Genomic DNA, 142041 nt, shown 5'->3' on the forward strand with positions numbered 1-142041 from the left:
GCTTAGTATTTAATAGCAGTGCGTACTGGGTGGTTAGTGTCAGTGATTACTGGGTGTGTAGTACTTAGCAGCGGCTCAGCAATGCGGGGGTAGTGTGGGTACTGTGATGTAGTGCAGGGTAGTGCAGAGTAATGCAGGGTCTTCTGGGGTAGTGCAGGATGAAGCAGAGTAGTGTGGGCTCCTGTGGGATAGTGCAGGGTACTTCAGGGACACTTTTTTGTGTGTTTCCAGCACTGGCGAATTGCCGGATCTGAGCGAGTGTGTGTGGCCTGCCCCACTGGGACGCGTGGTGATGCATGTCTTTAATAACAGTCTGCTAGTGTGCCGCTCCAGCAGAGCAGCCGGCCCCTTCTTATCCGGCGGTCGAGTGGAAACCCGCTCACAGCTCACATCCCAGGGGCAGGGCCTTCCATCGGGTCTCCCTGGAATGCAGCTGGCATATGGGATCCCTGGTTGCTCCATGCCAGGGTCAATTTCATTTTCAACCATTTGTTTTTTTAGTTCCCTCTTTGTTGATATGCCTTTCTTTCACCCCATCACCATATTTGTGTAGTTATGCTTTTTTTTGCTCTTGGCATCTCTGATTGCTTTCTCTCTCTCTGTCTCGCTCATTCCTTCTCACTAACTTCTCTCACTATTTTTTTGCTCACTGCATCCCTCTCACCCCTCCTCTGTCTTTTTCATTTGCTGCTCAATCTCTTCTTCTTTTCTTTTCTCACTCACTCTCTACGTTTCTGTCTCTCCCTCTTATACTTTGTGGGCCCATCGTGCCTGAGAAGCAAAGAGAAACAAATTGCCACCAGGTAGTCCCAAATGACTTCACTCTGTTTTTTTTTTGTTTTTTTTAAAGACTCAGCCACTGAGCTTCGCGAAAAATCACGTGACCAAGCCTGTGCCAGGATCCTAAGAGGTTAAGTAAGGGCTCACGCTACCGCACGGAGAGAGCAGCGGCCCCCAGATCAGGCAGCGGGCTCGTAAAAATTGGGCGGTTTCACCTCTCGCGACGGGCACGCTTGTCAAGAGGCCCGGGCTCTTTTCCCAATCTTTGCTGGGCCCTCAGCAGGTACTGAAGAAACATTCCCAGGTGCACGGGTCACCCGCAAAGGCATCACACGGCAGGGTAAATCAAGTTAACGGCATGCGATGGTGCAGCTGTAGGGACAGGATGGGAAGTAACTCAAAGGCTCAGGAGAGCTCACCCATGCGTGGTTGGATTCCGGAGCCGTCAAGCGTATACACAGCTCTGCAGAGGATTGCAGCGGGTGATAATGAGTGCTGGCGTGAGTTCTGCGAGGAAGCACTGACTGACTCCATACCCCCCTCTCCTCTCACAGTCATAGCATTGCCCAAGCTTTGACACATGGCCTGAATTTTAGCATTTTGGCCCCAGTTTTATAATGGTGTACACGAGCATTCTGTTTTTGATATCCAGTATCTGTCCAAGGTCTGTTTGGTTTAGTGGTGCTGATGGGAACCCATTACCAGTACCCTTAGTACCCTGGCTCATGGCAACTGTTGTAGCACAAGCTGCAGTCAAAAACACATACTACAAGCTACATGTTACAAAAGTAGAATCCTGATTATGGACACACAGTTAGTGCATATGCAAATGCAATTTTGTACATTCTACATTTTGGATGCACATTTAACCTTTGTGGGCTAGAAGAAGATCTGAATAGCATAGAAAATCCCTATATGCAGTAGAATGCGGTTTTGGATCCTGCTTTTAAAAAATTCCGAGAAGATCTCACTGCAGCCCCTAGTGGCGGCAGAGGGCACAGCGGTGGTGACGCTCGGTTAGCGTGCCATGCAACGAGCAGCTGGCGTTTGTCGGCAGGGAGGAGACGGAGGGTCATGCGTACCTGCTTCCTGCAGTCCAGCAGATGTCCTCTGCTTTCTGGCACTGCCTAAGTCCACCTCCCCCCTCCAGGACCATATCAGCTCTCCCCTTGGGCCAAATTAGAGCCCATTACCTCAGCTACCCGCAGAAATGCGGAACCAGCTGATCTGAGATCTGCCTTGTTTGCAGGCTCCTCCATTGTCTCCTCGCAGCATGGCACGGATCCCAGTCAAATACAATACACCGCCTGACTAGCGTTGATTATAATGCCCCCCTGCATTTTTCTCTGGTGACTCCCTGAGCCATATATGTGCTGCAGGTTGAATGAGCTGGAAGTTGAAAACACGCATCTGTACACCCTGTAGATGCAACTCAACAATCATCTCAATAATCATTGCTGTCACAAATGTGAAAATGACATTTAGGATTTATTGCATGTTGTTATTTAGTGTTATCGTTTACAGCACACTGGTCCAGAGGAGGGTTACTGCTTTATATCCCTGTGCTCTTCAGCACTGTTGACAAGCACCTAGAGTGATGAGCGATCACTTATTGCAATCCCATCTGTGACCCTTTACCAGATACAGGGAATGTTTCTTCTGTCATCAAAGCATGATGGAAAGGGTGGAGTATTGAAGAAAGGGATTCCAGGACCAGGGGACGTGAAAGCTTCTGGAACCAGCTACTCGTGTTGCTCAGAAAAAAATATGTTCTTTGTCAACTGTAAGCCAAAAAAATGAATACAGAAATAATAAATAAATAAATAAATAAATAAATAAATAAATAAATAGGCATATTTGGGCTACCTCTACAGTGTAGTAAGTACATTCTCTGCACATGCATTCTGCCTCTGCTTCCTTACAGATGGTTAGTATTCAGTGCATCTATCCCAGGTGCGCATTTTCTGACTATTCAAGGACACTTTGAATCAAAGTTTGGCCGTGATTACATTACATTACAAATCCTGCTGACCTCAGCCCGTTCAGAGATTGTTCCTAAATGCTGGCTATAGCAGCAGCTATAGCCCCACTCGTTTTGTTTTTTTTTTGCTCTCAGCAGAGTTGGAGAGCACTGGCTCTCTTTTTCATACCTTTGCTGAAATTCGAAGGGTTTCATCTTTCTGAAACAGATTTGGTGAAGAAGGGCAGTTTCCAGTTTGAACGCCCTTCCTATGCTGAGCAGTATGTATATAATTGGACAGTGATCGTGACTAGTATTAACTTTTCACCTTTCATTTGTGCTCATGTGCATGTGTCGGTGCTTACTTGACTCTCCAGTGACCAGTAACCAACAACCAGCTTCCAGCTACCTGAAATGGGGATTAAGCATGAATTGCTGTGATTCCTGGTTTAACCAACATAAATGCAAATACCCCAAAATAAAAGGTAGGATTCTGAATTTAACTTGTTTCATTTCATATCTAATCTGGAATACAAAGACAAAACAACCAGAATTGTATCACTGTCTAAATACTAATGAACTACACTCTGTTCCTTAATTGAAGACAGTGAGTAGCTACATAGGTTTCCATCTAAAAGTCCAGCGCAATCCTTTACAACCACTATCAACCTGTCTACCACCTTAAATTCAGGGTTGTAACAGGGTTGGATTAAAACTGCACTGATGGCCAAAAAGGGTTCCACATAAAGCAGTAAACCACACTGCCAAATATGTGGTTGCCTAGTACACCACTTTATAATCACCTTTTTCTCACTTTTCACTTTCTTATTCTTCCTTTGTTCTTATCATAACATCCATAATATCGATTCAGTTCTTTTGGCTACTTTTTCCTCTTCAACTTTTGAGCATGGCGCACAAAATTATTTTGATGGGGCTTTTTATATTTGGCGTTCGAGCCCCAATGGTTTGAGCACAGCTACAAAATGTTTTGTGCGTAACATTAATTAAAGGTTACAGTTTTACTGGTGGTAGTTAAGTGCAACACCGGCAAAAGAAAAAATATAATACTACCAACTCACATATATATTCAGAGGTTTTTAATGACAACAGACCTAGAGTTAATGCTAAGTAGCTATCAGCTGCTCTGAGGTGCTCAGTTGAGAACCGATCCTGACGCTAACTATAATGCAAGCTTTTACACAGTGTAAGCTACACTCCGCCATAACATCAAAATGTCACTATTTCTGCATTCATTTTTACAGCTGGAGATATGGAGGAGTGGGGGGATGAAAAATACAGATGTCCCAACCTACTTGTCGTCATAATTAGATACAGCCCTGCCTAACGTAACTTTGCATCCCTAGTATTCTCAAAAGGTCCGGGCAGGCTTCCAATTCCAATCGGGAATGTCTGACAGGTGGATGCTAAGCTTATTTTAACTTAAAGGTCATGGCCCCGGGACAGTGAGCTTCAGTTTCAGTAGATGCCTTCAGACGTCAGTAAGATAGTAGTGGACAAGTAACTCACAACCTATACATGTCTGGGTTTGACATATCATGAAGTGATTATTAAGCTTCAAGGTACATTTGCCATCTTTAAGTAGTAAAGATTCATATACTTTCCTCTTCAGATCTGTGCCGCACTAATGTGATGTTTATCTTTGTCTTGTATTGCACACACAGGGTTTGTTTAGGTGGCTGTTTTTTTTCCCCTTGTGGATGTCAGTTTTGAAATTGGTTGCCTTGTTACCACATGTTGGGCTGAGGTAAGTAGAAATGACCAGTCCTTTGGCTGTTTCAGTGCTAGCTGTACAAGGAGAAGAGCAGAAGGTTTTTGTGCATGTTCACGCCTGTGCCTGGACCGTCTGTGGGAATCTAATGAGTTATTGTGGCCTGAAACAAATTTTCAACCTCAAAATTTAAGGCCAGCAGATGAAGACTTTCAGCTGCTTGCAGTCTGGGTTCAGAAATTGCCACTAGCCTGTGTTTATGCTAACTGCCATAAATGCAAGAATCTAACAAATCACACAGTCAACAAATCACACAGTTCATCCTTGTAATTAATTTTTCACTTTTCAAAAACTACACCTACATTTATTCTTGATTCTGGCTGGAATAGTGTCGAATGAGATTTACCTGCATTATCAGAACCCAAGATAACATCTAACTGGCTTATTTAATTTGGTTTTATCTCAGTTTTCTGCCCTTAACGCATTAATAAAGTGTCAAAAAGCTTTGGTTATGCTACAAATGGCTTATTTTTTCCCTCTCTTTCATGAATACCAATTTTGAAGGTCTATGCCTGCCATGTTCTCACCTTCTTTGGCTGAGGCCAAGCAAAAAGGAGCAGGCCCAGACCACTGGGACACCAGCCATGGCATAAGAGAAGAGATGCCTGGCTGGTTTTAGTGACTGCTTGGTCTGTGACTACGATGCATTAAACTGGTCTGAGATGAGGACTTAAGATGGGAGATTGGGCAACTTTAATATAGTAGCACTAGCCAAGGGAGAGCCCTGGCCACAAATCCAAAGAAACAGAGTTTCCAGTTCCAGTCTGGCAGACTACTAGTGTCTAAATCTTAGATATTCTAATGTTACTTTATTGTCAATTTTATTTTAGAGTTTTATACTTTTTGAGAAGCAGTTTTTGTGTGCCATGGTCTATTGTTGTTGTAATTTTTTATGACTATGCGAGATAATGAAATGCACATCCTTTCACAGCACTGTCGAGCTCAGCTTTTCCATTTTCAAACTAGCCTAATTTGGTGGAAAAACCATGAGCCTGACAACTCTGCAAGAAACTAACCAAACATCTTCAGTCATTGTTCAACCAACCATGAAGAGCATAGCAAAGAGATGGTTATTTTCAAACAGTTCAGCAGCTGTAGTGTAAGAGCCTGAGGAAAGCATGTAGTTTACCTTTGATTAATTAAGCTACAATTATTTTAGCTCTCAATATTGCAGTATTGCACTGCCACTTTGTCTTTTACCAGCCAGCAGCCATTGATTTTATGCAGTTGATACCTTTTATTCAATGTATTTTTATTTATTTTTATTTCAACAATCACAGCAGTCATCCATCTTCTGCGGTATTAAACAAAACCCAAACGATTAGTACTAAAGTAACTTTCCAGTTAGCACTAACTGTACGAAACATGCAGCTTCACAGCATCAGGTATCAAAGGCTGTCACACCTTTTCAATCTTTGGTAGGAAAAATTAAGTTAATGCTTTACTACCTGAAACTACCTGACATTTTTGTATGATGGAGGCTGGCGATTTGCATACATCTTATTATGCACCATCAAGTACTACTCTCATATCAGCTTTGTAGCTCTGGTGAGGCTACAAAGCACAGAACATACACTGTAAATGTGTAGATTCAGTTTCAGGCACACTGTTGGATGAGCCTGGAGTGGCAACTGTCTATCTGACATTTTACCTTTTGTCCTGTCTGTTGACAAAACCAAGTTCAAGTTCAGGTTTGGTTTATTTGTCACATACATAGTCATACACAGTATAACTCGCAGTGAAATGGTTTGAGAGTGCTCTGTCCAAACTGAGGTGAAAAAAACAGAGGTGTATAGGGAAATATATATGTGTATATATATATATATATATATACACAAAATATATTAACAATGTATGTACAATATATGTATAATGTGTTTATATACACAATGTACAATGTATATATGGATATGTATAAATGTATGTACACAATGTACAGTTCCAGCTGTAAACCAGGAGGAATACTGTCATCCTACCATGCAATAAATACAGTTGCAGGAAGACAATGTTCAGAAACTGCTTCGACGGATAACTTTGGTCCACAATTATCCACAGTTGTAGCATAGGTGACTGAATTACCCGCAGGTGTAGCGTCAGTGACTGAATTCGATCTAAGAATTTAGGCTGTACCTGTTGCTTTACCAAATGCTTTACATTTAACTTTGTATTCTCCATTTATGCAGCTGGGTTTTATTTATTCAGTATGTATTTTCATTTATGCAGATAAGGGTAACTACTTTTTGACTAACGACTCAGTAACTCAGTGTGCAGCTGTTTAACTCGTTAGTATTTCCCACGGCTTTATCTTCAGGACCGATTAACCTCCAGGAAAGCCTTGTCATTCACAGTTCATTATACGAGCACATGGGTTCATTGTGTACTTTAAAATGTTATTCTTGTACTGTATTTCAGAGGATGGTCTCAGTCCAGCGATAAAAGCAATGAAAGCCCTGAACTGTAACGAAGCTAACATGGGAGATGTCAATCATATCTCTTGCAGTGATGAAGAAAGACCTGTTGTAACCTTGTAACTTTCAAAATAATAATGCCCCTTGAGTTTGATTCAATGCTATTTTTTCAAGACACTAAAATTCCTTTTAAGGAAGTTTTACCATACCAAATCTATCAAGACACATGTGGGGTTTTAGCATTAACATGAATTTATTTGAAAATATAATGCCTTGTAGATTAATCTCTGGCCTGTATAACTGTCATAACGAATTACAGAAGGCTCTGTTCCAGTTTCTGATGGTGCAGGGATGACCTTTGTCAGTAAGCACTTTTGGCTAAGCCGCTCCTGCCTCTGCCATAGTGTTGCCTCCAGGCTAACATTTCTGAGAGACGCTGCGCACAAACCTGCTGACATTCATCCTAAATGGCACGGAGTTCATCCCTCTCTGAAGGCCCATTACCTCACCTCATTTTCCACAACTGCAACGAAGAACACCCCTCCCAATTAACCTACCAAGCATTTTTACAGCATATCCAGTTTTGCATATTATTTTTTCCAGAAATACCATTTCGTCTCCAATTAGAACAGGAGACCTGTCACTTCCATTGGGGTATATTTCTGGTATTTATGTTTAACTTTTGGTCATTGACAGTCCCAACTAATGCTTGGCGCAAATTAGCGAAGGCTTCAAGAATATCACATGACTGCAGATGACTAGCGATGGGCTGCATTCGCCCAGCCTCAGAACATGACCCCTGTGGTCCTCACCGGGGAAGGCAGGCCGGCAGAGAAGAAGACAAAAGGCCCTCTGTCGTGGATGGAGACAAGCTGCCTGTCCCAGGCCATGATTAGCTCCCTTAATTAAGATCCGATTCAACAAAAAGAAGGTTGATAATGGAGGAAGCAATTTAATTATCATCCTTTTTCTGTCCTTACTTCCAGTCACTCAGGAAACAATTAAGTTCCTCTTAGTGTGCCTAATGGTCTTGAGTCCTGGTGACTCTGCCTTATTCTATTAATAACCTAAAAACCATGAGGGAGTTTCGAGCGCAGAGGACCTGACATCAAGAACCATGTAGTGGAGAGGGTGGAGATATGCTCTTTGTTTGTGTGATGATATGATTGAGGTTGTGTCCAAGCACATTGTCATTCTGGTTGAACCATTGTAGGATCAAAAACACTTATATTCATTAAAATTTTTAAAATACATTTATTTAATTTTATTTAGAGGAAAGGTCAACACTTTTGCATAAGTATAACACATAAAATATAATGTTTAGATGGATGGAGAGACGGACCTAGGAACAGATTGACGGAGAGATCTATCAACTTCACTGATCCCAGAGGGGATCGGTTTGGGTTTCTGAAAGTGCCAGCAGACAGAAAATATTGTGCTTGACTAGCTAAATGAATGACATGCCGGCGATCCACTGTTGTGAATGCTATTCTTCCTTACCTGAAGTTCATAGTATGCTTGTTTATTGAAACTTATGCTGGTGTGCTGGTGATGCCGTAAAAATGAGTTGAGAGTGGCAGTGGGATCCTGTCAGTCTGACTGGCCCGCTTTCTTCCTCTGAGAGCCCCATCCTTCCTCTGCGGGACAGGAAATCACTGGGACTGCAGACTGACCTATAAACCTCTTACTCGAAAAAAAAGAAAATAGGAAATAAAGAAAAAAGGCCAAATGTCCCAGGAGCCAATTGCCTGTTGTAAAATTTGTATGATTTAGATGACCAGTTTTTTGATTGTACAATAAAAATCCCTGCTATAACCAGTGTGAAAGTGGGATTTCAGGATTTAATGGAAAAAAATTAAGTTATTTTTCACTGCTTGACACCACATCTAGGCCACCCTATGATGGCCGATCGGAAAAGTATCCCAACTTGACTATTAAACATGTTTCTAATTCTTGGGTTTTCATCGCTTTTGGCCTAACCATTTGTCATCATTTTATTTTCATGAGAAAAACACCACTGCTCATGCAGAGTCTACCCATCTGTTGTAAATGTTAACAGATTCTAAATGTGTGGACAAAGCATAATAACAAAAACCCACATTGAAGACGCAACAAAATGTTTTCCAAGAGTGAGCATCGAGTGGTACGGCACGTACACGCTGCGGCTGCTACGTGCCGTACCGCCATCGCGCTGAGCCGAGCCGCGGCTTATAACCAAGACTAAGTGAAGGCACACAGGTAAGCTACTTACCGGATTAGCAAAATTGCTTTATCTCCAGATGAAGGCTCAGCATGCTTTCATCCCATTCATCATCCCATGTGATGTGGAACAAAGCAAGTGATGCTAAGACTCATGACACGCTGATATTGATATAAAACATATCGAAGGTTTTTTTTTTTTTTTCAGGAACAAAACTCACGGCTTTGCCCTTGGGATAAAATGATCTCTGTGCCCCCACAGTAGGGTGGCGTGGGCGGGGTTGGTGGAGATGGGAGGGGTTTCCACTCATATGGTTTATTTGGACATGTCACAGACCGTGACCTCGGAACCTGACAGGCATGCAGCCGTTTCACCTGCAGGGTGTTCAGACGCATTGAGCTGTCCTGATGAGGCCCAACCAGCAACCTGAAAAAATAACGACAAATCCTAGCGCGAAACTGCTGTGATGCGAGATTAGAAACAATCGCTGTCAGCACTTCCACGTGGAAGGTGTGCTCACACTGTGATTCCAAAGCGGACTCTCCAATATCCTGTTTTTCAGTGTGAGGGCTAGCGTTCCGGGGTCTTGCTGTGGAGTTTTCTTAACAGCACAAATATTTCGAGGGTTCTCCCGCTTTGGGGGGTGGAGTGGTTTTCCTGTTTACATTAAACTGCCAATATGTGCCGTTCCTGATCATGTCTGACATGAAAACAGGATCTTCTGTAGGAGCACCTATTTAACCTCTGTATTTATCTGTCTCACCCATAACTCCCTATATCTTTATCTCCTCCCCCCCACGTCCAATGACTTCCTGCCTCATTAAACAGACCAGTTGTCACGATCAGTCCCTTCCATCTTCCGTGTTCGGTGTGTTCCCTGTCTTATGTTAGTTCCATTCCATAGTTTCGTTTTGTCCTCACCATGTTTGATTGCGTACACCTGTCCCTCATTTCTAGTTTTGTGAAGTTCATGCATTTAAACCCTGTTGTGTGCCTTGGTCAGCACTGTTCATTGTTTGAATCATTGAATTTGTGAATGTGTTATGATTGTTTCTTCGTACTCTGTGCCTTTGTGTTTATCTCAGCCTTCGTGTTTCCTAGCCTTAGTTATAGCCTGCTTCCCCGTTTGCCTTCATGTGTGTGTTTGTTTTAAGTCATGTATCCTTGTACTCTCCGTGTTAGCTCTATGACCCTGGACTGCCTAAACGACTCTGATTTTGGATTTGCCCATAATAAATCTCGCTCCTCTCCGCACATGCATCCGCCTCGTTACCGCTCAACATCACACCAGTGTTACAAAAGTGAATTTATATACACCAGCTACCTTGTCAGATACATCTATCATATAGGGGTACAGTTAGAGTGTACAGCTCATCTGCTGCGAGGCACAGTTTGTGTCAGTCATCCTCTGGGGAAATGGAAAATTCTCAAACCAGCAGTGACACATGGAGAAGTCCCAGCAACACCACTGTGCCTAATACACTCAACTACCTCAGACCGAAGGCCGCCACATCATTGCTAATTCTGGGGGTCACGGCCAAAATAATAAGTGGCCCTGCGGTGGTCCTGCTTTCTGACTGGTGATGAACCAGGTGGAGGATGGCTGCCAATAAAGGCATGCCAGTACATATAACTGTACACTTACAAAATGCACCTATAAACTACAATTTCACCATTTGCCAGTTTACCATTTTAAGTGGTCTAATGACCCTGGGTGGGTTTTTGGGTTGTTGGTTTTTTTTTACATATGTGAACATATCAAAGAAATATAGGATCTCTTTAAAATGATGTATGAACGAACATCTTTTTGTGGTTGGTATTGTGGGTGAAAATTAAATGAGCCCAGTTCGACTTGCTATTTTGCTTTGTAAATAAAGATCCCTGAGGTTTGCTATATATATATATATATATATATATATATATATATATATATATATATATATATATATATATACCATGAGCTGTTAAGAGCAGCTTCACTGCACTTTGGTGTTGATTGTACCAGTCTCTGGAGTTGTACTAGATGGGTGGATCATCGTTTTTCCAGAAGATTCTTTCCTCAGCTGGTGCTTTGATAATGCTGTCTGGCATGTCTGTCCAAAATCTGATAGAGATGTTCAACTGGGATGAGAACTGTTGTCTGCGATGACCTGTGATGTAAGATTACAAAATTTTACATAATTACATAATGATACCATATAGCTATTTTACACATCTCTTTAGACTAGATCCTAAGGTTGTAGCACCATGGGACTCTTTAATATGGATTCATCTTTGTAATGAGAGGTTTATGCACTGCAACCTACTCTTCTAATCTGATCACGTCCCATATTCAAATTTACAGTCACCTAACGGATGATTTCTCATTTGTTTTTTTTTTTCCAAATGCACTAATGGACATGCATCATGATCACCCAGCATGTGCTTTCGACCTCAATTATCAGCCCTGTCTACAGTTGTCTTTCCAATAGATCTAAATGCAGATGTCACTTTAGTGCCTGTCTCTGATGAAACACTGGGAAGTTGTGAAGGCTTTATGGCTGAAGCTCCCATCATCGGAGCCCGGATAATAAACCCCTTTTCGAAGTCACTTTGATCTTTTCCTCTTGCCATGCTGATCCCAGATCAAGTTCACTTGGGACTAGCTAACATTTCTTTATACATGCCACTATATTAATTCAGTTCCATTCTATTGAATTGAATGTCTAATACCTATTGTAATACCTGTCCTTATTGTTAAATGCTATATAATTAAAATTGAATTGATTATTAATTTGATCAAGTACACCTGTCTGGAAGCATCTGAACTCACTATATTTCTCCATTCATTCAGATTCTTCCTTTTTTGACCCAAGTTTTCTCCTAGTGTTAGTAGTTACCACTTCTAGCCACTAGCCAACTAAGTCACTCCCATCACGTGACAACACCAAGCCTCCACCAAGGGAGGGTGGAGGCTAGCACGCTTCCTCCAATACATGTGTAGCCAGCCCATGCATCTTTTTGAGCGGCTGCCAGCATATCACTAGACAGTTTAACACACTTGGAAGAGAGCTCCAACCACCAGCTGCACCCATACGAGCAAACAGACACCCAGATTAGTTACTGTCTTATTGGGAGATTGGGGGAGGGGTATGTTAGCCATCCAACCCACCCAGAGAGTGAGGCCACCCATGTTCTCATGTTATCCCAGCCAGGGATGGGTTTGACGTCACCAGTATCAAGCCATGATAGGGCTAGCACTTAACTGTAAGCCAAACAGGAGGCCATGATTTTCCTTTAATTTGCCACCTGCCCACCAATCAGATGAGAGCTGAGAAATGACTAGTATGCCTATAGCAAGAAGTATTTGTTAGAACATCAAAAGCATGTGTGAGTGTTAGAACATTAGTTTTAGAACAATAGAAGCATGTGTTAATGTTAGAACATTCCAAATATATATATATATATATATATATATATATATATATATATATATATATATATATATATATACATGTTAAATTTTGGTATGAAGTGTACAGTCTAGTTCTATGCTACATATTTATTTTGTAAGTGTTATACACAGACCTTTTACACATGGCAGTCCTTACCATTTTAAACAACATTTCCCACAATTCAGTGTTACACGCCTCAGAGAGTTCCTGAATACTAATGAGACCTCAAAAACAGTTACAGCTCATCTACAGTCCCCTTAAATGGTGTAGACAAGAGACCCATGCAGCTTACTTAAACAGAACTGAGTTCATTTACATTTTACATTTACGGCATTTGTCATTTACGACATTAACTTAAAAATAATTATATTTGGAAAAAAACTGTAGACAACAGTGAGCATAAAATAACGTAAAGATGTCCGACAAACGACGTGCTGTTGTGAAAACTATTACAATAACCTCTTCTCTTCCCTATATTTTTCATTTACATCACATCTCAGGCCCACATTAAGTTATAATTGTAAAACGTTAACCCTACAAATTTATATCATTCATAAAAATAATTAAACTTCAATGTGAAGGAGTCTGTTAGGTTTTACTATTTATTATTTTACAAAAGTTAAACCCCACTACCGAATGTTTAGCCACAGGCGGAGTAACACTGCCCTCTGCTGGATCTGTAGATTAGTTCTCTAGAGCGAAGCTGATTTTATAAATAAAAATCGGCTGAAAACATGGATCTGCTGAGCGTCATATTGTATACCGTTTTAAAAAGTGGAGGACATCTGGTAGATCTATAACTTAAATCTATAACTAGCACATGACGTTATACATCAATGCACCTCAACAAGGTTAAAATATGCTACTATCAAAATGTGTCGGGAACTGCGCATCTGTGGAGACTCAGAATGTGCAGGTATGGCTGCACTTAGGTGTGGGCTGTCCTAAATGACAAGCACTGAATGCCATTTGATTTATAAGTACAATTATATTTACTGTTTAGTACAAACAGGTCTAGCATGGGTTTCGACTGACAAACTGGGAAAAAACATAAGTCTTCTCCGCAGACTGTTGAGGCTGACAATAGATTATAAAAATCGATATATCATAACAATAAAAATCTTAATATACAGTGAAAAAGACTACCAAACGAGCTGTTCAATTTGACACAAAGAAACCACACAAACTAGTAGAATCCTATGGTAAAAAATAAGAAAAAACAGCGTATTGACTTTTGTTTGTTTGTTTAGTACTGTGACAGTATACTATATTTTTAATATAGCACATCTTTATGCACTTTCAAACATTGGTAACGGGAAAGGGGATTGTGTGTTATTGTGTGTTTGCTGTTGTATCTCACAGCAGGTTATCAGAGGAGGCGTGATAGCGCATGAGATGATACATAATCCTAGCGCTCCCTCTATTGGTGACGGAGGAATATTTTTAATGTATATAATAAAATAACGTGGGTCACAATGTTGGTGCTTGAAAAGCCAAACAGAGGTGGTACGCGTTGTAAAAAAACAAAAAACAAACAAAAAAAACCCTTTCTACCCATCGAATGATATGAAACGCTGCAGCTCCCAACATGGCATATAGGAATACACACGGCGACTGTTGTTTGTGTTTTGATTCTGTTCTGGAGTCGTCTGTTGAATCTGACAAAGCATTTGACAGAAAATAGTTTACCCTGGCGTATTCTCATAATTTGCCGTAAAGTTGTCCATTTGACTGCAGTTTCAGTGGTATCATTAAAAGGTGGACGTGGAATAAAAAAAAGATTATAAAAAGTTCTCTTCAGCCTTGAGCGCTCAGGGTGGCGCTAAGACCCAAGCGGCTGGTTCTCGCTGGCTAAATAACGCTAGGGAGGTCTGGAAGCGTCGCACCGTTGCAGTGCGCAAGGTCAGAGAACGAGCTTAGTAGAAATGTTTGGCTGTAGTGTCCGTCTTTCTTGTAGCTATAATTGTAAGTAACTTTTTTTTTTAGCGTTACGGAACATTTAGCATCGAGTCGTCGAAGTCTTCAGTTTTAAAAAGGTGAGTATGATAGCTGACTTATTTGCTAGCTAATGCGAGTTTGTGAAGTAAAAGCCAGGTGATGTTATGAGACGACAGTGCGCCGATATGAAGTCTGACTAACTAGCTGCGTCTCCAGCATTATAAATATCCATTGTTTATACTTTAGTGCACAAGTCCAATTATTGTTGAATTTCTATTCCATGTTATTTATGTTGATGCCTGTCTTAGCTAAGTGGCTGTAGCGGGGTTGTTTGGTTCAATTTTCTTAGCTAGCCTAGCTGATATTGAGTTAGCCGGGCTCATTAGCGAGCTAGCAATAGTCGCGGTGATAACTTGTGTAATAGCTTTTACCTATAATAGATAGCTGACGCGTCTTTCTCTACTTACTACCAAATGTTCTAGTTAGTTAATTAATTAATTAAAAGTCTATTTCAAAGAAGTAACTTAGCTAAATAGGTGCATGAATAAAGAAACAGAAGGGAATACGGTGACGTAGCGAGTTCAAACATCTGAGTAGACTGTTAAAGACTGACTTTCTGCCCGCAGTCGATATCTTTGATTCATTATGGTGTTAAAATTGAGATCCGTGTAAATCTTTGATGGTGTAGAATATGAATAGTAAGTTGTATCAGGTGGTCGGCTGCTCTGTCGTAGCAAAAACCTGTAGTCCCTTTTGAATCACATTAACGCCCGTCTCTTTCCCTCAGGCTCCTGAAGTGCCTGCCACCTGGCCGTCATGGTGGGGCTGGTGAAGAGCTACTGCGAAGAAGGCATATCCATGCAGCAGGTGTGGGTAGAGGGCGGTGTGACACCGTGCTTCTTCTTCACCCTGGCACCATCCGTCCTGCTGAGCCTGGCCTGCTTGCTGGGTGCCATGCACTGTGTGCGCTATGTCCGCCTCGGCACCGACATGGAGCCCAAGTTTGTGCCACGCTCCTGCCTCTATGCCCTGCAGCTGGTCCTGACGGCGCTGCTCGCCCTGCAGGGCCCAGCATGGGCTGGGTGGCGAGCGGCGCAGGCCAGCCCCATGGCACCCGCTGGATACGTGGTGCTCTACGGCTGCCTGACAACACTGGGCTGGGCCTGGGCGGGCGCCTTGCTGCGACTGGAACGGTGCAGGGTGCCGACGGGCAACCGCACCAGGGGCCACAGCGCCGCCCTGCTGCTCTACTGGGCTGTGGCGTTTGCCGCCGAGAACCTGGCCTTCGTTTCCTGGTCGAGCCCTCAGTGGTGGTGGCGGCTGGAGAGCAGCCAGCAGCAGGTGGGTGATTGGGGGGGGCGTTCGCAAGCCTCTCTGTAGGCTTATGATGGGGTGCTGAGTTGGACCTAAATTACCGACTGTTGTTTTAGCAATCAGAGTAGAAGTGTTGAGAGCCGTTTGTAGATTGTCCTACCTTAGAGCCTTTTAATTTCAATTCCTAGTGATCTAAGTGTGGCTTCTAGTTTTTCCAAGTATACTCGCAAATATTTGTAACCATGTGCAGACATTTAGAAATGCTACTTAAGGCCCTTTTTGGTAGTGTTTGGTGCATCACATCCAGCTATGGCAGCATTTGATGGATGCTGCACTGTTACTGTTGTCTGAGACAAATTTTCCTCATAAGCTCATGTTCTAGCCCTGGCACGCTGCACTTTTAGGGCCAGATTCCCAGACACAGATAGACAGCCTAAGATTAAAAGCAGTTTTTTAGTGATTCACCACTGGCAGTGCAGTTTAATCCAAGGCTAGGAATGTGTACTCATTAAGATGGAGTCTAGGGATACCATCATGCTAAAGCCCCCTTAGCTGTGGGGGTTTGTTTGTTTGTCTCTAAACTCGCACCTCTTTTTTTCATGAGCAATTATTAAGCACTTGATTCTGAGTCTGTGTCAGAGCTATTTCTGCCGTTAACTAGCAGTAGTAAAATGCCCTGTATGCAGAAACAGAATTCTGAATTTGTCCTTTAAAAAGTGCAACCCAGACTCTTGAGTCAGTTAATGTATTAGCAAGTATAACTAAACTTTGGCAGCAGTGCTGTGATTCAGAGCTGCTTGGTAAAAAAAAGTATTTTCATGTGACCTTCAAAACTGATCCAGGGACAGTGGCTATAACATTGAAGAGTAAAAATACATGCAACTCATATGATAGATGACTAATCTTTGCGATTAGAGAGTGCTATATGATCAGCTGTGCCTAGATGAGTCAGCACATATTGGTCTATGTATTAATTGTGTAGTGAAAAGAATCAGAATAACTATATTGCCACGTTTGTTAGACATAAAAGGAATGTATGTGCACACATGCATGATGTACTACAGACAGCAAGCAAGGGTACAGACAAGAGACAAGACGTAAAACTAAGGGAGCAATAAAAATAAGTATACAGTAACTAGATTAGAGTCTGAGGAAGCTTAATTATTACTTACAGTTATGTCAATATTATGCAGTTATTTACAGTATGTTACAGGGTTAATGGGGACAGCTGCAGAGTCATGCAGGGCAATGGCATTTTTGTGTAATAATATGTAAACAGTATGTTGCGACACGTGTCTTCATACTGCTGATTCATGGTCGCCTTTGCGGCATTCCTTCCCCACTCCCTTTGGGCACTCCCCATGGGTTGAGCTCTGACCAGTTAGATGGCACCGCCTTTCAGGAAGCCCCACCCAATGACACAGCAATTTACAGCAGATTTTGGGGACATGGCCAGTGAGCAATGTTGAACTTGGTTACTCTTATAAGTACATCCTGGCAATCTAAATTTCATTTGTTTGTAATTCACTATGGTTAATTGTAGTACTGAAAATCCTGTTATTTTGCAGCATTGTTAAAAAAAAATGAAATGCTGAAGCAAAGTCGCTGGAATTACAAGCCATTTTAAACCATTATAAGCCTTTAATCACCAGGTTCCTGTTATATAGCTGTAAATATGTGGCTGTAAATATCATGTACTTGACAACTCAAAAAAAAAAAAAAAAAAGTGAATGCGCAATATATTCTACACTCATTATTATGGCATACAATGTAAATCTAATGTGATTTACAGAAATGCATGGCTTTCCCCTTGGAAAACATTCTTATGCCGCTACAATTAAGATGGATTCTAGGGGTAACTTCAAGATAAAGCCCTTTTAGGTAGGGCTTTTATTTTTGATATAATGTGCAGTACTGTGTTTAAGTCTTTGGGCCCCACAAAGATGACATTTAAAGCTCTTTCTCAGGGAATAGCATCATGGTATGTTGATATTTCAGGCTGCTTCTTTTCAGTACGACTTCTCTGCTCTTTTCTCTGTCCAAGTGATTCAATTTTTAGTCTGTATAGCAGATTTACAGAGTGTTTTATAGAAAGCGGCAGTAGAAGTAGAAGAAGGAATAAAATGCAGGAGTAAGAATAAATAGTAATGTAAATCATTAATCACTGGCCAATTTAAAAGCTAATCAGAGCAGACAGGTCTTCACCCTTCTTTTAAATTTCTCTTGATTGTCAAGAGCCCTCAAATCTTTAAGAAGGGAATTCCCAAGTTTAGAGCCAGAGAAAGAAAAGTCTGCTTTGCCAATCTTTAATGAAGTTGTGGCAACATCCAGCATGTTTTGGTTGATGAATCTGAGAGCTCTTGCATCAGCATGCCTAAGAGTTCACAGAGGAGCAATGGGGCAGGCCCATTGAAACATTAAAAGTCAGGCCAACAGTTGAAGGTCGTTTAAAGTATCTTAAAGTCAGTTCTGAAAGACAATGCAGCCTAATACCTTTGCGCAGTATTATATCTCGGGCATGTGAAAGTGCAAGCTGATCACACCACAAAGCCAGAGTGCACTTAATCTGCTGCATTCTGTAACGCTAAATAATTCATGCTTCTCTTTGAATTAGTTGCTGAGTTATTCCACCCTTTTAAACAATAGTTGGTAAAAGCAGTTTAGAGAGTTGCATGCTAACAGCTCTATTCTCTATGGCTTGGTATTCAGTGTTAACAGCATTTTGCTCTATCAGTACTCCCTAAGAAACCCATTCAAATTTCTAAACTAAGTTTGAAATCCTGGGAACTGAAAGTCCACCCTCATTTACTGTAGGTTTCGAACGTGCACAACCAAAATGTATTTTATCATTTATTAAAAAGAAATGCTGTGTGTGTGTGTGTCTGTCTGTCTTTAGGTGGAGTTTATGTTCTGGCTCTTCCGTTACCTCAGCTCAGGGACACTGTTCTTCCTAGGCCTCAAGGCCCCAGGGTTGCCACGACGACCCTACATGCTCCTCATCAACGAGGATGAGCGCGACATGGAACATGGTGGACAGGTGGGTGTATACAGGTGTATGTGTGTGGAGAGGTGTCTGTAATAGCTGTGCTGACATTTTGGACAGTAATGAACTGTATGCGCTGTGTGACCAATAGCTTTACCAATGCCAACGATCAGTTAGCTGGCAGGCTGGTGTTATAGCTAGGGGTGCCGCAGTGCCAGAGGAAGACAGCACACACAGATGCTAAAAATTACAGCTCTCACGTGTTAAAATATTCAATGCATGCAGAAAAACATTAAGCACTTTTACACACGGCACACGGCACTGCTTGCAAAGACATAAAATAAATGGTTGGAATAATAGAAAATGCTAGAAATGTAACCAGTTACAGCAACAGGCCACCAACAGAGTTTTCATTCTTGAAGCACAGTAGACAGTTGCAAAAGGCTATAAGAAGTCTGTTACACTGTCTCTCTCACAGCCCCTGCTGGGTGCGGAGGCGAGCCCCCCCTCGGCCTGGCGGGACTTTGGGCGGAAAGTGCGGCTGCTGGCGCCGTACATGTGGCCCACTGGCAACATGCTCCTGCAGCTGCTCGTCCTGCTCTGCCTTGGTCTGCTGGGGGCTGAGCGCGCCGTCAATGTCTTCGTGCCCATCTACTATAAAAACATAGGTGAGCGCTTCTGCAGACACACCACCCGCCCTGGGCGAAAAGTGATGTGGTCTATTCACATTTTGTATATGTGTCCAAGCTGAATCTGATGATAAGTGCAGTGTGTTCGGAGTGCTGTTCCGTCTTGTACATGCTTTACAAGCTTGATTTTGGGAGTGAAAATCCCATTTTAGCAAAATTCAGCATATCATCCAAATGTCTTGTCTAGTAGGTATGTCATAGCTGTTCAGAATCACAGACCTCGAAGTCCAGGTAGATTTCTCAGGTGGCTTCACCGTTGTAGTAACTGTTAAGTTAAAGGCACTATACCTAAAAAAAAAAAAAAGAACCAGCATTCAGAGTAGTTTAAACATTATTTTAGGGGATGTTTTGAGAGACTCTGAATAGTGTATGCCTTTTAAAGTTTATCACTGGAAGATTATTATAACTAACAGCAATTTAGAAAAATGAAACAAACTGGAGATTAGATGAATTCATTTCCAGACCAGACCTCTGACTCAAAGAACAGGTGGACTGGCAGGTTGTAGACAATAGCAGGTCCTCTGTGTGTGTGTGTGTGTGTGTGAGTTATTAAAAGTGTTGATGCAAGGGCCACCATCATGCTCCTGTTCTTATGTCACGCAGTGAACGATCTCACAGGCAGGAGTCCTTGGAAGACTGTGGCCACTACGGTGTGCATCTATGTTCTGCTCAAGTTCCTGCAGGGTGGTGGTGCAGGTGAGGGCGTGTGTGTATTTGGGGAATTTAACAGTAATTGGATCAATTAATTAAGTAATTAAATACTTGAAGGGGAGAAAAAACATAAACTTTTGATTTTGAACCATGGACCTCAATAATCAGATAAACTTCAAAGCAAATCCATATCCTGGGAGCTTCCTTTTCTCTTCTACTGTAGATTGACTACTTTCTATCTCTGTTGTTTTGCATTTAGCTGACGCTCTTTTCCAAAGTGACTTACAATTATGACTGAGTACAACTTGACCAATTGAGGGTTAAGGGTCTTTCTCAGGGCAACTTGGTAGTGGTGGGGCTTGAACGAGCAACCTTCCGATTACAAGTCGAGTACTTTAACCACTGAGCTACCACTGCTTTCTCTATTTCTATACAGAAAAGCACTTTAGACAAGAATGCCCTCAAAGTGCTGAAAATCTGAACGTTCCTCTCCCCCTTGTCCCTGGCCTCCAGGTTCTTCTGGCTTTATCAGTAACGCGCGCTCCTTCCTGTGGATCCGCGTGCAGCAGTACACCAGCCGCGTGGTGCAGGTGCGCCTGTTCGCCCACCTGCACTGGCTCTCTCTGCGCTGGCACCTGAGCCGCCGCACCGGAGAGGTGCTCCGCAGCATTGACCGTGGCACCTCCTCCATCGACAGCCTGCTCAGGTCTGACCCTCAACTGGCCAAACAGAAAATGGGACAAAACAAACGCTCTACAAATGTTGATTTGCATAGTATTTATTTGTGTTGTGTTTTTCTTTGTGATATCAAATTTTGCTCCACAGTTACATTGTCTTCAGCATTTTTCCCACCATTGCTGACATCATCATCGCCATCATCTATTTCATCTCCTACTTCAATGCCTGGTTCGGCCTCATAGTCTTCATCTGCATGGCCCTTTATCTTAGTGAGTACCTGCCTCCAGTTCCCCAGCTGCCTCCTCTTCCTCCTCTTTCCTGCCCAAATGGGGAAAAAACAATAGTACATTATTATTGTTGTTGCTGCTGTTGTTAGTGGTAGAATTATATTATTATATTGTTATTACTGGAAATAAATAATAGTAATAATTATAATTATTATTATTGTTTTTGTTTGTTTGTTTTTCCCAATTATTACTCTGATCTATTATTTTGCTATTGCCTCCCTGTATTTTCCTCAGAGATTTTGAAAGGACACATATAAAGCCCTTCAACATGCTTGACCTGCGCTGATCACTTTTGTCTTTTTTATTTCTGCACGTTTGACCCGGAAGCTCTCACAGTCATCATCACAGAGTGGAGGACGAAGTACAGACGTGACATGAACACGCACGACAACAACGCCAAGGCCAAAGCAGTGGACTCCCTGCTCAACTTTGAGACGGTACTGCATGAAGGTGCTCTCAGTCAGACTGGTCCACTGCTGTCCACTCATGTCTCCCAGTCCACCCCTGATCAGACATGTCACACTAAGGCCAGCCAAGGCAAGAAACCGATTTGGCAAACTGAAACCCTGGCACTGTTTAAGGCCTTGCTGATGGCACCGTTTTAAAATTTCAGTAGGGCTGTAAATCCCAGTGACAAACACCCAGTTGTCTCGCATAGTCCTGAAGTCCTGTGGAATGTGCTGTATATTTTGTAGCGTGCCTGTTCACCGGTCTGATCTGAGTAAATGAAGGTTGTGGCACACTACACCCAAGTGCAGCCTGGGCAGAAGTTGGGGACCAAAGCTAAGGTGTAGCGAAGGCGCTAAGTTTTGTAGGTCATGGCATGCTCATTTTTGCTCATGATCGTCTGCAGGTGAAATACTACAACGCGGAGAGCTACGAAGTAGGCCGCTTCGAAGAAGCAATCCTCAAATATCAGGTATCACTACTCCATTTAGCTTTATTAGTTTACATTCATCTCTACTGACTCGTTCGTAGGCCAGCATAAACACTAATATGATGTCTTTTTTTTGTTGTCATTATACCAGCATGCAGTGAACTTTGGTATGATTATCTTGGAAATAAAAAGTATTTAAAAAATATTTTGTATAAAATAAGCACAGCTGAGAGCAGTTTATTCTGATTGCATTTGATATTTTTATAAGATGAATATCAAATACTGGACAATAAGATTTTTTTTGTTTTTCTTCAGCTGAATTTGCTCACCATCATATTTGATCCATGTGTCTGTGTCTGTCTAATTAAATAACCTGTGTTTTGTTGTGCTCAGTTATTGGAGTGGAAGACAAACGCTTCCCTGGCGCTGCTGAACCAGACGCAGAATGCCATCATCGGCTCGGGTCTGCTGGCCGGCTCACTGCTCTGTGCCTACTTCGTCACAGAGGGCAAGTTCGAGGTACTCCTCCCTGCAAGCCCTCCAACCGCTGACAGCATAGTCACAGAGGGTAACAGGACCTCAGCCTCGTTTTGTGGATTTTGGTTTGCCCCAGTTGCTTTTCCAAGAATTGGCTCCACCCACTAGGACGTAAGGATCATTGATAAATACAAGATTAATTGTGTGTGCTCACCGGATTTGCATGGTGCCCACAGGTGGGAGACTACGTTCTGTTTGGAACGTACATCATCCAGCTTTACACACCTCTCAACTGGTTTGGAACGTACTATAGGTAGGAATTTCAGTCGGCTGCTTCAACAGCTGTTGGCCATCTTGTGTGTGTCCTATCAGTCAGGAAAAGTGTTCCTCCTTTATTCCTCAGAGTTATCCAGAGGTCCTTTATCGACATGGAGAACATGTTCAAGCTCTTTGACGAAGAGGAGGAGGTAAGGAAGATATCTTTATGGCCCACAAAATCAACTATAGTAGTTTAGGTTTTTGGGGGCTCATTTTCTTCCCCCATTCCTGATCCGGGCCTAGGTGAAGGATGACGTGAACGCAGGAAGCCTTCTCTACAAGCTGGGGAGGATTGAGTTCGACAACGTCTCCTTCAGCTACACGGAAGGGTAGATGCTCGCAACCTTGCCTATTCTTCTTCTTTCTGTAGTCGCACACATCAGGACTAACCCATCCTTTCTATAGTCGCACTGACTCCTCCTCTTCACCCCCACAGGAAGGAGATCCTCAGGGGCGTCTCTTTCACGGTCTTACCTGGCCAGACCGTCGCACTTGTGAGTAAAAGAGACGCGCAGTCAAAGAAAATAGTCAATCTAGATACTGACTGTAGTGTCAGTAGCCACTTGATGATGTACATGTTTGTTTGTTTGTTTGTTTGCTTGTTATTTCTTGTTGGTTTGCTTGTTTGTTTTTATTGTGCACGTGCATGTCTACTTCAGGAACAGCTTCATATAATCATTTTCCTTTAAGGTAGAAGGTGTGCACTGATCCCAGATCAGGTGATTAAGTATTCACCATCCATTTTTTGTGTGGGACTGTACAGGTCGGCCAGTCGGGCTCCGGAAAGAGCACCATCATCCGCCTGCTCTTCCGCTTCTACGATGTCCAAGGCGGTTGCATCCGCATCGATGGCCAGGACATCACCAAGGTGAGCAAGCTTGTCCCTGCCGAAACATGCTGTCATCACTGTGAAATTGAAAAGTTGCAGCGACTTGGACAGTGCTTTCAGCAAGGCAAGGGATGTGTGACAACCTTTATTCCTTTCTAATCACCACTCATGAAGATGGTTTGCATGTTTTTCATACATTATGCACCATACCACAAGTAATAAAATGAGGTGCGTTTCTGATCTGTGCTTGGTGTAAGGACACTTCCTGATATGCTGTAATCTCATTGGAAGTTCAGTTTTAGGCTCCAATTCTGTGCATGCATGACATTTCATATTGCTCCAGAAAGCTGGTGAACTGTTGATATAGCGTATGCCTATGTGCGCTCTGTTGGCCCCAGGTAAAGCAGGCCTCCCTGCGAGCTCACATCGGTGTGGTTCCGCAGGACACTGTCCTGTTCAACGACAACATCCGCGAGAACATCCGCTATGGCCGCATTTCAGCCACTGACCAGGAAGTGGAGGAGGCAGCCATCGCCGCTGACATCCATGACCGCATCCTGTCCTTTCCCGAGGGTAAGCGTCTCAGATGGGCTTTTTGCTAGAGCTTATTCGCATGGAAAACATAACATTTTGGCTTTACTGTTTCAGTTCTCCCATTTACCATGGGTAGCCCTCAAAAGTTAATGTCCCAGCCTTGCAGCGAGTTGAATGCACAATAGGTGGCAATCTTGGCAGTGTTAGCTCAATGGTTAAGGTACTCAGCTTGTAATTGTTAGATTGCCAGTTCAAGGCTCAACACTGCCAAGTTGCCACTTTTGGGCCCTTGAGCAAGAGCCTTAATCATCAGTTGCTCAAATTGCGTTCAATCATTGTTATAAGTTGCTTTGGATCAAAAGCATCAGTTAAATTCCGTAAATGTAAATCCAGTTTTGGCCTGGTGCACAGGTTCCAAGCACTGTATGAATCTCCAGTCTCATGTCAGTTTTGATCATAGTACGAGAGTGCCTAACTATTCTGTTGGGGTTCCCACTTCAAAGGCTACGACACCCAAGTGGGTGAGCGAGGACTGAAGTTGAGCGGCGGAGAGAAGCAGAGAGTCGCCATCGCTCGCACCATTCTCAAGGCACCCGAGATCATCCTCCTGGACGAGGTAAGCAGCAGTATGGCTTCGTCCGTGTCTCTTTTTACGAAACCGTGATGCCCCAAACATTCCCACTCCCTCAGGAGCGCAGCGAAAAGGTTCCTTCGCCCACCACTTTGTCCTACTTTCTCAATAGGCCACTTCTGCGCTCGACACACAGACGGAGCGCAACATTCAGGCCTCGCTGGCCAAAGTGTGTGTCAACCGCACCACCATCGTAGTGGCCCACAGGTAAATAAAATGCGGGAAGCCAGCACAGTAACTTAGATAGATGGCTTGCGTGATGCCATTAATGGCGTTTCTGCTATAGATTGTCCACCATCATTGGAGCTGATCAGATCCTAGTTGTACGTGATGGCCAGATCGCAGAGAGAGGAAGGTAAGATGAAAAAGATCCGCCAAAGATCCGCCAAAGTCACTATCAAATTTCATGCTCTGGTAAGAAATATACATGATATACCCAAGGAGATTTTATTGTATATTCCTGTTCTTTGTTATATGGTGTAAGTAAAGTGACATTTTTGACATTCTGTACTTTATTTGGGGGGGGGGGATTAGATATCATTCTGATCTGTGCTAAAAATATTTTACATGTGCTGAGATTGAGATATAATGGTGCATTGAACCGATCTCCCACGTCCTGCTTTGTGTGACTCAACCTCTTTCTGTGGCTTGTCATGCTGTACAGACACGAGCAGCTGCTGGCCAAGGGTGGCCTCTACTCTGACATGTGGCTGAAGCAGCAACAGGCCCAGGATTCGGACTCTGCCTCGGACACGGAGGCTAAAGACACACGGCCAGAGAAACTCCAACCCCCAGCACCATCTGTGGGCCACAGGAGTCACTGAGGGCTTTGATGCACACTACAGAGGTTTCTTGATGATGTACACCTCAGAGGGTTTAATAGGGATTGGATTTTTTTTTCTTTTTCTTTTAACCCTATTTATATCTTAATCATTGTATACACATTTGTCCACAAACTGTTGATGAGTTTCATTATTTCTCTTGCATGTTGCATATACTTGTTTTTTATGAACAAGTTTTTATTGCCTTTCACAACAGGGATGATGGGGGAAGGCAGAGCCGTGACATACAATGTTCGGTATACACACAGATCGAACAAAGACAGCCAGACCAATTACATAATACACTTGAACACTACGATTCTTGAATAGACAATACAAATTCTCCCAGTTACTATGTGTTGATGGTATTGCTTTGTTAAGCTTAGCTGTAAGATATTCTGTCCAAGCAATATTTTGGAGACAACATTTTCAGAATCTTATGCATGGTCAATCCAAAGTCGTAAGACTTTTGGTAGCAGTAAAACCTGCTCTTGCGTCTGAGAACTTATTTAAATCTATACGGGTGTAGACGACTGCCTCTTCATCAGATTTCGAATGGACTGAACGAGAAATTCGGAATTCCATCAATGTTCATTGTGTGTGGAAATATGTAAGGCAAGTTTAAAACTTTAAATATGGAGGAAGCCAACACATCATTATTGATATTAGGAGAGAAAGGCGATGAGTAATGCTAAACACACATCTCCTTCTTGTGACTTTAGATTATTTCTTCATCAGAGAAATAATGTGCTTGAATATAATGCACATCAGTGCAATTACATCTACTGTGATTTCTAAACTGACAGTGCAGCTAGCTGTCTTTAAAAGTTAACAAACCTTGCAGTTAGCAGCAGTTACTGTTTTTAAACAAAATGTAGTGACTGCTCACAGCTGCATGCAAGGAGGCCGTACGGACTTACTGACAGTGTGAAATCTTATAAATGACATATCTGCTTTAGATTTGTATAATATGAAGTCAAAGAAATACTAAAAGCTTAAATGTATGGGTTCTCATCACATGTGTATTGCATGAGGGTAAAAAGATCCACAGATAATTTAATTTTATCTTTTGCTGTTATTTAGGAAATTACATTCTGCTCTCTGACAGAACAGTTTGAGGAGCAGGGTTTTTTGTGTGTAAAATGTTCTTTTTTGCGAGTGGACTGTATCTATTACTGCCTGGTTTTGTACGTAATTGTTAAGATGGGTGATTTTATATTAAAATTAATGAAAACGTGACTTTCTTTTATTGACTTGTAGGGCTTCGCATTCTAACAGTTCCCTCAACTAGGGCACAACGAGTTGTAACGCACGCCTGTCAAATAGCGACTGGCGCGGTGCAGGCAGCTTGGTTAGGAAGTGCTGTGGACTGGAGGAGGCGCGCGGCGACGCCTTTAATGCATGTTTAACAGGGTCCTTAATCTTTAACACGGGTTTATTTTAGATTGAAAATGGATTTCGGCGACTTGTTTGATGAAAGGACGTTTCCTTTCTCTGACTTTCAGGAGTTTACGGTATGTATGTTTTTTGTTTTCGAAAGCAAATTATTCTTGGCAACCCCAGCTATGGCTACATTATTAGCTGACTAGCTAACTTCCGAATATTGATTATTGTTTATAGTTGTAAGTTATTTTTTTAGCTTAGATTTGTTTGTCTTAAAAATGCCATCAACAACTTTTCAGTATCCACTAAATTGAGCTATCTCAATTGTGATATTAAAAATGACCTAGCTAGGAGCATATATCAAGTTACTAAGTCAGTAGAGGCGGGCAACAGGCTAATTTAGACCGCTGCTTATCTGAAGGCCTTGTTGACGAGGGGTGACCAGCAGCACTCGGAGCTAGTTGGCAATACTACATGTCGAATTGTGTAAATACAAATAGTTTCTCTCAGACATGTTCATTTTCAGGAATCTTTTGATCAAGTTAACAGTATTCTGTCAGATAACGCTAGGTAGCCAGCCAGCTAGATTAGCTACTTAGCGCTGGCTATCTTACTGAATATTTTCTTTTCTGATTGACAATATTCCGATGGTCTTTGATCAATTTGTAGTTTCTCCCGAGGCATCAGCAACTTTCAGACCGAGTTAAGAAACGTTTATATTATGGTCTTGATCCAGACAGTTCGCTGGATGCACTGTCGTGTCCCGTGACAGGTGAGTGCATCGTTGCTATAAACAGACGTATACGTTAGTTCGAATATGAACCCAACTAACAAATATTAATATTTTCATCTCGCATATCGCTACTGTAAATACGTTTTTAGTAAACGTCTTTAGTAAAGAGTACTGTCAGTTGGTGACATTACTGACCATATACTGTAAATCTCTAGTTTGGCTACTGCTAGAATACTTTTATACAGTACACACTTTTATAGTTATTACAGTAGTGATCCAGTGGACCATGTCGGTTTTGTATACGATGCCAATTTACTTATTGACATCTTTACACTAGACATTGCTGTAGAACTCCTCCAGAAATCAGCCCCAAGTCCAATACGAAAGCTCCACAAGAAATACGCTGCACATGTTGCTAGGTGAGTGCCCTCGCCTCCCCCCATACGCACACGTGAAGTGTCATTTGCACTGTCAATTCTTACTTTATTGGTATTGTAATGTGCATCTATCCTCACGTCCTCACCTCTTTCCTTTGCAGAGAAGCATGCATTTCACCATGTGCTATGATGTTGGCCCTTGTTTACATTGAAAGACTTCGACACAGAAACCCAGAATATCTTCAACAAATCTCTTCCTCTGATCTTTTCTTGATATCTATGGTAAGCTTTTGGGTCAGAAAAAGGTCCAGTAGGATGGTGGTGTGGGGATGTTTTGTGGGTGGGTGGCTGCAATAGTATCGTCATGGACGGACCTTGGCAATCCTGAAAGAAAGATATAGTTTTTAATATTCTCACTTCCTTTTGCATTAAAGGAATACAAGCTAAAATATATATATTTGGGATTTGCCATGTTTAGGCAGCAGAGGGGAGTAATTTTTAACCTTACTTGGCCTTGTAAGTGCTCCTTTGTGCTGCCCCTGCAGATGGTGGCCAGTAAATATTTGTACGATGAAGGTGAGGAGGAGGAGGTTTTCAACGACGAATGGGGTACGGCCGGCAAGCTGGATGTCCACACTGTCAACACCCTGGAGTTGAACTTTCTCAGTGCAATTGTAAGCCATATTGATTTGACTCGGCCCATGTTCGCCATAAGATTACAAGAACAGCCTTCTCTAAAGCTACTTACTTATTGTATGGCAGGAGTGGAGCCTGTTCACTGAACCCAGTGAATTCTTCAGTGTGCTCAATCAACTTGAGAGCAGGTCAGTGATACAAATAAAACGCATCATACATTTGAAAAAAAACATACTGCATCTTTGATATTATTCCTATTATTATCTTATGTGCTATTGTTAACAAAACTATTATTGAGGTCCTTCTGTTAATGAAATAAACCCAGTAAGGGCTGGCTATCACCATGGTGTTTGTGAGTAAAGAGTGAAGAGATAAGCGGCATACCTTAGCTCCACTGACTGGTAACCCACCTGCATATGCGGTAATGCATGGGCTTAGGTTAAAATGCTCTAAGGGGCAATTTCATGCATATGCAGTGCAGTGATGAAATGGCACTGGAAATTCTTTGTAGTCTCATTTTAGCATTAATCTGGAAATCTGGACTTGTGCGTTTGGCTTCAACCTGCTGTGCTCCGTCTTTTTGCTACAGCATTGCAGAGCGGGAGGGTGTGAGACGCGGATGGTTGACCTACACCGATCTGTGTGTGCTGCTGGAGCAGGCCAACTGGAGGCTGGCACTCACCAACATCTACCAGCACTTTACCAAGGCAGGGCTTTAACTGTACACTGATGCATCCCACATGGAGAATGTTGTAATAGCGATTTAACCAGGACTGCATCTTCAAATATCTCATGTTTGTTCTGTATAATATTTAATTGCAAATTGGTAATTTTTTTTCCCCTTTGGAAGCTGATTTTAATTGTTCAGTAATAGGTAAAATAATTAAAACTGATTTTATAAAATTAAAATGGCTTCATCAAACAATGGTCAAGCAAAACCTGACCTCTGATGTGATCACACAGTTGTGTGTGTTTCTGTAAGCATTGTGATGACTTCAGTCTCGTCTCTACAGGTCACTTGCATGCTGGGCCTCCTCTACCTAACCAGTGTGGCGGGACTCATTGCCGCCTCAGCAGTGCTCCAGCAGCTCTGCCTGCCCCACTACAGCCAATCAGGCCTCAGCCCCATAGAGCCCGCCCTCCTTATGCGTCCTACCCCTGCCCACCCCCGCTGCTGCGTCCTGGTCAATGGCAGCCAGAAGCCCCGCCTCCCTATGGAACCAGACTTTCACAGTCCCTCCTCCTTTCCCCGGTCCCTCAGTCAGAGCCTCGCACCCTCCCTTTGGGCCTCTCTTCTCTTGGTTCTAGCCCCTCCGGATGCTTCGCGGGACGAAAGAGCCAACCCCCCATTCTCTTGCCGCCCGGACTACTTCCCCCTGTGTGGGGCTGGTAACGTCTCCAATGGCCGCCACCCACCTTGGTATGCCTGGCTCGTGCCCACATTACTCAGCGACAGCCCTTCGCTTCCTCATGCTCCCTTGATCCCTGTGGCTGCCCTTCAGAGACACACCTGCTGCCCGGAAGCCACGCTGCCGTTTAGCAAGGATCCCAGTCTGCTCATACCCAGCTAGGAACCTGGCTGCCGAATCCCAGTCACGGACACCTCCCTTAATGAAAAAGAAAACCAGCTTTTCTTTTAGACTCGCTCAGTAATGTTTCCTTCAGATTTCTCTGGGGTTTTGTATACTTAAAACCTTGTAATGGCTCTAACTGCACTTATGCCGCCCACTAGTGGCAATATGTTAAGGATACTGATAGTAAGGTACATATGTAAATAAGATGTAAATGAAGATTGATTTTGAGCATGTAATCGAGTGCAGACAAGCTACAAGGTGTCTTCATTTATGAAGCTTATGGCCATTGTGTTGTGTTCATAAATTGTTTTAAACTTTAAATTAGTTATGAATCAATCCATGACTACAAGTTAGCTTACCAGAAGTCCCAAAAGATACCATAGTTAATAAATGAGGTAAATCACATGCAATGAATGCCCTCACAATAAGTTCAGCTTGTATTGACAGTGATGGATGAATTTGGGGGATAAACCCTTTTTATATTATTTTGCATGTAGCACCTTCGGTTTGAGCCGAGATTTAGTTTTTCCTTCTTCAGTTTACCACATTTCAACATTTTTTGGTATTTTGCCTTTTGATACAAAAGATTTAGAATTTTATAGAATATTTTGCATCCTAAAGATTTTTTGCATCCTAAAGACATTAATTTGACTCACAGAAGCTCACACAAGCACAATAAAGAGTGGATGAGATTGCTTTAACTGAATTGGTAGCCATGGTTTGGAAGTGGTTGGCCAGTGTAGATCTGTTCCCCTGCTTGTTCTTCAGGAGAGGACAGTAGTGTTTGCTTCCAGAATTGTTCAGATGGAGAAAGTTTCCTATTGAGACTTTTTTGTGTGCGTTTGTTTTTTTTTTTAAGGGGGGTGGGGGAGGAAAAAAAACCTAGGATTGTGAAGAATTACTTAAATTGTTCCATTTTACTTTAAAAAATACTTTTTTGCCATCTATTACTATCTTATCTCCTGCTACTATAATAAAACCTGTGAGCCTGTAAACTAAGCGAACAATCAGTCTATTGGAAGAAAGGTTGGTGAGATTTGGGTGTCCTGTAAAGGGAAGTGAGGGAGTGCTGTGGATGTGATGCTGGCCTAAGGAACGCTGTATGTTAGTTTCACCTGCATGAGGTCCGCTGAATGTTTGGGAAATCGGGTCGTTATTGAGCCAATGTTTTGTTTGCTTTTTTAAAAATGGGATTTGTTTACAACCCTATCACATGGACCTCATTGTTTTGGTGGCATACACAATAAATAATTTGTTTGGGAATAAATTGGTCTAGGCCTATTTTTTTCATAGTACTTGTCAAAAGTGTTAGCTATCCATTTCGTCTATTTTTTAAAACATTGTATAAGGCAGTGGTTCTCAACCAAGTCCTTGGGCCCACTAGATGGGGCACAGTTTTATCTTAGCTGTACCAAACATTCAGGGTTTTTAATGGCTTGGGCCAGGTCATCTGATCTAGGATCAGTTACGCTAGCTGGTGAAAGTAAGAAAAACCAGATCCCAACATTGGAAGTTTTTTTGACAAGGTTGCAGGAAAAAAAAAAAATTGCAAGAAGAGAGTTGCACCTTGGTACAGCAAACATACACGTTCAAAACAATCTTAGAGCATAAATTGCAAAATACTAAATCAGAAGTATGTAAAACTTCATAGAAAAATAGCCTAATTGAATTAAGCATGCCTTGACTATGGCAAAATCATACTTACAATCCCTAATCTAATATCTGAAAAACAAGATCCCTATTTAAAAGACTGTCAAAGCTAACTGGAATCAAATCAATGGCATTCAGTCGCGTATCCCTCTGAAATGTTGCAGTGACACTGATTTTTTTTAATGACAAGATAGAAAATATTGGGGGGGGTGCTTCTTCAGACTCTGTTAATCTGCAAATACTTAACTGGCAGCTGCCTAGCTAGCTCAGATAAAGGACTAGGTTCCCTTTCCACAAGTTGTCTTGGGTAACTAATTTCTCGGATAAATTTCTGATTTGATTACTGTAACTGTCTCCTAATTGGACGCATTAAAGTTATTAAATAAACTCCAACTTGTACAGGATGCAGCATCCAGACTGTTTACAAGGGCAAGAAAGTTTGACCACATTAGTCCTGTTGTAACGATGGGAGGCAAGGCATGGTGCAGAGACGAGCCGTGGTCACACTATTAACAAAATATTGAACGAAACAGAACGAAGAACACTACACAGGGCAAACTCAACAAGCAGTTAAACAAGGTAGCCAGTATCTGCAACACGGATCAAAGACTGACAACCAACAACACTAAAACAAGGGTTTAACTATGCGTGCTAACAATGAACATATATATAGACAGGTGTGACAGGACCAATGAACACGGTAGGGGCGCAGCGCTAGACAGACACACAGGGAGGAACCAAGGAGGGGGCCGTGTCCTGACACCTGTTTTTCAGTTCTGCAAAGGTTCCCAGTTAAATTTGGAATTGACTTTAAAATACTTCAATCTTATTTATTTACTAGTTTTTTGCCGCCTGCACGTGCTTGTATTTGGCAACAAAAGTATGCATTTCTTACTCCTCTTTAATTTTTTTTCTAATATAGGCTATATTCCAAGGTCTGTGGTATACTAACCAGACTACTTTTTAATAAATAGTAATAATGCATGACGCTACAATACACTCAAGAAACCATTTATAGATGGTAAAACTAAGTCATCTGCAATCACGAATGGAGACATTCTGACCTATCTTTAGCCTCATATCCCAGAGGGCGCGAGCTGAGTTTAGATTAACCTGTGAGCGCTCCGGCATTCCACCAGTTAGCGGCTCGCGCGGGGTGTCAAACCAGCCTTTTTTAGACCACTTTTAACGGCTTGTGTGCACCAAACCGAAAATAGCTGACCTAACTGTGCGACACCGGCTTCCCAAACCCCCCCCCGTCAAACTCGCCCCTGACCAAAACGCCAGTCCTCTTTCCGCACGGCCATCTCTTCCTCGCTCCTAATATAGACCCTGCAGCTTTACGCGCAAGTGCGCTCGACGAGCGTGCTCAAATCAGACGGACGTGGTGGCGTAAACTGCTCGAGCACAACGCTATCGCGACATACGTGCACCCACCATGGAGTTTGTAAAGCAGGTAAGATAACGCTACAGCAGTCTAAAACATATCTGAGTGCGCGGAATTTCGATAATAACACAAGCTGCTCTAGAAATGACAAAAACACTACCAACACTACTAAAAACACCCGCTAACATCTCCTCACGTGAAGTAAGCTGTATTCGGCGCACGTGAACTTGATGAGTTGTGATGATTTAGGACAACTGTCCTTCAACTCAGCTTTGTTTCTTGGACAGGCGGTGCTTCCTGTGGACAGTGAGTTGAATAGTTCAGGTAGGTAAACCACAGCTCTGGAAGTATATCACAGTGTAGTCCAGAATTACGTAACTATCTGTTTACACATGCACTAGTGTTGTCATCTTCTCTGGTACTTTACATGTTTTGACCCACAGCCTTTCCCTCTGATTAGCCTATTGATATTTGTCGTCTTTAAATGGCTGAAATTACCCCCAAACAGTGCAAATATAAGGTGAGATGTAACCCTCTGTTCCGTCAGCTCCAGACTCAGCCGACGAAAACTACCTGAACTTTATGAAGAATCACTGTTGCTATGACGCTACTCCAACCAGCTGCAAACTGGTTATTTTTGACACCACTCTGCAGGTTAGTGTCTGCTGGACTTTGGCAATTTTGTGTTGTCGTCTTTTTTTGCAAATTTTGTGTTGTCGTCAGTATTGTACTTCCGTCTATTACAGTACTACTGACGAAGTTTCACCATGATACCTTTATGGCTTGTGGCATACTTAATATAATACTTCTTTTATATTTATATATATATATATATATATATATATATATATATATATATATATATATATATATATATATATATAAGAATGCTAAGCTAAGCATACTTAGCATGTTTTCCACATCCTCTCTCAGGTGAAGAAGGCCTTCTTTGCACTGGTAGCGAACGGTTTACGCGCAGCGCCACTCTGGGACAGCACTCTGCAACGTTTTGTGGGTGAGGAGGCGAGCAGGCCATTGTTTTATGTTTCCAAAAGAGCCACCAACCATTCCCCTAACACACTCTTTCCCATTGTACTGGCCACTTAGGTATGCTGACTATCACCGATTTTATCCACATCCTTCACCGTTATTACACGTCCCCAATGGTCAGTAGATAATAGCAGTTATGTTAACGTTCCTGATAGGACTTTTATGTTATCATGTTCCTCGGTTCCACAATAACGTTGGATTCTCTTTTTTCCACTTACAGGTTCAGATCTACGAGCTTGAGGACCATAAGATTGAGACATGGAGAGGTGATTCATTTCAAAGTAAATGAGCTGAACAATGTAGATGTTCTGGGGGTGACATGATGTATATGATCACTGCAAGAATGCTCTCTGGTCCCATGTAACGAGGATTGATGGGATCCCTGGCATTTTGGGAAGCCAGTGGGCCAGCAGTAGCTCTGTGCTCAGAATCTCTGCATGCGTTTCTCATGTTTCCTCCACATGCAGGTATGTGCTTATGCGTGTGCGGATTTGATACACTCGTGCCTCGGACGTGAGAGGACGTGCCTTACGATTTTTATTTGCTTCCTCTGCTAACTTTTGTCTGTCTGTGTCGGGGTCTAGATGTTTACCTCCAGTACCATGACCGAAGTCTTATCAGCATCAGCCCAGATGCGAGGTAACGATGTCTCACACCCCCTCAATGTCTCGTTCATAAAAAGAGAGCAAACTGTACTGTAACACTGCAGAAATTAATCTGTTTTATGTAACACTATATACTGAGAACTATATATCTGTATAGGAAATAACTATGGCCACCAGGCATTTTATGCACCAGGCATTTTATTCCCCTCCTGTCTGTTGGCAGCCTTTTTGACGCTATCTACTCCTTACTGAAACACAAGATCCACCGGCTGCCGGTTATTGACCCTGAGTCTGGAAGTGTCCTTCATATTCTGACACACAAGAGAATCCTCAAGTTCCTCTATATATTTGTTAGTAAGACAATCCCTGTTTCATTACTATTCTTATTTCAGCCTACCTTCCACATATGCAAAAATTATGTTGTAACAAAGTAATTGATATTATATACTTATCACATTAAAATTCAATGAAGAACTAGCATTTACGTTTTACACTAAGTTAATCATAGGTCCCTAACATGCTTTAAAATGTTTGTGTCAAATACAAAGATGTGTGTTAAATGTGGCATATATTAAAAAAAATAACCAACATATAAAGTCATGATCACATATTCTTTCACAGACATTTTTACATTTGTCTTTATATTTGATCCCTGTCTTTCTCTCCGTGATGCTGGATCTGTGCACGGCTACAGGGAGCTGTGGTTCCGAAGCCAAGATTTCTGCGGAGGAAGATATTGGAGGCTGGCGTGGGAACGTTCAAAGACATTGCCACGGTGCATCAAGACGCCACTGTCTACGACTCGCTCGCCACATTCGTGGAGAGGCGTGTATCTGCTCTGCCGGTGGTTGACGATGAAGGTAAGACTCGGGACTCAGAATCAAGAACCAAAGTCAGTGCGTGGCATTTCATAAAAGGGCATCTCTTCAGAAGAAGAGAAACAAACTCTGTTTTCTAGCTATTATCAAAATTTGACTATTAGGATCTTAGGTTTTAGCTCTCACAGGTAGAAAAACATTAAAGGGATCAAATAAAGACAAATATACTACTCTCATATTACTCTCCAGCAGTATAGTTTAGTTTTGCTGGTGGAAACCAAGGGACACAATGATGGGAGTAAACATGGTTATTTACTATTTTTTAAATAGCAAATCACACATTTTGGTGATATTCAGTAGGCTTTGCGATCCAGATTCTCACTCAGATCTAGTCACTAAGAGGCTCCCTAACCATTCCTGTTTCACAGGGAAAGTGGTCGCTCTGTACTCCAGATTTGACGTGATTGTAAGTAAACAACAGTGCCCATGGGCAGAACACTCACCCAGAAATGTCACAGTGCTATGTTCACAGTGCTATGGTGATAAATAAACTGTTAGTCTTTTGTATACTGAAAAGACCATTACTGCAATCATGATTTTGTGTATTACTGCCTATTTTTGCCTGTTTTTGTTCATGTTCACCATTGGCCAAAAATAGTGAGTTTAGGACTAAATTGCTCAATGTCACAACAAAGGTGGTGTTGAAGTGCCCTTTGACCTTTTCTCAACTGTCACACTTAGAATTTGGCAGCACAGAAAACCTACAACAATCTGAGCATGACCATGCGAGAGGCAGTGCAGCGGCGGCAGTGTTTTAATGAGGGTGTTATCAAGTGCTACCCAGATGAGATGCTGGAGACTGCCGTGGACCGGATTGTCGAGGCAGAGGTGAGCACGTGTTAGGCAGCCACTGATTTATACAGCCTGTTGAGGGGTAAAATCAAAATTACCAAATACTTTATCCAAGCTATGTAAGCTTGAAATATATCCTAGCTATGTAAGCTTCACAAATGTCATACTACATAGCTCTGTGCACTACGGTAGGACATTTTGACAAGGTAGGATAAATCATCAGAATACCCCACCACAGACCAGGAGTTGGGTGGATATGAGGGTGAAGCCCTTGGCATTTTGGCTCCTCTTTGTTTTATTGGTGCTTTGGTGAAAGTGGCAAAAACCGAGGCCAAACACAACAGGCTTCGTTCTCATATCAAACCGAAAAATCTAGCAAACAGCACCAGATACTACAGTTGTGTTTTGTTTCTATTTGTTTAACTGGTCTAAAATAACTAGTTAGAGGCCATTTGTATAAAATGCAATATTTAGCAATTTACAAACAGTGTGCTATTTTAGTACATTAACCCTAATCTACATAGTAATGTCTTCATTGCAGATGAGATGCAAATAAACATTAAATATCCACCTCTGCTTGAAATTATATTATAAAATGCTTACTATTCTGCAAAATAAAACTCAGGACCTCTTATGGTCCTGTTATGCAGCAAAACCATCTTTTGATTAAACTCTTAAAGTGCTCAATTGTTTCTAGGCAGACTCAGACTAGCACTGTTGGGGTTCATTCAGCGCAGAGTATTAATTCTCCAAGGATTGGGCTGTGTGGATATTTTGAGCTGATGTTCCTTTGTCCTACTCAGGTCCACCGGCTGGTCCTGGTGGACCGGGGCAATGTGGTGCAGGGAATCATCTCCCTGTCAGATCTCCTGCAGGCTCTGGTTCTCTCTCCGGCAGGCATAGACGCTCTACATTCCTAGCCAGGCATCTGGACAGCCCCCACCCCTTGGGCTCTGCCCCTTGCCCTCACATTCAGCGGCCCCTCCCCTCGAACACCGCAGGTAGGCCGCCACCTGCCTGTGCTTTTTTTTTTTTTTTTTTCACCTCTAGGGCCACCTGTAATCCCAGACCTCAAAAACGACACTTTCTTTGGACAATGTAATGTTTGGGACCCCTGAACATTGTCCTGTTCAGCAAGAGTGGTTGTCACCAGCATGAACCAGCAGGCTTCTACAACTTTTTTGTCTTCTAATTCTTTCATTACAGTATCATATGAGGCGAGTGAACTTTTCCCTAAGATTGCTACACTGAGAACTGGATTACTTTTCTTAAAACTGTCTGCACCAACAGATAATGAGTACAGTTACGGAACTTGCTGCCCTGCACAGTGCTAGGCAACACAAGCCTCTATGTAACCCCTGCACACACAACTGGCACTGGATGTGCAAGTGCCAGTGATCCTCGGGGGTGGGCGTCTGGGATGTGACCACGAGTTCCTTTTGTCATGGCAGGAATTGAATGCCGAACGGCAGTCATTGCGTGGTGAGTGAAGCCACGCAGCATGTGCTGAGACGAGAGACAATTGCTTAACCCTCCCCATGACTGCTGTTATCGTATCAGGTTAGAGACAGGCCGTGAGGTACAAAACTTAGTTTTCTTTTCTTCAAACATTCTTTGTCTGAGGTTTTGCAGAGAAATGGTATTTTCTAATTAAGTGCTGGCTGGTGTTTTGATATGACATGCCATGATGATTACACTGAAGAATGAAGAGGAACTTACGGGTATACAACTGTTTTTCACTGCAAATACTTTGTTTACATAGCTTTAGTGAAATATTGGCTTGCTAAGTATGTTATGACCTGAAATGTGAATGAATTAAAAAAAAGTTACTAAGTACTATTTATAAGTATTGCATAAGTAGTCTTTGTATATGTCTGGTATGGGCGATGAGTATTGCACAATAACAGTCTCAGTTACACTTAGTGAAACCAACCTCGTCACCATTCGTTATTCTAATGTGTTTTAAAATGCCAACTTTTATGTATGCTTAGTATGCTTTATGTGCTGTGCTTATTTCACGTTAAATCTAGTTTGCCCAACAGAAATAAATGTGCTGCTGATGTATTTTTTTCGGTGGTCCAGCAGATGTCAGTAAATCGACAGCATCCCATTCCCGTAGCGCAGTAAACAAGAGACACGTGACACAGAGAGCCTGTAATATCCGTTCCTGAAACGGTTGCGTGTGGGGGTTTTTTTTCCTCTCTAATCCATGACGGGAGTGACGACTCTACCTTAACCGCACACACCCCGTGATCTCCCAGCTTGCAAGGCATAACAAAGTGGAGAAAAATGGCGAGCGGGGAGGAGGCTAGGTGCCCCTCCGTTTCCCCCTCTCCGGTCGGCCTCGAGGCCTTGTTCCCGGCCGGCAGGGCGGACCGAGCCGGGGCGGACGCGAACCCGGAGCTCGCGCGCGTCCGCCAGCGGCTGCAGGGCTGGCTGTCGCAACACGAGCCCGCGGCGCTGTGGGTGCAGGGGCTGCTGGTTTGGGAGAGGCCTCTGCACAGCGTCGTCGGCGCGGTCGTGCTCAACACGGCGTTCTGGTAAGAGGCCCGGCGCAGCGGTTCACTGCAAAACGGACGACGTCGTAGCTTGGTGTTGCGTTAAACGACAGCGGTCGTTAATTCTCGGCGATGACGGCCGGTTGACCTGCGGACGATCGCGCTTGCGTCTCAGTTAGTGTCTTTCTCGCTTTTGCTAGATGCTGGAGTTCTTAGGTAACGCAAGTTCCTAACGTTGAGAACTGCAGCACTAGTGCGCTTTTCTTAGTGGTCCAACGTGACCTTTCCATCTGTAATGGATTTAGTTTTGCAGCATATTTGGTAATGAAGTCTGCTGTTCTTATGTTAGCTAGCGAAATGTCACCGGAGTACCGTTAACGCAGACGGTTAGCTAGCAAATGCTAAGCTATCCAAGCTAGCTAGATGTTTCCCCAAGCACATTTTATATGGAATTTACGTAAAAGTCGATTTCTGTCAGCGCTGTTGGTGTATTTTAATGCCTAAAAGCGGACTGCGTGTGTCTCAGGCTGCTGTCATCCACGTCCCTGCGCCCGTTGTTCGTCCTGAGCGCGTCCCTCCTCGGGTTCACTCTGATGGAGAGATGGAAAGACAAGCTGCCTAAGATCAGTGGTAAATCCACGACGTCGTTTCTTTTTTAAAGCTCTTATCGTTTTCAGCAACATCTACAGTTGCTTTGTAATAATCTGTCAGCCTGTTGCAATGTATGGCATCAGTTATGCTTTATATAACAATTAATATACCGATATAACTTTACTCTGGCCTGCTTTGCCGGTGTGAGTTTGCTTCTTTATTCTTTTCCTTGTTCACAGTGCGGCATCCTGAGGCATCTGAGATAGAAGGGTATGGCTCTTGTAGATAATGCGTGTCATGACTGCATGGCTTCACTGGTTATACATTTTAATAAACATCTAATATGTTTGAGTTTTGTATTTTTAGGGATCACAAACAGCAACCCAAACAAGGCTAAATCTGTGTACATCATTAAATTTGCCCACTTCCGTAAGAGAAATGTATCCACTGCTCATTGATGTTGCTTTAGTGGGAAAAAAGTTTTTATATTTTATAACATCAAAATATATCCTGTAATATAAGATGTTAAGTGACATAATATAAAATTTATATTATACACACACACTAAAACACATAGTAATAGATAACGACATTGGAAAGATACAGCATACATCCTTCATTTATATGTTTACGATGCCGCTGTAACATGGTTAGGATGGGACACGTTCGGTTGTATAAGTAATGGTGGCGGACGCTGACTGGTTGCTCTGTGCTGTGTTCGTGGCCACAGAGACAGCATGGGTGTGGAGCCCAGGCTCCTGAGCGTGGCTGAGCTCAGCCATCACCTGGCAGAGAGCTATCTGACCTGCAGCCTCTACATCCAGGAGGTGCTTCAGTACAAGCGCCAGAACCATGGCAAGGTGGGGACAGTGAACCCAAGACCACCCCATCTGCAACCAACAAACTGTGCCTTTAGCTTAAAGGAATAGTATGTGGGGGTGCATTTTGAACAAATCTTTCGCATACCTTGAATGTAGAGGTTCAGCTGTGACATTTTTGGTTTATGTAAAAGTGTGTCTGGTTTTCGCTAGTTTTTTGTGATTTGACATTTCGTGCCTCTGTTATGTGCTCAGTTTTGTGCGATGACGTGCTCCGGATGCCTCCTGCTAGCCGTGGCTGGTCACTATATCCCTGGAATCATGATCTCTTACATTATATGTGAGTGCCTGTAATGACTTGCTATACCTTCTGTACCGCCATGCTTATATAGGATGTATAGTCCTGGAGTTCTTGAATGCTTTAAAAAAAATGCAAATAATGTTAATAGTAATTATAACCAGTTAATAGATGGAACAGCATCCTTAGTCATAACACTGATAGTGTATATCTTTTAATACAAAATAGCTTTGATGGTGGCCATTGGATGAACTATGTAGAATGTGTGTAGTGAAAATATTTATGATTTCTAATTGATTAAAGGCTAATGAATCAATTGGCAATCATCAAACACTTTAAAAATGTTCACTATGCTAATGACTCATTATGCAGATTAGCATGGTTTATCCAAGGGATAGACAGCAGGCGGGGTGTTGGCCTGTGACTTCATCTAATATTAATCTTGAAATAATGATTGAGTAGTGAACTAGCTGCTCTGTTTTTTTTGCCACCCAGGTAAGACAAAACTCACACATAATAAATAAATAAAATTGGGGCCACAGTACCACAGTTGTTTGACACACCACTTCATCCATCGTGCTCTGAACATAGCAGTGCATAGCAGGGAGGTGGGTGAGCTGATGCTGTGTGTGTGTGTGTGTGTGTGTGTGTGGTGCATGCAGTGCTCAGTGTCCTGCTGTGGCCTCTGGTCGTGTACCACGAGCTGATCCAAAAGATGTACACAGGACTAGAGCCCATCTTGATGAAATTGGACTACAGCATGAAGGGAGACACCCAGCGCCGCAAACACGACAAGAGAAGTGAGATGCTTACACACACACACACACACACCCCACCACCCCCTCTTCCAGTGTTGACACCCCTCTATAGGTCTAGCCTGTAAGGCCACAGTTGCCAGCCTACACACCCAATACAATACCGTAGAATTCTGTCCACCCTTGAGCAGCGTTTTGTGTGTGTGTAATTACTGTAATGTTCATTGTGACATTTTTGCACTGTAGCAAAAGCTAAAGTGTCTGAGCCTTGTACAGTGTTGCACCCAGAAACAAGGGGAAAAAAAAGTAAAAATGATCAAGGTTAGGGTTAGGGTTAGGGTTTGGGTTATGTTTCTGTAACGGTTTATGGGCTTTACTTGCTCATAGGTAATCATGTTGTATTTGCTTATTGAGTGCCTTGGGAATATGATCTAAATTCCTTAGTTTGGAAGTACTTTAGTAAATTGGTAAATTATTGGATGTGTGGTATGTCTCTGTAATGTCCATAAGATGCCATTGTTGCAGTGTATATAGATCTGTATTACCTTGTAGACCTTCATCATGTAATATGTTTACATGCACTTTAAAAAAGTGGCACATAATCAGATTACGGCAAGATTCCCATTACAGCTGTCATGTAATCACCTTAATTGAGTTATTTTGATTGAGTTAAGGTTGAAGTCAGCATAAGCGTAACCCAGTTAACAGACCTGGGTCTCGATCTTCTGATTTGTGGTGACATGCATATGTATTAAGCAGATTCTCTGTTTTTATGCAGCATACACACAGAAAGGTCACAGGTTCTTGGTATGCATGTGTCTGAGTTTGAGTTGTCTCACCATATAAGCCCTGAGACATTCAGGGCCTCTGGAGTAGTGATACTTACGGTGACTCGCACAGGACGCGAGTAATGTATCTTCCACTGTCAGCATTCACCTCGCTGGCTTCCACCGTAGCTGCAACAGTGTGCAAAGAACAAAATCCCTAGAGTGACTGATTCCTTGCTTTGGGTGTGACTCATTCTTGGGGCACCCACTTTGCCTACATGTCGATTTGACGTTCAAGTGGAGCGTTACACTTTAATCTGTTTATTTACAGAAGTCAGAAGTAATGTAGTGATTAGACCGTTTAACGATAGTTGTCTGTCGCGCAGAGGTGAAAAAGGAGCAGGACGAGGGAGACGAGCCAAGAGCCGAAACGGAGAGCGAGAGCGAGGAAGAACTCTCGTGTTTTGCTCCCACTGTGAGTGACTCCCCCTGGCCTGAGTGCTAGGCTCCGTCCTGAAGTGGTGCAGTGATCATGGGTCAATATGACTCCACTCTCACCGCCCACTTCTTTACAAAAACACCTTGTATGAGATTACAGTCCATCTGTTGTCATGCATAAGAGGTATTAGTCATCCTCCAGCTCTTCATCACTGGTCAGTCTCCTCACTGCTGCGCCGGAAGAATGACCCAGCATGTAAATGAGATCCTGACAGCAGTGGTGTGATGAAACTGACCAGGGATGGATGGTGTAGAGAATGGCTGACAGATGGTGAATGGCCTCAGCTGGTCTACAGTCTGGAGCTGTACACTTGACACATAAGTGTACATAATGAAGGTGCCAGCGAGTGAGCAAGACAAGTTTATTTGTATAGTACATTTCACACTCAAGTGAAGTCATTTACAAGTAAACTCAAGATATGGGGGAAAAAGTGTAAACAATAAAAAGTAGAAAAGTTATATGAAATATATATGGAAGCTCCAAGCTATAAGTGTGATGTAAAAGCACCGTTCATTCACCCTGGCTTAATGCGGTCATGGATGGCCTGAAGCCTTACCATAACGCCACATGCTGACGGCTCGCTCTGGCGCCTGCTCAGGTGGACGTGAAGACCACAGTGCTGGCGATGGCCATCACAGATTCTGAGCTGTCTGACGAGGAGGCTTCCATACTGGAGAGCGGTGGCTTCTCCGTGTCCAGAGCCACCACCCCGCAGCTCACGGATGTTTCCGAAGGTGATTTTTGTTTTACGTAGGCCTAGAGTCCGGTTCACTTCCAGTGGACCTTCAAATTTAGTTGGCTGGAATATTTTTGGTTTAATAATGCAATTTTAAGCTGCAAAGTTATGTAGATGTGATGCGATTTAAACTACCAATGGAAGAAAAACATTGCTTTTTTCCCCCCATGTTAAAACTCTATCATTGGACACTTAAACAGTAGTCATTTCCTACTTAGTTTCATATTTGATCATCATTGGATCTTTTTATTAGAAGTAATAGGAATGCTGTCTCACTTTAAATTACAGCTGAAGTAACTTGGAAAAGAACTTGGTTGAAAGTTCTTATCCATTTGAGTTACCTAGTTACATGTTTGCCTTTGGTGAAGTTTTATAGCTGTTTGTTTTTTATGGTGAAGAGCATTCAGTGCCCTGCTACATTGTCAGCTTCCATTAATCTGTAGCGGGAATTTGTGCTTAAGGAAGTTTTGAAGTATTCCAACTGAATCTGTTTTACTGCTCTTACAGACCTCGACCAGCAGAGCATGCACAGTGAACCCGAGGAGAGCTTCTCCAGGGACCTGCCAGAGTTCCCCTCTGTGGATGAGTTCCCATCTATGGAGCCTGGACTGTTTCGCTTCCCACTGGGCGTATTGGGGGCGGCTCGAGCCGAGGGCACCGGTGCCGAGCCCACCGAGGACTCTCAGAGCCCTGCCAGCCTCCTCATCCAGCATCTGGCCTCGCCACTTCACTTTGTCAACACGCACTTCAATGGGCATGGGCGCCCACCTGGTGGGGCGGGGCCGGCTCCGGGGCCAGAGCCAGGGGAGGGGCGTTGCCCCGCCCGCTCACTGGAGGCCCTCAGTGAGGAGATTGTGAGCACAGCCATCTCCACCGTAGTGCAGAACACTCTCTCAGCCCTGTTACGCTCCTCGGAAGCTGGCGAGGGGCCTGCCATGGCTGAGTTCCTGCCTGCCGAGACGCCACCCTGCCCCATGGAGTCTCCTCTCAGGTCACCTGTCACGCCAGAGGCGAGTGACGAGGACGTGTCAGCCGAAGCAAGTGGTGAGGAGCAGCCGGACACCACGCTTGTTCCTGTGGAAGAAGAGGATTTTGAGCTTCTGGACCAAAGTGAACTGGAGCAGATGGATGAGGGGCTGGGCCTAGATTTTGACGGACAGAGAGTGGGGGATGTCCCAGCAGCAGCAGACACGCTCCCCAGTGGCCAGCGAGAACTGGCTGACCAGCAGGAGTCCTAGCTTGCCTGTTGTTCACACTAAACTGTCCCTTTTATTTATAGTCCATGTAGATATATACCATACACTGACATGAATGTTTTATGGATGTGTGTGAAGGTCATTTCCTGTCAGTTAGGCTATTTGTGTTTTATGGGGGATGAGATCACTGTGATTGGTTTTGGGCTTTTGTTTTGAGAACAGGTAAAGGTTGTTCTCAGGTGAACCTAAACAAACCGCAAGTAATGAAGTTTTAATTTTAATGCCATGTGCTTCTTATATAGTGCTGAGTGAAAGTCAGGATTTTGTCCTTCATATCCAGTTCTTACAGTTAAGTGGGCCAGTTTATTCAGACTTGGCACAAATCCTGAGTCAAGTTTTTCTTGGTAACAAACATTGCAAAAAATAAATGGATAAACAAATGAACAACAATAATAATTAACAGATATCACATAATCAGTGAGATCCTAAGATTAAATACCACAACTGTATTGTCTTTCCCACATCTTGGTTAATAACATTTTCTGATGATAATTGTTTCTTTCCAAACTTCTTGTACTTTACATAGGCATACTGGCCAGTGTGGTTGTGTGGGGTTTTGTTTGGGGGAGGAGGGTGTAGCGGTGGGGTCCTTGCCTAATCTGCTTCCGCCCCATCAAACAAGGCCACCTATGTTTCCTGCTCCCAAGAAATGGTCAGTTATTTCACGAAGCAGGATTTGTCTGACAGCTTGAGTCACAAGTTAATATTGCACAAATGGTAATGTTTTCTCTCCTATTGTGAACATGCTAGGCTTTTGATCTAGGTTGATCTAGCTTGTTGAGAGAACCTGCTTCTTGGAGTAACCATTTTTTCCAGGTCCCTTTTAGTCCCCATTCGAATACTGACTCAGCCTAATCTAAGAAGACTAAAAAGAAATTTAGGTGCATGCAAGCAAGCTAACCAGCCAACCGAGCTGAGATTATATTCTTGTAACGACTGTTCAATGATTGGGGAAGGACTGCTTAGATATGCAGATCCTTAACTGTCCTGGTCCTAAAAAAAATGCCACACTAGCAGTACAGAGATGTTTTACATAGCCATGTTAATATATACTGTTGCGTATATGTTAAGTGTTGGGAACTTTTTATTTATCAATATTGGTCAGTTATGAAGTAATAATCTACAGATTATTGTATGCCTTGCACAGTTGAAACTGAATTACTAGTAGCGTTTTATGTTTATATTAGGACATGTTCTATTTCAATCAATTTGGCATTGATGTTATTTCAGATGTTGCACAGTTCAAAGTTTAGCTATGAAGAATGTTGCTCAGGATGTTTTGTAGTTCTTCGTACTGTGTCTTGAGAAGAAATCCTGCACAAAATTATATCAAATTAAGTTCACTTGCTCAAATGAAGTCCATAGTTTTGTGTTGTTAAGCACCCACGGGCAGCTTGTTTATAATTATTTTTATAGTTGTAAGACTATTGACTGATGTAGGTGAAGACTTTGATGCACTATGAGCATAGTTTTGGAGCATAATAGATTTTGTGTTCATTACTCTGGATCTTGAAAGGCATGTTAATAACTAGTCATTACCTACACAGAGCACCCCTTTACTGCAACAGGCAGCACAACATGTAGGCTCTGTGCAAAGTCCAGTTGGGCATTGTCATGAAGTTGTGTTGTAACATAATGTATTTTAGTTTGTGGGTTTAACTCATGTTCATCTGCTCTGCACCTGCCATGCAGAACATGTCTAAGACTAAAATGAAAAATTTGCTTCCTAGTCTAATTTGTACAACGTTAATGTTACGGATGTTTCCAGCATGGCAGTTTCTAGTTGTTTTACCCTTTTTGAAGTGCCGACTATGAGTATAGGGACTGGATTAAAAAGACAGGAATCCCAGAAAAGGAGAATCTAAATGCTGCTTGAAGGTTGTATGCATCTTTGTAAGATGTGCTTGACAGTTGTTTTCTAGAAGCTGCCACAAAAGCGGCATTAAGCTTTATGCAGATGTATTTCAGTTGCACCTTCCCTATATAGTTCACTCATTGCTGCTGGGATACTAATAAAGATGGACTTAACACTTTAGTTTTTGGTAAACTTGTAACCATTAATGGAAAATTCCCACTATAAATATGACGGGTTCTAGCATTAGAAACACCTTGTCTTACTCGCCTGTGCTATGGTGCAAATGTAACTGAAATAACGGAGGCCATTATGATTCAGATTACCATTGATCATGTAAAAGCAACAGAAACAGCTAAAGCTTCTTTTTGAAACAATATTTTCTGAGAATGTTTGTGTATTAGTAGTTGTTTCACTCTTGCTTTCACTGCTTCTTGATCGATAAAAGGCACATCATTTAACAAAGGACTGTTGAACTGTTCTTTTCCTTTTAGACTCATGGACTGATGGCTGCCTTTGTCGTAACATGCTGCCCAAAAACAAGCATATTTATTAGGTATTAAGCCAAATGGAAGGAATGGTAACTTTTGTTTTTTTTTGTCTTATCAAAATTATTTAAAAGGGCACAGCTGACAGTTGTTGAGCTTTGATGCATTTTAAGTCAAAATCATATTTATTTATATAGCACTTTTTACAGCAGCCGTCGTCACAAAGCAGCTTTGCGCATGTCCGAGTCCAAGCCTGCATTAAGCAAGCCGAAGGTGACAGTGGCATGAAAAAACTCCGTAGAGCATGAGGAAGAAACCTTGAGAGGAACCAAGACTCAAACGGGCGGCCCGTCCTCCTCTGGCCGACGATGGTCACCACAATAGTAACATGCTAGACGAGCAGAATAAGTAGTGGAAGAGGAAAAAAATTAATAAATAAAAATAAAATGAAAAAATAAGCTATTGAAAAGACATTGAGCTGACGCTTTTATTGAAAGCAACTTGAGCAACTGAGAGTTAAGGGCCTTGCCCAGGAGCCCAACACTGCCAATGTGTCAGTGGTGGGGCTTGAAGTGCTAACCTTCTGCTTACAAGTTGAGTACCTTAACCACTGAGCTACCACTTAATGTCTAGCCTGGTTTTCTAGAAGTCCTATTCTCTTAGATGGTGTGGTGGGCTACAGCATGGGACATCAGGGGGTGGTGAGAGTAGCCATCACAGCTGAGATGGTTTGATGCTCAGTAACACCATGACATCAGAGGTAGGTGTACCTTCGCTGAAAGAGAGATTATTAGGGATGTCCAGGTATGAGGGTGTATAAATTAGGGAACTATAATGTGCAAAGCTGGACTCCAGCAGATATAGCTATGGCAGCATAGCTAAAAGGAAAGAGCCTGAACGAGCCATAGCTATGAGGGTACCCTGGAACATCAGCACTCTCCCACTCTCAGTCAAGAACTTGAGTGACAAAAGAGGAATTGACAGCATCATAACATCCCAGTTTACTATAACTCTCAATGCCCATGGTCCCCAAGATCTACACATTTCCTAAGATGGGAAGTAGTTAATAAAATGACTACAGATGAGATCTAGTAGTTCACTAGGTGTTCTCTAAGGTATCGTGGGGCAAGATAATTCAGTGCTTTGTTTGTCATTAGAAGTATTTTTATAATCAATACTAAATTTTACTGGGAGCCAAAGTAGCTAAGATAGCAGTGATGTGATCAAATTTTCTAGTTCTAGTAAGAACGCTGGCTGCTGCATTTTGAGCTAGATGGAGCTTGTTTATGCAATACAGCCAGATGCTAAGGCATTACAGTAGTCCTGTCTTGAAGTGATAAATGCATGGACTAGCTTTTCTGCATCATGTGAGGATAGCATGTTCCTAATCTTTGCAATGTTCCTGAGGTGGAGAAATGTGGTCCTAGAAATATTTACATGAGCACTGAATGAGACACTGGGATCCATAATTACTCCAAGATCTTTAACTGTTAGAGAAGATGTGATTAGAGAAGGAGACGATTGAGGTTCGTTGAGTAATTAGAGATAGACAATTCAGGTAGACAATTACACGATTCATCTAATTATCTAAACAGATCATAATATTTATAATGATTTTTTGGAATATTCAGTTGTCTTCTTGTAAACATTTCAAAACAGAAGCAATTCTTTGATGGATGCTGCTCGAGAGATTATTATGATCATAGAGGTTTTGGGGCCTAATGCCAATGCAGAGAAATCAGTTCACTGAGTCTAGAAGAGTATTAGAGTATGGCATTTCAAAGGTAAGCACCTGATTTCCAGCAAGGAACATGTTAATACGCTACAGTTTCTCCAAGCCATCATTGATAGTTTGTTCTCACAAGATTTTGGTTTAGAGCTGACAAATTGTCTGGCACATCTGGATCCCTTCATGTGGCCAAAATCAAGGGAGTCTCTTGTTCCAGCTAGAGAGAAGGATATCCATATTGAAAGCCAAGTAGAGAATTCAATGACAAGTAGGGAAGAAGTTCAGAAGAAGTAGAATTCAGAAGTTGGAAACTCTACAGTGAACAAATTGGGAAGATCCTCAAGGTGTTATTAACTGGCAAACTCTGCTGAGTGTAAAATAAGTTTCTCAGCTCTTAGTGACACTTCCATAAATACAAGGAATCACACAAGCAATCAACTCTGGAGTTTTCTTAAATGACATACATGTGCATGGCCTACACATTAAGATGTTTAACCCACACCCTTATATTCAGTCTTGGCTCAGGAAAACAGGAAAGGAGGCGCATACTAGAACAACTAGGCTACTGTCGGCTATTTCTTGAAAACAATTCATTCAAATTTGGTTGTTTTTGCAGTTTAATGTCTATACATAGACTAGAGAATGAAAGAATGTTGTGAAACTTTCATAGTGTTTACATACAACAAATGTATTCAGAAAATAAAAATGCAGTTTTTCCTGTTCCATATTAAGGATAAGACAATAAAAATTCTGATCAGTAAAAAGGCTGTACTAATTATATTCTTACAGATAAGCATATGAAGTTAAATGACTCCTGCCTATGATTCAGGGTTAGCCAGACATAAATATTTGCAATCCAATGAATATTGTGGATTTTTTTTAATGTGGCTAAAATTATAGAAATATGTTTATTGTATGTTTATTGTGTTTACAATTAATAAGTATTTTTCAGTAATAAAAACAGTGATGTGTTGTTTGGAAATATTTCAAAATATCTTGAAAGTAAAACAAACAAAACCTCACATGCATTTGTTCATGTTTGTGTATTAGTCTGCGATCCACAAGGGAGCGCTATTACCTATTACCACATTGGTTGCTTTTGTGCGCCTCCTGTAGTGTCATCCCTCACCAACCAGAGCTCACAGCCTGAACTGACAGCTTGAAAAGTCCACTCTCTTCTCAATCTTACAAACTGCAGCTTTAATTAGTGACTTCATCTAGCTGACCCTGTTTGTCTGAAAATAAAATGTTCTGCTCATTACTAGGCATAGGCATCATGCAGGGGCTTCTGGGGATGTATTACTTTTATTTTAATAAGGCTGGTTATTTTTAAAAATGTTTTAAAGACATTTTGTCTGGTTAATTCAGAGAGGCCGGTTTTATGACATCACTTTCAGGTAGTTGGATCCTTCTTCCTAACTCCATCTGCAATGTCTTTCTCCTACCAGACAAAAAGAAAGTAAGAAAATTTGTGAATACTCATTATCTGTGGTAATGTAAGGTGAAGCAAACATATTTATCCTTGATTTAGGATTCTTGTTAGACGCTTTTATATGCTTAGAAGATATTCAGATCTATTCTTAATCAGTAAACAATTTGTTGTATGTTTCCATGCACTCACCACCATGAGCTCATTAATAGCAATGTCCAGTTTACACTTCAGTTCATCGTCGATGGTGATATCAGAGTGCACAGACCAGGAGCCATGGCAGAAGCTGACAGGCACAGAGAAGACCAGGCCCACAGGAATCCCGAAGTGACCTGGAGAATCAGACATGGTAGTACTGGGGGTGAAACACTGGGATGAAATACTAAGGGGCAGGTCAGACTAGCTCTGGCAGACCTAGGGAAGAGGGTAGGGACTGCTTTAGGTTGCTTTGTTATGGTGGCAATGGTGGAAGCAAACTTTAGGGTAAGTTATTCGTCCAGACTATGAAGATCACCCAGACAGGTATTCATGGGTTTTTGTCTGTTTGTCTTACTGCTAGAAAACAAGCAAACCAGGGTGGCCGAGTGGTTAAGGCGTTGGACTTAAGATCCAATGGATGTATGTCCTCGTGGGTTCGATCCCCACTCCTGGTAGGTGTTACCTTTAATGGTAATGTTCAACACCAATCTTCTAACTAGTATTAAAAACAAACTTTAAGGTAAATTATTCCTCCAGACTGTGTACCTCTTCATATTAGAAACTAGGTGCTGCCATTATAACACATGGGTTTTTGTTTATTTTCTTGAGTGTCTCCAAATGCCAGAAAGAAAAGAAGCACACCAGGATGGCCGAGTGGTTAAGGCGTTGGACTTAAGATCCAATGGATGCATGTCCCCGTGGGTTCGAACCCCACTCCTGGTAGGTGTTGCATTTAATTATGATAGTCAACACCAAAAATGCTGTTTCATAACACTGAGAATATTTATAAGCTGGAAGCTGTCTTATTGTTCACAATCTTGAAGGACAACTGTTACAATGTATTACTCTTTCAGCCAAAACATATACAGAAAAGACACCTACTTATCAACATATACAAATCTGACACTGGGAAACAGGCTTTAATAAAACTAGTGTATAAATTACACCATAGATTTATTGACCAATTGACTTTTTTATGTTCAGATAGGATATCACTGTTTATCAATGATAATAGTTATTTTGGTTTGAAATGCCAATGCCACAGCTCATAGCTTGTTTCTTGTTTCTAGTACTACCGATTATAGCAACTCTCTTGAAGGTGCAACTGTTGAAACACTTGATCTTGTTGAATATGTTTGCATCTGTAAGCAGGTTTGCAGGTCTTACCTGTACTTGGTACACCTAGTGAGAAGATCTCATGATGTAAAGAACCATCATACCATGCACACACTACTGAGATGATTCCATTGCTCGCTGATATGGCTGCCGGCCTGTTAGTTCTGAGGGATATGGCACTGTGACGTGAAGAGACCAAAGTGGGGAAGTCGTCCTTCAACCACTTTCTTCAAATAGAAAATGTAGATGAAGATTATTTGGATGATCATTAAGAGATGAGCTTGGAAAGTATTTAAATTGGTGAGGTGGTTGGTTTACAAAATGTGTAAATTTATGAATCAAGGCATCTAACCAGATGGGCAGAGTCTGGCTGCTCGGGTGTACCCAGCTGGTTAACCAAGGAAATCATTTTCATTCATATGACATTTCCAACTCTGCTGGTATTACTGCAGTGCAGTACAGTTTTCCTTTTTTTCTGTCTAGTTGCACACAGAGCTAATCTACCTAAAATAGATCACCTCAGTTCACTTCAAAATTTATTTGCATAGTGCTTTTTACAAAAGTATCACAAAGTAGCTTTACAGAAATCAGCTGTGCTGGGAATTCAGGTCTGGGCCCCTAGTAAGCAAGTCCAATGTAATTGTTTGTAAATTGGGCCAGCCAAGGGTCCCCTCTTGAGTCTTGGTCTTCCCTTGGTTCAAGGTTTCTTTCTGAATCCATCCAGTGAGTTTTTCCTTGATACTTTTGCCACTGGCTTGCTCATTAGGGATCTGGACCCATACATGTGTAAAGCTGCTTTGTGACAACACCTGTTAGAAAAAGCGCTATATAAATAAACTTGACTTTGGCAAGGAAAAAGTCCCTAAGCACATGAGGAAGAAACCAAGAGAAACTGAGAGAAACCAAGGCTCAGAAGAGTAACCCATTCTCCGCTGCTTGACACCAGATGGCAAAGTAACAACATATTACCTCACACACTGTGAGGTAATCATCATTAATGATGTGCAGACCTCACTGACTTCAGACTTAAATGGCAAGCACTAGGTAAGGCCTCCACAAGGTACTATTAGCACATAACTAAGTCCCAATTTAATTCAAAGCCAGTTATTCCTATGCTTTCTTTTTTCAAGACAAAGTAAAAACAAATTGGTATGCAATCTAAATACATAGTTAATACAGGTACAAAACCTGACTTTCACATAGTGAACATGAGCTCCACCTACCTCATGTGAATTGAACTACCTTTAATAATACATGCTGAATGTAATCTTTTAAGGCATTTACAAAAATTAATTTCCCCATATTAACATCATATATGCAGTGACAAAGCCAGTCATTATAAGTGGAGCGAAAGCAGATGTAAGCATATTTATCTCATTTACACTGACATACAGCATTGCTCACATTTTTTTTTACAGTATTTAAATGTTGAAGATCCCCCTAAATGCATCACAGCACTGGGAACAAAATATTAATCAAAATTATTAAAACAAACAAAAAATGTTAAAACACATAAATAAATGTAAGTAAACAATCTTAATATAATATTGGTCTTCTTATTGATATAATAAGATTTAATCCCAACTAAAATTGGTACATGTTTAATTTTAAAGAACTTTAAAGAAATTTTAATTTAATTTTAAAGAATTTTAAAGAAAGATGATTTTTAACATGGCTTGGTAAACTATAAGACAGTAATGATGACTTGATGACTGTGCAAGATTTTTTGAGTTGTATAACTTACTGATCATAAACCATCTCCAGGACTGGGTGAGAGAAGCCTGCAGGTCCACAGATTGCCCCCTTATATCTGAAAACCTTAGCTCTCTGGAGGTCGATGTGGAAAGTGCCACTGATGTTGCCCCAAACAATGACATCAGAAATATCTGGCAATTTTACGAGAATTAAAAAAAAATATTTTAACTGAGACCAATTGCCTTGCACAAAGCAGTAAAATTAGAGGGTACATTTATTTTTTTACTTAACATTTATTTACATGCCCCGTGATTTAATAATAATTATAATTATTCAATAACATAATTGAATGTTATCTGTCCTGTGTCTCAGGCTCTTAATGTAACTGAAGTATGCTAGGTCAAGATGCAGCCCTCAAAGCCTAGTGATAATATTCAATCATTAAAAATCCTTCCTTTAAGTTGACTTCTTACCAGGGCTCTTCACTGCCAGCTTCTCTGCGAGCTGAGCCCTCGCCTGGCCCTCCAGTTGTGTTGCTATGGCAACAAAGCGTTTGGGACAGATGGAAGTCACGCTCTCGATCAGCAGTGAGCACTTTAGATTGACATATACAGTCCCTGCCACCAGCACTCGGACGTCAGGGTGCGCGTTGCCTTCCATGAGCTGCCCGTACAGGCGGTAGCGCTCCGCCACCTTGGTCAGCACAATAGCCTCACTGCTCCGTCCTTCCCTCCCATTGTACATGGGCGGCCCATCGTCCAGGAAGATGATGAGGCCGGCGGAGAGGAACGCCTGGCTCATGTCACAGTGGATGGTGATCTCATGCAGCTGGGCCAGGGCCAGATCCTCAACTTCCATTTTGAGGGCCAGCAGAGACTCTTCGGTGGCGTCCATGTCTAACAGGTGCAGGCTAATGGTGGGAACGGCCCTGAACGGCCCAGCGGTGAACAACAGGGGAATCAGGGTGAAGCAAGTGGGATTCAGAGCACTGCAAAGGTACATAAGACACACAAACATACTAATACAAATGTGAACAGCTTCACCATATTAAAGAAAACACACAAAGTAATAACTATCCCCCAGAATCCCTCTGCATCTCCAGAAACAAACATTTTAAATCTTTCTGCGATTAATTTACTGTGATCTCAATTTACTGATTTAATGGCCACTACCACTAATGTCATTCAGTGATACTATACTGACAGTATTTGTTTCATGTGAAGTAGTGGTTAAAAGAACAGTGACAATCATTTGTAAGTAATGATTTATTGGTTCACTGATCTGGTCACATGTCTAACCACATGACTTATTTTTATGATATATCATGTTGTTAGTCCTAACCTATGAGAAGCAAGACTGAAAGACTGTGAGCACTCCATATTGGCTACTTCATCTTCAGCCTTTAGTTTTGGTCTCACACCTTGCACACCTTCAAAGCAGTCTGCATCTCAATCTCACCTGCTGACCCAAATGTGAAAGGGTTTGAGGAGGTCACGCCTGTGCTCTTCCTCCTGTGCACACAGCTCGGTTGTCCGCAGGTTCTCTGATGCAATTTTCACCATCAGGTCCGTTCCCATATCAGAAGTGACACCATAATATCCCTGAGACAGGGGTGGGAAACAATTCTGAAATGCCAAGAACTGAACCCAGAAGCCTTAGAAAATCTGGTTAGTCAGAATGGGTGCAATTAATGATTTTAGATTAAGTCAGTGAGCTTTACTTTCTAAAGCCTGTTGTTATTGATAATACATGCTATGCTTTTTTTGCAAGAAAATATGTGAGTCCCTTTGGTCTGTGGAACAAAGACATCACATTTGTCTCTTTTTAACTAATTTGCCAGTAAAAGCTGGAACTTTTAAAAACACTGACATTAGCTACTCTCATAATTATTAACACAATAATTTCTTGGAGTCATTAATAACTATACAAGGCTTAATAACTATAATTAGGGTAATTATTTTTTTTACCCTCCAATGTGCTTACCTGGACATACTCGAGAAAATCACTGAATCCCCCGAGAAGCATGCCCTTGCCCCCACGATTGATCAGTTCCCTCCATATTATAGGACAGGTCTCATGTTTCCAGCCATTTGATGAACATGTGTCTTCAAGCCATTTCTGAGATATAAATAATATATAAAGGACAGCCTTAATGACACCATGCAGTACAAAAGTACAATACAATAGAGTCACGAGAGACTGTTACACTGAAGTCCAACTGAGCACCATCAGCCTTTGGCATGGTTGTACCTTCCAGTCACTGGGGTGCATACAAATTTTGTATATGCGGAAATCTGGCAGGACTCTTTGCAGTAAGTCAGCAAGTAGCTCGGCCTTAGCATAGTATGGACAATCTGCCTTTCCTATACAGAAAAAAAAAAAAAAACAGAAAAAACAAGAACTTTTATTCAGACCGTATTAATTACATATAACGCATAAATAGCTCATTCAAACGTGAAGAAACTACCGTTCCTTTCGGACCTGCTAGAACAAACTTGGCCATTTTTTTTGTTTAACTCAGTTGCTAGGTAACTGCTGGTGTTGCACAAAAGGTGACCGATTAGAAGCAAATTTCCGATTTGTCTTGTACCATGAAGCACTAGTTATATTTTTAAAATACCAGTTTCCTAATATCACTACAATACATTTCTAATATGAAAGTACACTTAGAGTTATATGGAAATATTTCAAACAATATGAAATATCGACTAGCTTTAAGACAGAACACTAAAATCTCTCAAAAGGAACTGTTTTTGATATTCAGACAAAGTCGGAAGTTACCGTAGGAGCTACAGATCATGGCTGCAGTCTGAAAATGTGAATGAAATGGGCTGAATAACTGAATGGTAAGCTTATTCCTAAAATATGGAATTATAGCTAATAAAGTTCAGCTTTTCATTAAAATGATGTGAGTTTTAAACTTCAGAAAATGCTACAACAAAGCTAAATATTAGCTATTATATTTGCTATTTAGCTAGCTATCTAGTTAGTTAACTATCTTAGGTTAGATAGCTTACGCTAACTAGATGTATAGTTAGTACGACTGTCAACAAATATTGAAAATTCGATTATACAACCAGACTGATAGACATAGTGAAATACGGGGCAAGCTGAAACGAGAGAATAATTCAGCATCAAACGTGGTAACATTGGCAGAGAGTGATTTGTGGCCACTAGACGACAAAACTGCGGAACTTTGACATACAGTTGTATGCAAACTGTGTTAGCCTACCAGTCCAGCACTAGCAACCTGACGGTTTTCACAGCTTGAAATAAGTATGTCCTGATGTCCGTTAACATTTTTTTTTAATGCGAGCTAGCGTTTTGTGTGTTCCAGCGCCAATAATTTAAGTAGCCAGCTTTCCCCTTTTTAATAGCACTGTAAATTTTCCCTCTGAATTGTGCCTTATATTTATTTAAACTACTGTACGGACTAAATAGATATTGAAGGCTAGAGACAGAGGCTTCATGCATTGAAATGGTTTGATTATTATTTTCCGTTTCAGGTTGAGGAAAAGTCAAAAGGCATGTTTATGTTGGAATAAATATATCTATACAAGTAGTTATGTCTCTAGCTGTATTAATTTGGCCTCCTATGGACATCATGAGCAAAAACAGATGTGACAGCATCTCCCGCTACATTATACTACAATACTACAAATACATTTTAATTTGAAGTGAAATGTGGATGAAATGAAAAGCTTTTTTGCTCTTTATTTCTAGGTCCCACTGCTTGGTTAAACCATCTTTCTTTTCTACATTGTCAACATGTATGTATTGAAGACAGGTGAAGAGATGGTAAGAGGGGTCATCATCTTTAGCAGGGTTATATCTCCATGGAAACAGCACAATCTACATTCACAGATTAAGCCTGTCATTCACAGCTGTAGAGATGATTGTGCGGTGCATCATTTACAGTCCCTGTTACAAGGACATGCTTTTAACAATGTGAGATATTTCTGTGAAGGAGTAACGCAGGCACCAAGTTTTGAAGGACATGTTAGTAATCAGTCTCGGTTTCAAGCTCATACTGGAAGAAACAAAGACGCCCCTGGAAAAGCAGAAGCGAATGTACCTTTCCACACTAAGCTCCAGGAATGTCTCTCCCCTTCCGATGTCTTGGACCTAATGGAGAAATGCACGCCAACTCATGGGCAAGTCAGCAAGAGCTTGACAAGGATGTGGAATACAACCAAAAAGATGTCAAGTGAGCAGAGGCGATTTGAGCTCAAGCTGATGTCCGAGCACCCGGTCTTCCAGTGTCTGTTCCAAAGGGCCAGGGTGCACGCCCCCCACATGTCCGCCATTGACCTGGCCTACACCCTGCTGGCTGCTATCAAGCTAGGTGTTTCTCAGCGCAGCCTTGTTGTGCAGACGTTGCTGCGTGTCCTACAGGTGGCGTATTGTGATCCTTTTTCCAGAAAAGCGACTCATATTTCAGTACTGCCTTTCTAGCTTGGCTTAAATGCGATTGCATAATTGGTTGTGTGCGCTCTGTTTTCTCTTCACAGGAAAGGCTGAATCAGTTTGATGAGAAGTCTCTGTGCATCCTTGCCACCTGCCTGGAAAAGATGGAAACTGACAAAAACACAGATGCGCTTAAGCAGGGTTTGAAGTATGACAGCCTCCAACAGCCGAAGTGGTCTAACTACCAAACGGCTGAAATTGCTGTGAGTGCTGTGACTATGTTCTTCAAAATACTCTCTGTGTTCTAAGGTTGCTGTTGGAAGACCAACTTCCGACGATCCAGAATGTGATGCTTCTACAGACCCTGATGCAATTGTTTGGGAACAATGCTCCGCCAGCCATGAGGCGGAAGCTGGAGGTTGGATAACCGTCTTGTGGGTCTTTATAGTAGACAAACAATTTGTGCACAAAGTCCTTTACATAAATATTGGGAAAATAAGCTGCAGGGCTATTAATATGTCATAGATATCTGTTTTTTTAATCATCAGCCCTTCATGTTTCCTCCAGGCAAAGGCCCTATCTATGGCAGACGAGTTCACTCTTCCCAATGCCCTGCACATGCTGACCACCTTGGCCACCATGCACTTGAATTCCAAGCCGCTTCTAGACATCTGCAGTAGGAAGATAGCTGGTAAATGGAGCATTTACCCTTTACCCTAAATACCTTGTGCTCATGCCAGCTTGAATCTAGTCCAACAAGCTTATAAGCTTAAAACTTGTCCAGAAAAGTGGTCTTCATACTACTTTTTATGTATGTATAGTACAATTGTTTTTAATTCACCATTTTTAATTTTGTCATTTTTAATGATAATTTTAAAGTGTTTTAAAAGGAACAGGAGAAAAAAAAATTTGTAAAAAGAAAAAATGTGTGTGAGCTCCTGTTTCTCTCGAAACGTGAACTATACTGCAGTCATTAGTATGATTTATATATAGATAGATAGATAGATAGATATAAAATCATGCTAATGATTAGCATGTAAATAATCACTGCAAATTTTTTTATTTTTTTTGCTCATTTGACACAACTTTTTTTTTGTTAACATACCTTCTATGATGGCCTTTTTAAATGAAACCCTAGAAGAAGAATATCGAGCCAATTTATTTATTTTATTTTTTTTGCAAGATCTATTATTGTTCCTTGAAAGATGCTGAAGTTACTGCTTATGCTTTCCCCACCAGACAACGTGCACAGTGTACCCTTTACCAGACTTCTGGCGTGTCTGAAGTCCTGCCGTGAGCTGAACTACAGGAACTTTTTTCTCTTCTCCTCCATCTCAGACTACTTGGCCAACACACTTAGCATGTGGAGCAACAAACAGGTCAGATGTTCCCATCCCTCTAGTTGGTGATAGGGCAGGGAAGAGGTACTACTGGATGATTTTACAAAGCTAGGTTACTTGAATTTTAAAAAATGAGCTAGATTCAAGTGGAGTGTTTTGAGTTTTTTGTTTTTAACCATAAAGGCCATACTGAATATTTCTAATTAAGTTCTGTGTAAAATCACCTATCGTAGGGATACTTATCCTTATACTTAAACCTATTTTCTTATTTGGTAACTTTTGAAACCTCCACTAGTTTCAACACCATTGGTCTGAGCTTTTTGTTTCTATACCAGTACAGAGAAAGTTCCTATTTCCGGATACCTGCTGCTATCATTTTCAGCTATGCAGCATATCTTGTCTCGTTGAGTTGACAGTATGTCATAACATGTCTGTGCCAGGACGAGCCCCCCTCTGGCCACCAGGGAGAGGCCTCGAGTCAGGCACACTACCAATCAGGCTTGATGCCCAACAGTTGTGCTAGGTCTATATAAGCCCAGTGACCCAGTCACTCCATGCTGTGTCTTTGCTAAAGTGTTGAGCCAAGCTCCTAGCTGGTAACTCTGGGTATTGAGCTCTGTGAGCCCTTGTGTTACACCTCTCTTCTGCTTTTCGAGGGTGTCTGTGTTTTTACACATCCCCTCCCTTCTCCAGTTTTCCCTCTCAAGTCTATCTCTCTCTCTCTCTCTCTCTCTCTCTCTCAAGGCTTCCCTTAGTCACTAAAGCACCTCCCTGTTTTCTGGTTTTGTTTGGTAAGTTTTAGAGTTTGTTTTTCCCCACTGCGTTGGGGCTGCTATTCTTCCCATGGCATCCTTTGTTTTCCCTTTTTTCCACACTTGGTGTGGTGTTTTTTTCCACCCCTTTTTCGTCCTCCATTCCTTTTAAGCGTGATGTATGTGCAGGTTGTTTAATGGCCGCCACAGTTTCGCGGGTGCTCATTTGCCTCGCAACGAAACAGCCGGGGTTTGACTCCCCACCTTTGTTTTTTTTTCCTTCTCTTGTTTTACCGATTCTAAGATCTAACTGTTTTGCACACCGGCTCACCATCATTAATGTGTGGTAGCTCACCCAGTAGAGTGTTGGTGTTATTAACTATCTGACGTGGGTTCGAGCCCTGTTACAGAGTCATAAATCACATAGGCAAGTCTATTATGAACTTTGCTTCCTTCTTTACTAATTTAGCCTCATAGTTCCAGTAAAAAACTATAAAAGCAAAGCTTGCACATACAGTTCAGTCAGATCTTGGCTGATTATGTACATTTAGTGTAAGGGGAAAATTATGACTACTTTAAAGACACAGTTGTTCACAACACCCCATGATAATGGTTTGCAGGTGATCTTCTTCCTGTTGGAGTTTGAGGGACTTGGGTTCTACCCCGTCGCCCTGTTAGACGCATTTGCTGGGAAAGTAATCCTGAATCCAGATAGCCTTTCATTCAGAGACCTTCTCAGCATCCTGAAGGCCTACTCATCTCTCAACCACGATCTGAAAGGCAATCAGCAAGAGTAGGCTAGACCTATCGATGCAGACCTTTTACACAACTTTGTACTAGATAGTAATGCAGTGCCTTTGACACTCTATGCAACTCTGTCTTATTATTATTTTAAACTTGCCAAATGCACCAGTAAAATGTGTAGCTATATATGTGACCACTGACTGTAGGTGCAAGTGTCTAATAAACCGGTGATTTGTTCATATTGTGCAGCTCTGCTTCTAGATCAGTTAAGGCATCCACAGCACTAATTCTGCCTTTGAGTTCCTGCTCTCTCTCTCTCTCTCTACATTCAGGTTCTTGGCTAACATGACCCGTGTGCTCGAGTCCTACCTCCCCAAAATGAGCAGCTTGGACTTGCTGAAAGCTGTCAGCTGCCTCAGCGTGCTCGGCCACTTCCCTCAGGCTCCACTGCAAGAGTTGCTTCAGGAGCAGCATCTGGGGGAGCTGCTTCAGAGAGGTCAGCATGCTGGCTCACTGTGCCTGGACTTTTCTTTTTTTTTTTCTCTCGTCTGCCTCATCTGTTCTCCTGTCTTCTCCTGGTTAATTATACCCTTATATATTTGTAGACATTTATTTAATGTTTATTGGTTTATCTCCTGTCAGTTTGTTCAGATGCTTTTTTGTAATTTAGAAAGATATTGCGGGTTCTGATTGGTCGTGAGACCCATCATTCAGTCTCAAAGCAAGGCAGCATATGTTAGCCCTGGCCATAAATCCACCTCTACCAAAATGAGACAATTCCTTGCTGTAAGTCAAGTACTACCAGTCACACATGGCATGTTGGAGCAATGTTAGCTGCTGTTCTGTGTAACAATACCATCTTGCTCCCTTAGCCTTGTAATTTAAAGTGGATCCCCCATCCTGGATCTCACAAATGCAACATTTACTTTTTGTAGGTCCATTAATCTTGAACCATGCTGCTAATGGCCTCAACCCATAGGTTGAGGGTTATAACGACCTCTGTTATAACCCGTAGGTAGGAAGGTTATAAGGGGTTATAACGATCCTCTGTTATAACCCGTAGGTAGGAAGGTTATAAGGGGTTATAACGACCTCTGTTATAACCCGTAGGTAGGAAGGTTATAAGGGGTTATAATGGTCTATGTTATAATCTGTAGGTAGGCCATATACTGCACAAGCAGAAAGGAAGCTGTACATGCTCGGTCTGTGCTTGCGGCTGGACAGGCCTGCTCTCCTTCCTATGCTTGCTCCTCTGCCAGACCTCCACAGCGTCCTGTTCCCACACCAGCGCCCTGTCAACCCAGGCTTGGTCAGTGCTCTGAAGAGCCTGGTAGGGGAGACTGCTGTGAAGGACTCGGTTGTCGTGGAGGGAGTGTATTTCATTGGTAAGGTTCTCTGATCTTCATGCTAGCACAGACTTACTGTGCAACCAATGTTTCCAACATTTTTATTTAAACTAGCAACATTGTTTTGACAATTACCTTAAAATAAAAATATAAAAAGTTTTATTCATTCTGTGAGTTAAGGTCTATTTTTTCATGATCACTTGCAAATGACCTGATTTAGTCAGGAGTTTATAGATTCTAGATAGCCCCAAAATTATGTCGTGATTCAGTATTGACAGGTGGAATTTTGGGCTTGGTTCTGTTCCAGACTGTGTGATCACTTTGTCTCCAGAAGCAAAGGATGTCTGTAGCCCTTCTAAACACCCCAGAACCTCTGAAAAACCCCAGAGGTAGCTTCACCAGTGGCCATAAAGTACATAATGTTAATTATGACTGTAAATGAATTAACACATAAATGGAATGCAATATATAATGAGTATTATTATTATAAATATTACTACTACTATTACTAATTATTGTAATAATAATTTATTATGCAATGTGGCAATTTCATTTGTGTAGAATAGATATGCTTACCGTGACTTATCCTAACTAAAGTAGAATGTGCTATAGTCAGTTTTTATCATTCCAGGATTGCAGTGCTCTCTGCTACCCCATCATCTTTTTGCTTTGGTACGACCCATCCTCGCAGTAGCCTGGCCATAAAAATACGTCACCTCCAGATACTGGGTTATGAACCTGTTCTGGTGAGCCTTTCCCACAGTACAATGCATGTCCTTGGTTGCATCACCTTACTCTAAAAGGCCTATTGGTTATAAACACTAAGGACAGGCTACACTAAAGTAGAAACAAGCAGCTCAGGAAAAACACAAAGGACTGAGTTTCTGAAGCGGTGGGATTTTTATTTTTTGGTGGGTGTATGTACAGTTGTGGCTGTATACATATAAAGTTTTGAGACTAGCACAAATTTTGGTTTTCACAAAGTTTACTGGCTCAGTTTTTTTTTGTCAGATGTTTATATGGTATAGTGAAGTACAATGATAAGCATTTCATAGGTTTTTATAACTTTTTGCTTAAACTGGATGTAATGAAGACTGATATTTACAGTGTTGACCCTTCTTTTAAGACTTCTGCCAGTTTCTGGGCAAAAACCTTACTGTTAATTATGAGAAGTCAATGTAGCCTAGACAAATGTCATCATAGGTATAATTTAACTTGATTATAAGAGATATTCATGGTAGTGCTTATTAGGGTTTGTGAATCTGAAAATCTGTCAGAAACCCTGATAGGTTGTACATGTGTCATGACACAGTTCTTTTTAAAAACAGTTCCTCTGCCTCTTCCCACTAGGTGCCAATCCATGAACTGGAAACCTGCACCAACCAGGATAGGATTAAGGTGCTGAAGAACTTAATCTTCCTGCACCAAGAAAGTTCAAGAACAGAAGATTAGATGAAAGTGGACTGAAGTGGATTAGATATCTTTGCCAAGCACATATGCAAATCATGTATCAGCTTTTGAACTTGTATCAATAAAACTTTGATTCTTAACATTTCATCATTGTGTATTAAGCTGTTCACCATGACTGAACAGACAAGACTTACCAATCATGTCATCTTTTTTTTTGAAAATGTTTGAGAGACATTCCTAAAGGGTTCCAACTGAACTTTAATCCTAACAGAAATTACAGCCACTACTTAAGGTCAGTGCAATCTACTCTCTTTAAATGCAACAGGAGAATTATGAGACAAACCGTTAGCAGCTACGTTCAAAGAATCCATACATTTAATGAAGAAATAGATCATATTAAAAGCAAGATTAAATACACAGAATTCTGACCCCAGTCTGCTTTTTAAATGCCTGTATTTAATCCACCAACTAAATTCTGCTCCACAAATGCATGGGTGCACTCCTGTGCCTTGGAGCAATTACAAGGCAGACACATGCTTAGAGGAGTGAGATTTATTACAGACTGTAACAAAGGCAGCCACCCTACACAGGGCTCAAACCCAGGGCTGACAGGAAGCAGACATGAGCTCTGACCACCAAACCAAATAGCAGCCAGAGCACCTGTTTAACCTTCCTAAGTGACAGTCCCAGTCACAGGGGCAATTCCAAAATTATAGTTAGGATCACAGCCAACACAAACAGTTCTGGGAAACATTGTAAACAAGAAACAAAAATACATGGAAACAGAAAAGGGAAGCAGACTACAATGAAAAACAAGACTTACACGATCAGAGGTTTGCACCAGCAACAATGTAATGTGAACACAACAGAGGCTAGGATAACAATCTACAGCAAACTTAGACAGTAAATACAGGGTATAGATTCATAGACTAATGAGGGCTTACAAGGAACAGGTGGTACAAATTAAAGGGAAACAAACGAGGGGCAAAACAAGGAAGCCAAGCAGAACAAAGTTAATGTAAATAAGTAAACATAACTTTGCATTGCTTAACTGTTGCTTCCTTATGGATAAAGCTTCCATATGCCACGATCTCATTATTCAAAACAAATTTGATTTATTTTTTCTCATTGAGACTGGGCAGCAATCTGGGGACCACCTACATCTTAATTTCATTTAATTATCTGGCTAAGCCAAGAACCCAGAAAATAGGTGGTGGTCTGGCTGCTGGCCACTCTTAATGTGTCTGTCTGTACTTTTCATGAGGTATCCTCATTTGAATATTTGGTGTTGAAACTAACTGGCTCTTCACCCTTGTTTTTGTTGATCTAACAACCATCCAAAAAAATCATCAGACTTTTTGTCAGAAATCATTGAACTTCTTACTCCAGTTCTATGTGTTCTATGTGGTTTTAATGTCCATTTGGACACTGTTAATTTTCAGCTGAGTTACTATCTGTGCTTGACTATTTTTCTCTGACACAGCAAGTCGATTTTCCTACCCACTCCCATGGTCACACACTAGATCTAATCTGCTACTCTGGTCTAGATATTACTTCTGTTACTGGATCACTAGTTGGTATCTCTGATCACAAACTTATTGAAGCCACTGCTAGCATCCCAGTGACTCAGTCATGCACCAAATCTATCATTTCTTTCTGTAATATTAAAGATGTTGACCCTCTCTCTTTTCATCTCCGGTCCTCTCCTCTAATGTCAGTTTCAAAACTATCCTCTCCTGATCATATTCTCTCACATCATATATAATGAGTCAAGCTCTGGTCTACTTGAACAGGAAGCACATCTCAAGTTTAGGCAGGATTCCTCTGGACGTTCGTCTCCATAATTTACCCGAGCTGCACGCCTTGAAAACCACAGGTCGGCACCTTGAGCGCTTCTATAAGAAAACTGGCCTTAATGTTCTTTAAAGTAATCTATTCTGACCACATGCTCAATTATAGGTCTGCTCTGAATACTGCCCGTTCACACTTTTCTGTTCTGTTATTAATGGTCCTGGACATAAGCCCAAAACAACGTCTTCATCATTTGCTCCTTCTGGTACTCTGTGGTTTTCTTCATTTCTTTACAGAAAAAATAAGGAAATTAACCAGTATTTTTCCTCTGCTGTCCATACATCAAATTACTGGGACCCCCTTCTCACTCCTGCTACTGAACAATTTTCTGCCTCCTCTCTCACCCAACCTTCCATAACTTCTGAGCATATAACAAAAATAGCTCTAGCAGGTAGCAGGTAGACAGCTGCCAACTTGATCCTGGCCCCACTCATTTTCTTAACAAGTGTTGTTCTGCTATTTCTGCTCTCATCTGTCATCTCTTTAATGCATCGCTTACTTCAGGTTATGTTCCTTCAGTTCTCAAAACCTTAGCTATCACTCCCATTCTTAAAAAAAACTTGGACTAGATGCTGCACTTCTTGATAATTACCAGCACATTTCCCATCTCCCCTTTTGAGCCAAGGTATTAGAAAATGTTGTAGCCTCTCAACTGCAGTCTTTCAGATACTCTGGCTCTATTCAAACCTATGCAGACTGGCTTCCACCCTATTCACAGCACTGGGACAGCTCACATACGTGTTCTCAATGATCTTCTTCTCTCTACTGATTCTGGTGACCTGAGTATTCATCTCCTTCTAGACTTAAGTGCCACTTTGGACACAATTACCCTAGCATACTCATCACCCACTTGTCAAACATTGATATTATTAATATGGTTCTTGAATTGCTCACCTCCTATATTTCTTATAGATCATATTTTGTCATCTTTGGTAGACACACTGATACCATCACTTAAGGTGTTCCCCAGGGATCAGTCCTTGGCCTTCTCCTATTCATTATCTATATGCTACCCCTTGGTCAGATTATCTACAGACATGGTCCCCATTTCCCCAAATGGTCCCCAGTTCCACTGTTATGCTGATGACATGCCAAGGCTTAACACTATCTTAACACTTCCTGCTTGTATCCAAGATCTCAAACAGTGGATGAACATAAACCTCTTAAAACTAAAGCCTGACAAAACAGAAGTTCTACTTATTGGTTCTAAATCCATTATTTTCTGATTTTAAATTAAATCTGGACAGCATCTTGGTCAAATCCTAATCTGCAGTTAGGAACCTTGATGTACTTTTTGACTCCTCACTCTCTTTTGAACCCCACATCAAGTAACTGGTTAAAAATACCTTTTTTTTTTTTTTTTTCCATCTCCGCAATATCACTTAGGCCCGTGCTCTCCAAAAAAGACACTGCAACTCTGGTTAACGTTTTCATCACTTCCTATCTTGATTATTGCAACTCTCTTCATTGGCATCCAAAAGTTCAAGTTCAAAATTCAGCCACAAGAATTCTCCTAGATGTTTGAAAATCAGCCCTCATCACCCCTATTCTATATCAGTTACACAGGCTCCCCATCGCTATGCACATTCAGTGTAAACTCATATAAACTGACTGCACCTATGTCGAGTAACTGAAACTCTAGTACTTATTGTAGAGTATTGTTTGTTATTGCACTTATCGAGCTTATATGTGTTTTGCACTTCTAGCCATCAGCACTGATCCCTGTATTTCAACAGTATTCTAGTTCTGGATAACAGCATCTGCCAAATGCCATAAATGCAAATGTTATAAATACATATTTATCATAATAATAAATGGGAGCTCTATGACTGTAATGTTTATAAATACAAGAACAACAAAAGATCCCTAAAATTTATTCTGTTACTGTCACGGAATGCTGAACACCCAGTGCTGGGCTCATTTGTTTTTTGTTATGAAAAATAGTCACCTCACTTACACTCATGTCTTGCTCCCTCCCTGCTGCCTAAACAACTACTTAGTGACTAATATGTATTAAAGAAAATACTGGCTGAAATGACTGATATCTGGCCTTGACATCAGTGAGGAATTTTATGGTGGTGTAACATTGTCTCTAGTACTAACAGGAGAAGGCAATGAATATACAAAAAAAAAAAAAAAAAAATTTCGTTTACATTTCCGTCGCAGCCTGCTTGAGGTTTTGGGAGGATGGAGTATATATGTGAGGTAGCAGGAAGGTTGACAGTAAAGGATAAAACTCACACTTAGTGTTCACAAAACATGCTGTATATGAATGTTGCTAAATCAGAATTGTGCATATTTTTAATTCTAGACATTTACCTACATTTATGACAAAGATAATACCACAGAAGTCAAAGAAGCATTACAGTGAAGGTCGTATTAATCTGTAATTTATATCAAATCAGAAGCCTGTAGAGTTTTATTAACATTTGATATCAGTTCTGCCTCAAAGTCCCACACCCTTGTATCAACAAACAGTTGCTCTTTGGTAAGATGTCCCTGTAGTGGTGTTCTCACATGAACAATTCGACACACATCAAAAGGTACATAATACACATCTCCATATTGTGCCAGGGTTGAGTGTACTGATGTTTGTACTACACTCCTTGGGTTGATGATCATTTTTCTGGGGTTAAAGACATCTTTTCTATCTGGTTCTCTATAAATGTGTTCCATAATATTGATGCCAGAAATATTTCTCCATTCTGGTCGACTGAATCGACGAGTCTCTTCACACTGTGTCTTGGGGAAAATGTGATTCTCAATAAGAAATACACCCACAGTTATGTGCTCTTGTTGAAGATCCTCCATCAGTAATGGAAGGTTAGCATGCTTATAAGGCATGATGATCTCATCAATGTCATTCAGAAGAACATATTTGGACTGATACATGTTTCTATAGATACACTCATTAAGAGTTACCAACTGGCCATAATAGTGGAGGTCTCCACCATGTTCCACAAAGTTCCATCCTTTAGATGGGTTAAGGAATTTATCAATAGGCCATGAAACAATCTCTACTATTCCTTCCCTCTTATAATGCTGTAAGAGTTTCTCCAGGTCAGGACCACAGCTCGTGTTGTAGATCACTATATGTTGCACACCTAGAAGTTTGTACATTTCCACTGTTTGTACAAATTGCAGAACATTATTGTAGCCTTCAAAAAGGTTGGAGATACAGACAGTGAAATTGAACTTAAATGATTTATGGGTCACTTTATTCTTTATGGGCAAGAGATCTTCAGTGTGAATATTTGAGATGTTTGCACTGGTTGAAATGGCCACTTGTGTTGAAATTTGAGTGTGCACGCCATGACACAGCATATCTGAAGCTGCAAATGGAAAGCCAAAATGGTCACTGTGTATCTGGACTTCGGCCTCAGCAGTCTGGCAGTCATGGTCATCATTACAGAAGATGCAGTAAAGAGGCTGCAGATTGTCCCTTTTGATTATGCTGATAACTCGAATGGCCTCATTGATTCTGTGATCAGTGAATGCAGACACCATAAAATGTTCTGAATGTTTAATGGATGTTATGGAATTTTTTGTGAAAAAAACTTTCTTTGATTGAGAACTACTCAACATAGGATATCTGTAAATAAGTGCACCTGTACATATATATCCACCAAAGTTTTGAACCAGGATAAAGCTTACAATCACAAAAAGAAAAAGGAAAACAAACAGCTTGACATTTGTCTTTTCCATTTTAATCCACTGCACAGTGTGACACCTGTAGAATAAAAAAACAACAAAATATTATGTATTTGCATTAGCACAAGCAGTTTTGTTTTTTTCCAAATATACACATCACTGGGATCTCCTTTCACACAAGTTATTTTTAAGATATTTAGATATTTAAAGCTTTTCATATTGGGTTTAATAGGAAAGTTCAAACAGAGATCACATTATACCCATTTTGTAATGTTTACAACTAACACCTGACTGGAGAGGGTAAAGCTTTACACAACACTAGAACTACCGATTTAACAGCATAACAGGAGAACTTATCACAAGGTAATTTGTTCATTTACAGGACTTTGGACACACTTTATATATGTATGCTACGTTTCCTAGGAGCTCTCAGTTTCCTACACACCTATTCAGGTTTTTCTTGAATAATCTGCATTTAGCCCCTATGTCTGTAGGAGATTCAGACAAAGAAAGTAGCAGGTAGCAAAGAAATTCCTCTCTAATGCAGTACTGGAAGACTAGTGACAAATTTTACTTCTAACATTCTAGCTTGATATTTAGTAAAAAAATAAAATGCGAGCACATTAGGTAAACCAAAATTGGTTTGATTTACTCCACAATACAGTGTAATTGTACTTCTGGATACAGAATGTAAGTGCTCTAAGTGGTATATAATATATAAGTGGTACTGTAATATAATAAATCTTAAAAAATAACACTTAATATTACTGTATAAACAAGTAGTGCATAAATTGTTTCTAAATAATAAGTTATATATTGTCTTGAATTGCCCTGACTATCCTGCAGGTGCTTATCTGTCTGTTTCAGTCTTCTCTTACTTGTAAACACCTTTTCATCCTCGTGTCTCATATAGAAAGAAACTAAAGAATTCTCTTTTTATTGTACCACTTGCCAATCCCACGATTAATCCTGTTAGTGTATAAATATGACTTCACATAAAGTAATAAATCACACTGCCATAAACATAGTCCTACTACACCTTTATATTTTTCATTATGCATACCTTTATTTTTACCATAATCTCCATAATGTCTAATTCTTTAAACTCCCTACTTCACTTGCAACCTTTTAAAATGAAACTTAAAACTGTGCACCTATTTTTTTTGTTTGCTTTGTTTGTTTTTTTGTTATGACATGCTTCTATAAACTGCTTTGGCTTAATTTAGACTGCTTGATTATTATTTATTAATTTCATTGTAATTAATTATACGATTACGTATACGAATTGTTAAATTATTATAATTCTTTTAATAAATGATCTGTTTATTTCCCTATTTATGTTTTGCTCATCATACACACTGAAATCATTCAAACTGAAATCTACATGTTAAATTAGTTTATAGTTTACACAGGTTTTGATCAGGGTCATCATGCATCCATCTGTTTTTGAGGAGGCACAGTGACGCCGTATGGGTGAAGGGTTAGGACGAGTCCAAGGGACTGTGACTGACAAAGATCCTAAAAAATTATTAGAACTTCAGGTACATTTTTTTCCCAATGTGCCCCAAACCCCGGTAGAGTCTCTGAAAGGGCACACATGGGAAACAGGACGGGTGGTGAAGCTCAATCTTAGGCAATAAAGAACTTAGTTCACACAATGCAACAAACAAAACTTAGGCAGCAGCAGTATTGACACATTTTACCCACAGAAAGTAGCCTAGACCAGTTGTACTGGTTCATGTGTATGTCCTGAAGGCAATCAACTCATCAAAAAATGTCCACAGCAGTAACGGTGACCGGTTATTAGTGTTCAGTGTAGCGTTAATCTTGCCCCAGTCTTCCCCTCTGGTGGTTGGGTGGTTATTTTGTTAGATTATCCTCACCCTGATTATCATCACCTGTCTTTTTTTCTTGGGTATTATTAGTCATAATGGTGCTATTGAGGTTTGTGGTTCTTCACAATCCCCAGACACGCACTTATGGATATGCCTATTGTCTATGCATTGTTTGACCTGGGACTGTTCTTACAGCTTCCGTTATTGGATTACCTGATTAAAATGATTAACTGTACTTGCAACCTCATTACATGTTCTGTTACAAGCCTACTGTTGATCAGAAATGTCAACAAAATGGTATAACAAGCACACTATACAGTACAAGTTAAAAGTTGTAAAAAGTTGCTTTTATATATATATATTCCTGATTCATTTACAGGACTTTGGACACACTTTATATATGTATGCTACGTTTCCTAGGAGCTCTCAGTTTCCTACACACCTATTCAGGTTTTTCTTGAATAATCTGCATTTAGCCCCTATGTCTGTAGGAGATTCAGACAAAGAAAGTAGCAGGTAGCAAAGAAATTCCTCTCTAATGCAGTACTGGAAGACTAGTGACAAATTTTACTTCTAACATTCTAGCTTGATATTTAGTAAAAAAAAATAAAATGTGAGCACATTAGGTAAACCAAAATTGGTTTGATTTACTCCACAGTACAGTGTAATTGTACTTCTGGATACAGAATGTAAGTGCTCTAAGTGGTATATAATATATAAGTGGTACTGTAATATAATAAATCTTCCCCTCTGGTGGTTGGGTGGTTGTTTTGTTAGATTGTCCTCATCCTGATTATCATCACCTGTCTTTTTTTCTTGGGTATTATTAGTCATAATGGTGCTATTGAGGTTTGTGGTTCTTCACAATCCCCAGACACGCACTTATGGATATGCCTATTGTCTATGCATTGTTTGACCTGGGACTGTTCTTACAGCTTCCGTTATTGGATTACCTGATTAAAATGATTAACTGTACTTGCAACCTCATTACATGTTCTGTTACAAGCCTACTGTTGATCAGAAATGTCAACAAAATGGTATAACAAGCACACTATACAGTACAAGTTAAAAGTTGTAAAAAGTTGCTTTTATATATATATATATATATATATATATATATATATATATATATATATATATATATATATATATATATATATATATACATACACACAAAATTAAAATAATAATAATAGAATTAAACATTTAAATACATTTTAAATGCCCACTATACAAAGAGTTTTCACCCTACAAATATCTGAAATTGTTGAAGATTTCATAGGGGCCTCATGAACCTGGTTAATGATCACCAAGGACATGCAAAGTTGTCATCAAAGTAAAGCGAGGCTACTTAGATATTTGATAAAACAATAATTGTTTCACACACAGGACCCACTATCATTAGAGTGTGGTTGCTCACCCAGGAAGCTGTTGGTGTCATTACCTATCTGACCTTGGTTTGAGCCCATGTTTCAATAGGCTACATTGACAAGTTTTTAGTGTGACCTTCCCTTACATCTGAGTAATAGCAGGAAAATTAGCTCTTAAAATTAAATGAAATGGAACCTGAATGGAACTGGTTCAGAATTTCAGGACAGTCTGCCCAAAAGGGTTCAGGATGTGCTTAGTGCTAAGGAAAGTCACACTAAACACTGACTTTTGCCTGTAGAAGCCATTTCATGTTTCATTTCATGATTATACTGGTCATTATACCATTGCTAACACAAATCGCACTAATCGTCACTAAATTTTCCACATTCTAAAACATCAATTCATTGCACACATCCTGCTTTCTCATTTTTCTCATTTAATCCCCACAGGTGTCTGAGTCCAGTGCTTTGCATTGATGGTCCCTGTAAGCCTGCTTGAATCACTCTCTCAGCTATGCTACTTAAAGCATGCTATGCTACTTGTGTCTGTCTATTTCTTGCAGCTCACTCCTGTCTCCTGGCTTCAAGAAAATGTCACAAATATATAAGCCCTTTGTTATATTATGGTGTACATGGTGCCAAAAAATGACATTTTACATTGTTGACGAAAATGTATGCAAGAATTTATAGCACGATTTTAATTATCTGGAAGTGTCACCTTCAGAAGAAAATACCAGTAAACTCCTCATTATGATGAGGGTTTAAAATAATGCCATGGGAGGATCTATAGAATCAATTTTCAAATTAAATTAAATATAATTAACTTGGCAAAGTACTGGAGGAGGTATAAAATCCACCCTGGTATTAAATAAATGTAAGTCACTTATGAAACAATATTAGCAATTTAAAAAAGCCGAGAGTTTTACCTTTTTATATCAGTATATAAGTCTTCAGGCAAAACGTCCACAAATTCCTCTAGGAATCCTTTTAAAATTTTACCAAACCATGATACTAAAGGCAAAACATTTTTAACTGTATTATATAGTTAACTCACACAGAGGCACTGCTGCGTGTGACTACCACTGCTTTTAGGTGTGCCTGGAATGAATGACAAACTGAAACAGTGGACCAGGCAAGTTAGGGCAGGGGTGAAATGTGTTGATTCTGTATTTCCCAATGATGTTGGATCACACTAAACACAATGGAAACAAAACAAACAATGAGGAAAAAGGTGACCACAGTGGTATGGAAAGGAATCATCATTTGAGCATGAATAGCAAACCTTGACATTTGTATAGGAATGAATAATTATATTAATCATGAAATAATTACATGTTCCTCACATTTTAGCCAAGAGCACATGTTTGTGTTCAATTAAAATATCCAAGTCAGTGAATTCATTGGGCAGTTAATTCAATTACAAATAAAACAGATTTACCCTTTTGTATTTTGTGGTTTTCTGGTCTGCTCTTTCTGCTTTTGTTTTTGGACTGTTTTGGCTTCTCTTTGGGTGTCATTTTGCACTGGTAATCTTATGGTGTTGGTTTTGACCTTGGTCTGGTTTTGAGCTATGCTTTTGGATTGTCCCTGAACCAGTAAATATGTCTGGATGTAAAGTGTCAGTGTGTTAGCCATAACTTGGGGAAAGGGGAGTGAGTGAGATACGTTGTTTTCTGTCCTCAGTCTTTAGCAGCTTTGGGTAAGTGTGGGGTGGGGTGTAATGGAGGCTACAGCTCTGGGGAAGAAGTTGTAACTCAGTCTATTAGTGTGTGTCCTGATGGTCTTGTATGTTTTGCCTGGTGGGAGGAGGACAAACAGTCTATGACCTGGGTGGGTTGAGTCCTTAATAATGTTGCTCTTATGTAAGTGGCTAGCATAAAATGTGCAATGATGTTGTCTTCAGTAATTGTCTTGAAATCATCATCAATTTTTGAAATATTGTCTATTATATAGTCAAAAAATAAATCGCATTTGGCCTCAGAGAATTGTGACATATAAGGGTGTTTATAAAAGTTAGATTTCTTGCTCTATCTCTTTTTCATCATTTGTTATGAGACAATTTACTGACAGATTTTGGATTGATTTTTAACATTGTCTGTTTATCAAGACTAAAAAGATAAGCAGAATTTTTACTCCATTTTCAAGTCATTTTGCCTTTGATCAGACAAACAGCCCCTGTGCTTTAATTACCTATTACTCATCTAAATGATATTTTATAGAATTTAGCTGTAGTTTTTCAATCACATTCAAATCTGGTTTCTCACATATGTATTTTCTTAACTATCTTCAGTTTTTTCTCCTTTCCACAGCAAGTTCCTTACCAACTTTGATTGCAATCATTGTCACATTAATTTTGAACCATTCCCAATAACGTATAGCAGATTATCTAAACACTTTACCTTGTGCAGTCAAATTACTAATTTAGTTGATAAGGTTGAATTTTTTATGTTTGCTATTAAATTTCCATCAACCCATCAAGCTTCTTTGGCTTATATTTGTAAGGGTTGGTGCCAGGCTGAGGTCCCCTCTGGCCACCAGAGGGAGGCCTAGAGTCAGGCACACCACTAATCAGGCTTAACACCCAACAGCTGGGCTAGACCTTATATAAGCCCAGTGATCCAATCGTTCAGTGTTGGGTTTTTGCCAAAGTTCTGAGCTGAGCTCCTAGTTGGTAACTTCAGGTATTGTGGTCTGTGAGCCCTTGTGCTACACCTCATTTCTTGTCTGCGAGGGTGTTTGTGTTTTTACACACCCTCTCCAGTTTTCCTTCTCGAGTCTGTCTCTTTCATGAGGCTTACCTTAGCCATTCAAGTTCCTCCCCATTGTCTGGTTTTGTTTGGGAAGTTTTATTTTGGTTTTCCCCAGTGCATCGGGGTTGCCATTTCTTCCCGTGGCGTCCTTTGTTCTCCCTTTTCCACGTTCGGTGTGGTTTCATTTTTTCCTTTTGTTTTACCTGATCCGAGATCCAACTGTCCTGCACACGGGCCCGTTGTTGTTAGAGTATGGTTGTTCACCCAGTAGACTGTCTGTTATCACCTAGCTGGCCTGGGCTCGAGCCCACCTTACAATATTCTGCCTAACAGTCAATGGTCAGTTAGTGGTGAGGTACTTCTCACAAGAAAAATATTGGTTTCTGTGCTTGGTTTGTTAACCTGCAGCCTAGCTCAGGAAGGATGGTCTGTGGAGGTCAGCCTGTAGCCTAAGCTTGTGCACCAGCTCTCTTGATCGCTTTTGCTTCCTTTCGCTACGGCGCCTCTGATGCCTCGCACGTGGGATGATGGTTATTTCACTAGGCTCGTCAGGAAGCAGAATCTCCAGTGTTGGAGTTCAGGCATTCAAGGGTGTAATCCTGACATCGGTTCCTGATTTTGAACAGTTCGGCATATCCATAATGTAAATGTTTGTTGAGTGCTTGAACAGGACTTGAGGAGACAAGACTACCTACCTGGGACTAATCAAGCTTCATTTGTGGTGAAAAAACACCATAGGCTATTCTACAGTATAAAAAAAAGGGAGGAAAGATATGCAGATGGCCATTGTGATGTGTTTCATGTATGGTAATTGTATGAATGGTTTTTCTGTCATTTCCTTCTGTACACTGCCACCTAGTGGTTGATTTGAGTGTAGTTAATGGAGAAGGATGTTGCTAAAAACCTGTTTCATTCTGAAGAGAAAAGAAGCCTCCATTGCGGTTTAGCAATTTCTTAATACTCTGAGCCATGACTTTCATACTGTATTAGATTAGACGCTGTGTTCAGCAGTTTGTCACAGTATAGTAAATTTCATAGTGAACTTTTAATGATGTAACATTGGCTTATATATATTAAGTATTGACACAGATCCATGCCACAAAAGGCTATTAATGACTTATGACCTTTTAGTTTAGATGAAATCTGCCCAAGTTTGGCTTTTGAAAAGCAGTACAGACTTTTCTGTCCTAGCACATAGATGGTGGAATAAACTTCCTCTGGCTCTCCAGTCAGATTTAAGTTCTTAAACACTGATTAGACATCTGTATTTGCAAGGACTTGTGTACTAATGGTGTGTTTTATATAAGGCTTATGATGGCATTAAATGTTTTAGTCATTTAACAGGTTTTGTGCCTCCCTACCAGTAGCCTCTGTCTGGCTGTGGTGGCATCCACATGGACTTTTGTTTGCATTTCTGTTGCACATGTTCTATGTTTTGGTTTTATACCTTGCTCCACACAGGTGGTGTTGAGTCTTGTTTGCTGTGTCACTCATGTATCATTTATGTTGCTCCTTTATGCTATTGATATGGTCGGTTATTGATCAGATCATTAGGTTGACTTTTTAGTTCCTTTTTGGGCATACTTATGTTTTATAAAAACCATTCAGACTTGCATTTGTCTCCTTTTTGCATTTTCTTCACATTTGACAACTCCAAAACAGTGTAGTCAAGATGGACTAAAAAGTATCCCTCTGATGAAACTTTGACCTGGTCAAGGTAGAATTTCTCTCACACCTGGGCTAAGGACAGGTCCCTGGACCCCTATGGCACCATGATGTTGAGCAACAAAGGTCATTTATAGCATCTTACAACACTGGCTTGGCTTTCTGCAGCTTAGGTGTCATAAAACCCAGACTGGAATGTGGAAAGCTCTTACCAGCCTGGTTATACTTCAAAGAACTGTAACAATAAAATGCCATCAGACTCAAAACCTTATTAGGACAACTAACTTTTCCAACCAACTGCTTAATGTAAACAAATTGTTAACCACTCCTAGTTGTGTTTACTATAGATCTTATTTTAACCAATTGGACAATATATTAAAATCTGTAGTTTGTAACTTCTAGGAAATGGAAAAGAATATAGGTTGATTATTCAGTTGCTCCACACATCCTAGGGTTTGTTTTATGAACATCATTCAAGACCGGGAGGTAGAAAATGGTGCAAAATGTATGATTTTCTTTGTTTAATTGATTTGAGGTGGGTCCTATCTCCTCCTGCATTCTTATATTTCCAACAGGAATTCCTTTCCCCCATTGTGAACGCAAAGGCTTTGGAATATGCATGAACCAGGCATGCCCTGTCCCACAACATATACCTGAAAAGTTCTACCCCCTATACAACCCCCCCAAAGAGAAATCAAGACTCTCATTTTTCTTTGAACAAAGTCAATATCCTCTCACTAAGCAGACTTGAATCTCATGTCTTAGTTTATTTAGTTTTTGTTAGTTTACTCATTTCTTATTGTTTTTCTTTTTGGATTTTGTTCATCACAGCTTATATCAAACTCCTCTGGCTGTGTTGATTAAGGTGGAGTTCCATTGTACTTCACTGGCCTTCATCTCTCATGCACTGATGGATTGTCCATTTTCCACAGCATTGCTCATTCATCAGAACCACTCGGATGTTTTTACATGGTCGAGGCAGCGAATCGTAAGATCAGGTATTTCCATTTTTTACCTTACCAATTGGTATGAATAGTAACTTTATTGTTTATACATATAATTAGGTCAGTATACTCTTTCCTCTCATCTGTGATACAGCCTCCTCAATCCTATAATTAATTCTCCTTCTGGCACAATGATGTCCCTTTTTTCTACTGAGTCTTCTGTTATACTTTTAGTCATGCTCTTTCACCACGAATCTCATTTTATTAATCAGTTTGTTGGTCTTTGTTTGATCAGTAAAATGCCCAGTTGGTCATTTCCACAGGTTGCTTAAAAAAAACTAAAAATAAAACAAAACAAAACCCCTTTTTTTAAAAAAACTTTTCATTCTCTTTTCTTTATTAGCCTAGTTAGCTACTCTTTATCCACCATGAATCCTTTGTTAATTTTGGCTTGGTTGCATTATGATTGTTATATTGATTCTAGTGAACTCGATACTTCTGGTCATTAGTAGAACCATGGTCAATGATTGTCATGCATATTTTCCTATCTCTGCTTATTCAATAAACATACCTTAGTTATGTCTGTGAGCCAAGAATGATATTGTAATGTTTGGTAAATGAGAATCACCTATCAAATTGGTGACTTTCATGGGTTAAGACTGAATTATTGATCATTAATAAATAGTTAAAATTATTACTGCGATGATTCATTGCAAACAGGATGCGGGGAAGAGGCACGATTAAACTGACATTTATTGCACACACGATTACTACATAAAACAACACTCGCGCTCTGTACACCTTAAACACCAACAACACCTACTACAACACAAGAGACATGTATGCACTCAAGACGATTGCACAAAACACAGAACAGGTGGACGACACAAGAGGGCGTGGTAACACAGACGAACATGACGACAGTTACAGGAACACACACTAACTGGGACGGACACAGACACTGAGGTGAACAAAGTGACAGGCATGTTTAACGTAATGGGGACAGGCACTACCCCACACAAATTAGTGGGGGGGGGACCCCAGCTGTCAGCTGGGTCAGAGGCCAACCAACCTGGGGGGGGAGTGTTCATCGCTGGCTCCATTGGCGGCGGCTTTCCTCACCCTGGGTGCATGCGTGGAGGGAAACACACTGGCTGTGTGCGGTTAAGGTACTTGAATTGTAATTCGAAGAGTGCCGGTTCAAGCCCCACCACTGCCAAGTTGCCGCTGTTGGGCCCTTGAGCAAGGCCCTTAACCCTCAATTGCTCAAGCTGTACTCGCTCATAATTGTAAGTCACTTTGGATAAAAGCATCAGCTAAATGCCATTACCCGGTGCCGCTGCCATTTTGCCTACCCGAGGCTTAGGCATAGGTCCTTGCCCTAGGGGGAGGAGTGTCATCCTCTGCCAACGATGCTGCCTCTCCATCAGTCACCTGAGGCTGCTTACTTGTGCCCTGGGCAGAGCCTTAGATGGAGCTTTGGGGCTCGTCCTCCTCAGAAGGTGACACAAGAGGTGGCAACACAAACAAACACACATGAAGACTCTACCCTACAAATTTAACAATGTTCTCCCCTAAATTCCAATGTATTGTGTTTTTCACAAAGTTTAGTTGTGTGTGTGTGTGTGTGCGTAGAGACAACGAGTCAGATGCATGGGTGTTTGCTGTTTGTGTTTGAGTGGTAAGTGAAACAAATTCCTTTTTCAAGCACTGATGGGAAAAAAAAAAAGCAGTTGAACCTGAAGCCTGAGATTCATCTGTCCCAAGAGATGACAGATGACAGGTTTTCCAGCATTACAGGAAAAGTGGCCTCTTGCATGGTAAACTGGATTACAATTATCATGTTTGTCACCAGCTTTCCCTCTTTGGTTTCAGCAACATGAATAGAGCTAAAATAGTGTATTAAAAATAAGTGAAAATGTGCAAGTTTTTGTACATTTATAGTTTTAACTAAAATGATATTGCCACCTAACCTTAAATATATGTTTAGTTTCTAAAAGTCCAATGTAGCAGCTTCCTTATATTCACATTATCCCTCTGTATAAGGGGAATACACATTCTCAAAAATACATGTTCTCAAATACACAAATAAGCAATAGTACATTACATATACATTACATTTATGGAATTTAGCTTATCCAGAGCAACTTACAAAAGTGTTTTGTCATTTACTCTAGATAGTCAAGTTTGATGGACTTCTCGGCGCTTTGCCGAGGCCCGCGAGGAGCCCCGGCGGGGCAGATCCGAGGACCTCATTAAACCATCCAATTGGTAGTAGCGACGGGCGGTGTGTATGAAGGGCAGGAACTTAATCAACGCAAGCTTATGACCCGCGCTTACTGGGAATTCCTCGTTCATGGGGAATAATTGCAATCCCCAGTCTCCATCGCGAATGGGGTTCAGCGGATTACCCGCACCTCTCAGTGTACGGTAGACACACGCTGATCCAACCATTGTGGCACGTGTGCAGCCCTGGACATCTAAGGGTTTCACAGACCTGTTATTGCTCCATCTCGCATGGCTGAACGCCACTTGTCCCTCTAAGAAGTTGGATGCCGACCGCAGAGGGTCGTGTAACTATTTAGCTTGCCAGAGTCTCGTTCATTATCGGAATTAATCAGACAAATTGCTCCACCAACTATGAACGGCCATGCACCACCACCCACAGAATAGAGAAAGGGCTATCAATCTGTCAATCCTTTCCGTGTCCTCACGCTGCTCGGTGAGTCATGGGAATAACGCCACCGGATTGTGGTTTGGCATAGTTTATGGTCAGAACTATGACGGTATCTGATCATCTTCGAACCTCTGACTTTCATTCATGATTATTGAAAACATTCTTGGCAAATGCTTTTGCTTTCATCCGTCTTGCCCCAGTCCAAGAATTTCACCTCTAGTGCCACAATACAAATGCCCCCGGCCGTCCCTCTTAATTATGGCCCTGGTTTAGGAAACCCACAAAATAGAACGCGAGTCCTATTCCATTATTCCTAGCTCATTATTCCCTGCCGGAGCCCTGACCGCCGACACCCCTCCCGCAGCGGAAGGCGGCTCCGACAGATAGGAATAGTGACCCTCAGACAGGAACAGCCCCGGGATGGACCCGGGGCTGCAATGTGCGTTCGAAATGTTGATCAATGTGTCCTGCAATTCACATTAGTTCTCACAGTTGGCTGCGTTCTTCATCGACGCACAAGCCAAGTAATCCACCGCTAAGAGTTCTACTCCTATTTTAGGCTCAGTTAGGCCTTTCACCATGACAAAAACACAGGTTTGAGGTTACACAAACAAGTCAGGTGCCCCCATCTGCAACTGTTGAAATGAGCATGGGGTTGCACTTTCCCACGTGCCCCACATCACAGACGGGTCAGTCTTTAAACTGCAGCTCTCCATGTCTGCCCCATCCACGCGAAAGGGGGAAACTCACCCTAGGTACCTGCTAGGGTCCCCCTGAGACTCTCTGGAGAGAAGCAGGGGAACGGGTCGGCAGACGAACACAGGAGGACCATAACCTGTCCCACGAAGAGCAGCACTCGCACCCCTTAACGGGAACGTCCACTTGTCAGCAAGTAGGGACGGGGAGAGTGACAAAGGACACAGAAATAGGAAAACCCCTCGCGTGGACAGAGGCAGAGGCTGTGTGAGTGAGAAGGAGGGTGGGACGGACCCATGATCCCTGTTTTCGCAGGTGCTCTTCTACCGGCATGAGAGGAGAAACCAGCTTTTGCCTGACAAGCAGGGATGGCGAGTTTTTTGAACGACGCGTCTCACGCGTGGACCCAGAGACTACCGGGGTGGGGGAGGACAACACACGGAAGAGGCAGAGGAAGAGGTGGGAGGGACTAGGCTCCTCCTTTATGCCTTCTGTCCAGCCTGACCTACAACCGATCGCGTGTACCCCAAACCCTTTCGAACCTGGGCCTGATGGGGGACGGCGAAGTCGAGATGGGGAGGAGGCACGCCGGGCAGCGCTACCCGTTAATGATCCTTTCGCAGGTTCACCTACGAAAACCTTGTTAAGACTTTTACTTCCTCTAGATAGTTCACAACATCCCGAAACAAGTATAATATGCTTCATCTTGAATACATCCTAGTCAGTCAATACATTAGAATTCAAGATACCATTGAACTAGAATACAGGTATTGAAATACAGGGGATCAATGCTGATGCCTAGAAGTGCAAAATACATAAGCTCTATCTCAGACAACAATCAGTGCTATAAACAATATGTACTAGTTAACATAGGAGCAGTAAACATCAGTGCAATAAACAATACTCTACAATAAATACTAGAGTTTTAGTTAGTCAACATAGGAGCAGTGTCAGTGGTCATTTAAATAATCCACAAATAGATGAGTTTGAAGACTGCAAGGAACTCTGCTGTCTGGACAGCAAGCAGAGGTTCGTTCCACCATCTAGGATCCAGAGTAGAGAGTTTTGATGCTTGTCTTCCATGAGACTTGAAGCATGGTATTTCAAGCTGAACTGTACTTGAAGTTGGGAAGTACTCAAGTAATGGCTCAGGCTTTGACCATTGACATCATGTATGGAGGGGCTGGTCCATTTTTTGGCTTTGTAGGCAATTATCAAGGTTTTAAATCTGATGCAGGCAGCTACTGGAACGAGTAATTGGGTATCATCAGCATAGCATTTGTTATGGTTAAAATAACTTATCTTGTTTCATATTTTCCATACAGATATGACTTTTCCTTCTCTTTTCACTAATTTTTGTTTTTCACTGGTGTGTGCAGGACACCAAATTTCATTTTATAGTCATTTTACAATTAAGTTATAGTTGGCATGCATCTGAAAAGCCTCAAATGAGATGTGCATGTGCACCTGTCAGTGTTAATCCCATTAAATCATTTATGGGTTTCCCATTTTCTCATGATGATGATTTTTACATGATTTTACATGATGATCAGGACAATTGCCTTTTTCGAATGAAAACATTTAAAAAAGATAAAAGCTAAACAAATCATATTTACCTCAGTGAAAATATGCAAGTGAGGAATAAAGCGTATATGCTTTTAATGCTATTTTGTTTCTTAATCAAAGCTTTCAAATATATATGAAGTGGGTTCACCCCCATTCATTTCTAGTGCAACCTCTGTGATTTTTCTCAACATGGAACATAAAAGAAAAAGAATGAAAAAAGAGAAAACCGTCACTTTTGGCACCTCCTAGCATCCATATTGTCATGGTTACCTTGTCTGTGTCACAAACACGCCTCTTGCTACTGGTCACGTGGTATGGCCCGCTGCGTGCAGTGGGATTCACATTATTTGTAACTACGCCCTCCTTGATAGCACACACCTGCACATTACAGCCTTGTGTATTTGTTTTGCTTCTGTGTTTCGTTATATATGTTTTTGTTTCCGATTCTGGATTTACCCATAATAAAGCTCTCTCTTCGCTCCGTATGTGCCTGCCTCATAACCGCTCATCTTTACAAGAAGACTTTATAAAAGAAATAAAATTGTGTAAAGTCACTGAAAAAAAACAAAGTGCTGTTTTGTAAAGCTTAGTTCCACAAATGCAGAGAAAATAAGAAATGGACAACATTTAAATGCCTACTGCATTCTCAGAATGCTTAATTTCTTAGTTCCTAGAATTAGTTACAATATAGCCAGGGGGAAGAGCATTTTCCAATAAAACACCACCAATTCTGCAAGCTAGTTGCATTTTGCATTTACACACTGTGTTGTAAAACAGTAGTACCATAAAGAGGCAAAAGCACATGAGGGTAATATCACAGAATGCTTCCCCCGCCACGAGTCACATGGTATGGCCTGCGTGTGCAGGGGACTTTGTTGCCACGCCCTCCATGATGGCACGCACCTGCACAGGGTTAATGTTGAGTGTATGTCAGTTTGGTGTCAAATGTTTTAACAAAATGATTGTTTGATGCCTCTTATTGTATAAAAAAAAAAAAAGAGAATAATATTATTATTCTGTAACACCTACGGGTTAATAACACATTTTATTGAAGTCTTGATTTTGATTTTACTATTGATGCAGTGATGGGTAACATGACTCCAGGTGCCCTCCATGATGGCACGCACCTGCATGGGGTTAATGTTGAGTGTATGTCAGTTTGGTGTCGAATATTAGTGTCAATGAGTGTGTAGCTACTGTTAATGTAACCCAGTGTTTCTCATTTTATGTTGTCGTTGTTACTGTTTATTCTGTTTGTGTATTCCTGTCTATTAGTGTTATTATGTGTGAGTGCCATGAGTATCCTTTGTTTTACATCATTACATGTTTCACACCGTCAAGGGAGCATGTACGTCCTGCTCAATGCCCTGTGGCACTCAGGCCGTAATAGGTAAAGCAACCAGAAACACAAAGTAACAGGCAGACTCAGGTTGATGCATGACAAACAATAGCTAGAAAGGCTCTGAAGCTCAGAAACTTTATCCAAAGCAGAAACAAAACTTTGCAACAGGGTGCATAAACAGGGAAAACAGATAGGGAAATGAGGAACAGATGAACAGGTGTACACAGTCAATATTCAGATGCGCTGGAAAAGTGCCTAGTTGTGAGAAGTGAGGCTGGTGAAGAGTGTTGGATATTGTAATGCATCTTACACAGCAAAAGTGTCCATGCCAGCATGCAGTAAAAGACTAGTACATTTGGCATTGAATTTACAAGCTCTTATTATGAAAGGTACATAATTTATTGTTTTAATGAATTTACCCTTGGTTTCAAATTGCATACTCTTTGTGTAAAGGCTCAAAAAAGTAAATATGTATCAAACTGATTCTATAAACATCCTTTCTGTCCATGCGTTAGTGTGGCTTCTGTTCTGAGGTTGCTGTAATTCTCCCACTCACTCTCCACTGTAACCTTTCACTTAATAAAGTTTACCTAATAATGTGAATTAGGTGTTACAGACCCCGTAGCCAGATCCTGGGCATGCCGCTGCTGCCTGCTGATTTCACTGCCTAGCCCACATTGTTCTGCGGGGTTGGGCCACCCTCAGGGTAAAACCCTAAAACTGCCCAAAGGGTTATCTAACCAGCCCTGCAGGCTGGCAACAATGTAATAAACAGTGCTCCAACAGGGTATGATTAGAGCTTACTGGGAATGCCGAAACTCATAGAACAGGTGCCTAAACCACAAACATTGAGCCACATGCTACATTACATCAAAGACCGACAAACATACGACAACACACGAGACATATATATATATACACACACTCAAGATGATTACAGACAACAAGGATCAGGTGGACAACACAAGAGGGAGTGGCACTACCGACTAACACACACACACACCGAGATGTTTGAGGAGGAGGGAGGGGCCGTATCATGACAGAACCCCCCCCTCAAGGGCATGACTCCCGGCATGCCAGCCTAACGGGCTGCAGACCCGAGACCAACGCCAAACGGCAAGGCCAGAGGATCGGGCAGTCCACCATGGGCCGAGCGCAAGCAGGTGTACGGAGGGGAATACTGGGACTAGGACAAACACAGATACAGGAACGCACACTGTGAGGGAAAATGCTTAATGCTTGCTTAAAGGAGGAAGTAAGGAATATGTGACCTCTAAGTGACCTTTGCCCTCAATTTGACCAGTCTGCAAGAAAGGCGAATAGAGAAGTCATGGAGTATGAGAGTTATCGCTTAACTGTTGCTGGGCAGGGGTGCAGCAGCAGGGAGTATCAACTTGTTTTTAGCAGGAAAGAATGTTCAAGGACGGTTGGGAGGTCTGGCACCTGGAGTCATGAGATTAGCTCATGAGAGAACAACGGGGAATGGTGGCGGTGTATGAACTCATGTGAGAGAGAAGTTTGAGGCTTCTCCCCCTCGATGCATAAGGGACAGAACCAATAAAGCTCACTCATCTGCACATCTGGCTCGAGTCCTATTGATTTTTCCTCCACAATTTGGCATAGTTGGCAGGATTGCACAGCTCTGTACCCTGCAACTGAGAGGGAGACATCCGTGAGGAAAAAAGATAAATATCCTCATCTCCTAAACCCCATATCTGAAGGCAGAAAGGAGTTCCAGAGGCAGGATCCGGATTGCTGCAATCGACCGTAGAATGAACCAAGGGTAAGGCGGATCCAGCGGCTGTTGTAGGGAGGTCTGGGACCTTGAGGGTCTGGGACCCGGCGCAGTGTGACGACACTGGAGCAAAATGTGTAGACTCCAAAAGGTGGACTATAAGGAAACAGTGGCACCGGAGTCCCCTCCCGTCGACAGACACGAGTGGTCAAGAGTCGACTCTGACGAGTCACGGATCAGGGCCACTTGGGAAAGTTTGGTTTAGTATGGAGGATGACAGTGTCAGCGTTGTGCAGATGACTGAAGCCAACTGATGTAGAGTAAATAGTAAATAACTTTCCAATATTGGTATGAAATTGATTGTTTGATGCCTCTGATTATGTAGAAAAAAAAAAAGAGAGAGAGAATATTATTATTCTGTAACACCAACGGGTTAATAACACATTTTATTGATGTCTTGATTTTGATTTTACTATTGATGCAGTGATGGGTAACATGACTCCAGGTGCCCTCCATGATGGCATGCACCTGCACGGCGTTAATGTTGAGTGTATGTCAGTTGGGTGTCGAATGTTAGTGTCAATGAGTGTGTAGCTACTGTTAATGTAACCCAGTGTTTGTCATTTTATGTTGTCGTTGTTACTGTTTATTCTGTTTGTGTATTCCTGTCTATTAGTGTTATTATGTGTGAGTGCCATGAGTATCCTTTGTTTTACATCATTACATGTTTCACACCGTCAAGGGAGCATGTACGTCCTGCTCAATGCCCTATGGCACTCAGGCCGTAATAGATAAAGCAACCAGAAACATGAAGTAACAGGCAGACTCAGGTTGATGCATGACAAACAATAACTAGAAAGGCTCTGAAGCTCAGAAACTTTATCCAAAGCAGAAACAAAACTTTGCAACAGGGTGCATAAATAGGGAAAACAGATAGGGAAATGAGAAACAGATGAACAGGTGTACACAGTCAATATTCAGATGCGCTGGAACAGTGCCTAGTTGTGAGAAGTGAGGCTGGTGAAGAGTGTTGGATATTGTAATGCATCTTACACAGCAAAAGTGTCCATGCCAGCATGCAGCAAAAGACTAGTACATTTGGCATTGAATTTACAAGGTCTTATTATGAAAGGTACATAATTTATTGTTTTAATGAATTTACCCTTGGTTTCAAACTGCACACTCTTTGTGTAAAGGCTCAAAAAAGTAAATATGTATCAAACTGATTCTATAAACATCCTTTCTGTCCATGCGTTAGTGTGGCTTCTGTTCTGAGGTTGCTGTAATTCTCCCACTCACTCTCCACTGTAACCTTTCACTTAATAAAGTTTACCTAATAATGTGAATTAGGTGTGACAGACCCCGTAGCCAGATCCTGGGCATGCCGCTGCTACCTGCTGATTTCACTGCCTAGCCCACATTGTTCTGCGGGGTTGGGCCACCCTGAGGGTAAAACCCTAAAACTGCCCAAAGGCTTATCTAACCAGCCCTGCAGGCTGGCAACAATGTAATAAACAGTGCTCCAACAGGGTATAATTAGAGCTTACTGGGAATGCAGAAACTCATAGAACAGGTGCCTAAACCACAAACATTGAGCCACATGCTACATTACATCAAAGACCGACAAATATACGACAACACATGAGACATATATATATATATACACACACTCAAGACGATTACACACAACAAGGATCAGGTGGACAACACAAGAGGGAGTGGCACTACCGACTAACACACACACACACACACACCGAGACGTTTGAGGAGGAGGGAGGGGCCGTATCGTGACAGAACCCCCCCCCCCCCCCCCAAGGGCATGCCAGCCTAACGGGCTGCGGACCCGAGACCAACGCCAAACGGCGAGGCCAGAGGATCGGGCAGTCCACCATGGGGCGAGCGCAAGCAGGAGTGCGGAGGGGAATACTGGGACTAGGAGAAAGACAGATACAGGAACGCACACTGTGAGGGAAAATGCTTAATGCTTGCTTAAAGGAGGAAGTAAGGAATATGTGACCTTTAAGTGACCTTTGCCCTCAATTTGACCAGTCTGCAAGAAAGGCGAATAGAGAAGTCATGGAGTATGAGAGTTATCGCTTAACTGTTGCTGGGCAGGGGTGCAGCAGCAGGGAGTATCAACTTGTTTTTAGCAGGAAAGAATGTTCAAGGACGGTTGGGAGGTCTGGCACCTGGAGTCATGAGATTAGCTCATGAGAGAACAACGGGGAATGGTGGCGGTGTATGAACTCATGTGAGAGAGAAGTTTGAGAGTGCCACACAAGAGTGTGTCGCACTACCAACTAACACACACACACACACCTAGACATTTGAGGAGGAGGGAAGGGCCGTATCGTCATAGGAAGTGAAGAAAAGCAGATCGTAAATTAATCACAATTAATCAGTTTTATTATCAGGTTTATTAATTCATTACTTTATTATTTATTAAAACTGTAAAAATGACCCAAAGTCAATTAATGAATAGGCAAGCGCAACTTTGAGGAACATCGAGAACCAAAAACCACAATCGCACCTTTATGACTAAGAATACCCTCCAAAAAAGACACTCCTCCTATTTAATGACCCTCCCAGGACATTTAGTGTTTCTCAAGATCACAGACATTGCATCTTTCAACGTTGTATTGTCTCCTGTACTCTCTACTATTGTATTGGCAGAATCCTCATTTGCGGGCTTTGTCAAGGTTGGCCACAAACCAATTGCAAGTCTCCTTTACAGCTGAAGAAAGAAGGTGTTATCCTGAGTACTGTGAGTATCTGAAGTAGACATTTTGTGTGCGTTTGTTGTGATTGGAGATGTTTACCTGTGTGGAAGGGTGTGAAGGTGAAGTCTGGACGGTATCGGCGGAGTTTAGCATTGCTTGCTGTTTTCTTCATCTGACCATCGGACTTGCTGGTATCGTACTGAAGAAAAAAAGTCAAAGACCAAACTGCCAGTCTGTGTACTATACTCTGGATATGAGAACCAATTTTCCATAACAGAATAAAAAGAATTACAAGAGGGGACACATACAATGTTTACAATATTACACTACATCAGGAGGGACCAGAGAAATCACTCAAAAATCTGTTAATCTATTATTTTTATTAGTTTTATGTGTTGTTGTAGTAGTTGGAGTTTCGGGATTAGGATCAAAATTATTTATTTGTGGTAATAATCATATAACCAAAAAAAATCTTCACTGATCTATGTGTGAGTATGCCTGAAAGGATACAACCACAGGTCCTGTGAACTCAAAGGCTCCAACAATAGCATCAACAACATCCTTAATGCTAATTTCATCCTCCTCTCCAACTGAAACAGAATGTGTGATTTAGAGAGAAAATACACAGAGAGATTTAATTAAAATATTGCTGAATTGTGTCATGTGGAGAGATTGACCACCTGATAATATGATGGGCTCCACCTCGTCATATTCTCTCAGCACCCACAGGTAGAGGCGAGCCAGATCCAGGGAGTAGATGAACTGCCGAAGGCCACTCCCAGAGCCACACACCTCTAAAGGTGTCCCAGTCACTAACATACACATGAATGCACAAGCTCTGGTGAGAAACAAAGATACTATGGAAACATGGAAAAGACATTTTGGGTAAAGTATAAATACAAGCTTGTCAACATGGTTGCTATGCTTGAAATAGTTATATATTATAATGATGGCCCTATATATTGCCGCGGTCGGACAAAAGCCTCTATTTCCGAAGCAGTCACTTTACTGGCTAAGAAAAAAAAAAAAAAAAACAAAAACAAAAAAACGTTCTAAACGTGGCATACATGTATGAAACTTTCAGAAAATGTAAATGTTTACAACACTGAACCTGTTTTATACTTATTTACAAAAATACATGTATATTTAATTTATACAAGGTATGTGGAGTTACAAGGCTTGGTCATGAGAATTCTTTCAGAGAACCCTTTTGTGTGACTTACTGCTACTAAATTCTAGCCTAAATGAGGTGGCCATAAAGGAAGCAAAACAATATGTATAAATGTCAAAAACAACCAAGAATATAATTTTACCCTAATTTTCTCATTCTAATTGTTAACTCACTTTTTATTGTTTAAAGAACACAATAAAATCATACATAAACTCCAGTTTGAAATAAATCTCCATTGTCAGAAATGCATAGCTGGAGATCAATAATAATGAGACAACCAAAATAAATATTTTTTAAAGTTTTCTTTCCTATTTTTAGTATAATATATACTTTTAATTTTTAAAATGAAAGGAAATGTGGTAAATGGTAAGAAACTTAATTTTTCATTTTTAGATATTTAACTTTATTCATACTCATTAATTTTGGACTAGCTCTGAAACAACTCTAGCATCTCACAATCCTGGAAAACATTACAGATTGGTAATTTATCCTCTCTACAAACTGAAGTGAAATCTTCACACAATGTAAAAGAGCAGGCATTTTCAAATGGCGGAAAAAAGAAAACTATAAAAACTGAGATATGATGTTGAAAACAATGATATAATAATGATAATGTGTTATGCTACACTGGTTTAGTCCTGAGGCATCAAAGAAAATAGAAGACTGATAGCAGTTTCATTTCATCTTATTCATATAAATTTTAAGCAGATTTCTAAATTAATTCACTTTGCAAGTTAAAATTACATATTTATCCTGTAATGTGGCTACTATATTAATTAGTATAGAGAGTGTCGAGGGGGTGCCTGTGTGTGTGTATTCCCTACGTTTTGCTTTGTAGGCCTTGTGGACAAGTGCTGGCAGAACATGGCCATCTTCTATGCTGAAGTTGTCATGGGGACCGAATATATTTGTGGGGATTATAGCAGTGTACCTCCGTCCATACTGCTGAAAACAAGCCCTGCAACACATCAGTGTTCCCCAAACACATTAGAATACAGCACATTATCAAAATCAAACAGACTGTAGAGATTAGTGCTTTTCTGACTGCAACATGTCCCAGTATACTTTGGATTAATCCTAAATAGTAGTAGCATACCTGCCTTGTAATCATAATAATAAAATAATAATAAATAATAATAAAAGTGTGTTGTATTGATTGTAGGAAGTATCATTCTGGATTCCTTCAAATAAAAGGTTGACAGCCCTGCTATAAACAAATTAGTAACTAGTAACCACTGATCATAGGGAGACAGGAGTGTCTGTATACAACTCCTCACCTGTTGTGGACATCAACCATCCGTTTGGCATAAGCATAACCTGAGTTAGACCAATGAGGAGGACCATTGTGGATCTGAGGGAGAATAATGAACATGAACAGTTTGGTGTATTATTTATTACTTAATGTCTTATTTTTTTGTGTGTTTGCTAGGTGAACACTCCAACACGAGGTCAGGATGTTGAGAACGATGTTGAGAGTGTTTACCATAGTCTCATCAATGGGGTAGGTGGTTTTGTCTGGGAAGATGCATGTGGACAGACAGGAGACAACTTTGACCACATCGAATTCATGAGCTGTGTGCAGCACATTATCATTGATGGCCACATTTTGTCTCTGAAAAATGAAAATGCAGTCAAAACACACTAAAACAAAATAATTCGTATATTTGCCTATATAAGTTTATGTGTGCAGTTTGTTACCCAGAAATCCAGGTTCTGTCTCAAGTGCCGGAAGAGGCCACCCACCATGGCCGCAAGATGGATTACATGCGTGGGATGATGTTTCTTGAAAATAGCCCTCGTCTGAGCCGCATTTCTAAAACAAGAGACAGCAATGTACTGCTCTGAGAAAACCTCCAGTTTTCATCACAGGGACACACCACAAGCCACTTAATAGACACAATAAAATATCAATGTGCCTAGACTAAAATTAATTCCATTAACACTTAGTTAGGGATGACTCTAATTGGAAATTAGATTCTAATTCATTGTTGTTGAAAGTGAATGTGAAATCAGTTTTAAGACAGTTCAAGACAACTGCTCCAAAAAGGAGAATACTGCAATCTGAAGACCTGTGTCAGCAGGGCCAAGAAGCATTTGTCAATCATTTATTGGTACAATGAAATTTTGTCTCCTCCAACCTTTTTTATCAAAGGTTTTACAAAGGTCTCAGTAGCTATCAGTGTCATTATAACTAGATCCACTTGTTTTTCAAGATGAAAATACAACAATATAAAATTCATACAGTATCTAAATTAACCAATGATCAGGACAAAAATAGATCTCAGATTACTCGAGTTTTATTAGTAGAAATTAGAAATTAGAGATCACAATTCATCAACAGCTCCAGCTCCCAAGCTTCTTAAGAGAAAACCATCTGGATCCCTGGATCTTTCTGATTATCCCAGTTTTGATCTTAAAATAAACCATTCCGCAACAGTTCTCCTTTTTTAAGGAATAACAAGCACTGGTTCAGTCTGGTTTCCAGAAGAATCTTGGCACAGAATCTTCTTTCATTCTCTCTTTTCAATGTATCATTCATTTAGAGTGCAACACCCCTTATCATTCTCCCTTTAAAACAAAAATAACAAACCCTAGGGTTTTTTGTTTTTGTTTTTGTGCAACTAAAAGTTACTAAAAAGACCTTGGTGTTACCAATGTTGCTAATTTATTATTTGATTTCTATATGAAACATCTTTAAAGCTGCACATTATTTTAAGAAATATTTCCAAAATAAAATGAATGCTGACCCTACATGATACTTTCTAAATATGTTTTCATAACTTTCTCTTTCTCATCCAGATGAGACTCCAGGATCCCAACCATTCAATTTATATTATGGGTTAACAAACTAAATGCAATTATTATTGTTTTTAAAAAAACCTTTGTGCATGAAATTAGAACTATAGAAATAGATTTCCAGTGCCAGCCAAGACATTTGGACAATTGGTTATAAAGTTCTCTGGTACCTCAGTGGTTAAAGTACTTGACTTATAATTGAAAGGTTGCTGGTTCAAACCCATTCCCAAGTTTTCATAATTGTAAGTTGCTTTAGATAAAAGCATCAACTAAATCTAAAATGTTAGGCCACCTATCAGCTACAGATATAAAAGACGCATATCTTAAAATTTTCTTGCACTGTATTTTATACATTTGTCATCATAAACTCTAAAATTGAATCTGTCTCATGGAAATCATTTATGGTATTTAGCTGACACTTTTATCCAAATCGACTTACAATTATGACTGAGTACAACTTAAGCAATTGAGGGTTAAGGGTCTTGCTCAGGGGCCCAACAGTGGCAACTTGGCAGTGGTGGGGCTTGAACTAGCAATCATCCGATTACAAGTCATGTACCAAGCGCGGGCTTGAACTGACACAATCAAATAAATCACTTGATAGCAAATTACTTAATAAGCATTTTACAGGTGCAATTGGCATGATTGGCAGCTGTTTCAAAAAATGGAGGCCCCTTAGACGAAAACATAGACGCCTCACTTGCTTTATTTATTTACCCACTTAGTCAGCTACAGTCATGCGCCAGCAAAACATAGCTTGTGCGATCTAAGACAGATAAGACATTGCATGTGTGTTCACTGTTTGGATTATTGTTTTAATAATTCTTAAATTTGAGAAACTGAGACTCACGTTAGGTCGGCATCTTTGGAGGACAGGAAGATCCACTCCTCTCCTTCTCTAGCACCCCCTTCCTCCATCACTATTCGCTCAATGGCCTTCCCCACCAGACCGCTGCCTCCTGTCACCAGCACACGCTTTGGCTCCATTTTCCCCTCCATCTGCTGGGCAAAGGAAGAGAAGCAGCTGCTTGTAACTGCATCCCAGTCAGCAACAACTACCAATGCAAAGTATACCACAAGGGGAACCCAAGATGGTCAGATGCATTAACAAGCAGAAAGAAAGATGCATGTAACTTTAATCGTGACCCCTCCTGCAGCACAGTGAGGGTAGTAAGTAATGCTGAAAGTTTGGTTTAGTTTGTCAGTAAGTAATATAGACAATGACCCAGGTGTTTTTGTCAGTAAGAAAAGGAAAAAAATGAAAAACAAAAAACTAGCCTCCCATGGTGATTTGGGCAGTTAACTAAGCACGTTTGGTTCAGAAGTCACTGAACCATCATTCTCAACTTCCAGTTCATAACTGCACCCAAACAACTCCACATAAACTTCAGCTAAAGTAAGTCTCTTCCTGAACATGATGTCTGAAAGTATTGCTGATCAAAGTGTCTACTAAAAAATGTCCATGATTGCATATGTTTAGCCAGTGTCACAGGCATGCGCTCCAGATTATCTGGTTAGAGCGTACCAGGGGTCTATTCTTTGCTCATTGCTCATGCTCACTAAGTATGTGACCAAACAAGCTAAGTGAGCTGGAACTAGGAACTAATGTGCATTGTGTGGTAACTAAAGGCTTGCATCCCAGAAACACTAGCTGAGTAAAGGCTCTATATTGTCAAAATTAATACTTTTTGTGTTTTTTTAAAATGTGTTTTAAAAATGTACCGCAGTCAACTCATAATTGCTGCCTATTTAGCATTAGATTGACTAATATATTCCATAAGTAAAAAAAACAAAAATGTGGCATTTACCTTTCTTTTTCTTCCTTCATTTTGAGAGCACATATTGCTAATCATCACCCACCACCCAACCTTTAAAAAATTATGCTCACTGGGAATTGTGAAAATAAAATGAAATCAGAATGACTGGACACTGTGTATGCTTTATTTATTAATTGAAATGTTATAAATCCGCTGCAACCTCAAATAGTGTAATTCATCCTTTATGATTTAGGTACAGCTTGAACCACTGCCCCCGTCTCAAGACTCTTCTCTTTACTAGCACCCAGACAGTACCATGAACATCTAATTCCTGTCTTCAAACATAGACTGATCTTTTTAAAAGCATTTGATCCTTAGACAGCAAAAAACCTTGCATGTAATGTTCCTCATTGTATTCTTTCTGACAGTGTTCTAGCTGCTCAGTGGTATCCTTAGACTCTGGCCTAATGCATTAACATAAAGATTTCTTTCATAGAAACAAAGTGCCAATGTAAGTCACTCTGGACAGGCGCTGTCAATGTTTATTACTATTATCATTAAAGGTTTCCCCTTTCCTGCCCCTTTATTATTAAGTTATACCATATTGTCAGTTTACAAAATTGGATTTTGACTTTTTCTGCCTGACTTCCAAGTTGGATAAAAACAGTGTAAGGTATCAATGTCTGGAGCAATAAAGCTTAGGTCAGTAGACTATTAGTGCTTTTTCAAGGGCACAATCACATAATAGTACAGTATTGGCCAGTGGTACTAAAAGTCCTCCAGTTTGCAGTCAAGTCACTCACCAGGAGTACCCAGTCAGTCTTGGGACTCAACAAACTAGGCTACCTGTCACCTTATGCATAGGCATAGAATTCACAGTCACCATATCTGTTAGAAACTATTTTAATTTTAGTATGAAATTTACACACTACTTCTGTTCCACATATTACACTAAGTTTTGCTTCTGTGAATATTCATAGTTTTTACAGGTTTTTGCATAAGGGTAATATTAGTCCATCAAGAAGACTTGACTTGTGGTATAATCTAAAGATTCCATACAACATACCACACAACGGTGCCCATCTGTTCAGTTAAGTGTGGGGAAGAAAACTAAATAAATAAATATGCATTCACCACTCCTACCTGTATGTCCACACCTTAACAAACAAGGCCATGTTTCAATCGAACCAGCCATTGGTAGGATTTCTCCATTTCATCCACTTCCACTATTTGCCAGTGGTGCATACTGTACAGGAGTTTATCCTCCCATGATAAACTCCCTGCTTCTCCTCAATTTCATCCTCCTTAGGTTTCTGCTGTCTGAGGTATTCACTAAGCCCTTCATCACTTGGGGCCATAATTCTGGAGTACTCTTGGATCTTGGTTGTTTCATTTTGGATAGTAGCTCACTAGTCCTTGGCCCCCTGTTTAGTGTATAGTCTCAGTGTTTAGTGTATAGTCCCTGAGGGGGTTCTGGCAGGTACAGAGTATCTCCTTAGTAAATCCCATACTTGATGGTGACTTAGGTCTCTAGAGTTGGTCTCTAGAGTTATCTTCCACAGCCTTGTTGAGTTTGCGATGAAGGCTCTTACAGTTCTGTTGATGTTATAAAGCCTCAAGCATTTCAAGATCCTTGTTTCAGGTATTGAATCACAGGTTTCTTGTAATCAATCCAGGCGGTACACAGATTGGTCTGTATGGTCTAACATCTCAACATGGTGCTTGGCTCTCTGGCATTTTTGCCAATGCCTTTCTGGGCCCTGCTCATTTATTGAGCCATGTGACTACTCATCTTAGGAGCTTCCATGTTGTGCAAATGCAGGTTATCGGCCAGTAGTTGGGTAGAACTTCCCCTTTCTGGGGGTTCTTTGGATCAAGTCAGTCTGGCCTTTAGTTAGCCATCCAGGGTGGTTATCAGCTGATTCATTTGTGCTGTCAAGTGCTCATAGAGAATGGTTAGCTTATTCAGCCATTAGTTGGGGCATGGGGCTGCCCACCTCTTTATGCTTGAGACCCATTCTTGGACATCTGCGATAATTACTGGATCCTTTTCAGGGAGGTTGCTGTGGTCTACTCTCAGGTTCACTAACCACTGGGTATTGTGGTGCATTGCCACCTTCTCCCATATGCCTTTCCATTTTGGTGGGTCGGTCCTTATGTTATTACCCTGCCACCGAGAATAGTTTGGATGACTCATGGGAGAACATCCAGTTTATTTTCTGCTTCTCTTGTTTATCTCTTCAGGCAGGCAGACAGAGATGTTAATCTTTACTTGGCAGTTTCCAAGGCCTCAGGGATGGACAGCTTGTTGGACTTCTCAGGTACTTTCACCATGCCTTTCTGCATTTCTGATAGCTGGCTGATTTCTCTACATGTGATTTTTATCTTGGATTCCAACCTCCTTCTCCATGGAGAATACTCCTTGATGATGTTCATCTTGTAGCCAAGCACTTCAAGTATCACTGTTGCTTTCAGTGATGGTCACAGTAGTGATTGTCTGTAGTGCTGCATTCACATCTTCCAGCAGCCTTTCAGGTACTTCAGTTGGATTTTTTAGATTTTATCTTTAGTCTTGAAAGTCCTCATGTCAGCAGCTCCTTTGTTGAGCTTTGTGGATGGACCCATTAGGTCTTGGGTCCAAAGTTTGGAGTGTTGGAATGATATCTCCCCTTTAACGCATCATCCTGGCTCCCCCTTGCCATAATACCAATCTATCTCTCTCCTGTGTCTGCCTCTTGCTTTGTCTCTGCCCCTATGTCTATTTCTAGTGATGGTCCTTCGTTTGTCTCTTGTTCTTCTGTTCCTGCTTCTGGTTTCTTTTCTGGCCACTCCTTGGATTGCTCCACACTTCAGGAGTCGCACATTAGGGGGGGGGGGGGGGGGGGCTATTGTCACGCCCACAGATCGGCGCATCCCCTGTTTCCCTGGCAACCTATTCACTTCCGTGTTTTCCAGTTTTTGTGTGTCTCCATGGTTCCCTATCTCTTCCCCCTTTAACTCCATCTATTCCTAATTTGTCCCTAATTGTGGTCCTATGTAAACCTTGTTCCTGCATCTCTTGTTTGTTGGCCATTGTTTTGCTATATCCTGCTTGAGTTCTCTAGTTTACATATATTTTCTCCCTACATTCCAGGTCCAGTTACCCTCTCTGGCTTTGTTACTTTCCCTGTACATGTTCACTAATTTCCTTCTGTTCACTAGTCTGTTATACTGTCTCTCTGTGTTTTTTTCTCTGCTGCTTTCCCTTTTTTTTATTCGCTTGTCTGAGTCTGCTCTCTTTAGGTTTTCTCCACTCACTTCGCTTCTGTTTGTTTTCCACTTTTTATGTATGGAAGTGTTATCTGTTTTTCTTTTGAGATATGATTACTTTTTTTTGGTCTTGGTTGTGGTTTGTCTATCGTGTGTAGCCTGGTTCAGTGTTCTCCCTGCATGTCCTAGTTTTATACCTCTTCATTGTTCTCCGTTAGTCTTCCTTAATGTTTAATTCCCTTGTTGCCTATTTCTCACCCTCACTATTTTTTTGTTCTGTTTGTTCTTGCCTGTTTGTTCTTCATTCTATTCTGTATTGTTAGTCTCCGTCGGTTATTAAATGTATTATTTATTTATTCAATTCAATCTGTTTGGTTTGTTATGGCTTCCGGAGTTAATGGTGTCAACACTTCGCACATGTGTTTGCTCTCCACCTCCCACCCATTACACCAGCATTTTGACTGGACATGTCCACATTCTATGAACATTAATTCCCTGTCACGGGATGCGCTCCCCCCCACAAGTCACGTGGTTGGTCTGCCGCATGCAGGGGGGTTCACCCTTATTTGTAGCCATGCCCTCCGTGATAGCATGCACCTGCATGGGGTTTAACTTCTTGTGTCTGTCTATTTAAACCTCTGCTAGAGTGTGCATCATGTTGGTCATTGTTTGTGTGCTGAAGTATGTTGAACATTTGTGTAGCCAATGTTAAATGTAGCCGTAGCCTATGTTTAGTTAAATGTATAAGTCATGTTCGTCCGTAATGTTGTGTGTGAGTGCCATCGTCGCAGTATGTGTTCTATGTCAATAAATGTCTTTCACTATCGAGGGAGTCTGTGCGTCCTGCTCCATGCCCATTAGCACTCGGGCCAGCGGCAATGTTACAGAATGACCAACCACCACAGGACACCAGCTTCCTCAGCAAATGATGGACTTCCTAGTGGGAAGGGCATAGGCACCCCCCGCGCTGCCGCCTGGATCCCAGGATATCGGGGAGAGGAGCATGACCGAAATCTGCGTCCACTCCAGAGGTGGAGGGGAACACCCCCAGGAATTTCTTGGGGGATGCCTTAGGCTACCAGACATGGGCCGAGGAGTAGCAATGCCCCACAAGGACCATAAGAGGGCGGTTGGGTGGAGCCAGCAGGATCTCAGGATGGCAGCAGGACTGGAGGGGTCTGCCCAAAGCCTCGGAGGCAAACCGCCTCTGGGGCACTCCTAGAGCAGCTGGGAGAAGGAGGACTGTTCGGGGGAGGAGCACGGCCGGAACCAGGGTGGAAGGGCACCCCTGCATGTCCGTCAAGGCCGGGGACACATTTACAGTGCCTGTGCTGACAGCAGGTGCTGCAGCATGGCGCCTGAAGTGTTTGAGTGAAGGTGCCTCTGTTTGCGTATGTTTGTGGCCATTGTTTGTTTGTAGGCGCATCGCTTTGTGGGGAAAGCATCGGACTGACCCGAGAGAGGTAGGCATTGTGCCTTTCTCCTTGGTTAGTGAAGGTTGCCCAGGTGAGAGGTTCCTGGCCCGCCTTGTGCAGGGTGGGCACCAGGCATGGCTGTACTGTGTCTGTGTGCGTGTGTACGGCAGCCTGGAGTTCACAATCCCAAAAAGGGAAGCGTCAGGAACCGCGTCCCTAGGGCAGGTTCGTCATCAGGGAATTCCTTCCCCCCGCATGTTATGAAGAGTTTTGTCTGTCTAGTTAAACCTCTGCTAGTGTGTGCATCATGTTGGTCATTGTTTGTTTGCTGAAGTATGTTGAACATTTGTGTAGCCAATGTTGAATGTAGCTGTAGCCTGTGTTTAGTTAAATGTATAAGTCAATGTTCGTCGGTAGGATGCATAGAACACATACTGTGACAATGGCACTCACACAAAACATGTGTGAGTGCCATTGTCACAGTATGTGTTCTATGTCAATAAATGTCTTTCACTATCGAGGGAGTCTGTGCATCCTGCTTCATGCCCATTGGCACTTGGGCCAGCGGCAACATTACATTCCCATTATGTCCAAAGGGAGATAACAAAAAACGACATTTCTCTAGTCTTTATATTCTCTTTGTTAGTGTAGTAAATGAAAAAAAAAATTATCTTCATTTTTCTGAAAACTTAAGTAGACAGTGTAACGGAGCTGCCCGAGTACCGACGGGCATGGAGCAGAATGCACAGCCTCTCTTCACTTGGACAAACATTTATTACACACAACACTGCGGCGCTCACATATAACATGAACGATGAACACGAATACATTTAACAATGACGAGACAAGCCATAACATCATCATGTTACACCAACAATGACCAACACGCTGCACACAATAACAAGGTTTAATATATTTTATATACATAGACAAGACAAGGTGCAGGTGTGTGCAGGTATGGCCACAAACAAATATCCTCCCACTTCACATGGCACGCCAAACCCCATGACTCACGGGAGGCGTGCGTTCCATGACAGACAATACTACTCAGTTGTGGAACTGTTGCATAAAATAAGGAAATGTTTTAGTGTTATTGTCGCATAACATAGGGAAGATACACAGAAAACTGTTACTGTAATTTGAATATTAATGTTCTATAAGCAAAAACTCATGACACTGTCACATAACGAAGATAAGTAACTGTCAGAAAATATACTCTGGGTTGATATGAAATATGTAGCGTGTGTTATATTTGTTACATTAACAGGCTTGTTTAGCCTACATAAAAGCAGCTCAACTCAATGGATTTTGAAAACAGGTGTTGTTTTTGGAGAATTATTTTTAAAATGTCTGCTGAAATAAACTGTATGTAATCACATAAGTCATCACAAACAACATTCAACAAAGCAATACCAGATTTGACTTTAAACATTATGAACAATCAGATTCCATTTTGTCATCAAATTTATAGTACAATTTAACTTGAAGTCTATGGGACTGCCAGAATCAAAATCTTAAAAAAAAAGGGAACCTTTGGCATGCATATATTAATGACAAAGGGTTCTGTCCAAGTTGGCACATTATAGGTGGATAAGCAAATGTTTCAAGAACAGATAAAACTGATTTCCAGTAAGTAACCATCCCATGTTTTTCTGTTGTTGTCTAATCCTTGCCTGTTCTCATTTGGTGCTACCTTTTAAAATATATATTTGCAATCTACTTCACACTGGAGAAAGTTGAGCAAAGCTACCCTGTAGAGAAATCTAGTTTGGTTACCTATAGGTACTTAGAAAAATTTAGTTCAAACTATATTCTTGGGCAAAAAATGGCAAAAAACAATATTTAATTAAAGGTTCTAAGAATAAATAATTGGCCAGAAAACAAACAAGAATTTTAAAAAAGCACTAAGACTTGTGCCACCACTTGCTAATCACAGCTCAGTGCTGCAGTGAAGTGTTGGAGGAAAAAGCTTAAAACAGGGAAATTCACTTACAGAGTCATCTTGTATACAAAGATCAAATCATAAAAAGATTAAGTGTTTTAAAGTCATATTAACATGTCTGGGTGTTGTAAAAACAACTGTTGTAAAAAGTACTATATAAATGCATTTTAATGGACTTCAAAATTTTGCAATTATTTGCTGTTGAGACTATTAAAAGTTTAATATATGTTTGGCCTTTTTTGTCCATGAGTGTACTTTATTAAAAAACAAACAAAAATTAATTGGTGATATTTATGAAAGTCCAGCCCCTTGTGCCATTTGCAAAACACATGAAAGCTGTTTGACTAGTTCAGACAACATTAGTTAGTATTAACATATTAATGTCAGCAAACAACACATTAGCTCGTTAATGACATTTTTTGATAGAGCATAATTGTTGTCAGACCTAACGCTACAGACTTTATTTAATTAGCCTCATGTTCACTGAATTAATTCCTGACTGTAACATTAAAATATGGCTAACATTGCTAAATTATATAGATATTAATACTCACCTTTATATGTTCTCAGATTGATGTTTGACGTCTTGCAATGTTGTACTTTTAAACTTGAATACCTCACAAAGTTGATTTCTTTTTGGAACTTGTCACCATCAAGCATTTGCTCAGGTATGAACACAGTGATTCTTATGCTCACTCACCAGGTTGTTTATCCATGACGTTATGATAAGTTGTGTCATGTTACGGCCCCTCCCCCCAAATGTCTCCCCGTGTGTTTGTGTGCATGTGTGTGCACATTCGTCTGTATGGTCACGCCCTCCCTGTGTTTTCACACCTACTCCAATGCCTTGATGAAACCTTTTACCATGTTTATCACTCGCAGAGCTGAGGTTGTCTGGGAAGAAGTCCAAGTGGGAATGAAGAAAATGTATCTTAAATGACATGTTGCACTTCATAAATTTGTATGCCTGAAGCAGTCAGGTGCTTTCTAGTTGCCTAGAAAGCTGCAAACAACATTTTTGTAGGCTGCCCTTCTTGAAAGGCAGTAGTAGTTCAGTGGCTAAGGTCTTTGACTTGTAATCAGAAGGTTGCTTGTTCAAGCCCTTTTACTGCCAAGTTGCCACTGTTGGGCTCCTGAGTAAGGCCCTCAATTGCTCAAGTTGTACTCAGTCATAACTGTAAGTAGCTTTGGATAAAAGTGTCAGATAAATGTTCTGCACCCTGCAGAAGACCATCAAAGTGGCTATCATTCATCATATCTTGGATTTGTGGGCCAATGAAAGCACTTTTTTTTTATCTTGGCATCACTTGGCAGCACTGGAAACATCTGCTGCAGATAAGCAAAGGCCTCACTTTGCTTATTCATTGCCTTAACGAAATTTTTCATTAGCTCAAGTTTGATGTGCAAAGGCGGAAGAAATATTTTCTTTGGATCTATGAATGGGTCATGTGCAACATTCTTCTACCCTGGCACCAGTTTCTTGCGGGGAACTTTCTGCTGTAATGCGAATCTCTTGCTCGACTGTTCCACTCGCAAAGGAAGCAACAATACTTGGTGTAACCAAGCAGCAGAGCCAGTAGGATTGCAACTACCTTAAGATCACCATACAAATTCCAGTTGTATCTCGAGTACTGAATGTGGTTCAGCAGAAGCTGCATGTTCTCATACATTTCTTTCATATGAACGGCATGTCCAGCAGGTATGGAAGGATAAATATTGCTGTTGTGCAGCAAAACAGCCTTCAAACTCAAGACTGATGAGTCAATAACAACAGGGGAGAGTGCTCCTGGAAAGTTTTGGGGGGGCCCTGGGTGTAGTTCAGGGGAGGACTCCGCGGAGTCCTACAGGCCCCTGATGGACTATGAGAGCTCTTATGAGGGTGAGCAGTATCCAGGTCTGGATTCAAAGGGGTCCTATTATGCCTACGGGGACTACAGGGAGAGCTACGAGGAGTATGAAAGGAATGAGGGCCATATGGATGCCCAGTTGACATTGAGCAACAGCTGCACATTTGACTTCTGAATGCATTGCCTGGGCATGTCTTCACACCATGCCCAGGTGGTTGGTGAAAAGTGAAAAAGAAGTGAAAAAGAGGTAAAAAGAAAAAGCCATAGCGATGGGTACTGTAAAGTTGTGGGTTTTTTTTAGATTTGCATACAAAAACAAGCGTGGTTCATGGAATCTGTGTCAGGCTACCAGAGCGTGGGACTTATTGTTTCTATTAATAATAATAGAAGAGTATAATAGTAATAGAGAGTAAGATGGCGCCGGTGAGGTCGGCTGCCGTCACGACTGCTCCTTCCACACCTGGCCCTTTTTCGCTCTTCCCGCTACCCCTGATTTCTCTGCAGCCCTTCTCTACACACCACGACGCGTATCTCGTACAGCAGAGATGCCCTTATTTCTCTTAATCTACATAGCACTCACCTCAAGCTGTCTGTAACCCCGGACCCAAGATGGCCGACGGAGATCCTGAGGGAAAACAAAGGACGCGGCGCAAGGAAAAGGCCTCGAGGGAAGCGAGCCGGCGTCAGGAACAGGCTGAGGGCTCGGGCACACCGAGCTCCCTTACCTAGCATCCTGCTAGCCAACGTTCAGTCTCTGGATAACAAGCTCGATGACCTCCGGGCCAGGATAAAGTTCCAGAGGAACATTCGGGACTGCAATCTCCTCTGCTTCACCGAGTCGTGGCTGAACCCAGCGGTACCAAACCACACTATCCAGCCGGCCGAGTTCTTCTCGGTTCACCGCATGGACAGGACGGCAGATTCGGGGAAGTCGAGAGGTGGCGGAGTGTGTGTGATGGTAAACAACAGCTGGTGTAACAATGCCAATGTTGTTATTCTCACCCGCTCCTGCTCACCCAACCTGGAGCTGCTCGCCCTCAAGCTTCGTCCTTTCTACCTTCCCCGGGAGTTCACTTCGTTCATCATCAACACCGTGTACATCCCACCTCAGGCTAACATGGACACTGCACTGTGTGAACTTCATGAGGCTCTCACACAGTTTCAGACACAGCACCAGGACACTGCACTTATTGTGGTTGGGGATTTCAACAGCGCTAACCTCAGTGCCCAACCTTTACCAGCACGTAACCTTCCCCACTAGGGGGAATAGGACACTAGACCACTGCTACACCCCATACAAGGACAGTTACAAGGCACTAGCTCATCCACCGTTTGGTAAGTCGGACCACGCCGCCATCTTCCTCCTACCAAAATATAAACAAAGGCTGAAACGGGAAGCTCCGGTTCAGAGGGAGGTGACGCGCTGGACAGACCAATCGGTGGCCGCTCTGCAGGACGCTCTGGATGACGCGGACTGGGACATGTTCCGGCGCAGCACTGATGATGTCAGCGAGTTTACGGAGGCAGTAGTGGGGTTTATTGGGAAACTGGTGGACGACACGATCCCAAGAATCACCACCAATAAGTTTTCCAACCAGAAGTCCTCAGTGGACAGAACCATCCGCGAGGCTCTGAACTCTCGCACTGCTGCCTACAATGCGGGGATAATCAGCGGGAACATGGACGAATACAAGTCTGCAGCATACGGAGTGCGCAGGGCGGTGAGGGAGGCGAAGCGGCGCTACGGGAAGAAACTAGAGACACAGTCCCTGCAGAGTGGCTCTAGATCCCTGTGGCAGGGACTACGGATGATCACGGACTACAGGAGCCCACCATCTGGACTGATGAGTGCGAATGAGTCTCTGGCGAACGAGCTGAATACATTCTTTGTTCGCGTCGAGGCTACATCTAGCAGCGCCAATGCTAACGGCGCTAGCGCTAACAGCGCTAGTCCAAATGGCACTATCGGCGCAGCCAATGGCACATGCGCGGGGCCCACCATAGAACAGCGCCCTCTCATCATCACGGAGAGTGACGTGAGGAGAGTGTTTAAAAGGGTGAATACCAGGAAGGCGATGGGACCAGACGGTATCTGCGGGAGGGTCCTCAAAGCCTGCGCAGATCAGCTAGCCCGGTATTCACCGACATCTTCAATCTCTCCCTGACGCTCGGTATCGTCCCGTCCAGCTTCAAGCGGTCCACCATCGTCCCCGTCCCGAAGAAACCTCGACCCTCTGACCTCAATGACTACCGCCCTGTCGCCCTCACATCAGTCATGATGAAAACTAGTCAGAGACTTCATCACATCTTCACTGCCAGCCTCCATGGTCCCACTGCAGTTTACATACCGCCACAACCGCTCCACTAACGATGCAATTGCACATCTGCTCCACACTACACTGGCTCACCTGGACGAAGGGAGGGGAAATTATGTTAAAATGCTATTTGTTGACTACAGTTCAGCATTTAACACTATCATCCCCTCCCTACTCACTACTAAGTTGGGGGATCTAGGACTGCATACATCCCTGTGCGACTGGATCTCCAACTTCCTAACAGACAGACCACAATCAGTACGGGTGGGCAACTGCGCCTCATCCACCCTCACCCTCAGCACTGGAGCTCCTCAGGGTTGTGTCCTAAGCCCCCTGCTCTACTCACTGTACACCTACTACTTCACAGCCACTTCCAGCTCCAACATCATTGTCAAGTTTGCTGACGACACCGTTGTCATGGGTCTGATCTCGGACAACGACGAGAGGGCCTACCTGGAGGAGATTAAACACCTGGAAAACTGGTGCCAGGAAAATAATCTCCTCCTAAACGTCAGTAAGACAAAGGATCTGATCGTGGATTGCAGCAAGAAGCAGGAGCGGCACTACCAACCTGTGAGGATCAGTGGAACCATGGTGGAGAGAGTAGATAGTTTCATGTACCTTGGAGTTCACATCTCGCAGGACCTGTCCTGGTCCCGCCATACCAACTCCCTGGCAAAGAAGGCTCGTCAGCGTCTTTACCACCTCAGACGCCTAAGAGACTTCAGACTGCCCTCCAAAGTACTGCGGAACTTCTACACCTGCACTATCGAGAGCATCCTCACGGGGAACATCACAGTCTGGTTTGGGAATAGCACCAAGCAGGACAGACAAGCACTCCAAAGGGTAGTGCGTTCAGCAGAGCGCATCACTCACACGGAACTTCCTGACCTGCAGACCATCTACTACAAGCGGTGTCAGACCAAGGCCAGGAAAATTGTGAAGGACCCCACCCATCTCAACAATAGACTCTTCTCTCTGTTGAGGTCAGGGAGGCGCTTTCGCTTCCTGAAGGCCAAGACAGAAAGGCTGAAGAGGAGCTTCTTCCCACAGGCCATTCGGGCCCTGAATCAGGGAAACTGATAAACTGTGGGGACCACCACCACCATGTAACATAACTGTACATCTGTATATATAGATTTATACTCAATTACCTTGTTACACAACAACTGTAGATATGTTATTATACAAAATGGATCTGTACATTCTGTAGATTGTGTACATATATACCCAACCATATACATTGTACATTGTGTATATAATCATAATATACATATATTGTACATACATTGTTAATATATTTTGTATATACATAGAATGTATATATTTATCTTGCATATATATATTTTTCTCTATGCACCCCTGTTTTCTTTTCCTCAGTTTGGACAGAGCACTCTCCACCATTTCACTGCGAGTTATACTGTGTATGACTATGTGACGAATAAACCGAACTTGAACTTGACCTTGAACTTGAAGAAAAGTATGACTAGCTGGCCTTGATAATATCGAAGTAAATCTAGAGGCTCATTTTTCTCAGATTGTGTTGAACTTTTCCGCACTGCCTTTTGGTTTTTTAAAAACTGTTTTAGTGTTTCTCCACAGAAAATTCTGCTTATTAGAGATTTTCTTAATTTTTTCAGGTGCCAGAACATCAGGGCAGAACTAGTTACATTATAGCCATGGGGAAAGGCCTTATCCAAAAATATCCTTCAGTTATGGAATAACCTGTTTTGCATGTTAGTTTGGATTCACACACTGTATTGTTCAGACTCAAAGAGACCATTTCTTAATAGAGGACCCATAGTCTTAACAAAAAGCTAATTGCATAGGGCAAGCCTACAAAATTTTACCAAAGACAATAATAAACCACAATATGCATTTACCCTCTCTCATTCACTTAGCAGGCTTAAGATCCCCTTCAAGGGCTAGTAGCACTTCAGCAGCATTCGGTGCATCATAAGAGTGGTGTCTTATGCCCTGTGTCCACTGAAAAGATGTACTATTCACTTTGTTCACATCCAGGTCTCTTCCAGTTTTTCTCCTTTACTCCGACCCAGTCCATTGTCCCATCACAGATTTTCATGTTTGTTGGCCGGATTTGGAATAAGACCCACCCAGAGCAGGGATGTCACGTGGTTTGGCCCGCCGCATGCAGTGGACGTCATGTTTGTAACCACACCTGCACACACCTGTATTGTTATTCTTTTGTGTATTTAAACCCTTGTTGTGTGCAGTGTTGTCGGTTATTGTTGGCATAATGTGTGAATGTAATGTGTTAATGTAAGATGTATTCTTGTTTATCGTGTCTGTTTAACATTAACCATTTCATGTTGTTTGAAATATGTGAGTGCCGTTGTGTTTGTATGGTAATAAATGTTCGTCCACATCACTGGAGCCTGTGTGTCCTACCCCTCGCCCTTCAGTACTTGGGCCACATGCGTTACAAGGGATAAAAAGGAAGAGCAATTGAGTGTGTTTGTTTGGATATCTGTTGTTTGTGCTCCATTATGGATTAACCTGTTAGAGAGAGCACCCAGCTATAGTTTTCTCTGTAAAATGATGACTGGTGTGCTGGGAGTGGTTTGCTGGTGAGAGCATGACAGACACAAAGCATGACTTAGTCACTGTCATAGTCAAATTTATTTATAATAGCACTTTTTACAACAGCTGTTTGCAGCTTTACACATGTCTAAGTCAAAGTCCCCAGTGAGCAAGTCCAGGGAGAAAGAGAGGTGAAGTGACAGCATGATAACCTCCCAGTTTACCATAACTCTAAATGCCCATGGACCCTCAGATCTACACCTTTACCTAAGATGGGAAGTAGTTAATAAAATGCTTGACTATACAGTCTTCTACCTAGGAACTGTTGATATATCTTACACATCATCGTTAACTGCTAATATATCTTAACACAACATCAATAAACTGCTAATGTAACTTGTGAAAAATCACTAAATTGTGCTAGATAAAACATAGATTGGAAAAAGTGTCCAAAGCAGCATGCAGTAATAAATTAGTAAATTGGACACTGAATTTACAAGGTCTTGTTATGAAAGGGACTTTATTAATGTATTATTTTTTGAATTTATCCTTGGTTTCAAACTACATGCTCTTCGTGTAAACGCTTAAAAAAAGTTAACAAGCACCATACTGGTTATCTTTCTGTCCATGCATTAGTGTGGCTTCTGTTCTGTGCTTGCAGTAATTCACCCACTTTACTATTGTAACCTTGCACCTAATAAAGTTCACCTAATAATTCAAATTTGGTGTTAGAAAAGACCCATAGCTACAACCCCATAGCCAGATCCTGTGCATGCCACTGCTGCCTGTTGAATTCACTGAATGTGTCACACATGCTTTTTGTAGGCTGTCCGTGCCTATGAGTAAAATAATTTGACTGCTCCTGCCCAAAGTGTTATCTAACCAGCTGAGCAAGCTAGCAACATAACAACACAGTTGTGCAAATCAGGGCTGACGACTAATGCGACATCTTGCTGGCTCGTCGTGCCGTAGTAGATCAGTTTGAACTCATCGCTTTTGTCTTTTCCACCATGTTTCCTGTAGGCAGGCAATATCCATGTGACGCCATTTGAGTATTTTGGCAAGCTCATGGCTGCGTGCAGTTAGTGTTCCGATGTTGATCATGGCAATTTAGATTAACTTCGGTTTCATTTTCAGTTGGGCTAGCGTCTTTGGCTGATTTCGGTAACCCTTGCATATTTCTCACAACTGGTCGGGCGGGGCCAGCGCGCGTCGCCTCCGGGGGATGCCCTAGCATTCGACGGTGATTTTACAATTTGATGTTTTGACATTTTGATCCTTTGTGTTGCGATGAAAGTTGACCGACTGGCTTGTCGCCACAGCCTGACATCGGGTCCGTGTTCGGCTCAGCACCACCTTGTAGGTGAGCCGTCTCCAGCGGCCCCACTAGGAGAAATGGATGCCACCGCCACCTATTTACTGATATAAAAGATAAAACTTTCTGCTTTTTAAAATTGATAATATTGATCTGTACTTTTTATAGTGTCAAGTTAGATTTTATACCTTCACCAGGAGTTTCCCAAGTTAATTACATTTTATTTAATGTGAATATGGGTTCTATAGATCCTCCCATGACATTATTTAAATCCTTATAATTATGAGTTTAGCCTGCTTAAGCTCATACTGATCATTTCTATTTAGCCTGTCTAGTTATTTTTTTGGTTTTTGTGTTTTTCCTTCATCATATATATTGGATCTATCCATGCTGGCTCCGGGACTGGGCTAACGACTTTGATTATGGATTTGCCTCAAATAAATCTTCTCTGTGTATGCGTCCGCCTCCCATTCACTCTACGTTACAGAATGACCAACCTACTAAGGACTCAGCAAGTGAGCAAGACTAAGTGTGGTATGTCGGTGTTCTGCTGGGACAAACTCTGGCTGTTTCTACACATTCCGAATCCGCCCCGTCTCAGCACCAAAAAGATAGAGATAGCAAATCCAATGTCTCTGCGGGTACAAGTGCATCTTGTCGATCGCATAAGGCACCATAGGTAATTTAGTTATTCACATAGGAGCTAAAGATATACGCCTTTGTCAGTCAGAGATTACTAAAAATAATAAGTGTCTATTAGCAAAGGCGATGTCTGATGCTGTAGTATGCTCGTCCTATCTCAATGCGGCATGGCGATATAACGTACAGCCGGTTATCTTTGCTGAACTGCTGGATGTCCAAGTGTTGCTCACAAAACAATGTGCCATTTATAGATAATTGGAATACATTTGAGGGCAAGCCTGGCCTTTTAGGTATGCATCCTACTAGGGAGGGTGGCTGCTCTCCTTTCTTGTAACATAAGACAGTCTCATGACAGACGAAGTTAATCTATGACAATCCAGAGAGAAGCCAGGCAGCAGACAAAGAGGCTAAACCAACCGTCTGCTGGTCGCTACTTAACGTCACCCGAGGTTCATATATTGACACTATGTCTGTTCCCTGAGCTAATCAGAAATACAAAAAAAAAACAAAGAAAAACAGGCCTTAATAACATAATTAGTATTAAAATAACTGATTCACAGAACACTGCCTGCAACTTTTATCTAAAGCTGGGTTTACTAAATGTTATATCTCTAACATCTAATGCACTCATGATAAATGGAATCCTAACAGAAACTTGGATCAAGCCAAATGAGTACATAGCTTTAAATGAAGTATGTCTTTCTGGCTACAGCTATGTACACCACCCTTGTTTAACTGGCTTTGGAGACGACATTGCAGTTATTTATATTGACACACTAGGTATAAATCAGAAAGCTGGTTATGATTTTGAGGCCTTAGAAATTATTTTTATTAGCATAAATGATGTAGCCAACTGTAACGGTGAGTGGTAAGTGGTAAGTGGCATGGGTGGAGAAAAGCAAGACTTATTGGGGGCAAATCTAGAGTCATAGTCATTGGAGTAGTCCTGGGTCATAGAGCCAATACGTAGAGTACTTGATGAAATAAAAACAAAAGTACATGAAGGCAAACAGGGGAAGCAGACTATAAGAAAGAAGCTAGGAAAAAACACATAGGTAAGGAAAAGCAAATGGCTAGAATCACAAAACAAACAAAGGCTTCAAAATACAGACATTCAGACAATCAAACATCCATTCAAACAAACATTCAATGAACAGCCAAGACAAAGGGAACAACACAACGTTTAAATACATGAACTTAACAAGACTAGAAACGAGGAACAGGTGAAAGTAATGATGGGCGTGGAAAACCAAATGAGGGCTGGAGAAAATGAAACTAAGGAATGGAAACAAGACACACAATACAGGGGACTAACCATGACAGTATCTCCCCCCCCCCCCAATGTTTGCAACACTGGGGCACACAAAAACAGGAACCACCAAAACCAAAAAAACAGGACCAGGACAAGACACAAACAGGAACAGAACGGGAAAGACGAGGAGCAGGGACAGGACCCAGATGATACACAGGAACAGACAGGCCAGAATCAGGGGCAGAATATTGGACTCGACGAGGAGCAGGCACTGGAAGAGAATACCCAACAGAAGCAGACAAGGGAACAGACACAGAAACAAGAGACACAACAGGAGTGGACAGAACAGGACAAAAACCAGGAAAAGAAGAGGGAACAGACAGAAACCGAAGGAACAGGACAAGAACCAGAAGCGGACGCAGAAGCGGGAGCAGGAACAAAACCCACAACAGAAACAGACCAAGGACGAAAAAAGAGCCAGGAGGGAGGCCAAGAAGACACAACAAAAGATGACAAACAACGAGGTACAACCGAAGGCACGAAAGGTCGAAGAAAACAAAAATACAAAACAGACTAGGCAAGGGACAAAAGTACGGGAACAAAAACAGACACATGGACGGGCACAGGGACAGAAACAAAGGCAGACACAGAAACTGGAACAGGCACAGAAATGGGCAAAGGGACAGACAACATAACATGAGCAAAAACAAAACCAGGCAACGGAGAAGGCAAAAACAACAGCGCAGCAGGAGCAGGCAACAATGGAGACGCAGGAGGCACATGTGAACAGGAGACACCGGCCAGGGTGGGATGGGCGGGAACCCAGGGGCAGAGGTAGCAGGAGACACAGGCCAGGGTGGGATGGGCGGGAACCCAGGGGCAGAGGTAGCAGGAGACACAGGCCAGGGTGGGATGGGCGGGAACCCAGGGGCAGAGGTAGCAGGAGACACAGGCCAGGGTGGGATGGGCGGGAACCCAGGGGCAGAGGTAGCATGAGACACAGGCCAGGGTGGGATGGGTGGGAACCCAGGGGCAGAGGTAGCAGGAGACACAGGCCAGGGTGGGATGGGCGGGAACCCAGGGGCAGAGGTAGTAGGAGACACAGGCCAGGGCGGAACAGGCAGGGAACATGAAGTCTGGGAGTCAGAAGGCAGGTCCAAGGACTTGGAGGAGACCGGTGATGAATCCAGGGTGCTGGGAGGTGTGGCTATGGCATTCAGCAGTGGGTCCAGGGGCACAGCTGCAACATTCAGTGGCACGTTAGCCACTGCATCTAGATTTATTGTGAATCTCCCAGATTTATCATTTGTGACTAGGATACCCTCAAAACCCATGGAACTCGATTAAAGAACTGAATCTATTAGAATCAATATTCCACTGCACACTGCTCCCCTTAAGAATAAAAAATTAGGGACAAAAAATTAGTACCTTGGTATAATGATCATGTTTGCAATTTAAAACAAAACACTCAAAAAAATAGAACGTAATTGATGCCACAGTAAGCTTGTAGTCTTCCAGCTTGCATGGAAGGAGAGCCTTCTCATTTATAGAAACACGCTTATTACCGCTCAAACAGCTTCTCTCTCGACCCTAACAGAAATTATTTTTTTGGTTAAAACACTATTTGCAATTATTTATGTTTTTTAAAAAAGTGTACAAAATTACCTATAAAAACAGATTTCCAGTGCCAACCAAGACATTTTGGATAATTGACTGTAAATGTTTGGCAGGCTATTAGCTACAGATATACAGCAAGCTACCCCCTAAGTGCACATCCAGTTTACTTGTTCACTTTAAGACTAGTTATCTGAAATTATATAGCACAATGATCAATGACTGCAGATGAATTAGACACTTGGGCCAAGATATTCATTCACATCCAGGTTTATTTTTCCATCATTTAGGTTCCATTTGAGCTCATCTAATACAGAAAAAATGTTTCTTGTATATATTGTCCTGTGTGTAGTTAGACACTCTTGGTAGGGAGTGGCTGCCATTTTGTTTGGGTGTGGGTTGATCTCTGTTTATAACAGTATAGTCATTGTATGTTTCTTTTTGTTAACCTAGTCACTTAGCCTAGTCTTTTTGTTTGTTGTGTTTGCTTGGGATGCTCCTGATGCTATTGCATGAGTTGCTTGCCTTTCAACACCAAAACTTGTAAATACACTTGACCTTTTGCTGTCAACATTTGTCTTGTTTGCATTCCATTACTAATTTCTATCACTGTTACACTCAAACCCCATGTTACAGCCTCCCAGCCTAGAGGGTCTTGCATGGTATCATAGCTGTTCCCAGGACTGCACTCTTCTAGACAGAGATCTCAAATGTTCCTGGGATCTCCTGGAGCCATTCTGCCAGTTTGAGGGACACAGCTCCTAGTACTCCACAAGACCACTGTTGCCTTCACCTTCCATATCTTTTCTAGCTCTCCTCTCAGCTCTTGATATTTCTTGAGCTTTTTCCTTGGTCTGGAGGTCTATTGCTATGGCCCTGTTCTGCTGTTTATCCACCACCAATATGTCTGGTTGGTCAGTCAATACCATTTTGTCTGTCTGTAGCATAGTCATTCTCCATCACCTTTGGGGGTGTATCCCACTTTGACATTTGAACTTTCATCTTATACTTGGCACAGATGTTTCTGTATACTACGCCAGCCTCTTGGTTATGGTGTTCCATGTATGTGCTGAATGCTTGCATCCCACTGTTATGTGCTGGATTGTCTCAGCCTGCATCTGGTGTCCTGCCTGGTGTGGTAGACCCCAGACTCTATTGATTTCAAACTCAGAGCTATTTCCTGTGCTGTCAGGATTAGTGCCTCTGTACTGTTAATCCAACCTTTTCCAGCCATTGGTAAGATTTATCCATTTCTTCCCCTATTTGCCAGTGGTGCATACCATGCACAGATTTATCCTCCCATGATGCTGTAGTTCCTGCTCCTCCTCATTTCCTTCATTCTGGAAAGTAGCTCTAATGCTCACTAGTCCTTGGCCCCCTCCTTCTGCTTACCATATAGTCTGAGTGCTAGATTTGGGATGAAATATCCAGCATTTCATGCATTGTGAGGACTTTCTTTGTCTTGATGTCAGTGGCTTTTATTTCCTCCTTAGGACAGCTTATTTTGCTAGTGAGGTATTTGATGACAGGCAGAGCATAGGTGTTGATGGTTCTGATCTTTTTTCTCCCATTCAGCTGACTTCTCAGGACTTGCCTCATTCTTTGTAGGTATTTGGCTGTAGCTGCTTTCATTGTGGTCTCTTCATATTTCCCATTTGCCTGTGGGATTCCATGGTACTTCTAGCTGCCCTCAACACCTGTGATATTACCTTCTGGTAGTACACTCCCCTCTGCTCTAGCTACATTTTCTCTCTTTGCCACCATCCAACCACACTTATCCTTTCACAGTGACATTCCAATGTCATTGCTGTATATCCTGGTAAAATGTATTATTGAGTCAATCTCTCATTCACTTCTGGCATACAGCTTGATGTCAGCAATGTAGAGGAGGTGGCTGCTGGTTGCTCCATTCCATAGCCAGTATCTGTAGCCACTCTTGGTGATCTCACTGAGGGGGTTCTGGCAGGGACAGGGTATCTCCTTAGTAAATCCCATACTTGATGGTGACTTATGTTATTGGCCTGTAGTTGGCCTCTAGAGTTGTCTATCACAGCCTTGTTGAGTATGTGATGAAGGCTTTTAGAGTCCTGTTGATGTTATAAAGCCTCAAGCATTCCAGGATCCATGTGTTGGGTATTGAATCATAGGCTTTCTTGTAGTCGATCCAGGCGGTACATAAATTGGTCTGTCTGGTCTAACAATCTCATGATGGTGCTTGGCTCCTCTGGCATACTTGCCAATACCTTTCTGGGCCCCGCCAAGTATTGAGCTATGTGCCTACTCATCTTAGGAGCTTCCATGTTGTGCAGATGCAGGTTAACGGCCAGTAGTTGGATGGAACGTCCCCTTTCTTGGGTTCTTCAGGATCAATTCAGTCTGCCATTTAGTTAACCATTTGGGATGTGTTCCATCTATTATCAGCTGGTTCATTTGTGCTTTGTGCTGTCAGGTGCTCATAGAGAGTGGTCAGCTTATTCAGCCAGTAGGTGTGGATGATGTGAGGGCCATAGTCTGTCCATCTCTTTAGGCTTGAGACCCTTTCTTGGACATCTGCTAGTGTGAATCCTGGATTCTGTTCAGAGAGCTTGCTGTGGTCTGCTATCAGGTTCACTAACCACTGGGCATTGTTGTGCTTTGCCTCCTTCTCCCATATGCTTTTTCCAGTATTTTGGTGGGTCTGTTCTTATGCTGTTACCCTGCAACTGAGAGTACTTTGGATGACTCATAGAAAAGCATCCAGTTTATTTTCCTGGTTTCTGCTTCTCTTGTGTACCTCTTCAGGCAGGCAGTCAGAGATGTTAAGCTTTGCTTTGCAGTCTCCAAGGCCTCAGGGATAGATGGCTTATTGTACTTCTCAGGTACCTTTATGCCTTTCTGCATTTCTGATAGCTGGCTGATTTCTCTACACGTGGCCTTTTATCTTGGCCTCCAGCCTCCTTCTCCATGGAGGATACTCCTTGATGTTCATCTTGTAGCCAACAACCTTAAAATGTTAATGTACCATCCCAGTCGAGTGCTGATCCTACAGTTTGCACCTGACTAATTCATACGCACCGGTGCTGACGAATGCGTGGCATTCCTGTGCTACAGGATGGAAACAAATTAAGTATCACTTTTTTGCTGTGCCATATCAGCTTGTTGCTTTCAGTAGTGGTCACAGTAGTGATTGTCTGTAGTGCTGCATTCACATCTTCCAGCAGCCTTTCAGGTACTTCACTTGGATTTGGTAATTTTCTATGGGTTCATCCTGGTATCATCTTGCCATAATATTTGTAATATGTACCTCAATCAATCTCAGATAGACAGATGGACATACAATTACACATTCTTATTAAATATCTTGGCTAAAACAACCTTGAATGCCCATACCATTTGGCATTCTCCCAAAATGTGGTTTCCTGTCACAAAGCTCAACACCAGAGCTGCTGCCATGAGATTGAATATCATGGCTAAGCTGGACAGACTATCAAGATGTAAAAAAAACAAAAAACAAAAAAACACAAATCCAAGTGAAGTACCTGAAAGGCTACTGAAAGATGTGAATGCTGCACTATAGAAAACCACCACTGAAAACAAGCTGATATATCACACAGCAACAGTGATTAAGGTGGTTGGCTACAAGATGAACATCATCAAGCAGTATCCTCCATGGAGACCACATGTAGAGAAGGCAGCCAGCTATCAGAAATGCAGAAAGGCATGGTGAAGGTCCCTGAGAAGTACAACAAGAGATGGCAGTCTCCATCCCTCAGGCCTTAGAGACTGCCAAGCAAAGCTTAACATCTCTGACTGCTTGCCTGAAGAGGTACACAAGGGGAAGTAGAAACCAGGAAAATAAACAAGATGTTCTCCCATGAGTCATCCAAAGTACTCTCGGTGGTAGGCTAATAACATAAGAACAAACCCACCACCAGAATACTGAAATAACCTGCATCTGCACATCATGGAAGCTCCTACGATGAGTAGGCACATGGATCAATACAGGAGTGGGGCCCAGAAAGGGATTGGCAAGAATGCCAGAGGAGCCAAGCACATTAATTTGAAATGAGAATATTTGGCATGAGATTCGTCTGGGGGTATGACTGTATGAGACAATTTAATAAATGTATTATATGAAAAATAAAATAATTGTACAGTGAGTCATAACACCAGATCTCCTATCAGACTACAACACCCAGCAACTGGTTCTTCTCCCTGCCAACAACTCCACCAATCAGAGATGCTTAATCAGATCAGCATCACCAGAGTATTGAACTCACCTGTAGATCATTAGTATCAGTGTATTATAAGACTGAGAACTACCGTTCACTGCAAAGTATTGCTGTAAGTTTTCTGAAAGCGTACCGAGCGTTATTTCTTGATTGGATTATTGTGTACCGTACCTTGAGTTGTTTTTTTCCGATATTGAATTTTTGCCTGCTGCCTTTTTTGGATATTCTGTCTGGTTTGTTTGCGCTATTCTGTTTTTTTGACTCAGACTGTTTGATTCTTTATGATTTGGATTCTCCCATTACATTTTCATTTGATCATAATTCTGCATTCTTCTACTCTTGGATTAAGAATAAAGACACCTACTATTTCATTTCCGCAAGCGTCTGATTTTGATCACCACCTAACACAGTGTAATAATCCCCACACTTAACTGAACAGATGGGCACTGCTGTGTGGTATGTTGTATGGAATCTTAAGATTATACCACAAGTCAAGTCTCCTTGATGGACAAATATTACCCTACGAATATTCACAGAAGCAAAACTTAATTTAATATGTGGAAAAGAAGTAGTGTGTAAATTTCATACTAAAATTAAAATAGTTACTAACAGATATGGTGACTGTGAATTCTATGCCTATGCATAAGGTGACAGGTAGCCTAGTTTGTTGAGTCCCAAGACTGACTGGGTACTTCTGGTGAGTGACTTGACTGCAAACTGGAGGACTTTTAGTACAACTGGTCAATATAGTACTGTTGTGCTACTGTGCTCTTGAAAAAGCACTAATATTCTATTGGCCAAAGCTCTTAAGCCTTATTGCTCCAGACATTGATACCTTATACTGTTTTTCTCCAACTTGAACATTAGGCAGAAAAGGTCAAAATCCTGTTGTGTAAATTGACAGTATAGTGTGACTTAATAATAAAGGAGCAGGAAAGGGGAAACCTTTAATGATGATGGTAATAAACATTGACAGCTCTTGTCCAGAGTAAAATAGTGCTTTGTTTCTATCGAAGAAATATTTATATTAATGCATTAGGCCAGAGTCTAAGGATACCACTGAGTAATACAATGAAGAACATTACACATTTTTGCTGACTAAGGATCAAATGGTTTTAAAGAGTCTATGTATGAAAACAGGAATTGGATGTTCATGGGACTGTCTGGGTACTAGTAGAGAGAAGAGTCTTGAGGCAGGTTTTCTCTTGAGGGGCAGTGGTTCAAGTTGTACTTGAATCACAAAGGATGAAATATACAATTTGAGGTATTTTTATTTATAGAACATATTAGTCAATCTTATTTTAAATAGGCAGCAAATATGAGTTGACTATGGTACATTAATAAAACATTAAAAAAAAGAAATTATAAATGGCTTAAAGATATATTTTAGAACAGGGTAAGACACAGGCATCATAGCCAACAATGTTCAATGCATCAAAAAGAAGATCTCTGTCATTTATGGTGTATAGCCTGTAGGCAAGTTAGTGTGGCTGGAAATGAGGTTTTGCACTGGCACTTTACTGATACTGCTATAATCAGGACACATGGCACATTACAAAAAAAATCCATTTTGAAGTCAAATATAGATCTTTGGCAACTCTGAGCACTCTGTTTAAAATACCTAAACAGTGACATTCATGTGAAACATCACTGCAGCTTCAAGAGTCTTCTATGATAGGGTCTGGAGAAGAAAAAACTATCATTAAATTAATAATTTATGGGTTTCCCATTTTTATTAACACTAAATAAACATGACAATAAGTAGGATAAATTACTTGTTATTAACTACATATACATTTAAAAAATCTGGAACACATCTTTGCTGTTTCTGGAAATATACAATGGCGGAATAACATGAAACATAGGCTATATGAAAACACATGAAACTTGTGTTTTGTTATTTTTATTAGATTTTACTAGTGATCTCAGAAGTTTTAATCATTAGCTATTAGTTTTGAGTTTAGACATGTTGAACAATAGTCTGAGGCTGCACTGAGCACTAACCACTTTAAGCGTTGTACTATATGGTTACTGTATGGCAGAACAGGAAAGTTTACCCTCACCCATGTTGCAACTGGAATGTCTCCCTTTGGCCATGCCGCCATCCCATGTATGTGTTATCTAAAGAGGGTAGTTGCTTATCACTCCTCCTTGAAACCAGTGTAAAACTATAGAGAAATTTAATACAAAATTCAGTTAAAATAAATGTGTTAGTAGATAATTAACTAGATCAACTATATACTTGATCACTTATGCAAATTAATGGTGGTGTAATTATTAACTGAATCAAATCAAGCAGCCTCAAGCAAAAGCAGTTTATGTAGACCTAGACCTAATTATGGAGTGATAGGAATGAATGAAATGTAAACTATTTAACAATTAAATTTGTGCTCAAAAAACAAAAAAAAAAAATTAGCTTGTTGTGTATTTAATAGTGTCATGGTCTGCCCTCTCGCATCACGGAATTGTTCAGTTTTGTCTTTGCTTCTGTTATGCGGTTGTGTTCCTTGTGCCTCACATTCTCCATCTTCTGGGCTTAGGAACGTGTCATCTTGTTTTGAAATATATGTTGGCTGAGACCCATCAGGCTGCAAATGAAAAAAAGTTGCAAATACACATATTATATTTGTCAAAATCACAACATATGCGCTACATTTTGGCAATTTCAGAAAGCATATGCAATTAGATATTTAGACAGTTATACTGGATTTTGTACAGTTATTTAAGTCTGCATTCTGTACAAGTAACGGTAAATACACAAGAATGCAGAGCATGAATAGGTCACTTGTTCATTCTGTATCATATAGCATACCTGTTATAAAACCATGGTAATTGCAAAGATAACGTGGTAATGTGTATCACGATTGGTCTTTGGAGCACAATAGGGGTAGAAGTGGTTAATAGTTGCAGATGTATTAGCATATATAATATTATTTCCCATTGCTCTGGGCAATGCCACCTTTGGCCACCAGAGGTCGATCTCACCCAAGTTCTTATTCCCCTTCCCCAGTGTGTCTTCTCCTCGTCTTTTCCATGTTTTGTCATTATTCTGTGTGTAATTCCCAATTACACTTTGTTTTAAAATCTTGCCTCTATTTTGTATTAATCTATTCTGGGGTTTTCATGTGTTTTTTTGTATAGAGGTTTTGACCATTGCTTTGTTATTTGTTGTTGGATTTTTTTGGTTGCCTGTTTAAGCTCACTTTTGACCTACACTTTTACCCTGCACTATCCCAGCATTTGTGCTCTGGATCTAATGTCTCCCTTATCAACATTAAATATTGTAATTGGTCCTCAAACTCCTGTCTGATCTTGTGAGTGTTGCAATCTCAAGCACAGGCTCTACTGATCATTACTGTTTATATTGATAAATACTCAAGTCCTGGATTTTCAAAATAATTAATCCAATATTTAGTCTTAGGAGGAAAGCAAGAATGTGGTTGGAATTAAATATTAAGTTAATTAAAGTTAATTAAAATATATTTTTAAAAGGTATTTATAAGTAATTAAAAGTAACCATTTATTAATATTTATCAGACAATATAATGAAGATATAATTGTAATACAATTTTATTATTGTAAGAAATGCACTGCAATATACCTAATCAACAATTGTTTAAACATTTATAACGCATTGAGAATAACAGCAGCAGCAGCAACAACAATAATAATAATAATGATAATAAAGTTTTATTTATAGTGAACTTTTTTCCAAAAGTGATGAGTTAAAATTCATGTTATTGACATCTGATAGTAGGAATTTTATGCATTAGATTTTATTATTAGAGATATAAGAGTAAATAGTGTATAAAACTCTAAACTGTAAGCCATATTTATACAATATCAAGAGTACATACATTAAAATTGAAGGTTCAGTTAGGTGTTATTAAGCTCATTTGTCAGTCACCATACATCAAGATTTTTTTGCTAATGACAACTTACTAAAAGACAATATTAGCTTCATTGCTAAAAGGCTAAAGGATATTAACTTCATTGCTATTAGCTTCATTGCTAATAGGCTAAAAGGTTATGCTCGGGAAAATACTGTAATATTGTAAACACTGTAATACTGCAACGAAATAGTATGCTTTCTCTTATGCTCTACTTACGATTTGTAGCAGGAAATATTATGAATTTTTTTCCAGCAGGAAGCCTTTGTGATGGCAACATAGTAAAGTTCTTTATTTGCTTTCTCATGTCTTTGCACAAATACATGTGTTCATTCCCTTTGCAAACTAACACAAAATAAGTAAGCCTTTAGCTACCACACAATGCACATTTGTCACAATGCGAATAGGTCTCTCTGCTGAAAATGTAGACAGCTCACTTGTCTTGTTTGTTCACACACTTAGTGAGCGTGAGCATGAGCAAGGAATAGGAACCTGCTGCGCTCTAGCTAGATCTGGAGCGCTTGCTTGTGACACAGGCTAAACAGCTGCAATCATGGATATTTTTAGTGGATACTTTGATCAATACTTTTGGACATCATGGAAAGGTAGAGACTTACTATAGGTGAAGTTTATGTGGAGTTGTTTGGGTGCAATTATGACCTGGAAGCTGAGATTGATGGTTCAGTGATGTCCAGCATGGTCTACAATGTTTCCTGATGAAAAAAAAACTGTAGTGCATCCTACTAGAAATTTCATGTCTAAATGAATGTTTCTTTACAGTATTACATTATTACAGTATTTTCCCCAGTATAAAATGTTAGCCTATTATCAACAAAGCTAATAACAATGAAGTTAATATTGTTTAGCCTTTTAGCAATTAAGCTATTAACAATGAAGGCACTATTGTCCTTTAGCAAATATTGTTGTGATGTTTTGGCAAAAAAAAACTTGCACACTCTTGATGACAGATGACTTTGTGTACATTTGGAGAGTTCTTTAGGCACTTTGCAAATGTTTAGGACACCTAGTGGAAAAGATTGCGTCGCTCCTGAATACTTATATTTATATGCTCCAAATTGTTGACAAGACCCTGGTGAATTAGGTCATGTAGAGCATGACTGAAATTTCATCTCCATCATCCACTTACAGATTTTAAACCCTCAAAATAAAGGTGTTTTTGTTTGTTTGTTTGTTTGTTTGTTTGTTTGTTTGTTTTTTAAATTTTCTTTTTATTAGATAAGCTTATATGGTACCTAAATGGTTGGAAAAAAGTCTGGATGTGAATAAATGTCTTGGCCCAAGTGTCTACTTCAATTTGAATCCTGAATGATCATGGTGCTACATGTACAATTTCAGATAACTAGTGCTAAATAACAAGTACAAGAAGTACAAATCATTTAAAAATGAACTTAAAATTGGATTTGTGCACAGATTTTAACCAGAATGTTCACTATACATTACAATAGACTTTCAGTGACAAACTCTACACATAAATTGAACGAACATCTTTTTTTCCCCTATTTAAAATGTATAATTTTTATTGGTGCTACAAATAAATAGATAAATAATCTTCACTTTTCACTGATGCAAAAGGGGTAAGCTAACTTCCCGGAGAGAGGGGAGGGGAGGCTAGTTTTTAAATATTTAATTCTTTCCTTTTTTATCTGACAAAAAACACCTGGGTCATTGTCTATAATACTTATTGACAAACTAAACCAGACTTTCAGCATTACTTACTACCCCTCACTGTGCTGCAGGAGGGGTCACGATTAAAGTTACATGCATCTTTCTTTCCGCTTGTTAATGCATCTCACCATCTCAGGTTCCCCTTGTGGTATACTTTGCATTGGCAGTTGTTGCTGACTGGGATGCAGTTACAAGCAGCTGCTTCTCTTCCTTTGCCCAGCAGAGGGAAGTAAAAGTGGATCCAAAGCATGTGCTGGTGACAGGGGGCAGCAGTCTGGTGGGGAAGGCCATCGAGTGAATAGTGATGGAGGAAGGGGGTGCTAGAGAAGGATATTAGGGACACTGACATTAGGCTAAAAGGTTCTGCTGGAGAAAATACTGTAATTCTGTAACTGCTGTAATACTGTAAAGAAATAGTATGCTTTCTCATTTATGCTTAGAATTTGTAGCAGGATTATGAATGCGAATGGAAACATCCAGTGATTTGCAATGTAAACATTGTCGCTAGTCCATGCTAGAATTCACTGAACCAGGAGGTTAACAACACTTTTCATTTTAGTTAAAACAATCAGTTTAGGTTCACAAACTGATTTCCATGAGACAGAATACATTTTAGAGTTTATGATGACAATTTTCTAAATTAACACAGTACAAGAAACAAAAAGTAGTTAGTGAATAGGCTACCAAACGTTTACAGTCAATTGTCCAAATGTCTTGGCTAGAACTAGAAGTTCTAATTTCATACACAGATGTTTTTTTAAAACAACAATGATTGCATATAGTTTGTTAACCCATAAGATAAATTGAATGGTTGACATCCTGGAGTCTCATCTGGGTGAGAAAGAGAAAGTTATGAAAACATATTTAGAAAGTATCATGTAGAGTCAGCATTAATTTTATTTTGGAAATGTTTCTTAAAAAAATGTGCAGCTTTAAAGATTTGTTTTAGGACTCAAATAATATATTAGCATCAATGGTGACACCAAGGTCTTTTTTGTAACTTTAGTTGCACATAAACAAATAAAAAACATAGGGTTTAGGTTACAAATGAGCAATATTATTTTAGAATATCACATTTTCTGTTATTGTTGTTTTAAATGGAGAATGATAAGGGGCTTTTTACTCTAAATAGATGATGCACTGTAAGGGGAGAATGATAGAATCTTTGCTAAGATTCTTTTGGAAACCATACTGAAACAGTGCTTGTTATTCCTTAAAAAAGCAGAACTGTTGCGGGATGGTTTATTTTAAGATCAAAACTGGGGTAATCGGAGAGATCCAGGGATGCAGATGCTTTTTTCTTAAGGAGTGCCTAACAATTACTTGGGAGCTGCTGGTGAACTGGAGCTGGAGCTGTTGGTGAATTGTGATTCATATGATTTCTAATTTCTCCTAATAAAACTAGAGTAATCTGAGATCTATGAATGTCCTGGTTATTGGTTAATTTAGATACTGTATGAAAGAAGAATTTTATATAGTTGTATTTTCATATTAAAAAGCAAGTAGCTCTAGTTATAATGACACCTAATAAAACCTTTGTTAAAAATAGTTTGTGCAGACAAAACTTCATCGTACCAAAAACTGATTGACAAAAACGTCTTGGCCCCGCTGACACAGGTCTTCAGATTGCAGTATTCTCCTTTTTGGAGCAGTTGTCTTGAACTGTCTTAAAACTGATGTCACATTCACTTCCCACAACAATGAACTGGAATCTAATTTCCAATTAGAGTCATCCCTAACTAAGTGTTAATGGAATTAATTTTAGTCTAAATACATTGACATTATATTGTGTCTATTGACTGGCTTGTCGTGTGTGTCCCTGTGATGAAAACTGGAGGTTTTCTCAGAGCGTTACACTGCTGCCTCTTGTTTTAGAAACGTGGCTGAGACAAGGGCTATTTTCGACAAGCATCATCCCACGCATGTAATCCATCTTCTTCTGGCACTTGAGACATAACCTGGATTTCTGGGTAACACACTGGATACATAAACAGACACGTATATATGCATGTTTTTTTAGTGTGTTTTGACTGCATTTTAATTTTTCAGAGAGAAAATGTTTCAGAGACAATGATAATGTGCTGCACACAGCTCATGAATTTGGTGTGGTCAAAGTCATCTCCTGTCTGTCCACGTGCATCTTCCCAGACAAAACCACCTACCCCATTGATGAGACTATGGTAAACACCCTCAACATTGTCCTCAACATCCTGACCTTGTGTGGGAATGTTCACCTAGCAAACACACAAAAAGGTAACACATTAAGTAACACATAATACACCCAACTGTTCATCATTCTCCCTCAGATCCACAGTGATCCTCCCCATGGGTCTAATTCCGGTTAGGCTTATGCTAAATGGATTGGTTGATGTCCACATCAGGTGAGTAGTTGTATACAGACACTCTTGTTGCCCTATGATCAGTAGTTACTAGTTACTAGTTTGTTTATAGCAGGGCTGTCAACCTGTTATCTGAAGGAATCCAGAATGATACTTCCTACAATCAATCCTTATACAACACATTTTTATTATGATTGCAAATGCAATTATGCTACTACTATTAATCCAATGTATACTGGGATATGTTGCAGTCAGGAAAGCACTAAACTCTACAGTGATAATGTGCTGTATTGTAATGTGTTTGGGGAACAGAGATGTCTTGGAGGTACACTGCTATAATCCTCTATAATCCTCACAAATATATTCAGTTCCCATGACAACTTCAACATAGAAGATGGCCATGTTCTGCCAGCACTTGTCCACAAGGCCTATAAAGCAAAACATAGGGAATACACACACAGCCACCCTCTCGACACACTCTGTACTTTCAATTTGTAGAGAGGAACATTACCACTCTCTAATGTTTCCCAGGTTTGTCAGGTTTTGTGCTTCAGAGCAAGTCCAAAACAAAGGAGTATGCATGAAGCAAAATGGCTAAAAATGGCTAAAAATTTAAATAGTTTTCCACCACTTACTTTCATTTTGGAAAGTAGCAGTAGGTATTATTGTGACAGTAGTAACGGCACAGAGGAAGCAAGAAAGCAAAGGAAGCAAAGTCGAGCTAAAGAGCTCTTTATTTTCTATGATCTAAAAAAATCAACTCTCAAAATCCACAAAAAAACAAGTATCCTAAATCCAAGGATCTTGGTTAGCGATGCACGGGATGAGTATTCCATTTGGCATAGTCAGCTAATGTGCAGCGCCTACTCCAGAGACCTGTAGGTTTAAATAACAAAGATAAGTATGAACAGGTGTACTTGATTAAAAACTCCTGTGATTGGAAACAAGGTAGGGGTGTAGGATGGTCCCTGTCTAAAGTGGGTGTGTCCCTTCTGGCGGATGACTGGCCAACCGTGACAATTACACTAAAAATAGCTAAGAAAGCTTTTGAAACCCTTTATTCTGGTTGTCTTCTTGTCATGGAATGCTCCTCCCCTCACAAGTCATGTGGTATGGCCCGCCATATGCAAGGAGGATTCATGAATACTGATTTGTAACTACACCCCCCAGGATTGCACACACCTGCACAGGGTTTACTGTTGAATGTTTGTCTGTCTATTTAAACCCATGTCAGTGTGTGCACCCTCGTTGGTCATAGTTGCTACTTTGTGTAACTGCCGATATTTGTAAATGACGCTGCCGCCGTAACATCTGTTTGTGTTATCACCATTTCATGTGTATGTGTTAGTCGTCAAATGTTCAACGTGTTATCATGTTCATCGTAGATGTTGTATGTGAGTGCCACCTTTTGTCATCTATGTTTAATGTTTATAAACGTCTTACACCATCGAGGAAGTCTGTGTATCCTGCTCCGTGCCCTGCGGCTCTTAGTAGAGGCGCTTAGATAAAAACATAGATACCTCACTTGCCATATTTTGGCAGCCATTGTATGAGTTACAATATTGTGTTGATACTGCATAGGTAGAAGGTTTTGGGTACCGCAGGTACTATACTGGCTATACTGGCCAAGGTTTGTCATACTCCACCCAGCTGTATAGTTTAATGTTTATGAGGAATTTTCAAAATATTTAAGGGTATAAATATTTCTTACTCTTTCACATTTATCTAATTATCAAAACTTGATATTCTGATGTTTAGTTCTAAGGTAAAACAATATTCACTTTGCACTTTTCCAGGTGGTCTTCATTCCTTCATTCTAGTGTCACAGCATGGCCCCTTCCTCATATTTTCCTCAAGACAGAAAATAGTTTCAATGCTTGTCTTCCATGAGACCTGAAGCATGGTATTTCAAGCGGAGCCGTACTTGAGGTTCAAAGTACTTGAGGTATGGATTGGGCTTTGACCATTGACTTCATGTATGAATGGGCTGGTCCATTTTTGGCTTTGCAAGCAAGAATCAAGGTTTTAAATCTGATGCGGGCAGCAACTGGAAGCTAATAGGATATACATATTACAGTCAGGTTTTAATTTATCACTGCTGGCACACCTAATGTACTCTAAACTCAGCTGTCTGACTGCACCCAGGGTCCTTTACCTTGTGTACATTATTTGTACAAATAGTCTGGTTTTGACCAAAGGAACTTTCTGTATGACATTATTAATGCTCTTGAAAACTTACACCAAGTCACTGTATTTATTGTTGTTTAGTTCAAAAGGGCACACCTGAAAAAAATCTCTGTGCCAAGTCTTTTTTTTTCCCATTCAGGCTGAGCAAATGCTGGATTACTATTGCATGACAAACAAACACAGCTACAAATCCCCCCCCTGCCCTGACTTCAAACACACCTCCATTCTTCTTCTGCCTGCATAAACAAAACCACATACAAGATAAACAAGTTCTCAGGTCAATATTATCAAAGGAGTGAGGAGGCCATCCTCATTTTTCAGGAATGTTTCTAATCCACAGATATTCAGTTTGTCAGCAGGGCAGCAGACTTGGAAATTGATGCATATAGATACTGTGACTGATTACATCAGTATGTGCACTGACAACATTGTCACACAAATCCTCATCAAATCCCAAACCTGAAACCCTGGGTAAACCGCAGATGTCAAGCTGAGATCTTTAAGTCCAGTCTACAACTCTGTTAACCTGGTGGCATTCTGGAAAGCCAGGTACATTTACATTTACATTTATGGCATTTAGCAGATGTTCTTATCCAGAGCAACTTGAAAAGTTCTTTGATGTTTACTCATAAAATATATCCTAGTACAGAACAGTAGGTTAGAATCAGACATACCAATGAACTAGAATACTGTAGAATACAGGGATTAATGCTGATACCTAGAAGTACAAAATACATAAGGTCTTTCTTAAACAATGATACGTGCTATAAACAATAAGAGCTAGAGTTTGTTAAACAACATAAACGATACTCTACAATAAGACGAGCCATACTTGAGGTTCAAAGTACTTGAGATACAGATCAGGCTTTGACCATTGACTTCATGTATGAAGGGGCTTTTCCATTTTTGGCTTTGTAGGCAAGCATCAAGGTTTTACATCTGATGCGTGCAGCTACAGAGACCCAATGAAGGGAGCACAGCAGTGGAGTAACATGTTTGAACTTCGGAGGATTAAAGACCAGTCATGTTGCTGCATTCTGGACAAGTTGTAGAGGTTTGATGGCTCTTAGAGGAAGACCAGCAAGTAGCGAGTTGCACTAGTCTAGCTTTGAGATCACAAGAGATTGTAGTCAATCTAACTGTTCTGCACACAGGCCCACCATTGTTGGAGCATGGTTGCTCACCCAGTAGGCAGTTGGTGTCATCACCTAGCTGACCTAAGTTTAAGCCCACCTTACATATAGAAACAAGTCAAGGAAATTGAGACACGTGAAAAACCATAGTTTGAGCTGAGAGGAGATGCGAGGGGATGCCGTCCCCCAGTAAAGAGACACAAAAGCATCCCCATTGTAAAACTGCTGTCTCCTCTTTTCATACATTTTTATATGATATCAGATGCCTAGTGTTGGTATTGTAATATATCCCTCCTGTCCTAGTTACTGCATCATGCAGTTTTCATGCAGTTTTCCACCAACCCAAACAGTTTCTCCCTCTTTCATCAAAATCAAACCTGTGTGGGAATAGACCAGAAACAGAAGTAGAGTAGTTGGCAACAGAAGTAGAGATGTTTGCCATTGATCTAGTGTTGATCCGATTTCTTTAACAGTTAAATCAATTAATAAAATATTTTTTTTAATTTAAACTTGGCTGAAATTGTGAGCAAGCAGATGTTAGTAAAACCACTTGACAGCAACATAATCAACAGCTAATGTGCCCTTTCATTATAACCAACATAAATAAAGAACTTAAGAAAAGACGAAGAGTACGAGGAAACATGGGACAAGGGCTAGGGTACACAAACAACTAATAAACACAAACAGCAGCTAGAAGGAAACACACCCAGGGTTGAATAAACAAAGGCTAGACTTAACATACAGGCTGGGATAAATAAACACAACTCTACACACATGGAATACATACAGAGGTTAGACTTGGATAAACAATGAACCTACATACATACAATGAACAGCAGAGAGACAGGGGATCAGACAGGGTTTAGACATATCACCAAATCAACTGCAAACCAAACACAGGTGAAAGTAATGACAGGTGTGGAAAAACAGACAAGGGGGCAGAAAAAACTAAGCCAAGGAACGGAACAAAGAAGCAAAGGAAAACAGACACGACAAGGAAACTATGGAAACAGAGATGCCAGGAGGGTGGCCATTCATGACAGTTGCCTTATAAAAAAATTAGGCTGCCCATTTCTCTCCCCTTATCCTACTATGGAAGACCTGTACACTAATTTCAAATAGTAAGTTTAAAATGATTAAAATGTTTAAAATGCTAAAACTCACCTTTATTACACCTTACATTCTTTTCAGTACACTCACCTACTTTTCAAGCAAATATACTGTGATAACAGCAAGACTGAGGCTTGGTTTAAATATTAAAAAGATTAAGTGTTTTTATCTGATGAGGGCAGTTTTGCTGGTCTGTCAGGTCTTGCATGGTTGTTAGGAGTCCTGATTTCTCTGTAACTTTGAATTATAATCTGAACTTTAGTTCTGAAAACTCCACTTGTTTTTCCACAAAAGATTCCTCATGAAAGATTGTCTTACATCTAATCTAAGAAAATCTGAAAAATTAGTAACTTGTACTTAATTACAGTTTTGATTGGAAATTAAATTAAATGAGGGTGGTTTATGACATTTGTACAGCACTGTGTGCTTATGTAAGGTAAAGGGAGACTAACCAGTGAAAATGTTATTGATTTTTTGCCATGTTTGTATAAATAAACAGATGTAGCTAAGCCTGCTATTTCTTTAAGAGCCAGTGTGAATGTATTTGGTATATCTATTGTTAGAGTTCTACATGCAGGAGTAGGTTGTAACAATTAAGCAAAAGAAAGAAAAACACTGGCCATACCATTCCATATGTTTCTAAAAGAGGTTTATTGAAATAAAAGAATAATCCAGAACAATGTCTCTCACTGTGTGTGTGTGTGTGTGTGTATTCGTAATCGGAGTTACAATGGTGACAAATGAATGTTGGTAATCCTGGAGTGCAGGCTTGGTGGACCCAGAGACTGCATAGGGCATATTTCACCCACCCTTTGGTTTTGAACTGCCAAATGGCTCCATACAAACAACACAAAAGTTTTCATCATTGGTCAGGGGGGTCTCAGAATCCTCAGCATTAGCTTTCAACTTTTTCTTGGTGGGCTTTCTCTTGGCTTTATTCTTTCCTAACATAGTCTTGCCAAGTGAGCAGTATTGGGGCTCAAACCCAAGACCCTAGTGCTGAGAGGAAAATGTGCTAACCATCAAGTCTACATGGCCACAGCCAGCTTTTGTTAGTTGGTTGCTAAACCTGTCCCTCTATAGAGTCATAGTTAACATGTATACTTAAGTCCTTGTGTTTGTCGGTGTTTGACCTTGTGCATGCTACTGTTCAGCTGTCCCATTGTGTTCTGAGTCCATTCTATTGCCTTTTGTCTTGTTTTTGCTTAGTATTGTTCGTGTTTTGGTTCCAGTTCAGTTACTTATCAAAATAAATATCTGTGTCTGTTTTAAATGATGGCTTGTCTCTGCATCCTGCCTCACCTCCCGTCGCACAGAAACAGCAACCACTGAGGGATCCCATGAGCTAAATCAAGAGGGAAGGAAGCGTCCCAACCTAACCCGTGTGGAGGAAACCTTCATCCTGGACAAAATTAGCAGTACCCATTTCTCTAATTAACTGCTACATTCCTGCAATTTCACCCATCTTCCCTATAACAAGAATATGATTTAAGGATGATTTCACTTTAGTTTCATGATTTCTTCATTTCCTGGAAATAAAAATACAAATGGAAATGAGTTAATTTTGTCATTTTTCTTTAGTACGATAAAATTTTTATGACACCCACAGCACCTAAAAATGAGATACTTTCTAACATCATCTTGTAACAATGATTTATTTTATTACGAAAAGGGTATTCAAACCCCTTAGTCAGTCTTATCCCTAATGGGTTGATAATAATAATAATAATAATAATAATAATTTATATAGTGCCTTGATGTTGATGTTTAATAATTGTCATTTACAAACTGTTGAATTCTTTGTAATTGAATTCCCATGTTGATTTAACTGCCAGATCGACATTCTCTTTGGGGGCTGAGCCGCCCTAAGGGTGAAACTTTGGACTCACCCAAAGGGTTTGTAACCAGCCAAAACATAATGTAATGAACTGTGCTCAAACAGGGTGTGACCATAGGCTTAGCAGGACTGCTGAAGCTCAGAACAAACACAGAAAGCACTAACAAAAAGTCACCACTTTGTTTCTAGCTCTTAATGACTCAGTAACACTGGTAGGTATTATTACGTATAATTGAAAACAGGGTGCCATGTATTGTTTTAAGGGTTGGCACCAGTCATGCAATTGTCATGCAAATAATACATGCAGTAAAATATTTTTTAAATGTTAATATAACATTGCTGAACACAGAAACAGGTGCTCTGCAAATTTAGCTAAAAGATGAGGAAAATGTAATTATTTGCTGATTAATAGCATTATTCACTCCTCTCCAAATGTCTTCCTAATGCTGAGATTTGTTATTCATGCTCACATTTTCACACAAGGATTCCTTTCCATACCACTGTAGCCATTTTTCTTCTCATAGTTTGTCTTTCCATTGTGTTCAGTGTGAACCCGCATCATTGAGAAATACAGAATCAACACATTTCACCCCTCCCCTAACTTGCCTGTTGTCATTCACAGTTTGTCATTCACTCCTGGCACACCTAAAAGTGATGCAGGCGGCTCAGAGAAAGGCGGCTCTATCACGAGTGGGTGTCCCCTTCCTGCTGGCAGGCTGGCTGGCCTCCTGTGACAGAACCCCCCCTCCAAAGACCCCGCTAGCCTCCTGACACGCGGCCAGCCTGGTTTTCACAGAGCAGGCTTCCCCGGGTTCTGAAGTCTCTTCCCACTCTGACGTGAATCTAGCAGTGCCCTAAACCTGTACACTGGCCCTCCTTCAGTGTCGATGGGGGGAGGTGGAGGATGGGCACCGAGCATGGCCGTACTGTGTGTGTATGGCAGCCTGGAGTTGCTACCCTGGAAAGGGACAGCGTCAGGAACCACGCTGTCATTGGGGAATGTCTCCCCCCCCGCATGTTGCTAAGAGTTTGCCAGACTACCCTAAGGGAGGCAGAGATCCTGACTCACTTCCTCCTGTTGAGAGGTCTCCCGGACTTCCGGTTCCTAGCCCGCCTTATGTTGGGTAGGCACTGGGCATTGCCGTGTAGTATGTTTATGTTTGTACACGGCAGCCTGGGGTTCGCTGTCCTGGGATGGATGCGTCGGGAGGTGTGCCCCTTGACAGGGGGTTCTGTCACGGGACACTCCCTCCCACGGGTCATGTGGTATGGCCTGCTGCATACATTGTTTGTGGCCATGCCTTTTGTGATTATGCGCAGCTGCACGGGTTTAATGTCGTGTCTATTTAAATCTCAGCTAGTGTGTGTATGGTGTTGGTCATTGTTAGTCTGCTGTTATATGTTAAACACGTATGTAGTCATTGTTAAGTGTTATTGTGTAATGTGTTGTGTTGACTATGGAAGTCATGTCTTTTGTTAGTATTGTGTATCAGTGCCACCAATGTTGCTTGTGTCTTTCATTAATAAATGTTTCATCATATCGAGGGATTCTGTGCATCCTGCTCCACGCCCATTGGCACTCAGGCCAGCAGATTCAATTCAGTACATTGTTCCCAATCTCCTCACAAATGCCCAGTACATCAAGTTCCCTGCTGCCCCTAAGTCAACAAGGGCTGAGATGGATAAGATACATCCCTGGTGTTTTAACCTGGACCTCACACATCGAGAGCGCACGAGAACCAAAATAACTGGCAGTAACGGCTTGTAGCATAGCCATGCAAACAAGCAGCCTCCAAATTTGGCATGTCTTGTAGGTGCTATACTAGCAAGCAATACACAGCAACCAAGGCTCTACTTAAGGCTCTGCCCAGCGCAAGGCGGTCTAGGGGGAAACCCCCACCGCTCCGCTTGACATCACGGTCTTCGAGGACGATGAGCCCCCAGCACCGAAGGCTCCACCTAAGGCTCAGCTCAGAGCTAGGCTCTCTGGAGCCAGCAAGCAGCAGACAACTCCATCTCCTCCCCCCAGGGTGAGGACCACCAAAGCGCAAACACCTACGCCTAAGCCTCGGGGAAGTAAAAAAGCAGCGGCACTGGGGTCTGCTCCGCCAGCAGACAACACAACTTGTGTGCCTACCCAAGCACATGCGCCCTCCACAAACATCTTGGTGTGTGTGTGTGTGTGTGTGTGTGTGTGTGTGTGTGTGTGTGTGTGTGTGTGTGTGTGTGCGTGTGTGTGTGTTCATCCGTCTTGCCACGCCCTTTTGTGTCATTCACCTGTTCTGTATTATGTGTAATCCTCTTGTGTGTATATATGTCTCTTGTGTATGTGTTGTTGGTGTTTGAAAGGTGTTTAGTGAGGCGTGTGGTGTTAGATGTGTCGTCTATGTGTTAAATAAAAATGTATATTTGAACATACCCCTTCTCCGCATCCTGCTAGCCTCAAATCATCACAGACAGTTAATTCCCCGTTGCCCTTAATTGGCGTTCTCTTACACCCCATTTGCCAGGGATTAGCATGTAGCTCTGGCAATGTGCTAGGTTTTATCTATTGATTCATAACTAAAAGGGAGGGTCTCAGGGTGACCACAGTCCTGAAGGCTTTCTGAGATACTCCATTCCACCCACATCATCATCATATGAAGTGGCTGCATAACAGCATCACCATCTCAGATTACCAGAAGAATCTATGACCAGGGCTTCCAGTCTCTGCACCTTGATATGCAGAATGCTAAAGGAAAGTTTGAGTAAATACATTTTATGCCAAGATTTAAAAATAGGATCTTGGATTGATGCTGGAAGGCTGTTCCATAACTGTTGGGGCTTTATAGAAGTAGGCTGTATTCTTACAAATTTTGGGGGATTAAGAGCATCCCCACATTTTGACAGTGTATTTTGCCATTTTCATTCCAAGACTTTCATTTCACTTGACTCATTTGAGATTACGTGCATGATTGTTGTACCTAGGTGTCACGCAACCCCAGCCCATGACTACAACTCCTGTCTTCCCCGACACAATCGGGGTACAACAATCAGATCCTCATCACCGGTTTACTAGTTTCACCTGTATCACATCTTTGTTATATTATTTAGCCTCTCCTGTTCCATTCTTTCTTTGCAAAGTATTATCATTTTTCTTTCGTGAATGCTGAACACATCCCACTGTGCATGTCCAATATATTTCTGGCTACTACCCTCACCTGTTTTTGTTTTTGTTTATTGCTTTTTTTGCTACAAATAAAACCCATCCGGTCGGTCTCAGATGTCACAGAATACTTCGCCCCTCGTACAAACGGCAGAGCCGGATGCGTTGCTCAATGCAGTTGCTACCCAAGCAAGGATGCTAAGGCAACATCAGCAGATATTCGAAGGCTTCATGCACTCGCTAGATCTGCAAACGGAACAACAGAGGCAGATGACAGAACTCAGCAGGAACTTGAGTCATGTTTGCTCTCATTTACAAGCTCTAGACATGACACCCCAATCCTTCGTATGTTATGCCCAACAACTGGCTACTCCTGTTACCTGCCCATTATATCTGGTCAGTAAGCCTGATAAATATGATGGTACACCTGATGGGTGCAGAGGGTTTGTATTAAAATGTGAACTATATTTCACTAGTACCCTGCCTCGCATGGATCAGGCCAAGATAACCTTTTTTATATCCAGCCTTACCTATGCAGCTCTGGAGTGGGCCACAGCAATATGGGAAGGGATTCAGGGGTTGTGAGGGAAAATGCTTAATGGTTACTTAAAGGAGGACTAAGGAATATATGACCTTTATGTCACCTTTGCCCTCATCTCGACCAGTCTGCAAGAAAGGCTAATAGAGAAGTGATGGAGTATGACATTTATCGTTTAACTGTTGCTGGGCAGGGGTGCAGCAACAGGGAGTAACAACTTGTTTTTAGCAGGAAAGAATGTTCAAGTACGATTGAGAGGCCTGGCACCTGGAATCACGAGATTAGCTCATGAGAGAACAACGGGGAATGGTGGGGGTATATATGAACTCATGTTAGAGAGAAGTTTGAGGCCTCTCTCCCTTGATGCATAAGGGACAGAACCAATAAAGCTCACTCATCTGCACATCTGGCTCGAGTCCTATTGATTTTTCCTCCACAGGGGTCTACGTATGAACACTTCCTACCACAATTCCACTCAGTCTTTGATAATCCATGAAAACACAACTTACTCCCTCACCTCTGTAAGTGTAACTGGTCGGTCGCGGAGTACGCTTGCGAATTCCGCACCATGGCAGTGGGTAGCGGTTGGAATGAGGCTGCTCTGCTTGTAACGTTTTGTAACAGGCTAAACACAAATGTATTGCAGGAACTGGCATGCAAGGATGAGAATCTCGATCTGGACCAGCTAGTTACCCTGGCCATCAGGTTGAATCATTTACTCCAGGAGTGGAGACCTCGCAGAACCAGCAGAGGTTATCCTGCACCCCGGGTTAACATTGAGTCATACAGAGAGTCTTCAGAGGAGCCTATGCAGTGCAATTCTGCACATCTGACTCCTGAGGAGAGACTCAGATGCATTCAAAATGGTCTTTGCCTGTACTGTGGTGAGATAGGACATGTAATTCGTGAATGCCGGGTATGACCCCGTTCTACGGCAACTAACGGAGAACGTGGAAAACCCACTTTACAAGCTAATGAGGTGAGTCGTCCAATGAAAAAGTTGGTATCGAGTTCGTCCACTATCCCAGTCTCCATCTTCTCTCTGTCTTCTCCATTTGTGTTTTCAGCATTAGTAGACTCCTGGGCAGAGGGCAATTTTATCCACAATCACCTCATTTAAGACCTGGGGATTCCCGTGGTGCCCCTTTCCAGACCATTCTGAGTAACTGCCCTATACGGTGTTTCAATAGGCGTTGGATCCATAAGGCACAGAACAAAGCCCATCCCTCTTGCTACAAGTGCTCTCCATTCAGAATGCTTATCTTTTCTGGTTATCAAGTCCTCTGAAGTACCTATAGTCCTGGGCCTATCCTGGTTGAAATGCCACAATCCACATATCTCTGGGGTGGATCAGGAGATAATTTCCTGGTCACCATGCTGAATCCAAAATTGTCTTAGTCTTTCAAAGTCTCGGATCCATGCCACGGCTATCGACAGCCCAGAGTGTGAGGACACAAATTGGTTTCCCCAAGAGTACCAGGATCTCATGTTGGTGTTCAGCAAAGAAAGAGCTACTCAACTCACCCCTCACCGATCGTATGACTGCGGCATAGACCTAATAGAAGGAGCAACACTGCCCAAAGCATGTGTTTACCCACTTACTCAGGAGGAGGAGAGGGCAATGGAGACCTATATAAATGAGGCTTTGAAATGGGGCTTTATACAACCTTCCACTCTCCCATTGCTTCTTGTTTCTTTTTCATGAAAAAAAGGACAGAGGTCTGCGACTGTGCATTGACTATCGGAGCCTCAAACAAATCTCCCAAAGGTACACTTACCCTTTACCTCTAGTTCTGGTGGCACTGGAACAACTTAGAGATGCACGATACTTTACAAAATTGGATTTAAGAAGTGCCTACAACTTGATCAGGATCAAGAGGATAGATGAGTGGAAGATGGCCTTCATCCCCACAAGGGGGCATTATGAACACAGAGTTATGACGTATAGCCTCAGCACCGCTCCTTCTGTGTTTCAGGCATTCATTAATGATGTCCTATGCGAGTATATCACAAAGTTTGTGATTGCCTATATGGATGATAGATCTTGTATCCCACATCAAGCATATACGTTTAATATTACAGTGTTTACTTGACCACCAGCTGTGTGTTAAAGGTGAGAAATGCATCATCAATCAATCTCATTTCTAAGGTATGAGATTAGTCATAGCAGTATAACGATGGACAATAGGAGACAATAGAAGATTGAGGCTATTCTCCAGTGGCCAATAACCATGACTATAAAGAAGTTGCAGAGCTTCCTAGGTTTCACCAACCTCTATCATCACTTCATCAGAAACTTCAGTAGAGTGGCTACCCTTCTTACTGCTCTGCTCAAAGGGGCTTCTACTAAATTACGTTGGACTCCCGAAGTAGAACAATGCTTCAGCCAACACCTGAAGGCCTTCACTAGACCGCCTGTTCTTAAGCACCCTGATTCCTCAGCTCCCTTCATAGTAGAAGTAGACGCATCTGAGGTCATTGAGGGGTGGTGCTGTCTCACAGAGCCAAGGATTCCAAGTTACATCCAGTAGCTATTTACTCACACAAACTAACACCAGCAGAGTGTAACTACAGCATCAGAGAAAAGGAGCTCTTAGCAGTAACACTAACTCTGGAGGAGTGGACACACTGGCTTGAAGGAGCTAACCCTCCTTTCCTAGTTCTCACTGACCATAAAATCTTAGAATACATGCGCAGTGTCTCAATTCTCATCAAACCCACTGGTCTATTTTTTTTTTCTCATGGTTTTACTTTTAAATTGCTTACTATCCAGGCTCTTGCAATACTAAGGCTGCTGCCCTATCACATATGCATCTAGGGGAAATGGAGTACCTTAAGATGCCTAACACCATTGTTCCTACACAAATTAAAGTCACACTCATCTCTAGTGACTGGACATCCCGGAGAGACCCACACACTGCAACTACTTTTAAACCGGTAGTGGTGGGAGTTGCTAGCCAAAGATGTTCATAGGTACATTTTGTCTTGCTCCATTTGGTCGCAGTGCAAGATCCCCAAAACTCTCTGTGCAGTTAACCTCATGCCACTCCCAGTGCCTGAACGACCTTCAACACACATAGTGAATGACTTCATTACTGACCTGCCTGAATCTTTCGGTCACACCACCATTTTTACAGTAATTGATCGGTTTTCGTGGGCAATTCGCTTTATTCCCTTTTCCTGTCTGCCCACAGCTTTCCAAACTGCACAAGCCCTCTTTAATCATGTTTTCCACAACTTCGGCATCCCAGAGGATAGCTTATCGGATTGAGGCAACCAGTTTACGTTGCAGGTCTGGTATGCATTTTTCAAGTACTTGGGAGTGACCATGAGTCTTATCTGGCTCATCACCCTCAATCTAATGGCCAATGTGAGAGAATGAATACCCCATGGATACCAGCTAAATGTGCAGTGTCAGAAAGTTCTTATTGTAATCTAATGTTCTAATCTACCAATTCTGGAAGATTGGTTCTCATAAGCAGAGTATAGTGCACAGACTGGCAGTTTGGCCTTGACTTTCTTTGTTCAGTATAATACCAGCAAGTCCAATGGTCAGATGAAGAAAACAGCAAGCAATGCTTAGCTCCTCCGATACCATGTTGATTTCACCACCATGTCTTTCCAAACAGGTAAACATCTGCAATCCCAATAAATACTTGAGATACTCACAGTACCTCAGATTCTCACAATACTCAGGCTCACACCTGTTGTGGTCTTTCTTCAGGAGATGTGCAATTGGTTTGCACCCAACCATTATGGAGCCAGGAAATGAGGATTCTACCAATCCACTACCAGAGAGTACAGGAGACAAAACAAGGTTGAAAGATGCAATGCCTGTGATCTTCAGAAACACTAAATGTCCTTCTACACACTGTAATTAAAAAGGTTAAAGTAACCAGATTTGTTTACAAGCCTATTTCTGAACCAGCTGAGCTGAATGTCTTTTTGCACCAACATCTACCATCACAACTACTGAATAATAATCTTCAGTAAGGTTACAGGAGAAAGATGTGCATTTGGGTTATAATCCTAACAGTTAAACTATGCTTTTCCTATAGATATTCTGATTATTATTCATTTGTTGGGGTTTAATATTACAGGTTATTTGTGATATTTAATGTAATCTTATTTGAAACATTTTTTTTAAATTTCATCTGTTCATTGTTATAGTTTTACTATTTTTTCATATTAATCAAAAAATAACAAATTTCTCATGAGTGAACAAAATGTTAGGCTTTGAGATAAGGTTAAACATACTGGTGCTATTGCTTCAAAAGTGAACCAGGCCAAAACAACAAACAAGGCCCACACTAATGAAAGAAATACACATTAAATGAAGCTAAAAACAAAAGAAACATACAAAAGACTACCCTCACTAATTAACAGAGGCAAAACCCCACACCCAACAAAAATGGCAGCCTATTCTTACCACCAGTATCCAACACCAAAATTCCATACACAAAACAATACACTAATGCACAACAGCAATCCAAGCAGAAGGGATGAAGCTACAATGCAAGGTCCAAAACACACACACATCCACATGTCCACCTTTCCGTAACATAAGAGGCTTCATTCAGAGCCATATCATCATCTGGTCTGATCCAGGTTTCATTTAAGCAAAGCATGCCGGATCATATGTTATTGGGGAATTCATATATGTACAAAAGGCAAAAGGCTAAAGGTCAAAATTGTTTATTTGCTTAAACATATGAATTTAATTGAACTATTTTAATCATTAAGTTAATTTTCAAGATTGCACAAGTATTTAGCAGGCCTTTAAAACAACTGTACATTTTACAATAGATTAAGGGCTCTGATCTACCATTCATAATAGATGCAATGAACACCACTCTGTACTCATCAACAAAATTGTGACATACCTTGCCTTTGCACTTGTTCATTTCTCAAGCATTTTATCAATCAAAGTTGACCATGTCAATTTTTGTTCAGCTGAGGTGGTTGCCAATAGGGTTAAGCATTCATTGCTCATACTCAAATGAAGGTATGTTTTGATAAGTTTTAGTTTGCTGAAGGATCTTTCTGCAGAGGTAACTGTCAGTGGCATCGTCAGAAACGATTGGGCTAAGCTCCGTTTAAACAAGTCCATGAAATTTGAGAACAATCAAATTTCCAGATTTTCCTGCAGTATGGAATTTAACTTGGAAATATTTGGTATAGTCATGCCAACAAAGCTATCTTGATTGGGTTCTTGATAGATAGATAGATAGATAGATAGATAGACAGACAGACAGACGGGCAGAAATACATGCATGCATGAGGGACCCTGGAATATCAGTACTCCACCGCTATCAACAAATTTGAGTGACATAAGAGAAGTGAAAGTTTACTATAACTTTCAATGTCCATGGACTCCCAGATCTACAGCATTACCCAAGATGCGAAGTAGTTAATAAAATGCCTGACTATACAGTTTACTAACTAGAAACTGCTAATATATCTAACACATCATCTTTAACTGCTAATCTTACAGAACATCACTGTATTGATAAGGTAATTTGTGCAACAGCAATAAGTTGTGCTAAATAAAACCTAGACTGGCAAAAGTGTCCAAGGCAGCATGCTGTAATAAACTAGTAAATTTGACATTGCATTTATAAGGTGTTGTTATGTAAGGGATTTTATTAATTTATTATTTTATGAATTTACCCTTGGTTTCAAACTCTATGCTGTTTGTGTATAAGCTTAAAAAGTTAACAAGCACCATGCCGGGTATCTGAATATCCTTTCTGTCCATGTAAGGGTTGGCACCAGGCTGAGGCCCCCTCTGGCCACCAGAGGGAGGCCTCAAGTCAACCACACTACTAATCAGGCTTGATAACAGCTGGGCTAGATCTATAAAAGCCCAGTGACCCAGTCATTCAGTGCTGAGTCTTTGCCAAAGTTCAGAGTTGAGTGCCTAGTCAGTAACTTTGGGTATTGAGGTCTGTGAGCCCTCGTACTACACCTCATTTCTGCCCTGTGAGGCTGTTTGTCTTTTTACATGTCCCCTCTCCAGTTTTCTTTCTCAAGTCTGTCGCTCTCATGAGGCTTCCCTTAGCTATTAAAGTTCCTCCCTGTTTTCTGGTTTTGTTTGGGAAGTTTTAGTTTGGTTTTCCCCAATGCATTGGGGTTGCTCTTCTTCTCATGGTGTCCTTTGATCTCCTTTTTTCCACGCTTGGTGTGGTGTTTAGTTTTTCCTCTTGTTTTACCTGAGCCAAGATCTAACTGTTCTGCACATGGGCCCAGTCTCATTAGAGCGTGGTAGAGGGTTCCTCCTTCAATGCTCACTGGCGTTCATGCAGCAGCCCTCTCAGTTCCCCATTGAGCAAGCTAAAGTGGCATACATCATCTCCTTTCTGACTGGGCAGGCTCTGGCATGGGCCACCCAAGTCTGGGAGCACCAAACAGATGTATGTTCCACTGTGGCAGAGTTTGCTGTTGCCCTTAAGTGGATTTTTCACCATCCAGTCACTGGAGGGGAGATGGCTGATTATACCATCGTATTTCGCACTATGGTGGCCGAGAGTGGATGGAACCCCACAGCACTGATGGCTGCTTTCCACCATGGCCTCAGCGAGGAGCTTAAAGATGAACTGGTCCACCAAAATACTCCTGCCTCTCTCTAGTATTGTGAATTGACAATCACGTATGGGAGAGGCACAGAGCATGGGGACCAGAGATCAGTTGAGGCTCTCAAGGAGCTCCGTATACCCTTAGCCTTGTTCATGTGCCTTATGAGCAGAGGAAGTCCTGATCCCAGCCAATGCAACTTGGACACACCCACCTTTCCTAACGTGAGCACGACGCTTAGATGCGGGAAGGGAGGTGTCAGTACTGTGGAAGCTCAGGTCATCTCCGCCCAGCTTGTTCTGAGCTCCGGTGGAAAAAACAAAATCAAGCAGGGAAGGGAGGACCCCTGACTGGCTCAACCAGTCCTCCCCGAGCTCAAGGGTTGTTCCTAAGTACCACAATTGCTTGGGGAAAGTCTGAAACACATCTTCAGGCATTCATGGACTCGGGAGCGGTGGGCAATTTTCTCGACGCTGGGTTAGCCAACAAGTTAGCCCTGCCGCTGGTCCCACTGGACGAACCCTTACCTATTGCCGCTATTGATGTTTGGTCGCTTGAGCCAGGGGTTGTTAGCCATCAGACTCATCCAGTCGTGTTGTGAGTCGGCCCATGCACTAAACAGATTTTGCTGTATATTATCCATGCTCCAGACTTGCAATTGATTTTGGGGTACCCCTGGTTTCAGCGACATAATCCCCATGTGGACTGGCTGACCTTGTCAGTGCTGTCTTGGGGTTTGACATGTTGGACCTCCTGTTTGCAGCTACCCAAGCCTCGGTCTGGGTCTGGCCATGGTCCTGGCAGTCCAGACCTGTCTTTAGTCCCCCAGGAATACTGGGATCTTGGGGAAGCATTTAGCAAACAGAAGGCCCAACTATTGCCTCCCAGCCATATGACATGGTCATAAACCTCCTCTCGGGCTCCAGTCCCCCTAGTGGCCACCTACTCTCCCTTTCAGGGCCCGAACGTCAGGCAATGGATGAGTATATACAAGAGTCCATGGCCCTATGGTTCATCTGGCTGTCTACTTCCCCAGCTGGCGCAGGGTTCTTCTTTGTTAGGAAGAAAGACAGTGGGCTACACCCCTGTATAGACTACTGGGGGCCTTAACAAAATAAACATCAAGGACTGATATCCATTGCCCCTCATGACATCAGCATTTGAGATACTGCAGCAGGCCTCCGTTTTTACTAAACTGGACCTGCGTAGTGCCTACAACTTGGTGAGAATCCGGGAGGGAGGCGAGTGGAAGATGGCATTCATCACCCCCTCTGGGCACTACGAATACCTCATCATGCCATTTGGGTTGATGAATGCACCTGCCATCTTCCAACAATGAGGTCTTAA

At 41.4% G+C, this 142041-nt stretch overlaps 8 protein-coding genes and 3 non-coding genes across 22 annotated transcripts; 7 read left to right on the top strand and 4 right to left on the bottom strand.

Annotated features, from left to right (window-relative positions):
* Window positions 1-14437: 14437 nt before the first annotated feature.
* On the top strand, window positions 14438-26837 carry abcb6a (ATP binding cassette subfamily B member 6 (LAN blood group) a). 2 transcript variants are annotated; one of them, XM_035535056.2, is made up of 20 exons: window positions 14439-14607; window positions 15297-15850; window positions 18720-18860; window positions 19285-19474; window positions 20099-20191; window positions 20660-20852; window positions 20972-21093; window positions 21439-21548; window positions 21965-22030; window positions 22382-22507; window positions 22702-22778; window positions 22869-22932; window positions 23027-23112; window positions 23220-23277; window positions 23547-23651; window positions 24011-24185; window positions 24650-24762; window positions 24890-24984; window positions 25064-25132; window positions 25442-26837. In XM_035535056.2, the coding sequence occupies exons 2-20, from the start codon at window positions 15326-15328 to the stop codon at window positions 25599-25601; spliced, it is 2568 nt and encodes an 855-aa protein (XP_035390949.2). In that variant the 5' UTR covers window positions 14439-14607; window positions 15297-15325; the 3' UTR covers window positions 25602-26837. The 2 variants fall into 2 exon arrangements, with proteins under 2 accessions (XP_081557850.1, XP_035390949.2); XM_081701724.1 differs by lacking the exon at window positions 25064-25132 and having other exon boundaries at window positions 14438-14607.
* Window positions 26838-26920: 83 nt separating this feature from the next.
* cnppd1 (cyclin Pas1/PHO80 domain containing 1) lies at window positions 26921-31568 on the top strand. Its single transcript, XM_027025800.3, has 8 exons — window positions 26921-27112; window positions 27651-27753; window positions 28052-28133; window positions 28253-28373; window positions 28637-28765; window positions 28854-28915; window positions 29317-29434; window positions 29741-31568. The coding sequence occupies exons 1-8, from the start codon at window positions 27050-27052 to the stop codon at window positions 30296-30298; spliced, it is 1236 nt and encodes a 411-aa protein (XP_026881601.3). The 5' UTR covers window positions 26921-27049; the 3' UTR covers window positions 30299-31568.
* A 1671-nt stretch (window positions 31569-33239) lies between these two features.
* Window positions 33240-38509, top strand: prkag3a (protein kinase, AMP-activated, gamma 3a non-catalytic subunit). Of its 4 annotated transcripts, XR_014118354.1 has the most exons (13): window positions 33241-33407; window positions 33626-33662; window positions 33886-33992; window positions 34272-34353; window positions 34446-34504; window positions 34609-34669; window positions 34973-35027; window positions 35217-35343; window positions 35688-35853; window positions 36240-36277; window positions 36553-36699; window positions 37467-37664; window positions 37870-38509. XR_014118354.1 is itself a non-coding variant. In XM_027025795.3 (12 exons), the coding sequence occupies exons 1-12, from the start codon at window positions 33390-33392 to the stop codon at window positions 37564-37566; spliced, it is 903 nt and encodes a 300-aa protein (XP_026881596.2). In that variant the 5' UTR covers window positions 33240-33389; the 3' UTR covers window positions 37567-38509. The 4 variants fall into 4 exon arrangements, 3 of the variants coding, with proteins under 3 accessions (XP_026881596.2, XP_026881594.2, XP_026881595.2); XM_027025795.3 differs by having other exon boundaries at window positions 33240-33407; window positions 37561-38509; XM_027025793.3 differs by having other exon boundaries at window positions 37467-38509.
* A 308-nt stretch (window positions 38510-38817) lies between these two features.
* retreg2 (reticulophagy regulator family member 2) lies at window positions 38818-47198 on the top strand. The gene is made up of 9 exons (XM_027025792.3): window positions 38818-39203; window positions 39688-39791; window positions 39992-40022; window positions 40483-40612; window positions 40826-40910; window positions 41531-41668; window positions 42777-42865; window positions 43488-43623; window positions 44133-47198. Exons 1-9 carry the CDS (start codon window positions 38953-38955, stop codon window positions 44861-44863), a joined length of 1695 nt encoding a protein of 564 aa, XP_026881593.2. The 5' UTR covers window positions 38818-38952; the 3' UTR covers window positions 44864-47198.
* A 496-nt stretch (window positions 47199-47694) lies between these two features.
* On the bottom strand, window positions 47695-55921 carry mdh1b (malate dehydrogenase 1B, NAD (soluble)). 2 transcript variants are annotated; one of them, XM_027025797.3, is made up of 9 exons: window positions 55870-55921; window positions 55639-55751; window positions 55372-55506; window positions 54847-54989; window positions 53862-54376; window positions 53438-53579; window positions 51745-51920; window positions 50572-50711; window positions 47695-50391 (listed from the first exon to the last, which is right to left on the bottom strand). In XM_027025797.3, the coding sequence occupies exons 1-9, from the start codon at window positions 55889-55891 to the stop codon at window positions 50344-50346; spliced, it is 1434 nt and encodes a 477-aa protein (XP_026881598.2). In that variant the 5' UTR covers window positions 55892-55921; the 3' UTR covers window positions 47695-50343. The 2 variants fall into 2 exon arrangements, with proteins under 2 accessions (XP_026881598.2, XP_081557851.1); XM_081701725.1 differs by having other exon boundaries at window positions 55639-55746; window positions 55856-55899.
* On the top strand, window positions 50950-51032 carry trnal-uaa (transfer RNA leucine (anticodon UAA)). The gene has a single exon. It is a non-coding gene; the product is annotated as a tRNA-Leu (tRNA).
* On the top strand, window positions 51218-51300 carry trnal-uaa (transfer RNA leucine (anticodon UAA)). Its single transcript has one exon. It is a non-coding gene; the product is annotated as a tRNA-Leu (tRNA).
* A 220-nt stretch (window positions 55922-56141) lies between the features above and the next one.
* On the top strand, window positions 56142-63534 carry fastkd2 (FAST kinase domains 2). 4 transcript variants are annotated; one of them, XR_014118324.1, is made up of 12 exons: window positions 56142-56234; window positions 57112-57783; window positions 57900-58003; window positions 58105-58213; window positions 58363-58486; window positions 59035-59174; window positions 60508-60680; window positions 60964-61127; window positions 61789-62016; window positions 62285-62389; window positions 62609-62723; window positions 63328-63411. XR_014118324.1 is itself a non-coding variant. In XM_027025802.3 (12 exons), exons 2-12 carry the CDS (start codon window positions 57157-57159, stop codon window positions 63427-63429), a joined length of 1968 nt encoding a protein of 655 aa, XP_026881603.3. In that variant the 5' UTR covers window positions 56142-56234; window positions 57112-57156; the 3' UTR covers window positions 63430-63534. The 4 variants fall into 4 exon arrangements, 3 of the variants coding, with proteins under 3 accessions (XP_026881603.3, XP_026881605.3, XP_026881604.3); XM_027025802.3 differs by having other exon boundaries at window positions 62285-62366; window positions 63328-63534; XM_027025804.3 differs by having other exon boundaries at window positions 61891-62016; window positions 62285-62366; window positions 63328-63534.
* A 3780-nt stretch (window positions 63535-67314) lies between these two features.
* Window positions 67315-73225, bottom strand: LOC113587232 (beta-1,4-galactosyltransferase galt-1-like). 3 transcript variants are annotated; one of them, XM_035535032.2, is made up of 3 exons: window positions 73021-73225; window positions 68847-68968; window positions 67316-68719 (listed from the first exon to the last, which is right to left on the bottom strand). In XM_035535032.2, exons 2-3 carry the CDS (start codon window positions 68852-68854, stop codon window positions 67630-67632), a joined length of 1098 nt encoding a protein of 365 aa, XP_035390925.1. In that variant the 5' UTR covers window positions 68855-68968; window positions 73021-73225; the 3' UTR covers window positions 67316-67629. The 3 variants fall into 3 exon arrangements, with proteins under 3 accessions (XP_081557379.1, XP_035390925.1, XP_035390924.1); XM_081701253.1 differs by lacking the exon at window positions 73021-73225 and having other exon boundaries at window positions 67315-68719; window positions 68847-68941; XM_035535031.2 differs by having other exon boundaries at window positions 67317-68968.
* Window positions 73226-80523: 7298 nt separating this feature from the next.
* On the bottom strand, window positions 80524-80674 carry LOC118242779 (5.8S ribosomal RNA). The gene has a single exon (XR_004777033.1). It is a non-coding gene; the product is annotated as a 5.8S ribosomal RNA (ribosomal RNA).
* A 7212-nt stretch (window positions 80675-87886) lies between these two features.
* Window positions 87887-101209, bottom strand: LOC113587230 (GDP-L-fucose synthase-like). 2 transcript variants are annotated; one of them, XM_081701203.1, is made up of 10 exons: window positions 101074-101209; window positions 93007-93155; window positions 91059-91173; window positions 90844-90972; window positions 90638-90711; window positions 90185-90318; window positions 88870-89001; window positions 88700-88779; window positions 88289-88388; window positions 87887-88203 (listed from the first exon to the last, which is right to left on the bottom strand). In XM_081701203.1, exons 2-10 carry the CDS (start codon window positions 93153-93155, stop codon window positions 88148-88150), a joined length of 969 nt encoding a protein of 322 aa, XP_081557329.1. In that variant the 5' UTR covers window positions 101074-101209; the 3' UTR covers window positions 87887-88147. The 2 variants fall into 2 exon arrangements, with proteins under 2 accessions (XP_081557329.1, XP_026881600.3); XM_027025799.3 differs by having other exon boundaries at window positions 93007-93158.
* Window positions 101210-142041: the final 40832 nt, after the last annotated feature.

Source organism: Electrophorus electricus, chromosome 18 (assembly GCF_041902795.1).
Source record: "Electrophorus electricus isolate QZ-2024a chromosome 18, ASM4190279v1, whole genome shotgun sequence".
Lineage (NCBI taxonomy): Eukaryota > Metazoa > Chordata > Actinopteri > Gymnotiformes > Gymnotidae > Electrophorus > Electrophorus electricus.

What these genes read in the sequence shown, in the direction of transcription:
- abcb6a (XM_035535056.2), top strand. Translation starts at nt 15,326, where the DNA reads ATGGTGGGGCTGGTGAAGAGCTACTGCGAAGAAGGCATATCCATGCAG. An exon ending in TGGTTTGGAACGTACTATAG is followed by an intron (nt 22,779 to 22,868) that starts GTAGGAATTTCA and finishes TTTATTCCTCAG; the next exon opens with AGTTATCCAGAGGTCCTTTA. An exon ending in CAGATCGCAGAGAGAGGAAG is followed by an intron (nt 25,133 to 25,441) that starts GTAAGATGAAAA and finishes CATGCTGTACAG; the next exon opens with ACACGAGCAGCTGCTGGCCA.
- cnppd1 (XM_027025800.3), top strand. Translation starts at nt 27,050, where the DNA reads ATGGATTTCGGCGACTTGTTTGATGAAAGGACGTTTCCTTTCTCTGAC. An exon ending in CTGACTTTCAGGAGTTTACG is followed by an intron (nt 27,113 to 27,650) that starts GTATGTATGTTT and finishes ATCAATTTGTAG; the next exon opens with TTTCTCCCGAGGCATCAGCA. An exon ending in ACTGTCGTGTCCCGTGACAG is followed by an intron (nt 27,754 to 28,051) that starts GTGAGTGCATCG and finishes TCTTTACACTAG; the next exon opens with ACATTGCTGTAGAACTCCTC.
- prkag3a (XM_027025793.3), top strand. An exon ending in TTTTTGACACCACTCTGCAG is followed by an intron (nt 33,993 to 34,271) that starts GTTAGTGTCTGC and finishes ATCCTCTCTCAG; the next exon opens with GTGAAGAAGGCCTTCTTTGC. An exon ending in ACCGGATTGTCGAGGCAGAG is followed by an intron (nt 36,700 to 37,466) that starts GTGAGCACGTGT and finishes TGTCCTACTCAG; the next exon opens with GTCCACCGGCTGGTCCTGGT.
- retreg2 (XM_027025792.3), top strand. Translation starts at nt 38,953, where the DNA reads ATGGCGAGCGGGGAGGAGGCTAGGTGCCCCTCCGTTTCCCCCTCTCCG. An exon ending in GAGGCATCTGAGATAGAAGG is followed by an intron (nt 40,023 to 40,482) that starts GTATGGCTCTTG and finishes TCGTGGCCACAG; the next exon opens with AGACAGCATGGGTGTGGAGC. An exon ending in CATGATCTCTTACATTATAT is followed by an intron (nt 40,911 to 41,530) that starts GTGAGTGCCTGT and finishes TGGTGCATGCAG; the next exon opens with TGCTCAGTGTCCTGCTGTGG.
- mdh1b (XM_081701725.1), bottom strand. Translation starts at nt 55,891, where the DNA reads ATGGCCAAGTTTGTTCTAGCAGGTCCGAAAGGAACG. An exon ending in GCTGGCAGTGAAGAGCCCTG is followed by an intron (nt 53,580 to 53,861) that starts GTAAGAAGTCAA and finishes TAAAATTGCCAG; the next exon opens with ATATTTCTGATGTCATTGTT. An exon ending in CTATTAATGAGCTCATGGTG is followed by an intron (nt 50,392 to 50,571) that starts GTGAGTGCATGG and finishes TTTGTCTGGTAG; the next exon opens with GAGAAAGACATTGCAGATGG.
- fastkd2 (XM_027025802.3), top strand. Translation starts at nt 57,157, where the DNA reads ATGTATGTATTGAAGACAGGTGAAGAGATGGTAAGAGGGGTCATCATC. An exon ending in CCATGAGGCGGAAGCTGGAG is followed by an intron (nt 58,214 to 58,362) that starts GTTGGATAACCG and finishes TGTTTCCTCCAG; the next exon opens with GCAAAGGCCCTATCTATGGC. An exon ending in CTGAAAGGCAATCAGCAAGA is followed by an intron (nt 60,681 to 60,963) that starts GTAGGCTAGACC and finishes CTCTACATTCAG; the next exon opens with GTTCTTGGCTAACATGACCC.
- LOC113587232 (XM_035535031.2), bottom strand. Translation starts at nt 68,943, where the DNA reads ATGGAAAAGACAAATGTCAAGCTGTTTGTTTTCCTTTTTCTTTTTGTG.
- LOC113587230 (XM_081701203.1), bottom strand. Translation starts at nt 93,155, where the DNA reads ATGGAGGGGAAAATGGAGCCAAAGCGTGTGCTGGTGACAGGAGGCAGC. An exon ending in ATGGTTGATGTCCACAACAG is followed by an intron (nt 90,319 to 90,637) that starts GTGAGGAGTTGT and finishes GATGTGTTGCAG; the next exon opens with GGCTTGTTTTCAGCAGTATG. An exon ending in CTTCACACCCTTCCACACAG is followed by an intron (nt 88,204 to 88,288) that starts GTAAACATCTCC and finishes TTCTTTCTTCAG; the next exon opens with CTGTAAAGGAGACTTGCAAT.